General features: G+C 39.5%; 1 protein-coding gene across 5 annotated transcripts; it reads left to right on the top strand.

The window, feature by feature from the left end:
- Positions 1-1,706: 1,706 nt before the first annotated feature.
- On the top strand, positions 1,707-115,658 carry SMC5 (structural maintenance of chromosomes 5). Of its 5 annotated transcripts, XM_002708237.5 has the most exons (25): positions 1,707-2,003; positions 6,644-6,785; positions 13,277-13,329; positions 34,559-34,721; positions 35,879-36,013; positions 37,296-37,436; positions 39,393-39,554; positions 43,631-43,702; positions 51,937-52,192; positions 54,774-54,928; positions 59,264-59,377; positions 67,541-67,635; positions 68,246-68,378; positions 73,878-74,051; positions 74,125-74,294; positions 80,702-80,825; positions 81,943-82,065; positions 104,383-104,508; positions 107,006-107,050; positions 107,467-107,562; positions 108,030-108,134; positions 108,355-108,474; positions 112,528-112,707; positions 112,795-112,890; positions 113,359-115,658. In XM_002708237.5, the coding sequence occupies exons 1-25, from the start codon at positions 1,819-1,821 to the stop codon at positions 113,500-113,502; spliced, it is 3,309 nt and encodes a 1,102-aa protein (XP_002708283.1). In that variant the 5' UTR covers positions 1,707-1,818; the 3' UTR covers positions 113,503-115,658. The 5 variants fall into 5 exon arrangements, with proteins under 5 accessions (XP_002708283.1, XP_017197227.1, XP_008254498.1 ...); XM_017341738.3 differs by lacking the exon at positions 59,264-59,377; XM_008256276.4 differs by lacking the exon at positions 107,006-107,050.
- Positions 115,659-121,896: the final 6,238 nt, after the last annotated feature.

Genomic DNA, 121,896 nt, shown 5'->3' with positions numbered 1-121,896 from the left:
TTTCTTTCTAAAGATTTATTTATTTAACTGAAAGAGTTACAGAGAGAGAAAGACGGAGAGACAGAGATCACCCATCCATTGGTTCACTCCCCAGACGGCTGCAATGGTGAAGGGGTGGGTCAGGCCAGGCCAAAGCCAGGAGCCACAGCTTCTTCCTGGTCTCCCACATGGATGACAGAGGCCCAAGCCTGCTTTTCCCAGGCCATTATCAGGGAGCTGGATAGAAAGTAGAGCAGCCAGAACAAGAAACGGCATCCATATGGAATGCCCACATAGCAGACAGTGGCTTTATCCGCTACACCACAACGCCAGCTCCTATTGTTCTAATTTTAAAAAAGAGATTATAGCCATATGTTTCATGTGTAATTTTTTTAAAAGCAGATAATAGAATAAATGCTGGAAGAAACATCTGATGATTAACAGTGTTAATTTTTTCAGAAGCTCAGAGAAGAGAGTTCCGATATGTGGTTCACTCAAGTGACTGCTCTGAGAAGGCAAGTATGGATTCAGGAATGCAATCTTGCCTGAGTGGCAGGAACACAGTTACCAAAGATATCACTGTGTCCTCCTACTGTCTGCATTGGCAGGAAGCTGGAGTCAGAGCCAGGTAAGATTCCAGTTATTTCCATGCCGGGTGTGGGTATCTTAACAGTTAGGCTGAACACCTGTCGATTGTAGAAAAATACACGAATGGTTGTTGAGTTCTGCTTTGTGCTTATTTTCAAACTTCCTAAAATTATAACGACATAAATTTCATTTTATAAAGAAATTTCTGGCTACCAGTGGAAACTGTGGGAATGAGAGCCTATAACCAGCAAGTTTTAGAGAGGTCCACAGCCTCCCAGCTAGTCAGATGCTGGCATGTGAGTGACGGCCACTAAAAAGGCCTCACTTACTGTATAAAGAGCTAGCTTCGACAGTCATATCACAGCTATGACAATTAGCAACTTTCTTTTAATATTTACTTATTTAAATTTATCTTATTTATTTAAAGATTTATTTATCTGAAAGACAGCGAGCCAGAGAGGGAGAGATGGAGATATCTTCCACCTGCTGGTTCCCTCCCCAAGGGGCCGCAATAGCCAGGCCTGAGCCAGGCGCTTCACCTTGGCCCAAGCACTTGAGCCACCTTCCGCTGCTCTCCCCGGCCACTCGCAGGGAGCTGGATCGGAAGCCGAGCAGCAGGGAATAGCAAGCGGCCGCGCATCCTCTATGCCACACCAGCTCCTCTTTAAAAAAAAATTTTTTTTTTAATTAGGCAGTGAGAGGGTGGTCAGGCAATGCGCACAGAGCCGTCGTCACGAGTTTGAAGCAGCAGGAGGCGTAGGACGAGGCCCTGACGGAGACAGGCACACAACCCCGCGGGAAGGTTTCTTTTTCCTTCTTTTTGGACCGAGCTCGCCGGGCCGGAAGTCGCCCCCTCGGCTGCCCCGGGGCGCCCCACGTACCACCCGCACCCGTCTGGGCCACCGCAACACATCACTGAGGCCCAGGAAGCGCCTCAGTGGCCTTCAAAACAGTAAATGGAACTGACGGCTTTTCCTGAAGTCCAGCAGACAGAAACAAGAAAAACGCACCACGAACGCCCGCCAGCGATCTGCGACCCTCTGACCCTCAGGCCCCGCGCAGCCGGACAGGGCGGGAAGGCGCGGGGCGGGGCGGGGCCGCGGACGCCGCCGGCCGGAACTACGCATGCGCCGTGCGGCCGCGCGGACGGGGTCGCGCGCCGGGCAGTTCGCGCGGGAGCCTGGCGCCGCGGCCCCGGGGGCTGCGCGTCGCTGGGAACGGAAGCCGCTGCGGGGCGCGGAAGAAGCCAGGATGGCGACTTCGAGCAGGAAGACGCCGACCTCAACCCCCCTGGCTTCCAAGCGAGCTCTGCCGAGAGATCCTTCGTCGGAGGTGCCGAGCAAGAGGAAGAATTCTGCCCCGCAGCCATCGCTCCTGCAGTCGGCCGGGCCTTTCGTGGAAGGCTCTATCGTCCGCATCTCCATGGAGAACTTCCTGTGAGTGGCCCGGGGGGCGCCAGCTGCCTGCGGGGGCGGGTGTATGGCTGCGTCTCGGGCCTGCGGGTCCGGCGGCGAGGGCGTGCGGGATTCCCCCAGGATTATTCTGCGTAGGCCGTGGCTCTTGTGTACCGTGTTTATGTTTGTGTTTTATTCGTTCCGCCAACGTTTTTTTTTTTTTTCTTGTTTGTTTTTTTTTTTTGGAGGGCAGGCAAGGGGACAGACCAGGGCCTGGGAGACGCGGACTGCACGGGACAGGGTCCGTAACCCACAGAAGTATGGGCCTTGGGAAGTCCAAGGAAACCAGAGTTAAATCGGGGCGGCAGTGATGCTGTGGCCGACTCCGAAAGTCGGCATTTGTCAGGTGGACGGGGAGAAGACAAGATGGTTGGTGCGCATGGGGGTTAGCGTGGACAGAACAGCTAGACCTGTGTTTCCGTGGTGGGACCTGCCTGCGGATCGGTGACCCCTGCGAAGCCAGCTTTCTTTCTTCTTTGCAATCCTCTCCCTTCAGACTGCTAGTTGCCATTTAGGCTTTAGTAAGAGTTGTAACAAAATTATGTGCGTCTGGCGCATTACAGGTCATTTGTTCCAGGTCTGTTGTGTTTTTAAGCTCGCTCGTAGGTAGCAGAATGGTTACAGTAATGTCTTTCCCCCACCTCTGTATCTTGCGCCAGGTAGGGAGCTAGATGTTTCATTGACAGTACTCTTCTTTTTTTTCTTCGTAGCGTTGAGATGAGCTCAGAGAGGTGAAATCTGCCCAGGTTTATATAGCTGAAAAGCAGCTGTTTTAATCTACATCAGGAAACATAGATAATTAAATTGCTGTCAGGATACTTCGGGAGCGCAAAGGATGCAGGGGTTAATTTCATCTGTAGCTGCTGTAAAGAGCCTTGTAAACAAGGAATGGAAGTTGTAAGGGAAGAGCATTGCAGACAGAAGGAACTGCCTGAAAGAGTTCGGTTTATTTATTTATTTTAAGGGTTTATTTATTTATTTGAAAGGCAGAGTTAGAGAGAGAGAGATCGATCTTCCATCTGCTGGTTCACTCCCCAGATGGCTGCAATGGCCGGAGCTGCGCTGATCCGAAGCCGGGGGCCAGGAGCTTCTTCAGGGTCTCCCACGTGGGTGCAGGGGCCCAAGGACTTGGACTAGCTTCCACTGCTTCCCCAGGCCATAGCAGAGAGCTGGATTGGAAGTGGAGCAGCCAGGACGCGAACTGGCGCCCATATGGGCTGCTGGCATTGCAGGCAGTGCTTTACCCACTACACCACAGTTCCAGCCCCAAGAGTTTGATTTGTTTAGGAAGTGTCAGGTATTTTAGTGTGGCTGGAACATAAGATGTTATTGAATGTGGGGACAGACAAGCCTTGAGAGTCTGTCTGTATGTTGTGCTAAGGAATTCCATCTGCTTCGTGTAGGCAGCCAGGGTGTGTTTGTAACAGGGAATGGCAGGTGATTTATGATCATCTGGAAGCAGTGTGGAGGATGATTTAGAAAGGATGCAAGTTCAGAGACAAGACGTCTTTGACAGTATGAAGGGGAGAGATGATGAGAGTTTGAACGCTATAGGAGCTGACAGGTGAGAGATTTGACAGGCTCTGGTTTAGGGAGAAGTGCAGTGTTTTCCTTGAGTCTCTGCTTTGCTGACTGGTAAGGTACTATTCAAAAGAGGGACTAGTTTTGGGAAAAGAGTAACAAATACCTTTTAGATCGTATAACTTGAAGTTTCCTGTGGGACTACTAAGAGAGTTTTTCCACCGGCAGAATTAGAAGGGTCTGGAGCTCAGAGAAGAATGTGAATAGGTGAGTGGTTTGGCAGTCATGCGTTTGTAGGGTGATTGTTGACCCCACAGAAATGGTTTGAGTTTGCCCTAAAGGAAATACAAGTTGGAGAGATAAGAAGTCCCACTTTTGGAGTCCTCAGGGGATGCCTACATTTAAGGATGAGCAAAGGAGGAACTCACAGACTGGGAAGGACCTGTCTAGGGAGGAGAACCCTGGGATACTATCATCAGAGAAGCCAAGAGAAAAGTGTTGAAGGCAGATAGCAGGGCTGAAAAGAGCCCATTGCATTTAGCTGTTAGGCAGTTTTTGACCATTTGATAAAGCAGCGAAGCAGGGGCCGGCACCGTGGCTCACTTGGTTAATCCTCCGCCTGCGGCGCCGGCATCCCATATGAGCACCGGGTTCTAGTCCCGGTTGCTCCTCTTCCAGTCCAGCTCTCTGCTGTGGCCCGTGAGGGCAGTGGAGGATGGCCCAAGTGCTTGGGCCCCTGCACCCACATGGGAGACCAGGAGGAAGCACCTGGCTCCTAGCTTCAGATCGGCGTAGCTCCGGCCGTAGCGGCCATTTGGGGGGTGAACCAATAGAAAGAAGACTTTTCTCTCTCTCTCTCTCTCACTGTCTATCTGTCAAATAAATTAAAAAAAAAAAGCGAAGCAGAAGACTTGGAAGGCTGTGGAAGAATGAATGAGGTGTGAGGAAGGAAAAGTTGACTGTAAGGAGGAGAAAGAAAAGTTCAGAGCTCGGGATATTTTGTTTGCTTTTACTGATTGGGCGACCCTGAGTTTGAGGAGTAAAGTAGAGGAGGGGTAGGCTTAGAGAATTAGCAAGACAGTAGGAAGAGTAGTCAGAGAATTCAGAGTAGAGTTAGGGAAAGGTTCCTGTGAGTGAGCCAAGTGAAATGAAATTGAGGATAAAAAAAGATTTCTCATCTGAAGAAACAGTGCATGCAAAGGCTTGAAGAAAAAATAAGTAGACCAGAAAACAGAGGTACATTGTTGGTAGGATGTAGAAATCTGAGCGAGAATAGGGAAAGGAGATAACAAATAGAAAAAGATGCAACGAGGGCAAAATTACCAAGGGTTCCTTTCCCAACTTTTCTTTATTTAACAAGTGATAGATTTGCATGTGTACGAACTGAGTTAGTATGATGAGGTGGTGTCATTGATTGGGTGATGGGGCATTGGTCTGGGTTGAGGCAAGGAGATGGAAGAATCAGGATGATGCAAAAGTAATGCCTGGGTTTCTGATTTGAGTGATGGTGTTAGTGATTGATTCTCTTCACCAAGAAGCCATAGAAGTTTTGGATGGGATGGAAAAGATGGTGGATTTAGTTTTGAATGTGTTAAGCATAATGAAGGATTCTTTTAAGACTGAGCTGCTAAGAGAACAAAGTATCTGAAAAGACAAAGTGAATAGATGCTGTGTTTAGGAGTGAGACTGGAAAACTTGTAGAAGCTACTTTTTCCTTATGTTAATTACTTACCTCTGTTTATTTAGTATTATCTGGCATTTTGGAATCATTAATTTTTTGAAGCATTAAAGTTGAAGTGTGGTTGGTTCAATTTATATGGTTAGCAGCTGATAACAGGCTGAACAAATGTTCTTGGGGAGTTAGTCGATAGCTACCTGAGCACTAACTGAAATGCTGCAGGCGGGGCTGGCGCTGTGGTGTAGCGGGTAAAGCCCCAGCCTGCAGTGCTTACATGCCATATGGGTGCTGGTTTGCATCTGGCGGGTGCTGGTTTGCATCTGGCTGCTCTACTTCTGATCCAGCTCTCTGCTGTGGCCTGGGAAAGCAGTGGAAGATGGCCCAAGTCTTTGGGCCCCTGCACCCGTGTGGGAGACCTGGAAGAAACACCTTGCTCCTGGCTTTGGACCAGCGTAGCTCTGGCCATTGGGGTCATCCGGGGAGTTAACCAGCAGATGGAAGACCTCTCTCTGTCTCTGCCTTTCCTTTTCTCTCTGTAACTCTGACTTTCAAATAAATTAATTAATTAAAAAAAAAAAGAAATGCTGCAGGCACGTTGCGTTATTTTTGGGTTCCGGTTCAGGGTATTCAGCCCCAAGTCAGCTTGCTTCACGTTCTGTCGAACTGTCCTTTGCAGCTAATAAGAATGCAGGTGGAGTGCTAGACAACATCAGCTCGATGTTCTGAGGGAACATTGCAGAACATTTTTAAGCTGGGTGACAATACATCTTTTTCTCTCATAAGAATAAAATTGGTTTCACTGTAAACCAGAGGTAGATTCTTTGGTGACTCTTCTGGCAGCATGAAATCAGTGTTTTTCTTTGTTTTTACTTAATAACAAAATAAAAGCATTCTGTTGATATATACCTTCATTGGAATAAGAGTAATTTGATTGAATTGTTTTACATATTAAAATATGGTAAGTAGCCACTAAGCATTTTAATTCAGGAGAAGTACAAATGAAAAAAATTTACAGATTTAAGATAACATACATAAGATAACATAACATAACTGGTTGTATGAAAATTTGTTTGAAAATTATTTTATTTGTGTAGTGATCACTTTGATATTGTCTCATGAATTGTGATAATAAAAATAAATCACATCAAACTCGCTTTTTTCAACAGACTTGATTTTGAAAAAGGCATCTTATTTTCTCTCTGATGTTTGCATTTTAGATATGCATTATCACTTTCTCATTTCTTCCAGTGACTTTCTAACTATAAGTTGTAAGCAACCTGTAGATAATGTTGAATTTGTAAGGTGAGCTGGATTTTAAAGGAATTTGGGAAACTTGTAGATGATGATGTAAAGTGAGAAAGAGTGCTTTTATAAAGAACATATTCTTATCTCTGCTTAATAATTTCATTTCTTTATAATTCAGAACATATGATGTCTGCGAAGTATCTCCTGGACCCCACTTAAATATGATTATTGGAGCTAATGGAACAGGAAAGTCGAGTATTGTGTGTGCCATTTGCCTTGGATTAGCAGGCAAACCTGCTTTCATGGGACGGGCAGATAAGGTGAGTTAACTGAAGAACTTTTAAAGAAAATCTAAAACTGTTCAGTCCTTTTACTAACAAACAAGTTTATTTTTCTCAGTTTTATGAGTATAGTGAAGTTCTAGTGTTTGAATGTAAGGAATGAATTTAGCAGATAAGAGAAGCTGAAAGGAGAGTCTCATCTCTAGAAATGTTTTGGACTATATCGCTTGAGAACTCTTCATGTATGTAACACCTGAAATGCTAGAAATAATGTCATAAATCTTTTTAAAAAATAATAAGAATCTAAAGACATAGCAGACTTGAGTTGTTTTCTCAGGGACATTTAAAAACCTGCGTTTGAATGGTTTGCAACTCGTAGGGGACCTGAGATGAGATAGGGAAGTACTATAAGATAAAATCTAGAAGGCAGGCGGTATATGCAGCAGAAAAAAACACCAAAGGGGCAGTTGGGTTACTTAATTATCTCATTGGTCATTCTGAATACAGTGGGGAGAAAAGTCTTCCAGAGAATTCTTTTTTTTTTTTTTTTTTTTTTTTTTTTTTAACAGGCAGAGTGGACAGTGAGAGAGAGAGAGAGAGAGAGAGAAAGGTCTTCCTTTGCTGTTGGTTCACCCTCCAATGGCCACCATGGTCGGCACGCTGTGGCCGGTGCACCACGAAGGCAGGAGCCAGGTGCTTTTCCTGGTCTCCCATGGGGTGCAGGGCCCAAGGACTTGGGCCATCCTCCACTGCACTCCTGGGCCACAGCAGAGAGCCGGCCTGGAAGAGGGGCAACCGGGACAGAATCTGGCCCCCCGACCAGAACTAGAACCTGGTGTGCCGGCGCCAGTAGGTGGAGGATTAGCCTATTGAGCCGGGGTGCCGGCCCAGAGAATTCTTAACCACAAGCCTTAACATGCATTGGGGGCCAGAATTCATATTACCTATGTGGCTTAAATATCATAAATCCAAATTTTTAAGTGGTCTCAGTTAGTAATACCTTCAAGGTACCTGGCAGAAGCAAACATAACTATCCCTTCAAGGAAAATACTTTTAACCTAGTCCTCAGATGAATTCTAACATGAAGTTTCAAGAAATTCATGAGTCCATCCTAAGAAGTCATAAAACATGTGAAAAATGAATTACCTAAAATAACATCAAGCAAAAACAGACTGCATGATGAGCTCTGCAAAGCTCGTAGGAACAGATAGTAAACTAAGTATTTGTCATTCGCTTAAGGAAATAAAAGAAGATTGCAAATATAACAGAGGAATACATGACAAAAAGATCAATTTGGAAAAGAATCTAATAGAACATAATGAAATTAAAAATATATTACTTGAAGAAAGTTAATGGACAGGTATAGTATTAGAGCAAACACATGGGGCCAACGTCTGCAGTGCTGGCCTCCTTTTTGGGTGCCGGTTTGAGTCCTGGCTGCTTCACTTGTGATCCAGCTCTCTGCTGTGGCCTGGGAAAGCAGCAGAAGGTGGCCCAAGTGCTTGGGCTCCTGCACCCACGTGGGAGACCCGTGGGAAGCTCCTGGCTCCTGGCTTCGGATCAGCACAGCTCTGGCCATTGCGGCCATTTGGAGAGTGAACCAGTGGATGGAAGGCCTCTCTTTCTCTGCCTCTGCTTCTCTAACACTGCCTTTCAAGTAAATATATAAATCTTTTTTTTTTTTTTAAAGAAACAAATACAAGAGCTGGTGTTGTGGTATACCTGCCACCTAAGGACATCTGCATCTCATAGTAGAATGCCTGATTGAACTCACAGCTATGGTACTTCTGATCCAGGTTCCTGCTAATGCATCCTGAGAAGCAGTGGATAATGGCTCAAGTGCCTGGTCCCCAGACTTCAAGTGGGAGGCCCCGATGGAGTTCCCAGCTCCTTGCTTTGGCCTGCCCCAGCCCTGGCTGTTGTGGATATTTGGGGGTCTGAATTAGCACACAGAAGAACTCTCTGTCTCTATCTTTGTTGCTCTATCTTTCATATAGAAGAAAATAAATAAAAAATGAGCATTAAAAAATACAGTCTAGAAAATGAGATAATTAAGAATCACAAAGTAAGATGATAGATGTGTAAACATAATTGTAAGTTAATGTTAGAAGTGACCTAAACTCATTAAATGATAAAGTATTAGAATGGATAAAGTTCAGTCTTACTTTGTTTACAATAAGCATATCTAAAATAAAGCAATACAGAAAAGTTCAGAGTAAAAAGGTGAATAATACCTGTTGGGTAAATATGAAATTCAGTGTTGCTGAATTAATGCCAGACAAAATAGACTTTAAAGCAAAAAAATATTTTTTAAAGATTTATTTTTATTCATTTGAAAGACAGAGTTACAGTGAGAGGTAGAGACAGAGAGGTCTTCTATCTGCTGGTTCACTCCCCAGATGGCCGCAGTGGCTGCAGCTGCGCTGATCTGAAGCCAGGAGCCAGGCGCTTCTTCCAGGTCTCCCATGTGGATGCAGGGGCCCAGGCCACAGCAGAGAGCTGGATCGGAAGAGGAGCAGCTGGGACTAGAACCAGCGCCCACATGGGATGCTGGCTCTTCAGGCCAGGGCTTTAACCCGCTGTGCCACAGCACCAGCCCCAGCAAACAATATTTTTAGAGATAAAGATGGTTGCGGCTGGCACTGTGGTGCAGCAGGTTAAGCCACTACCTGTAGTACTGGCATCCCATCTGGGCTCTAGTTCAAGTCCCGGCTGCTTCACTTTTTTTTTTTTAAAGATTTATTATTTGGAGAAGCAGAGCTACCCATGTGAGAGACCCGGAAAAAGCTCCTGGCTCCTGGCTTTGTTTGGCCTAGCTCCAGCTGTTGTAGCCATTTGGGGAGTGAAGCACTGGATGGAAGATCTCTCTCTCTGTCTCTTCCTCTCTCTCTAATTGCCTTTCAAATAAAATAAATAAATCTTTAAAAAAAAGATTTAGGAGAAAATATTATGAACAAGTTTATGCTAGTGAAGTTTAATTTGTAAAGTTGATGTATAGATAGGTTTCTATAGCTGTATAAATGATCAAGATTTGGTAAGTAGAAAAATCAAATAAATTTAAATAAATTAATTAATGCAGGGGTCTGTGTCATGGCTCACTTGGTTAATCCTTCTCCAGCGGCGCCAGCATCCTATATGGGTGCCGGGTTCTAGTCCCGGTTGCTCTTCTTCCAGTCCAGCTCTTTGCTGTGGCCCGGGAGTGCAGTGGAGGATGGCCCAAGTGCTTGGTTGGGTACCTGCACCACGTTGGAGACCAGGAAGAAGTACCTGGCTCTTGGCTTCAGATTGGTGTAGCTCCAGCTGTTGCGGCCATTTGGGGGGTGAACCAACAGAAGGAAGACCTTTCTCTCTGTCTCTCTCTCACACTGTCTAACTCTATCTGTTAAATAAATAAATAAATAATGCAGCTGTTAAATCTCTTAAAGTGAATACCAAACAAGGGTAGTTATGGATTAGTTCTAACAATAATGCCACCACGTGACATCCCATATGAGTGCTGGTTTGAGTCTTGGCTGCTCCACTTCTTATCCAGCCCCCTACTAATGTGCCTGGGAAAGCTGTGGAAGATGGCCAAGTAACTCTGGTGCCACATGGGAGCACAGGATTGAGTTCCAGACTCCTGACTTTGGCCTGGCCTTACTGCGGCCATAGCGGGTGGGAGATCTCTGCCTTCCTCTAAAGCCAGAAACAAAGCCATGGTTGGTAGAATCTTGATTTATGACAGGCTAGCATTGGAGATCAGTGGGGAAAGATGGATAGATAGTACTGACACAAGTATCTGTGTACTAAAAAATGAAATTGAGTCATCCTCACATTAGAACAAAAACTAGTGCCACGTTAACTGAAGGTCTAAGTGTGATTGACCAAAAAAGTTTTCAGGAGATACTGGTAATAAATGAGACCATCTTTATGACTTTTGGGCTTAGGAAAAATTGCTTAAATAAAAATATAGACTAAAAAGCAAAGTATTGGTTAAATTTAACTCTGATAGAACCAAGAGAGAAGACACCATAAAGAAAAACATGAGCTGCAAACTGGGAGAAGGTAGAGAAGACATAATGAAAGATTGGTATATTCAGGGCTGGCACCGTGGCTCACTTGGTTAATCCTCTGCCTGCAGCGCCGGCATCCCATATGGGCGCCGGGTTCTAGTTCTGGTTGCTCCTCTTCCAGTCCAGCTCTTTGCTGTGGCCTGGGAAGGCAGTGGAGGATGGCCCAGGTGCTTGGGCCCCTGCACCCGTGTGGGAGACCAGGAAGAAGTACCTGGCTCCCGGCTTCAGATGGCGCAGCGCCAGCCGTAGCGGCCATTTGGGCAGTGAACCAACGGAAGGAAGACCTTTCTCTCTCTCTCACTGTCTAACTCTACCTGTCAAATAAATTAAAAAAAAAAAAAAGATTGGTATATTCTGTATAATAAGCAAAATGATAGGTTATGGCTTGAAATGAAAAGCAAATATTAATATATTATGAAAATGATATTCTAGAATGTCTTAGCTAGACATAAAATTTAACGTAGGGTTACAAATTGAAGCTTATGTTCCTTAAGATTATGAATAAACTTTTTTTGCCTTGTTACATAGGAGGTTGGAGGAAGTAGAAAAGATGCTTTTCTCTGAGTAATTAGCCTTGTGATCTTAGTTGTCTGAACCTCGTTTTCTTCATTTTAGAGATAAGAGAGTAAATAATGTCCAAGGATCAACTCTGATTTTTAGGAATATTAATGTGTAATTTTTAAATTGTCAGCTCATTAGTTAAATCCCCATCTCTGTGTCATGGTTAGATTTTACTCCAAAGCTATACAGTTGGATGAGTTAGGCTATAACAGTTTTTGCCTACCTTCTCATGTTTATTGTTTTGAAGAAAACACGTCTCTTCTGATCCTGAAGTGGTAGCATTGTTAAGGGAGGCTGTGGAATGCCCTGTTTCCTAGACAGCAGATTGCAACCCTTTGGGTATCCACAGGTGTAGTATTTAAGGGATAATCACGTTCTCAGAATATTTCAATGTTGTATTTTTGTTTAAATGCTAATATAAAAACTCATTGCAAGCATGTTCTGCATCATCTATGTGAATACTTAAAAGAAATGCTTTCTGGGTTTTTCTCCTTGGTGTCAAATCTATTTATTTATTTAAAAGATTTATTTTTATTTATTTGAAAGAGTTAATAGAGAGAGGTAGAGACTGAGAGAGAGGTCTTCCATCCACTGATTCACTCCCCAGATGGCTGCAACAGCCAGAGCTGCGCAGACCTGAAGCCAGGAGCCAGGAGCTTCTTCCAGGTCTCCCACGTGGGTGCAGGGGCCCAAGGACTTGGCCATCTCCTACTGCTTTCCCAGGCCACAGCAGAGAGCTGGATCGGAAGAGGAGCAGCTGGGACTAGAACCGGCGCCCATATGGAATGCCAGCGCTTCAGGCCAGGGCCTTAACCTGCTGTGCCACAGCGCCGGCCACGGTATCTAGTATTTTGATTGTTACAAGTTAGTGAGCAGATAGCAAGCCTACAGTGATGCTGTTGTTTTTCCCATCTTTGAGGAAACAAAGAAGTTACCTGGCCATGGTCAGACAACTTCTGTATGGCAAAGTTGAGATTTGGACCCAAACAGTTGATGTTAAAGCATTAAGTTATACTTTCTGGTTGCAGAAACAGGGTTTCTTTTTCATTTTCTGGGTCTCAGTTTCATCATCTATAAAATGGTTATAAAATATACTTGCTTGTGAGTATTAAGTAAAAGTATTTATGCATTGTGCTTAGTACAGCAGTGTGTAGCAATGCTTGATAAGTGTTTGCTCTTGTGATTGTTACCACTGTCATCACTGCTGTTGAAATATTATTTGCAAGATAAATTTTCTACATTTTTACCATTTATTGCTGAATTATAACCTGATTTAAGATCCAATCTGATTTTTTTATTTTTTAGACCCAGAGTCTGTTTTCCTGCTTAGGATCATAGTCATACAAGACTAACTCAAATAAGTGTATTTTATTGTGTAAATTGTTATTTTTCCTTTTTAAAAAATACTTGATGGGAATTTTACCTCAGTTGCTACCATGATGGATAACATTAGAATAACTGTCAATGTTTAATCTGTGCAGCTTTGTAGAAGCCTTTGTGAGAAGGTTTGGCACAGTGCTGAGTGGCTAAGTTATGGGACCTATGAGTATTTTCCCACAGGTTCTTTTTCTTTTCAGAGTGTGTTTCATATATTGGCTAAGTACACTGACTCTGGAACCAGGTTACCTGGACTCACATATTTTTTCTGCCACCTGTTGGCTTGGCTTTATAATATATAGATTACCTGACACGTAGGAGTTTAATATATTTTAACTAATAGTATTTTTGTCTATGGAAGGGAATAAAGGGAGAGACCCATACTTGAGAAAGATAGTTTCAGGAAGTGATAGGAATGAGCATAAAATAGTTACTGGGGAAAATAAAATCTGGATTTTTCAAATAATGAGTGCTGAAATTCTGTTTTTTAATGTGGGAATGTCCTCACACTGCTCACTTTTTTGTTTCTTTATGTCTCAGGTTGGGTTTTTTGTGAAGAGAGGATGTTCCAGAGGCATGGTTGAAATTGAATTGTGAGTGTTGAAAATGCTAAACAACTTCTTGTACAGTTTGTTGGTTTATATTTATGCTTTTTTGTTGACTTTAGAAATGAATATTAATATAGCATTATGACGGCCGGCGCCGCGGCTCACTAGGCTAATCCTCCGCCTAGCGGCGCCGGCACACCGGGTTCTAGTCCCGGTCGGGGCGCCGGATTCTGTCCCGGTTGCCCCTCTTCCAGGCCAGCCCTCTGCTGTGGCCAGGGAGTGCAGTGGAGGATGGCCCAGGTGCTTGGGCCCTGCACCCCATGGGAGACCAGGAAAAGCACCTGGCTCCTGGCTCCTGCCATCGGATCAGCGCGGTGCGCCGGCCGCAGTGCGCCGGCCGCGGCGGCCATTGGAGGGTGAACCAACGGCAAAGGAAGACCTTTCTCTCTGTCTCTCTCTCTCTCTCACTGTCCACTCTGCCTGTCAAAAAAAAAATAAATAAATAAATAAAAATATAGCATTATGACATAAATATTATAAGAAGTAATATTTAATGTATACTTTATCCAGACAAGGAATTTTTTCTTTTTCATGCATCTTTAAAATTTTAAATTGTTAAGAATTTTATTTTGGAAAAATTATCAAGGACATTATTTTTATTGAAGTAATGAAATAGAAACATACTATTGTGAAAGTATTTGTTAAGTTTATAATAGTTTTCACAAATTTAAAATACATGGTTTTTGCTGATTTTGAAAGTAATATATACTTACCTATTAAAGTATAAACAATTTAGATGAAAATGGAAGCCTTGCCATAAGTGTACTTCTAGAAGTAACTAGTATTGATAGCTGAATACTTAGGTTGTCATTTCTCATTCCTCCTTTATGTACTAATAATTCTTCATGGTGCCCCTTTCCCTAGAGGTTGGATAGTTTCAGTTGACCACTCTTGGGAGTGGTTTCTGATGGATCACAGATGCCATTTTTGATGGAACCAGTTGACCATTCTTGGTGTATACACCTAGTCTTCTGTACATGAATATTCACATTGTACATGAATTTTAGACAAGAGTTGTTCTTTTTTGGAGAACTGATAGAAAGCTGTGGAGTTTTTGACGTGAAAAAGGTTATATGATAGCCCTTACCATTTTATAGGCTTTGGGGAAATTACTTCTACTTAAAAGTTGCTTGAAATTTTAAAATTTGTGTAGAGATGAAAAATAGACACATGGAAGTAAAAATAACTTGTTGAAAAATATTAAAATATTACTGAAAATGACAAGACTAGTAACTGAATTCAAGAGTACTTCAAAAAGTTCGTGAAAGTGAAATTAAAGATGAATTTATTTTGGTGCAAAAACATTTGAAACCTGTGCATCTGAGGAAAAGCATGTGTCATGTTCCTAGAGATGTAAAATTAATACCATTCTTAGTAGGTCCTTCCTTTTCATATTACTGAATGTATTTGATAAAATTCCAATGAGAGTCTTGACAGGTAAGTTTACAAGTTGATTGCAGCATTCATCTTGAGTAGATTTGTCAGAAAACCCAAGAAAATTTTGAAAAAGCAAAGCTGTACATCAGGCTTTTTTGTACCAGATGTTAAAGTACAGTGTAACACGTCAGTTACAGCAGTGTGGTACTGGTATAGAAGATTAGAGGAGTGTGATGGAGAAACTAGGAACAGATACAGAGACGGGAATTTTATTGTAGAGGTAGCTGTTAATTATGTGTAGGATATTACAGAGACAGGAAAAGCCAAATTGTTTTTGGAACTCTCACATTTACCACAACACAAAACATGACACCAGAGGTGTGGGCTTTTTTCCTACCACACTCTTCAGTGCAGATCATTTGTAACCCTAACCAGAGTTTATCAGAGTTCATGGACTAAGGGCTCATTCCCACAAGACTGTTCCCCACGTCAGATGCTGTTTCCAAGTCCTGGATTGTGACCTGTGCAGCTGACCAGTCAGCTACAAATTGGGATTCCCAGGACTCTCCCCTCAGGTTTCATTCATTATTAGACTGGCTTACAGAACTCAAGGAAAAGGCTTTATTTAGATTTACCCACTTATTTATTTTTAAAATTTATTTATTTGAAATACAGAGTTATACAGAGAGGGAGAGAAGTCTTCCTTCCACTGATTTCTTCCCCAAATGGCTGCAAAGGCCAGGGCTGGGCCCGCTGAAGCCAAGAGCTTCTTCTGGGTCTCCTACGTGGGTGGCAGAGGCTCAAGTGCTTAGAACAGCTGCTGCTTTCCCAGGTACTTTCGCAGGGAGCTGGATTAGAAGTAGCGCAGCCAGAACAGGAACCTGTACCCATGTGGGATACTGGCATTGTAGGTGGTGGCTTAACCCTTTGCGTGACAGTGCAGGTCCTAATTTACCCATTTATGATAAAAGGTGCGGATGAACAGCCAAGTGAAGATAGATACAAGGTGAGGTCTGGAAAAATCATGAGTGTGGGAGCTTCTTTTCCCATGGAGTTGGGGTGCACCACCCTCACAACACATAGAAGTGTTTACCAATCCAGAGAACTCTGTAGTTGAGGGGTTTTCATGAAGACTTCTTCATATGGGCATGATTGATGCTTAAATCAGTTAGTAGCCCTCCTCCCCTTCTGGAGGGCAGGGATGTGGAGCTCAAAGTTCCCAGCTTCTTGTCGGAACCTAATGGGAGTTACCTTATTAGAACAAAGTACACTTTTGTCAGCCAGGAGGTTCCAGGGGCTTAGCAGTTCTGTGCCAGTAACTGGGGACAGATACTAAATAGATGTTTTTTTTTTTTATTATTATACAGTAATATCACAACTTGAAGCAATTCGCTATTGATTCTTAAAAGATAAATTTATAGCTTTATTTGACACCCTACATATAATAAAATCTAAATGCAAAGGCCAGGAAATAATAGGAAAAATGTAGAGTATTTTTAAGGTCTTTGGACCTTAAAAAAACTTTCTTATCAGAATACGAGTCTCAATAACCATAAAAAGTAAGGTAGGACATTTAGGTTTCATAAAAATCCAGCTAAATATGATGATACCCTTGTTAAAAAAATTGACATATGGAAGAAAACAGTTTTAGCACAAAAAGCCTTTATAAGGCTATACTTCAAAGAATTCTAAGAAAGTATTGTAGAAAAACTATGCGTGGGCTAAAAAAATTTTGGTACCAGTATAACTTCAGTATAACTTTATCTTTTAATGCGGCTTCCATGAGCATTTAAAAGTAACCTTGTACAAGTCTTAAAATTACTAAGCTATTAATGTTTTATGCCAATCAGTACAAATAATAAATTAGCTAATTATAATTACCCTATTATAATTACCCTAATGGGGCCGGCACTGTGGCATAGAAAGTTAAACCTCTGCCTACAGTGTTGGCATCCCTTATGTGTGCTGGTTCAAGTAATGGCTGCTCCACTTCAATCCATCTCTCATAACACACCTGAGAAGACAACAGAGGATGGCCCGGGTGCTTGGGACCTTGCACTCACATAGAACTAGAAGAGCCTGACTCCTGGCTTTGGCCTGGCATGGCCCTGGCCATTGGAACCTTTTGGGGAGTGAACCAGCAAGTGGAGGATCTGTCTCTGTCTCTTTCTTCTCTCTGTCAGTCCCTGTCCCTCTCTCTCTCTTTGCCTGTGGTTCTCCTCTCTGACTCTTTCAAATAAATAAATGGATTTTTTTAAAAAAATTAACTAATAGGAAAATGAGCAAAGAAAGTTAACACAACAGTAAATGAACAATAAATACAGATAGAGGCTCTGCCCTTTATTAATTTTCAAGAAAATGAAGTTAATGAGAATTTTTCTGTCAGCTTACAGAAAAGTCTGAAAATTAAATTTGGTAACATGATAGTATAAAGGAAATAGATGTTGTTATGTAGTCTTTGGAGTAGTGTCATTAGTGCATTTTTGTTTGGCAGTATCTGTCAGTGTTTAGAATATACATACTTTTTTATTCAGTTACTTGTCCAATATCTATTCTAGAGAATATTTATTAATTTGTATAACCTTATCTTTCCCTAATTGTAATAGTGAAAAATTATAAATTACCCAATTTCCATCTACTGTGTTTTTTAAAGGTTTATTTTATTTATTTAGAAGGTAGAGTTACAGAGAAGGGGGGAGACAAGAGTGAGAAGTCTTCCATCTGCTGGTTCACTCCCCAAATGGCTTAAACTGCTGGAGTTGGGTCAGGCAAAAGCCAGGAGCCAGGACCTTCTGCCAGGTCTCCCACGTGGGTGCAGGGGCCCAAGCACTTGGGCCGATCTCCACTGCTTTCCTAGGTGCATTAGCAGGGAGCTGGATTAGAAGTGGAGCAGCCAGGACTGGAACCATTGCCCATATATGGAATGCTGTTTCTGCATTTAGTGGCTTAACTCACTATATTACAACACCATTCTGACCTCCATCAACTTTTTTTTTTTGAAAGATGTATTTATTTATTTGAAAGGCAGAGGCAGAGGCAGAGAGAGAGAGAGAGAGAGAGAGGTCTTAATCCACTGGTTCATTCCTCAAGCGGCTACAATGGCCGGAGTTGAGCTGATCTGAAGCCAGGAGCCAGGAGCTTTTTCTGGGTCTCTCACAAGGGTGCAGGAGCCCAAAGACTTGGGCCGTCTTCTACTGCTTTCCCAGGCTATAGCAGAGAGCTGGATGGTAAGAGGAGTAGCCAGGACTAGAACCCGGTGCCCATATGGGATGCTGGCACTGGAGGTGGCAGCTTTACCCATTACACCACAGCACTGGACCCCTCCAACAACTCTTAATGGCTAAACAAAATGTGGTATACAATGACCTATTAAGGAGCATAAAATGAGTGAAGTCCTGACACATTTTATAATGTAGATGAACTTTGAGAACGTTACACTTAGTGAAAAAAAAAAACAGACACAATTAAGTATCCAGATAGGCAAATCCATAGGGACAGAATAAATTAATGAATGCTAGGGTATGAGGGAAGGAGGAAATGGGGCTGACTGCTTAACAGATACAGGTTTCTTTTTGGAGGGTGATGAAAATATTCCAGATCAGATAGTGCTGATGTTTCTACAACCATATGAATATACTAAAAACTGGTGTTGATGTGTATATCTGAAAACGTATAAACTGGTTATATTTTATATTATGTGGATTTTATCAGAATAAAAAGACCATGTTGAAATGTACAATATAAAATGTTGGGTTCTATGATGTGTGAATTACATCTCAATTACAATGGCTTCCCCCCCATAACTTCCCTCCAACCCACAACCCTCCCCTTTCCCACTCCCTCTCCCCTTCCATTCACATCAAGATTCATTTTCAATTCTCTTTATATACAGAAGATCAGTTTAGCATACATTAAGTAAAGATTTCAACAGTTTGCTCCCACACAGAAACATAAAGTGAAAAATACTGTTTGAGTACTAGTTATAGCATTAAATCTCAATGTACAGCACACTAAGGACAAAGATCCTACATGAGGAGTAAGTGCACAGTGACTTCTGTTGTTGACTTAACAAATTGACACTCTTGTTTATGGCATCAGTAATCACCCTAGGCTCTTGTCATGAGCTGCCAAGGCTATGGAAGCCCCCTGAGTTCACTGACTCTGATCATTTTTAGACAAGGCTATGGTCAAAGTGGAAGTTCTCTCCTCCCTTCAGAGAAAGGTACCTCCTTCTTTGATGACCCATTCTTTCCACTGGGATCTCACTCGCAGAGATTTTTCATTTAGGTTTTTTTTCCCCCAGAGTGTCTTGGCTTTCCATGCCTGAAATACTCTCATGGGCATTTCAGCCAGATCCGCATGCCTTAAGGGCTGATTCTGAGGCCAGAGTGCTGTTAGGACATTTGCCATTCTATGGGTCTGCTGTGTATCTGACTTCCCATGTTGGATCATTCTCTCCCTTTTTGATTCTATCAGCTATTATTTGCAGACACTATTCTTGTTTATGTGATCCCTTTGGTTCTTAGTCCTATCATTACGATCAATTGTGAACAGAAATTGATCACTGGGACTAGTGAGATGGCATTGGTACATGCCACCTCGATGGGATTGAATTCGAATCCCCTGGTATGTTTCTAACTCTACTGTTTGAGGTAAGTCAGCTTGAGCATGTCCCGAATTGCACATCTCTTCCCTCTCTTATTCCCACTCATATTTAATAGCAAACACTTTTCAGTTAAGTTTCAGCACTTAAGAAGAATTGTGTATTGATTACAGTATTCAACCAAAAGTATTTGTCGCTCCCCCTCTTCGTGGAGGAACGACACAAGACCCTGCGCTGTTCTTTCGTCTGCTCGGCCCTCCCCGGGTTTGCTGCTGGTTCTTCCCGGGTTGGCTACTATCCCTTCCACCTCCGTGGAAGGGCAGTTCCCCCTGGCCACATTCCCCACTTCCGCAGGGGAGCGGCACACCGCCGGCCGGCTTTCTCGGGGGCTGCACAGGTGTTCCTTCAGCTAGATGTTCCCCTTAGATGTTCCCCGTGCATGCCGTCTCTCTCCTCCTTTATAGTCCTCCTCCGCCAATCCTAACTCGGCTGCCCACACGCCGAGTACGCTGCTCTCCTCCAATCAGTAGCAAGTCCTACAGTTTATTGGTTGAACTGGAGGCAGCTGTGCGGAAGCTGTTTACTTCTCTCCCAGCGCCATATTGTGGAAGAGCAGATGCATAGAATAAGTCTTAATTCCAGTAACTCAATCCAGTCCGGGCTGCTCCCCACAGATCCCCCTTTCTTTTTATTTTTTGGCGTTGATACGCGCCTGTCTTCGGTGTCCCGCGGCACACACTCTGCTCTACTTGCTAGAGTTGCCACAGGTTCTTACAAGTCCTATCAATCAGGCAAACCGAATCCGGGTCCTCTCTTCTCCATGTTGTGAGGAGGTTTTTAGGCGCTGATGCGTGCCTGTGTTCGGTGACCTGCGGCTCATACTTTGGTCGAGCCGCCTGCTGGCGCTTACCGCCTTAATCAGGCAGACCGAATCCAAGCCTCCTAATTGTTGTATTGTGGGGAGGCCTTACTGATGTTAATTCGTGCCTGTCTTCGGTGACCTGCGGCGCATAAGCTGCTAGCCGCCGCAGGTGCTCATCGCCTCACTTAATCAGGCAGACCGAATCCAAGCTCTCACATTGCTGTGTTGAGGGGAGGCCTTTCTATTTCTCTATTTCTCTATCTCCGGGCATTCCTATTTCTCCCATTTTACTTCTATCTTCCAGCATTCCTATTTCTCCCATTTTACTTCTATCTTCCAGCATTCCTATTTCTCTCACTTTACTTCTAAACTTCTATTTCTCTTATCCCTGCAGCTTCCTGGTGCCTCGCCCTGCCGGCAGGCTCCGCCCCGAGGCTGCTTCTCGGCGCCTCGCCGGCTCTGAGCCGCTTCAGCCCGCGCCTCTCATCTGCGCGGCTCGGCTTTGCGCGCACACTCCGCAGTCTCTCACCAGCCCTTTTGCGTCTGAACCACGGCCTCGCGCTAGCCCCGCGTTCCCTATCTATTCACACCCCGTGCTCTCTCTGCACGCGGCGGCTTCCGCGAGTCACACAGCGTAGCTTGCGTCTCCACCACTAACATTCAATCCAAGTTCCCCGGGCTAGCCTGGCGAATTCAACCCAGCTTACGTCTCCGCCCCACGGTTTGGCTTCCCGTCCTTTGCTCCCCGGGCTAATCAGACGGATCCCAATCTGGCTTACGTTTCAGCTTCTGGTTTCAACTTTTCGCCCCCTATTCCCGGGCTAACTTGAGAATCCCAAAGTGGCTTTCGTTTCCGCCTTGGCCTGCCCCCCGCGGCTTCAATTTCCCTAACATTTTTCTCTACCCGGTATGTTTCCCCAAGCTTTCCTCCAACAATATTCCTCCCTCATTTCTCCTGGCCTCTCCCCACAGTCTGCGTCCGAGTCTGTTTGTTCTAGCTTTCACTTTCGACCTTAGAGATTTCTCCCAGCTTCCCCCCGTAGTCCGTAGTCCGTATCTGAGTCTATGCCTAGGCTTTCAATAGCTTCTTCCGGCACCTTTTTCGTCCGGCTTTTCCCTAGGCTGTTTGCTAGTCTCTCTCTCTGGTAATTTCCCTAGGCTGTTTGCTAGTCTCTCTCTCCGATATTTTCCCAGTTCTTCCCGTTTCTTCCCTCCTAAGTTTCCTATCCGTCCTGGGTTTCCTATCCGAGTCACAGCACCATTATGTCGCTCCCCGTCTTCGTGGAGGAACGACACTAAGCCCTGCCTAGGCTTCATATCCGAGTCACGGCACCATTATGTCGCTCCCCCTCTTCGTGGAGGAACGACACAAGACCCTGCGCTGTTCTTTCGTCTGCTCGGCCCTCCCCGGGTTTGCTGCTGGTTCTTCCCGGGTTGGCTACTATCCCTTCCACCTCTGTGGAAGGGCAGTTCCCCCTGGCCACATTCCCCACTTCCGCAGGGGAGCGGCACACCGCCGGCCGGCTTTCTCGGGGGCTGCACAGGTGTTCCTTCAGCTAGATGTTCCCCTTAGATGTTCCCCGTGCATGCCGTCTCTCTCCTCCTTTATAGTCCTCCTCCGCCAATCCTAACTCGGCTGCCCACACGCCGAGTACGCTGCTCTCCTCCAATCAGTAGCAAGTCCTACAGTTTATTGGTTGAACTGGAGGCAGCTGTGCGGAAGCTGTTTACTTCTCTCCCAGCGCCATATTGTGGAAGAGCAGATGCATAGAATAAGTCTTAATTCCAGTAACTCAGTCCAGTCCGGGCTGCTCCCCACAGTATTAAGTAGAACAAACAAAAAAAATACTAAGAGGGATAACATATTAAGCTGCTCATCAACAGTCAGGGTGAGAGCTGATCAAGTCACCGTTTCTCATAGTGTTCATTTCACTTTAACAGGTTCACAATAGCTAAGACCTGGAACCAACCCAAATGCCCATCAACAGTAGACTGGATAAAGAAATTATGGGACATGTACTCTATAGAATACTATACAGCAGTCAAAAACAACGAAACCCAGTCATTTGCAACAAGATGGAGGAATTTGGAAAACATCCTGCTGAGTGAATTAAACCAGTCCCAAAGGGCCAAATATCATATGTTCTCCCTGATTGGGACAACTAAATGAGCACCAAAGGGGAAACTTGTTGAAGTGAAATGGACACTGTGAGAAACAGTGACTTGATCAGCTCTTGTCCTGACGGTTGATGTACAATGTAATACTTTATCCATTTTAGTATTTTTTTTTGTTCTAGTACCATTGGTTGGACTCTGTAATTAACACACAATTATTCTTAGGTGTTTAAATTTTAACTGAAAAGTGATCCCTGTTAGGAATTTGGAAAACATTATGTTGAGTGAAATAAGCCAATCCCAAAGGGACAAATACCACTTGTTCTCCCTGATAGGTGACAACTAAATGAGCACCAAAAAGGAAACCTGTTAAAGTGAAATGAACACTATGAGAAATGGTGACTTGATCAGCTCTCACCCTGACTGTTGATGAGCAGCTTAATATGTTATCCCTCTTAGTATTTTTTTTGTTTGTTCTACTTAATACATCTCAATATTTTAAAAGTGATTGCCTAAGATACTTTTGTACAATGGTTTCTCAGGTGTTGAAACCAAAACAAATATACTAAGCTAGGTATATTGATAAAATATGGAGTGTGTAGTAGCCTTTAAGTTTCAAAAGTGCAGTATAAATGGCTGTAGGTCTTATGTATCCCTCATTTTTTATTCCCAAATACCAAAATTCATTTGTTTTTTTAAGTTAGCTAAATAGTTAAGCTTCTTGACATAGTATAGCTGCTGGCACTAGTAATCTAAGCAGTGGCCATTAAGTAGATTCCTCTTAGCAAATCTAGCACAAGGGGAAGTTTCCTTTTCACAGATTCCACATGGTTACATTATGATCACTTGTTCTATTAGAGTCCACATGACCTTGAGAGTACCAAGCATAAACCAGTCATTAGTTGTTGAAATTATGTTGCTGTTGGGTGAATGCATTAACTGCTCATAAATTCATTAGATAGGTCGAGTAGAATAATCTATGTGGTCATTTTTCAAACTTTTTTTGAGTACTTGCACTTTGGGATATTTTACTATGCCCTAAGGCATTTATTAAAGTGAAAGGGACAGATAAGTAAGCAGAACATACATGGCAGTTAATTTTAGGTAGAAATATAAAGCAAGAAAGGAGGATAGAGTGCCAGGGTGGAGTTCTGCATTTTTAAACAGTGTGTTCAGGAAAGTTCTCACTAAGAGTGCTTGTACAAAGAGCGGAAGGAGGAAAGGTAATGAGCCCAGCTTATGTTGGGGAAGAACACTGCAGGTAGAGGGGTCTACAAATGCCGAGGCTCTGAAGCAGTACCCAGTGTGACTGGATCACACTGAAGGTGAAAGAATAGTTAAAGCTACCTCAGGGCCTTGTGGCCAGTGTAAGGATGTGCCATTAATTTTGAGTAGGATGTGAAGACACCAGGTTTTGAGCAGAGGAATAGAAATATATAATTTAAATATTGATCAGAACACTTGGATTACTGTGTGGAAAATAGACAGTGAGGGAGCAAATAATAGTTTAGGATTTGTCATGAATGAGACATAGGATGTGTGAGGAGGAAAGAGGCGCCGAGAAGGATTCCAAGGTATCTGGCATGCTGATAGGTAGAGTTTGTAGTTACTGAGGGAGAAAATTCTATAGAAGGTTTTAGGAGTAAGATCAGAAGTTGTAAAATCTTACCAGTGGTAGCACAGATAGTTTGAAATGTGCATCTCACTTTTGAAATGTTGAAAAAAACAAAAGAAGTACTTTCCTGAAATTAAACCCAGTGAAGTTGGAAGTGCCTACTAGACTTTGAGGTAGAAGTTTTCTTGAGGCCCGCGCCGTGGCTCACCTGGCTAATCCTCCACCTGTGGCGTTGGCATCCCAGCTTCTAGTCCCGGTTGGGGCACCGGATACTAGTCCCGGTTGTTCCTCTTCCAGTCCAGCTCTCTGCTGTGGCCTGGGAGGGCAGTGGAGGATGGCCCAAGGGCTTGGGTCCCTGTAAGCGCATGGGAGACTGGGAGGAAGTACCCGGCTCCTGGCTTCGGATTGGCGTAGCGCCGGCATTAGCGGCCATTGGGGAAGTGAACCAATGGAAGGAAGACCTTTCTCTCTGTCTCTCTCTCACTGTCTATAACTCTCTCTCTCACTGTCTAACTCTGCCTGGCCAAAAAAAAAGTTTTCTTGAAAACGTTATTTTATTTGTTTATTTGAAAGGCAGAATGAGAGAGATTTTCTGTCTTATTGACTTCCCAGATACCTACAATAGATAGGAGTTGGCTAGGTGAAGCCAGGAGCCAGGAATTCCATTCTGGTCTCCCACATGGATGCCAAGGGCCCAAAGACTTGAACCAACTGTTGCTTTCTCGAGCATGTTAGTTGGGAGCTGGATCAGAAATGGAGCAACCAGGACTCAAACCAGCACTCTGTTGTTGGATACTGCCGTTGCAAGCAGTGGCTTACCTCATGGTGCCACAACACCTGCTCCAGGTAGATATGTTTAATGGACAATTAGATATAAAACCTGGCATCTAGGGAGAAGTGTCTTGAACCAACAAAGAAGAGACAGGACATGGGAGCCTTTCTTAGAAAAAGCGCTGCCGGATAACCACTGACTAGCACCTTTTATCTTAGGGTCCAAAAATCTAAGCATGCAAGCAAGTACTGTAGGCAAAGTTGTACATCAGCTTTATAGTGGGAATAAGCTAAAGGAATCCGGTCTAGGGATCCATGACAGAGAACAGAACAGTGGTGTATATCTTTAAAGGCAGGCCCGTTCGAATGCTATCACAAGTTCACAAGTTCGGGAAAACATCAGGTACCAAGAGTGTGTGTGTGTAATGGGAGGGTGTGCCCTCACCTAGCCTGCATAGGCAGACATAGAACTGCTGCCACCCACTTAATTTCAGGTGTGCCCCCTGGAGAAGTACTTAGGCAGTGTCCTCTTCCGAGAAGTGTGGGCTGAATTTAATGCTTTTGGAGAGTTGTTAGTGTTTTAGATGAAATCGCTAACAGAGTAAATAATAGATGAGGAAGAGATCTGAGAACTAAACATTGCTCTAGTGCAGCATTTAGAAATTGGACACCATACCTGTCCTCCCACCCTTCTTCCTCCTCCGTTTCCTATTCCCATTCTTATTTTTTACTAAGATTTATTTTCAGTTAACTTTGTACACATATTATTAACTCTATACTAAGTAGAGTTCAGCAAATAGTATGAAAAAAAAAAAACCCTATTCCTCAACAGTGGAGACAAGGTTTGTTCAAAGTCATTGCATCTCCAAGTGTCAATTTCACTTTATAGATTACCTTTTAAGTACTCCATTAGTTATCACAGGTCAGGGAGAACATGTGATATTTGTCCATTTGGGACTGGCTTACTTCACTAAGTATGATGTTTTCCAGTTTCATCCATTTTGTAGCAAACGATAGGATTCCATTTTTTTTTAACTACTGTGCAATATTCCATGTTGTACATATCCCATAATTTCTTTATCTAGTCTTCAGTTGACAGACATTTGGGTTGATTATATATCTTAGCTATTATGAATTGAGCTACAATAAACATGGGAGTACAGATAACTCTTTCATTTTCCATGGATAAATTCCCAGGAGTGGGGTGGCTGGGTCAAATGGTTGTAGGTCCATATTCAGGTTTCTGAGATATCTCCATACTGTCTTCCATAGTAGCTTTACCAGTTTTCATTCCCAACAACAGTGGATTAGGGTGCATTTTCCTCACATCCTCACCAGCATGTGGTGTTTATTTCTGTGTGAAAGCCATTCTGATGGAGGTGAGGTGAGACCTTATTGTGGTTTTGATTTGCATTTCCCTGACAGCTAGTGATCTTGAGCATTTCTTCATGTGTCTCTTGGCCATTTGGATTTCCTCTTTTGAAAAATGCCTGTTTAAGTCCTTTGCCCATTTCTTCACTGGGTTGTTTGTTTTGTTGTTGAGTTTTTTGATCTCTTTATGTATTCTGATTATGAATCCTTTGTCACTTGCATAGCTTGCAAATAATTTCTCCCATCCTGTCGGTTGCCTCTTCACTTTGCTGAGTGTTTTTTTTTTTTTTTTTTTTTGTAGTGCAGAAGCTTCTCAATTTGATGTTGTCCCGTTTGTCGGTTTTGGCTTTGATTACCTGTACTTCTGAGGTCTTTTCCAAGAAGTCTTTGCCTATGCCAGTGTCTTGCAGGATTTCTCCAATGTTCTCTAAAAATTTGATGGTATCAGGTTGTAGATTTAGATCTTTAATCCATTTTGAGTGAATTTTTGTGTAAGGTGTAAGGTAGGGGTCTTGCTTCATACTTTTGCATGTGGAGGTCCAGTTTTCCCAGCACCATTTATTGAATATACTGTCCTTTCTCCAGGGATTGATTTGAGCTCCTTTGTCAAAGATACGTTGGTTGTAGATGCATGGGTTGATTTCTGGCATTTCTATTCTGTTCTGTTGGTCAATCCATCTATTTTTGTACCACTATCAGGCTATTTTGCTTATAACTGCCCTGTAGTATTTCTTGACATCTGGTGTTGGGCATTGCGTAAAATCTCCATTACAATATGGCACCTGGCAGATGTTCGAGGGGCGTGTCTGTGGCTGCTGCAGTTAAGCTACATAAGATCAGACCACCAGCAGGGATAGGTCCGCTTTAGTTCCAGACTCGTCGACAGTGCGTGATCCCTATACTTTGCTGAAGGTGCCCCTTGATGCTCCATCCACGCCTGCATGACCTTTTCGCTGATTGGCTCCCCTACTGCACATGTCTTTTGTAAGCTTTATAAGCCTGCATACTTCTTCAATAAAGTGGTTCCTGCTTCGACAGAACTCACTGGTGCTTGTGGTGGTGTGTTCATCACCCGTCGACCTTACCTCTCCCGTTCGCCTTGTTGGGGAGTGCTTGCGCTGCCCCTGCTGGTCAGGGGCTAGCATAGGGCTTGAGACCCTGACAATCTGGTGTTGTGATGCCTCTGGCTTTGTTTTTGTTGTAGAAGATGCTTTAGCTATCTGGGGCCTCCTGTGTTTCCATATGACTTACAGCATCATTTTTTCTATATCTGAGAATATTCTTGGTATTTTGATTGCTGTTGCATTGAATCTGTAAATTACTTTGGTAGCATGGACATTTTGATATTGATTCTTCTAATATATGAACATGGAAGGTTTTTCCATTTTTTGTGTGTCATCTTCTATTTAATGCTTTGTAATTTTCATCATAGAGATCTTTGCCGCAATGGCCAGAGCTGTGCCTATCTGAAACCAGGAGCTTCTTCTGGGTCTCTCACAAGGGTGCAGGGGCTCAAGGACTTGGGCCATCCTCTACTGCTTTCCCAGGCCATAGCAGAGAGATGGACAGGAAGTGGAGCAACCGGGGCTCGAATTGGCAGCCATATGGGATGCCAGCATAGCAGGTGGTGGCTTTACCTTCCCCGCCACAATGCCTGCTCGGATCTTAGTTCTTTCTCAGTTATGGCATTGTCTGTGTATACAAAAGCTATTGATTTTTGAGTGTTGATTTTTATATTCTGCTGCTTTACCAAACTTTTTAAGAGTTCCAGTAGTCTCTTGGTGGAGTCTTTTGGGTCCCTTATGTAGAATCATGTCATCTGCAAATAGAATAGTTTGATTTCCTCGTTCCCAATTTGTATCCCTTTGATTCTTTTTCTTGCCTAGTGGCTCCATCTAAATCTTCCAGGACTATATTCAATAGTAATGGTAAGAGTGGGCATCCTTGTCTGGTTCTGGTTCTCAGTGGGAATGCTTCCAAATTTTTCCCATTCAGTAGGATGCTGGCCATGGGTTTGTCATAAATTGCCTTGATTGTGTTGAAGAATGTTCCTTCTATACCCAGTTTGCTTAAAGTTTTCATCATGAAAGGGTGTTGTATTTTATCAAATGCTTTCTTTGCATCTGTTGAGATGACCATTTGGCTTCTGTTCTTCAGTTTGTTTATGTGCTATATCACATTGATTTGGGAATGTTGAACCATGCCTGCATTCTAGGAATAAATTTCGCTTGGTCCAGGTGAATGATCTTTCTGATGTGTTGTTATAGTCAACTGGCTAGTATTTTGTTGAGGATTTTTGCATCTGTGTTCATTAGGGAAATTGATTTGTACTTCTTTTCCTCTATTGTATGTTTTTCAGGTTTAGGAATTTAGGTGATGCTGGCTTCACAGAAGGAGTTTGGGAGGATTCCCTCCCTTTCAATTGGTTGAATAGCTTGAGGAGAATTGGAGGTGGTTCTTCTTTAAATGTCTACTAGAATTCAGGAGTGAAGCCATCCGATCCTGGGCTTTTCTTTGTTGGGGGAGGGGGTCTTTATTACTGATCAGTTTCTTTTTTGGTTATGGGTCTGCTTAGGTTTTCTGTCTTCATGGCCCATGTTTGGTAGGTTGTATGTGTCCAGGAATCTATCCATTTCTTCTAGGTTTCCCTTTTTGTTGGCATACAGCTCTTCGTAGTAATTTCTGATGTTTCTTTTTATTTCTGTGATAGCTGTTATGTTTCCTTTTTCATCTTTAATTTTATTGATTTGGGTCTTCTCTCCCCTTTTTTTTTTGGTGAATTGGGCCAGTGGTTTGTCAATTTTGTATATTTTTTCAGAAAACAAGTTTTTTGTTTCGCCGATTTTTTGGTATCTTTTTGTTTCAGTTTGTTTATTCCTCTCTAATTTTAATTATTTGTTTTCTTCTACTAGCTTTGGATTTGCTTTGCTGTTGTTTTTCTAGGTCCTGGAGATGCATTTATTTGGTGCCTTACTGTATGCACCAACTGCCGTAAACTTTCCTCTTAACACTGCTTTTATTCTATCCCATAATTTTTTTAAAGATTTCTTTATTTATTTGAAAGTCAGAGCTACAGAGAGAGAAGGAGAGGCAGAGAGAGAGAAAGGTTGGTCCTCCATCTGCTGGTTCACTCCTCAATTGGTTGCAACAGGCAGAGCTGTGCCAATCCGAAGCCAGGAGCCAGGAGCCTCTTCTGGGTCTCCCTTAGGGGCCTAAGGACTTGGGCCATCTTTCAGTGCTTTCCCAGGCCATAGCAGAGAGCTGGATTGGAAGTAGAGCAGCTAGGTCTTGAACTGGTGCCCATGTGGGATGTTGGCACTGCAGACGGCAGCCCAACCTGTTATGCCGCAGCACCGGCCCCTCCAATAAGTTTTGATGTGTTGTATTATCATCTTCATTTGTTTCCAGAAATTTTTTTATTTCTCTTTTGATTTCTTCAGTGACCCGCTGTTCATTCAGGAGCATGTGTTCAGTCTCCACGTGTTTGTATGTATTATAGAGATTCCTGAGTTGTTGATTTCCAACTTCATTGCATTGTTATCCAATAAGATACATGGTATGATTTAGGTTTTTTTGAATTTGCAGAGACTTACTTTATTTCCTGCATATGATTGATCCTACAGAAAATTCCATGCGCTAGTTAGAAGAATGTGTATTCTGCAGCTGTAGGATGGAAAGTTCTGCAGATATCTGTTACGTCCATTTGGTCTATAGTGTCAGTTAACTTTCCTTGCTGGTTTTCTGTCTGGTTGATCTGTTCATTGCTGAAAGTTAGGTATTGAAGTTTCCCATTACTGTTGTACTGGAGTCTGTCTCCCTTTAGATCTATTAACACTTTTTTTGAAATAGTCAGATGCCCTGTATTTAGGTGCATATTCACTTGTTATAGTCACATCTTGTTGAATTGATCCCTTAATCATTACACAGTGCCCTTCTTTGTCTCTTTTAACAGAAAGTCTGTTTTGTAGGCAGCAGGCAGATGGTTTTTTTTTTTTTTTTGAGAGGCAGAGTGGACAGTGAGAGAGAGACAGAGAGAAAGGTCTTCCTTTGCCGTTGGTTCACCCTCCAATGGCTGCCGTGGCCGGCGTGCTGTGGCCGGCGCACCGCGCCGATCCGATGGTAGGAGCCAGGTACTTATCCTGGTCTCCCATGGGGTGCAGGGCCCAAGGACTTGGGCCATCCTCCACTCCACTGCACTCCCTGGCCACAGCAGAGAGCTGGCCTGGAAGAGGGGCAACCGGGACAGAATCCGGCGCCCCGACTAGAACCCGGTGTGCCGGCGCCGCAAGGTGGAGGATTAGCCTAGTGAGCCGTGGCGCCGGCTGGGTTTTGTTTTTTAATCCATTCAGCCAGTCTGTATCTTTTAACTGGAGAGTTGAGGCCATTAACATTGAAGGTGACTATTGATAAGTATCTGCTATGTCTTGGCCTTGTCATTTTTCCATAAATATTCCTATATTTACTTTGGATTTCCTTTGTACTCTTACTGGGAAATTTTCTGCTTTCACCTTTTTTATTAGGAATGACCATGTTTCTGTGTTTCTATGTGTAACACATCCTTAAACATCTTTTGTAAGGCTAGATGAGTGGTAACAAATTCTTTCAATTTCTGTTTGTTATGGAGGGTCTTTATGTCACTTTCATTCATAAATGAGAGCTTTGTAGGTTACAGTATTCTAGGTTGACAGTTTTTTTCTCCTAAGACTTGGAATGTATCTCGCCATTTTCTCCTAGCATGTAGGGTTTCTGATAAGAGGTCAGCTGTGTGTCTAACTGGACATCTTCTGAAAGTAATCTGGCATTTCTCTTTTGCATATTTTAGAATCTTTTCTTTCTGTTTTACTGTGGAAAGTTTGACTATATTGTGTCGTGAAGATCTTTTCTGCTTGTGTCTATTAGGAGTTCCATGTGCTTCCTGTACTCAGATAGCCCTTTCTGTATCCAAGTTAGTGAAGTTTTCTGTAATTATTACACTAAAAAGGCCTTCTAATCCATTCTGTCTTTCCATGACTTCAGGAATTCCTATGACCCATATATTGGGTTGTTTGATAGTATCCCACATATCTTCAAGATGGTTTTCTTATTTGTTTTCCTTTTTTTTTTTTTTTGTCGACTGTAAAATTTCCAGAGATTTGTCTTTTTTTTTTTTTTAACCTTTTAAAGATTTATTTTATTTATTTGAAAGAGTTACAGAGAGAGCTAGAGACTTTAAGAGAGGTCTTCCATCCGCTGTTTCACTCCCCAGATGGCCACAATGGCCAGTACTAAGTTGAATCAAAGCCAAGGAACTGGGAGCTTCCCCTGGGTACCCCACATGGCTGCAGGGGCCCAAGGTATTGGGCCATCCTCTACTGCTTTCCCAGGCCATAGCAGAGAGCCGAATCAGAAGTGGAGCAACCAGAACTTGAAAAGGCACCCATATGGGATGCCAGCACTGCAGGCCAGTTCTTTATCCTGCTGTGCCACAGCTCCAGTACCAAAATATATCTTCTAATTTGGATATTTTTTCTTATGCCTCACCGAGTGTGTTTTTTTTTTTTTTTAAGATTTTATTTATTTATTTGATAGAGTTACAGACAGTGAGAAGGAGAGACAGAGAGAAAGATCTTGCTTCCATTGGTTCACTCCCCAAATGGCCGCAATGGCCAGAGCTACGCCAATCCAAAGCCAGGAGCCAGGTGCTTCTTCCTGGTCTGCCACGCAGGTGCAGGGACCCAAGCACTTGGGCCGTCTTCTGTTGCTTTCCCAGGCGACAGCAGAGAGCTGGATTGGAAGAGGAACAGTCGCAACTAAAACTGGTGCCCACATGGGATGCTGGTGCCACAGGTGGAGGATTAACCTACTGCGCCATGGCGTCAGCCCCTGAGTGTGTTCTTAAGGCTTTCAACTGCATTTTTTATTTGTTCTATTGAATTCTTCATTTCTAATATTTCATTTTTTTTAAAAGATTTACTTATTTGAGAGGCAGAGTTACAGAGCGGGGTCTTTCATCTGCTGGTTCCTTCCCCAAGTGGCTGCAATAGCCAGGTCTGGGCCAGGCCAAAGGCAGGAGTTTCTTTCGGGTCTCCCACGTGGGTGCAGGGGCCCAGCCACTTGGGCTGTCATCCACTGCATTCTCAGGCCATTAGCAGGGAGCTGGATTGGAAGTGAAGCAGCCGGGACTCGAACTGGTACCCATATGGGATTCTGTTGCCGCAGGTGGAGGGGTTTAACCTTCTATAACACAGCGCTGGCCCCCAATATTTCATTTTAATTTTTTTAAAACCTTAATTTCTTGGGAGAAATTTTTATTCATGTTATGTATGAATTTCTTTAGTTCAGGGATTTGCTTCTGATTACTTCTAAGTAATCCTATGATTGTTTTTGAATTAGTTTCTGGCATTTCTTCAGTCTCTTCGGCTTCACATTCTAGTATTTGAAGTGTTGTGTTCTTTGGAGGCGTAATGTTGTCTTCTTTATTCTTGTTTCCTGAATTGCTGTGTTTATTATTGGGCATTTTTGAGATACTTGCCCCCCCCCCCCCATGATGGCTTTTATCTTTGGGCTATATTTATGTGGCTTAGTGAAGTGTCCAGTCTTAATGTATAACCAGAGGCATGTGCTGGATGTTGTCAGGGAGCTCTGTTCAATACTGCAGGGTGAGGGGTGTCCAAGGTAGGTGACACCCAAGTTGGGCGTGGTAAATTTTTTTTTCCATCAGAGGGGAGGTTTGTTCTGCTCTGTTGCTATATTCTCACTGGCCTCCTCACAGGAGACCAGTGCCTAGGCGCTAGTCCTAGTGGGTATAGTATTGATTTGGGTTTCTACAAGAACCACACAAAAGAAACGTGCAGTCCTTGGTATTAGAAGGGGTCCCACAGTAGTAACCCTCACCAGGGAATCAGGGAGCCCCAAGCCTGTGGAGCCGCCCACAGTGACTGCCCAACGTCCCAGCCACACACTGCACCCTCCCACTTAGCCACAGTGATTTCATAGTCAGGTAAACAGGCTCCCAGTCGTCAGCCCCTAGTTCCCTGTCAGTTCTCCCAGCCAGAAGTAGCTGTTCTTAATGCTGTGTGTGGGTGGGTGTGGGTGTGGGTGTGGGTGTTCATGTTCATGTATGTGTCCATTGAGCTGCTCTTTTCTCCTTGAACTTTGTGTTAATTTATTGGGGATAAAGTAGAGTCCTGCAGAAGATTATTACTAACTACTGTCAGAAACCATTGATACGTTAATTCAGAATCACAATATACAGGATTCTTGGCTTGAGGATTTTTGAGCCTTGTAGGTATTTGATGTAACTTTAAGATATGAAGCTCTTTGAGTCTGTCTTGGGATTAGTAACTCTCAGCAGAGACTTTGTTTTATAGTTCAAGCCATCCTTTAGACAGACAGTTTCCCTTGATGATGATGATCAAGTTGTTTTAGTTTATTAGCCTTACACTGAAGGAATAGCCCGGGGTGGTTTGCTGTTAGACTGTCCACCCTTGGTAGCTCTGGGCTTTGCTATAATCCTTCTACCATGAGATAATGAAAAGTGAATCCCCAGAGTCACCTGGCTGGGCAGATGTACTCAAGGTGAAAGTCACTCTGGGTTTCCACCTCCATTAAGGATTTTGGCCAGAAGTCCTCACTTTCATGATAATTCATACAAATATTTATGAAGGTATTTTCTATTATTTGCAGTTGTTTACAGCAGCAGTATCAGTAAAGGCTCTTTGTTAGTCATTCTGCTGGAAATAAAAGTTTAATAGTATTTTCAAGTCCTAAAATCTTACTGTTTAAAGTGTTCTGAGTCAATATACTTATTTTTACAATTTTTACAAATTATCATTGTCATTTAGCCATTGGATACCAATAATTTATCTTTCTACCACATGCTGCTGATTTCCAGTGAAGAAGATGGATGAATAGATGGGAGGTGTGGAGCAGTAGTACTTCTAAAAGCAAGAAATAAGTAAATACCCTTCTTTCAGATTCTATTTTGCTTTATGTTCCTTTATAGCCGTGTGATAGAGTTCCTTCTGAATTCAAAGTGGACTACTTAGTGAGGAAGCCGTGGGCTACCTGTATGGGCAAGTTTTGTTTCCTGGAGGTGCTTTTGCAAGAATCAGTTTTCATTCATATATTTTCCAAGTAGTGGATGTTTTAAGGTATACACCAACACTTTTTGAATTGCAGTCAACCATGTGATTGAAGAATAGTGTAATGATTAAAGAATAAATAACTCCAGCTATGTGACTCCTCTGGTAGTGTTTTGAAATTAGCATTGACTTTTTTTAGATTTAACAATTTAAATAATTTTAATTGTTAAATAGTAAATGACATGTAGTCATTTAAGGTATTATTACTAATAAAATGTCAAGATTCCTTCTTGGGAGAGACCAAATATCAAAAGGGAAAAAAGGAACCCTCAATAATCTTATCTGGCATCTTTGGTGCAAGAGAATTTGGGGAAATTTTATTTCTAAACTAATGTATGTATTGTGACTTTAAAAATTTTTATATTATTTCTAATTAGGTTCAGGGCTTCTGGAAATCTTGTAATCACTCGTGAGATTGATGTGGCAAAAAATCAATCCTTTTGGTTCATCAACAAAAAATCTACAACCCAAAAAATAGTAGAAGAGCAAGTTGCAGCCTTGAATATCCAAGTGGGCAATCTTTGCCAGTTCTTACCTCAGGTATGATTGAAATAAGTTGGGGAAATTATAGTTTTTTTAATGCTATAAAAGAGTATAATTATAATGCCATATAAAATATAAATACTAGTCAAGGGATATGGTTACTATCTAAGTTAAACACAACAACCCTCTTTGAAAAAATATAATGCATATCTTTATCTGAAAGGCAGACAGAAAGAGCAAGCTCCTATTTGCTTATTCATTCCACAGATGCCCACAAGGTCTGGGTGGCAGAGGCATAGCCAGTAATAGGGAGCTCAGTCCAGGTAGCCCACATGGATGCCACTAACTTGCTGCTTGGGCCATCACTGCTGCTTGCCAGGGTTTGCTTTAGCAGGAAGCTGAAAACAGGAGCCATAGCTGAGTTTTGAACCTAGGTACACCCAGGTGGAATGTTGTCTTAAATACCAGGCCAAGTGCCTACTGCTGAACTTGGCACTCTTAAAATATACTTACTAAATTTGTAGTATTCTAGAAAATTCTAATTAAGAGTCTAAAATTGTGTTATTTTCCATTATAGAGAGTGGCTTGGATAATTATGTGTTTCCATCTATAAACACTTAAAATTTTATTATTAGGTTTTAACTAATGTATTTACATAAAATACTGATACACTAAAATTTGTAATCTATACATAAGCTTTCTAAAATTGTGTGTTCTAATTTGTTAATTAAAAACAAAAAATCTTGAAAATACATTTGAGATGATAGGTCAGAGACTTTAAAATGTCTTTGAATATTTCTATTAACTACATTATAGTTTTTCTCTAGAAACAAAATAATGACTTGATTAAATATATTCTAATTAAATAAAAGTATAAAGCTTGGTAGTATTGCCAGAGTAGAAGTTTGAAACTACTTTTTTTATTTAAAAAACTTCAAATGCTCAGTCTGTTGTGTGATAGTGTTCATTTCAGTCCAGGGGTGTGTGTTATTTTTTCTTGTATTCCAAAACTATTTATTATATGTATATATACATTTCAACCTATAAATATTTACATAGATAAATTTTAAAGTAAAAAGATGACAGTTAATATGCTTGATTTATATGAAGAGTGACAGCTCAGTTTTTTTAAATGAGTATATGATCATGAGTGAAATACGTTTAAAGATATTTATAAGTAATAACAGTTGCTGATACTAATTTTTATGCTCTAGGACAAAGTTGGAGAATTTGCTAAACTCAGCAAAATTGAACTCCTTGAAGCTACTGAGAAGTCAATTGGTCCTCCAGAAATGCACAGGTATCACTGTGAGCTCAAAAACTTCAGAGAAAAAGAAAAACAACTAGAGGTATTCATAATTATGTAATTCATTTCTCTTGTCTCTTATTACTTTTTATGTTTAAATGTGGAAAAGTGAGTAATCGTTCCATACATTGATAATATTCATGTTTGTGATTTTTTTTTTTCACCCAGGATTATATTGCTAACAACATTTACAGTGACAAAAATGTGAGAATAAATGAATTTTAGTAAATATATGTTATCAGTTGAGTTTTTAAAAAGCCAATAATAGTATGATTTTCCTCTCAGGAAGTTATAGTGTTGTTCATTCATTGATTAAATCTCTACTAAACACCTTGTGCCAGGCATTGTGTAAGGCTTTGGAAAAAACAACATGTGTGGCTAATTCTCTGTTTTGCTAGTTTTCTCATGGAAGTTTTTCTGTGGCACGAGAGGAACTAGCTAATAGTGTTAAATTTTTTATTTTCACCTTTAATAAACATACATATATACAAATACATACACATGTGTCCTTTTATAGAATACCATTTGATTTGTAAAGATTTTATTTTTGTGGATCTTTTTCTATGTCCCAGCAACTGAAATGAATTCAACAAATCTTTATGGTAAGAAATCTGATAAACAGATGCCTTCTCTTAAGTGTAAATAGTTATACTTGACAATTTCTATTATTATTGTTGTGATTATTATTATTATACTTCCTTTGAGTCAGTGACCAAAGAAGTTGTTTGGAGCTCTTTATAATTTTATACCACTTCTGATGCTCTGATTCTTTTACCCTTCCCTACATCCAATAATCTAACACTCCCACTTGAAACACTTACCTAAACTACCACCATCTACTGGAAGAAGACCAGCATGCATCTGTAGTTCTGAGGATGTGTTTGTATTTGCTGATTCACATTGTAAAGGCTGTACATTTTAGCTTTTCTTTATCTCATTTCTAAGTCCTTAGTTCAGAGGTGTGTATAACATTATGACACTTCTTCATTTGTATATTACTTGCACAGTTATATTGAGCTTTTACCCATATTAAGTGATTTGCTTCTGCCCTGGGAGTGGATGGGACACATACCTTTTACCTTTAGTCAAGAGGAGTCCTAGCTCAAGTGTGATAGGGCATCCTCATAGTCACATGACTGATAATACATTATAATGCCTAGTCTACAACCTGGGTGTGAATGTGACTTCTACTCAGTCCTTAAGAACCCTAGTGGAATTCTTTATTGTGAAGTTTTACTAGAATTGATTATTTTTTCTTGTTAAAAGATTTGACCAATTGTCTTTCTCTTCAGCTAAACTAATGACTCACCAAATATTTACTTTAGACTTCTTGCAAAGAGAAGACTGAGTATCTAGAGAAGATGATTCAGAGGAATGAAAGATACAAACAAGATGTGGAAAGATTTTATGAACGAAAGCGCCATTTAGATTTAATTGAGATGCTTGAAGCAAAACGGCCCTGGGTGGTAAGTATTAAATTATTAGAGGTGAAGATAGGTACTTTTTTTTAAGAGGCATAGTGGTTACAAAGATTGCACAAATTACTACGTAATGAAATTAGATGCCTTGGTATTGATATTGGTATTGGTGCTTCCTCTTGGTCTCCCATGTGGGTGCAGGGCCCAAGCACTTGGGCCATCCTCCACTGCCTTCCTGGGCCACAGCAGAGAACTGGACTAGAAAAGGAGCAACTGGGACAGAATCCAGCGCCCCAACCGGGACTAGAACCCGGGGTGCTGGTGCCACAGGCAGAGGATTAACCAAGTGAGCTGCGGCACTGGCCTAAATGCATTACTTTGTAATAGGTGAAACAAAATAAGAACATTTTATGATTAATTGTTCTGAAGTTAAATGGGAATAATTGTCATTAGATTTTAAAACTAGTGGTAGGGCCAGCGCTTGTGGCATAGCAGGTAAAAGCGCAGACATCCCATTTGGGTGCTGGTTTGTGTCCTGGCAATTCTGCTTCTGATCCATCTCCATGCTAATTTGACCCTGGGAAAGTAGTGTCAGATGGCTCATGTACTTGGGTCCCTGCACCAATGTGGGAGATCTGGAAGAAGCTCTGGTTCTTGGCTTTGGCCTGGCCCAGTGCTAGCTGTTACAGCCATCTTGGGGAGTGAACCAGCAGATGGAAGATCTCTCTCAGTTTCTCCCTGTCTCCCTCCTTCCCTCCCTCTCCCTCTCCTCTCTGTCTCTCTCTCTCTCTGTCTCTCTAACTATGCCTTTCAAATATATAAAGGAATCTTTAAAAAAGAAAAGGAAAATAACTGTGTGGCATTCTCACTTCCTTTCTCCTTTTTACTCTATTATACATATTATTTTCTTAACTGTTCTTCATTCTGTTAATTTTCATATGCTGTGTTACTGCTGCACTTATTTTGACCAGTTTTTTACTTGAAAGGCAGAGTGACAGAGAGGGAATGGGATACAAAGACCTTCCATTAGCTGGTTCATTTCCACAATGGTTCTAACAGCCAGGGCTGGACCAGGCCTATGCCAGAAGCCAGAAACTCCTCCAGTCTCCCATGTGGATGGCAGGGACTCAAGTACTTAAGCCATCATCTGCTGCTTCCACACTAGCAGAAAGCTGAATCAAAAGCAGAGTAGCTGGGGCTCACGATGTGGGCATTGTGAGTGCCTGTTGTGCCACTACTTCTTAGCTTCGTTTCGCAAATTTTAATTGGTTTTTGTGATGTGACAAGAAGAATCATTTCCACTCAGCGAGCTGTACCCTTTTTGTTTTCCTTTTGTTCTCTATTTTTTTTTCAATTTTGCCTTTTATTACTGAGTTTCTTTTTTTTTTTTTTTTTAAGATTTTATTTATTTATTTGAAAGTCAGAGTTACACAGAGAGAGGAGAGGCAGAGAGAGAGAGGTCTTCCATCTCTGGTTCACTCCCCAATTGGCCGCAATGCCTGGAGCTGAGCTGATCAGGAGCCAGGAGCTTCTTCCAGGTCTCCCACGTGGGTGCAGGGACCCAAAGACTTGGGCCATCTTCCACTGCTTTCCCAGGCCACAGCAGAGAGTTGGATTGGAAGTGGAGCAGACGGGTGTCGAACTGGCGCCCCTATGGGATGCCGGCGCTTAAGGCCAGGGCGTTAATCTGATGCGCCACAGCACCGGCCCCTCTTACTGAGTTTCTTATGCTTCTTTAAACATCCCTATATCCTTTCCTTACTGAGATATTAGAAGAAAATCTAATTTTAATAGCAATTAGGATGTAATTTTCAGAAGCAAACCGAAGTGGGAAGGTCTGGTCTAGTGATAGAGATAAATGCTGCTGTTGCTATTTACTGTTTCTGAAGTTTTTACTGAGGATAAATTTTATACCAGTTATCCTGTCAGTCTTATCATTTGGTTTATGCCTGTACCTTGATTTTAGTATATGTGTTAGTTAAGTTTTATTTAATTATTTGCAAGGAATATGAAAATGTTCGTCAGGAATATGAAGAAGTGAAACAAGCTCGTGATCGAGTGAAGGAAGAGGTCAGAAAACTTAAAGAAGGGCAGATTCCTATGACACGTCGAATGGAAGAAATTGAAAAGCAGCGTCATGTTTTGGAGGCTCAGATCAAAGAAAAGGTACTTTTATGGCTCTATTTTGGATTATCTGAATTTTATTTTAGCAAATATAAAAATATTTAACAGCTCTTTCAAAATATTTTCTGAGGATTCCTTGTAGCTTTTATTCTTATATTCATTAACTAACTTAAGGTTTTTAACTATTGCTGTAGGGTTCAAGGACCTAATGTTGGAGGATTGCTACTTTATAGAAATTCCCAGATGCCAAAAGAGAAAAATGAAATGGGATTGTTTTAATTACAAGTGTAGTCCGTATTATTCCTAAAAATATGCTGAGTGCCTTTTATAAATTTATTACCTCTGCTTTGCAATTACACACCCTTTGGAGGAGGATGCTACAGAATATCTGATATTTTTCAGAATAGATAATATAGTAGAGTATTTCTTATGTTTTCAAAACTTAATTTAAAAAAGTGATCTTGGCTTTTAATCCTTAAGGGGCTTTGATTTGGGGTTGAATACTCTTTTGAGAATGTCTTAAATCCTTGCTTCAGGGACACAGTAGTGCCCACTCACCTGTGAAGGAGGATTTCCATGACCTGGATGCTTGAAACCGTGGGGTGCAGTAAACCCCGTGTACTCTGTTTTTCACTTGAAAGAAGCACTTTACTACTTCTCTGTGGCATATGTGAAGTGTTAGCAACACAACTTTTTTTTGTTTGTTTGTTTTATTTATTTGAAAGTGTTACAGAAAGAGGTAGAGACAGAGAGAGAGAGGTCTTCCATCTGCTAGTTCACTCCCCAGATGGCCACAACGGCCGGAGCTGTGCCGATCCGAAGCCAGGAGCTTCTTCCAGGTCTCCCATGCGGGTGCAGGGCTCAAGGACTTGGGCCATCTTCTACTGCTTTCCCAGGCCATAGCAGAGAGCTGGACTGGAAGAGGAGCAGCCGGGACTAGAACTGGCACCAATATGGGATGCCGGCGCTTCAGGCCAGGGCATTAATGTGCTGCATCACAGCGCTGGCCCCAAGCATCACAACTTTTATATTTTGGGGCTGTTATTAAGTGCAGCAAGGATTCCTTGAACATAAGCACTGCCATCATCAGTCTAATGACCAAGCCAGCTACAGCATGAGTATGTTAGGCAAAGGAAGCGCGATTTTGCCTTGCTATTCATGACACAATGCACTTTAAAACTTATTATTTCTGGAGTGTTTTTTAATTTATATTTCAAAAATATTTATTTGAGAGGCAGGGTTACAGAGAGAGAGGAAGAGGCACACACACACAGACAGCATCTTCTGGTTTATCCCCCAAATGGATATAATGCCTGGGGTTGGGCCATACCAAAGCCTCAGGAGCCTGAAACTCCCTCCGGATCTCCCAGTGAGTGGCAAGGGCTCAAGCAATTGGGACATCTTTCTCTGCTTTCCCAGGTGTATTATCAGGGAGATGGATCTGAAATAGAGCAGTTGGGACTCACACCAGCACTCCTATGGGGTATTGGCTCAACGTGCTGCACCAGAACACCAGCCCCAACTTTTGGAGTTTTCCATGTGGTATTGATGGACAGTGGTTGACCTCAGGCAACTGAAATCAGAAAAAGTAAAACCACAGATAAGGGTGACTGCAATAATGCATTGTAAGCAGCCACAGTTTTGTTTTCACAGATGTCATGATATTAACACCTTCCTAAGAACTTTGGATATAAATTGATCAGTTTTCTCAAATAAGTAGAGTACTTTGTAATTAGACCAATGAAATTCATGTTATATGAAGGTTCATTTTATGAAACCAGAAAACCATTTTCACTGTATTCATGATAGATCTGGCCACTGTGCTCAGTGATTGTAAAGGGAGAATTTCAACCTGGCATTGTTATTAGAAAAAAAATTAGTATAAAACTTGATTTCCTTTACTGGAAGATCATATCATTGTATATTGCAAACTTTCTAGTATTTTCTTTATAGTCATCTTGTCTTTCTCTTTTTTTAAAAATTGTATTTTATTCTCATGAAATGCTACTGTAAGTTGTTACTGATTTTAAGATTTCTAATTGGTGTGGACCATTCAGTATACAAATATGAGTAATATAAATTGTAAAATTTGTTAGAAAAGCAGTTATATGGAACTCTAGCAGAGGAAAGGAGTTAGTAGTTTTTACTTTGCTGCTATCATGTCGCAAAAGCACCACTGTATCTTAATTTGAAAGATTAATCATTAAACAGGTGAGGATTTGGGGACTTGATTGGATCTGATTTTTAGAAATGGATTACTGTTAATCACTTTAAATGTTAGCACAAGAGGGGATAATGGATACTATCTAGGCAAGTCCCCTCATTTAATAGTTAAGAATACTAAATTCCAGAGGTAACAAAGGATGTAGTTTTAAGTCATTTTCTAGTTAATAGTGGTTGGTTGTAGCTAAATTATGTATTTGTAATATATTTTTCTGATTCTTGAGTTTTCTGTTACTGCTAAACTATTACTTGTATATTAAGGGGGAAAAAGTATATAGTGGGTTCCAAATCATTAATTTAAACCTTTTGTTTTGCTTGTCCCTAATGGAAGCATGGCTATTAAGGTATTGTCTGATGTCCATGAGCCTGTTTTGTTTATGTGAAAGTCTAGTAGCCTAAAATATTTTGTAATTGTTTTTCTGAGGAAGTGATTATTGATTGTAAAGTATCATGTTTATACCAGGCTATATTTAAAAAATTTATTGGCACTCACAGCCATGCAACAGGTCAAAATGGTTAACTTTAGTTAGTGTTCATGCTATTCTTGTCCCTTTTGTTACTTCTGTTCCAGCAGAATGCATTTTCCAACTCTTGTATGTAGTTTTGTTTTTTTTTTGTTTTTTTTTTAACATTCTAGTCAGGGAGATTATGAGTGTTAACAGGGCACAGGTTTTGGGTTCGCAAAGATCTATATTTTAAATCCCCGCTCTCCCATTTAGTAACTGCCTGGTCTTGAGCAAGTTATTTAATCTCATTGAGCTTTTCTTTCCTCTTTAGTAAGATAAGGATGATAGTAGTGATTTTCATCTTACAAATTAGTCTTTATTATTTAAGACATCTTTACTTAGCCAACCTTAGTGTTTAGCTTATAATCACTCAGTAAATACTAGTTTCCCTTTACAGGAAAAAAGAATCAACTCCTTGACTGGGGATCCACTGCAGGTTCAGTAATTTACCAGCAAGACTCACAGCTAAGATTTATTACATCAAAAAGTTACAAAGCAGAATCAGTAAGCGGGAAATGTGCTAGGACAAAGACCTGAGGAAGCCATGCACAAGGGTGCAGAGGTGCTTTCCCAGTGAAGTCACACAGATTGTGAATTCCTCCACCATCAAATTGTTACACCACTTCTGCTGTGCTGTCATTACACAAGGTTTTCATGGGGATTAAACATCTTTGCATTCTGACAGCACAAACTAAAATTCCAGAATCCGGGAAGGAAACCAAGTGTTCAGATTCAGTCGCATTGGTTATACAAGCAGGTATCGTGAGCCACTCCTTTAAGATAGGAAATGTTGAAAACATTCCCAAAATGCAGTTTCCCAGAAGACAGCCAAGGCCCAGCCTTGTAAGGTAGCCTTTCTAAGAGGACTCTCAAGCCTGCAGTGTTAATTCTTTCTATTCAGCTGTGTTCTATACTATGTTTGGATTACATATTTTATGTTTTATTGATGTGTGATATGTGTTAAAATCTGTATTAGAACCCCATATTTGAAACAAGACCTGATTTTGGATATTAGAAGTTTTTTTTTTTTTTTTAGTTTTTTATTTTAAAGCTATACATGTGGGTGTCTTGTTCCCTTTGAGTTTAGTTTTCTTTGGGTATACAAAAGCACTAATATCTCTTGACAATCCTGTAGTACTGTATTCAGGGTCATATAAAATAACATGGGAAAGTAAATTTGGGCAAATAAACATACACATGCATACTACGTTAAACCATTTTTAAATACCAATAAGATAGCTGTAGGTATTTTTGATAATTATGAATTTGGTTGAAATAAATTATGGAATAATAACTGTTGTGTATTAATTTACAAAACAGTATTTAAATGGATAAGGCCGCCTAACTGACTGTTTTACTAATTTTTCTCTCTCTGCTTCAATCTTACAGGCAACAGATATTAAGGAAACATCTCAAAAATGCAAACAAAAGCAAGATATTATAGAAAGGAAAGATAAACATGTAAGATTTCAAACTGAAATTTTTATAAAATTTATTTGCCCTAACTTTTGTTTTCAGGTCTGGATTATGGAACAAATTCTTATTTGGGAATTTTTAAAGATGCTCTGCTATCTAATAATTTACCTTCATTTTTGAGATAAACTACAATTTGAAAGTATAGTATTTGCACAGAGGACATTTGGAGAATTTGATTCTGAGGTCAAAGTGCTATTTAGGATGTTTGTCATTCTCTGAGTCTGCCGTGTGGACTGCTTCCCATGTTGGAACTTTCTTTCCTTTATAATTCTATCTGTTTTTATTGCCAGGCACTTGGTCTTATTTATGTGATTCCTTTGACTTATGGTTCTATCTATATGATCAATTGCATGCTTAATATGTTATCACTTTATCACATAAGATGGGATTAGTGCCATCCAGCTAAGTGAGATTTGGAGTCCCATGGCAAGTTTTTAGCTTCACCCTTTGGGGTAGGTTTGTGGGAATGTGTGCTGACCTATACAGCTCCTCCCTCTCTGATTCCCACTCTTACTTTCAACTGGGATCTATTTTCAATTGACTTAATACATCTATGATTAATTCTGTGTTAAGCAAGGAGTTCAACCAATAGTATTAAGTAGTGAAAAAAAGAGTAAAAATAAATAAGTAAATAAAATGAAATGATAAACTATTCCTGGACAGTCAAGACAAGGGCAATTCAAGCCATGGGCAATTCAGAAACACTGATTTTCATAGTGTCAGTTTCACTTCTACAGGTTTTCTTGTAGGTGCTTTGTTAGTTGTCACAGATCAGGGAGAACATACGATATTTGTCCCTTTGGGACTGGCTTATTTCACTAAGTATGGTATTTTCCAGATTCATCAATTTAGCTGTAAATGATTGATTACATTTTTTTTAACTGCTATGTAGAATTCCATAGAGTACATATCCCACAGTTTCTTTCTCCAGTCTTCCCTTGATGGGCATTTAGGTTGATTCCATGTCTTGGCTATTGTGAATTGAACTGCATTAGACATGGAGGTACAGATGACTCTTATTTGCTGATTTCATTTCTTTTGGGTACATTCCTAGGAGTGGGATGGCTGTGCTGTATGGTAGAACTAGATTAAGATTTTTGGGGTATTTCCAAACTGTCTTCCATCATGGCTTTACAAGTTTGCCTTCCCACCAACAGTGGATTATGGTATCTTTTTCCCCACATCCTTACCAGCATTTGTTGTTTGTTTATTTCTGTATGAAAGCCATTTTAACTGGGGTGAGGTGAAACCTCACTGTGGTATTGATTTGCATCTCCCTGATGGCTAGTGATCCTGAGCATTTTTCATGTGTCTGTAGGCCATTTGGATTTCCTTTTTTGAGAAATGTCTATTTAAGTCCTTTGCCCACTTCTTGACTGGGTTGTTTACTATTCTTGAGTTTTTTTGATCACTTTGTATATTCTGGTTATTAATCTTTTATCAGTTGCATGGTTTGCAAATAATTTTTCCCATTCTGTTGGTTTCTTTACTTTCCTGACTGTTTCTTTTGTTGTACAGAAGCTTCTCAGTTTGATGTAGTCCCATTTGTTAATCTTGGTTTTTACTGCCTGTGCCTCTGGGTTTTTTTCCAGGAACTCTGCCTAGGCTGATGCCTTACAGGGTTTCCCCAATGCTCTCTAGTAATTTGATAGTATTAGGTCGTAGATTTAGGTCTTTAATCCATTTTAAATGGATTTTTGTGTAAGGTGTAAGGTAGGGGTCTTCTTCATACTTCTGCATTTGGACATCCAGTTTCCCAGCACCATTTGTTGAATAGACTGTCCTTGCTCCAGGGAATGGTTTTAGCTCCTTGGTCAAATATAAGTTGGTTGTAGATGGTTGGGTTGATCTCTGGTGTTTCTGTTCTGTTCCATTGGTCTCTCCATCTGTTTTTGTACCAGTACCAGGCTGTTTTGATTATAACTGCCTTGTAGTATGTCTTGAAATCTGGTATTGTTTTGCTTCTGGCTTTATTTTTGTTGTATAAGATTGCTTTAGCTATCTGAGGCCTCTTGTGTTTCCAAATGAATTTCAGCATCATTTTTCTAGATCTGAGAAGAATTTCTTTGGTATTTTGATTGGTATTGCATTTAATCTGTAAATTATTTTTGGAAGAATGGACATTTTAATGATATTGATTGTTCTGGTCCATGAACATGGAAGTTTTTCCCCTTTTTTATGTCTTCTATTTCTTTCTTTAGAGTTTTATAATTCTTGTCATAGAGATCTTTGACCTTCTTGGTTAAATTTATTCCAAGATACTTAATTTTTTTGTAGCTGTTGTGAGTGGCATTGATCTTAGAAGTTCTTTATCAGCCATGGCATTATCTGTGTATAAAAAGGCTGTTCTTTTTTGCATGTTGATTTTATATCCTGCTATTTTACAAAACTCTTTTATGAGTTCTAGTAGTTTCCTAGTGGAGTCTTTTTGTTCCCATATATATATATAATCATATCATCTGCAAATAAGGATAGTTTGACTTTATCCTTACTGATCTGAATCCCTTTGATTTCTTTTTCTTGCCTGATGGCTCTGGCTAAAAACTTCCAGATCTATATTGAATAGCAGTGGAGAGAGTGGGCATCCTTGTCTGGTTCCAGATCTCAGTTTTTCCCCATTCAATAGGATGCTGGCTGTGGGTTTGTCATAAATTGCCTGAATTATGTTGAGGAATGTTCCTTCTAGACCAAACTTGCTTAGAGTTTTCATTATTAAAGAGTGTTGTATTTTATCAAATGCTTTCTCTGCATCTATTTGAGATAATCATATGGTTTTTGTGTCTTTGATTTGTTAATGTGGTGTATCACATTGATTTGCGAATGTTGAACCACCCCTGCATACCAGGGATAAATCCCACTTGGTCTGGGTCACTGATCTTCCTGATGTGTTGCTGAATGCGATTGGCCAGAATTTTGTTGAGGAATTTTGTGTCTGTGTTTATAAGGGAACTTGGTCTATAGTTTTCTTTCTCAGTTGCATCTTTTCCAGATTTAGGAATTAAGGTGATGCTGGCTTCAGAAAAGGCATTTGGGAGGATTCCCTCCCTTTGAATTGTTTTAAATAGTTTGAGAAGAATTGAAGTTAGTTCTTTTTTTTAAATGTTTGGTAGAATTCAGCAGTGAAGCCATCCGGTGTCCTGGGCTTTTTTTCGTTTGGAGGGCCTTTATTACTGACTCAATTTCTGTCTGAGTTATGGGTTTGTTTATGTTTTCTATGTCTTCATGGCTCAGATAGGTTGTGTGTGTCCAGGAATCTATCCATTTCTTCTAGGTTTCCCAGTTTGTTGGTATATAGCTGTTTGTAGTAATTTCTGATGATTTTATTTATTTCTGTGATGTCTGTTGTTACATTTCCTTTTTCATCTCCAATTTTATTGATTTGTGTCTCTCTCTCCTTTTTTTGGTTAGTTGGGCCAATGGTATGTCAGTTGTGTTTATTTTTTCAAAAAGCAGCTCTTTGTTTTGCTCATCATTTGTATTGTTTTTATTCAATTTTGTTGATTTCTTCTCTAATTTTAATTATTTATTTTCTTCTATTAGTTTTGGGTTTGGTTTGCTGTTAGATCCTTGAGATTCATTGATAGCTCATTTATTTGGTGCCTTTACAATTTCTTGATGTAGGCACTTATTGCTATAAACTTTCCTCTTAACCCTGCTTTTGCTGTGTCCCCTAAGTTTTGATTTGTTGTGTTGTCATCTTCATTTGTTTCAAGAAAGTTTGTTATTTCTGTTTTGATTTCTTCTATGGCCCACTGTTCATTCAGGAGCATGTCGTTCCATCTCCATGTGTTTGCATATGCTCTAGAGATTCCTGAGTTGCTGATTTCTGGCTTCATTCCATTGTGGTCTGAGAAGATGCACGGTCTGATTTTGATTTTTTTGAATTTGCTAAGACTTGCTTTATGGCCTAGTATGTAGTCAATCCTAGAGAAAGTTCTATACACTGCTGAGAAAAATGTATATTCTGCAACTGTAGGATGAAAAGTTCTGTAGATATCTGTTAGGTCCATTTGGTCTGTAGTGTTGATTAAATCTGCTGTTTCCTTGTTGGTTTTCTATCTGGTTGATCTGTCCATTGCTGAAAGTGGATTATTATTTTTTTAACTTTTATTTAATATAAATTTCCAAAGTACAGCTTATGGATTACAGTGGCTTCCCCCTCCCCATAACTTCCCTCCCACCCGCAACTCTCCCCTCTCCCTCTCCCTCTCCCATTCCATTTGCATCAAGATTCATTTTCAATTATCTTTATATACAGAAGATTAATTTAGTATATATTAAGTAAAGATTTCAATAGTTTGCACCCACACAGAAACACAAAGTGAAAAATACTGTTTGAGTACTAGTTATAGCATTAATTCACATTGTACAACACATTAAGGACAGAGATCTTACATGAGGAGTAAGTGCACAGTGACTCCTGTTGTTGACTTAACAAACTGACACTCTTGTTTATGGCGTCAGTAATCACCCTAGGCTCTTGTCATGAGTTGCCAAGGTTATGGAAGCCTTTTGAGTTCGCTGGCTCCGATCTTATTTAGACAAAGTCATAGTTAAAGTGGAAGTTCTCTCCTCCCTTCAGAGAAAGGTACCTCCTTCTTTGATGACCCATTCTGAAAGTGGATTATTGAAGTCCCCCAATACTATTGTATTGGAGTCTACATCTCCCTTTAAATCTCTTAACCTTTCTTTTAAATAGTCAGGTGCCCTGTAATAAGGTGCATATACATTTATTATAGTTACATCTTCCTGTTGAATTGAGCCCTTAATCGTTATTTAGTGCCCTTCTTTGTCTCTTTTAACAGTTTTTGTGTTAAGTCTATCTTGTCTGATATTAAGATGGCTACACCAGCTCTGTTTTGGTTTCTGTTGGCATGGAATATCTTTTTCTATCTTTTCACTTTCAGTCTGCATGCATCTTTGTTGGTAGATGTGTTTCTTATAGGCAGAAAATAGGTTTTGTTTTTTAATCCATTCAGCAAATCTGTGCCTTTTAACTGGAGATTTGAGGCCATTTACATTCAGTGTGACTATTGATAAGTAATGACTTTGCCCCACCATTTTCCAAAGATATTCCTAATTTATACTTGGAATTTCCTTTGATCTTTTACTGAGAGATTTTCTTCCTTTATCTTCTTTCATATTGATGTTCATGTTTCTGTATTTTTGTGTGCAACACATCCTTAAGCATCTTTTGCAGGGCTGGATGGCTGGTGATAAATTCTTTCAATTTCTGTTTGTTATGGAAGATCTTTATTTCACCTTCATTCACAAATGAGAACTTTTCAGGGTACAATATTCTGGGATGACAGTTTTTTTTTCTCTTAGGACTTGGACTATATCTTGTCATTCTTTTCCAGGCCTGCAGGATTTCTGGTAAGTCTGCCATGAGTCTAATTGGAGATCTTCTGAAAGTAACCTGGAACTTCTCTTGCACATTTTAGAATCTTCTCTTTATGTTTCACTGTGGTGAATTTGATTACAGTGTGTCGTGGCAAGAATCTTTTCTGGTTATGTTTATTGGGAGTTCTGTGTGCTTCCTGTACTTGGGTGTCCCTTTCTTTCTCCCAGCCTGGGAAGTTTTCTGCTAATATTTCATTAAAAAGGCCTTCTAATCCTTTCTCTTTCTCCATGCCTTCAGGAACTCCTAGAAACCGAATGGTTTTTTTTTTGTCTTTTTTTTTTTATAGTAGCCTATAGATTCCTGTCTTCTAAGTCCGATATTTTCTCTTCTGCCTTACTGATTTCTGTTTTTAAGGCTCTCCATTGCATGTTTTATTTGTTCTATTGAATTCTTCATTTCATTTTTATTTCTCTTTAAGATCTCAATTTCTTTTTTTTTTTTCTTTTTTTCTTTCTTTTTGACAGGAAGAGTGGACAGTGAGAGAGAGAGAGACAGAGAGAAAGGTCTTCCTTTGCCATTGGTTCACCCTCCAGTGGCCGCTGTGGCCGGCGCGCTGCAGCCGGTGCACCATGCTAATCCGAAGGCAGGAGCCAGGTGCTTCTCCTGGTCTCCCATGGGGTGCAGGGCCCAAGCACTTGGGCCATCCTCCACTGCACTCCCAGGCCACAGCAGAGAGCTGGCCTGGAAGAGGGGCAACTGGGACAGAATCCAGCACCCCGACCGGGACTAGAACCCGGTGTGCCGGCGCTGCAAGGCGGAGGATTAGCCTATTGAGCCGCGGCGCTGGCCTATGATCTCAATTTCATGGGAGAAATTTTCTTTCACGTCCTGCATGGATTTCCGTACTTTGTGTGTTTGCTTTTGTTTACTTCTGCGTAATCTTATGATCAATTTTTTGAGTTCCATTTCTTGCATTTCTTTTACCTCATCATCTTCACAATCTAGTATTGAAGTGTCATGGTCTTTTGGGAGCGTCATGTTAGCGACCATTGGGCTGCTTTGCAAGTTTTCAGATCAGTGTCAGAGAACAACCTCTTGCTACAACTTTGCTTTGGCACCTAGTGATTTTCAGTATCTTGGTAGTCTCTGAGGGAGTACAAAGCTTATATGCTGTATATATTATGTGAAATTTCTTACTCCTTTTTCATGGATTTGGATTTCATCATGTTCTTACTGATTCTTAATTATTTACTTATCTTCTGTGACATGCCTATATATTCTTCCAAGTATCTAGCTAGCACTGTGGCTGCTGTCAACCTTCTTCCTTTAGGCCCTTTGAATGTTGCTAATTTTTCATGACAGATAAGTATCTTAATTTTTTCTAACTTACTTTCTTTTCTCTACGTTTGATATAGGAGAAAAGATTTTGGCTTAAATTCAGTTCATTATCTTGATACTGCCAAAGCTGGATCTTTAGAAAGGAATAATTGATACCACTCCAGATTTCCAACATAAGGAATAGGGTGAAACAGGACATGATGCAGGTGTTAAGCTTTCATTTTACAAAGAGAAAGAGGGTAATGAGAAACTGCCGTCAGGATGCTTTAAGTGATACCATCCATCAAAAAAATGTGTTCTTTAGACAGACACAGATAGGCATTAAAATATAAGAGTTTAAGGATATGAAGATTATAAGTGATTTTTACTGGTTTATGGAGTGTGCTTTCTCTATTTTTTTGTAATGAATTATTTTATGATTTTCATAATCGGGAAGGGAATTTGGAAAGAAGACCAGCTAATAAACAGATTATATGATGTGTTTATCTTTTAATACGAATTTCTGGTTGTAAAATGTAAATTGGGTGTGAAAATATATATTTGTGTGGATGTATATCTTAAAAATCTTAATTCTGTCTTAGGTAGACTCATTTAGATTAAAAGACTTTTAACATCAGGTGGCAAATTAGATAGCTGGCTTTTTAAAAGTTTTTTATCTTACATATAAGTCAAGAAATTTGAGCATATAGATGCATGATTAAACTCTCATGATATTAAGTTGAAATGCTGATGCAGGATAATTTTGTTGAAAGGAAATAGTTTATTTCAGCCTAAAATTAGTAATTATATCATCGTCATTTCTATTATTTATTGAAACTATTGTATATTTTACCACATGGATTTTTTTTTTTTTTTTTTTTTTTTTTTTTGACAGGCAGAGTGGACAGTGAGAGAGAGAGACAGAGAGAAAGGTCTTCCTTTGCTGTTGATTCACCCTCCAATGGCCGCTGCGGCCGGCGCACCACACTGATCCGATGGCAGGAGCCAGGTACTTATCCTGGTCTCCCATGGGGTGCAGGGCCCAAGGACTTGGGCCATCCTCCACTGCACTCCCTGGCCACAGCAGAGAGCTGGCCTGGAAAAGGGCAACCGGGACAGAATCTGGCGCCCCGACCGGGAATAGAACCTGGTGTGCCGGCGCCACAAGGCGGAGGATTAGCCTAGTGAGCCGCGGCGCCGGCCTACCACATGGATTTTAATTTCAGTCTTAAGGCATGTAGTATGTACTTCCTCTAAATATTTAGAAATATGTTTAGCCTTATAAAGTCTTGTTTATTCAAATAATGAGTACTAATTGTATGCCAAGCACTACCCTAGGTATTTGAGGTATATTAATAACTAAGTAGAATAAATATACAGTCTGGTAAGACTATCTGATAATCTTCTAGTCTTACTTCCAGCCAGGTACCTTTTTGTAAGAAAAATACCCCATATTCTAAGATTTGTTTTTATTTGTGAAACTGTATTACTATGTAATACTTATAAACCAGGCAGAAAAAAAGCAGTCTCAAGTACTAATGTACTTTTGTTTTACTAGATTGAGGAACTTCAGCAGGCTTTAATAGTAAAACAAAACGAAGAGCATGACCGACAGAGGAGAATAAGTAATACTCGCAAAATGATAGAGGATTTGCAAAATGAACTGAAGACCGCTGAAAATTGTGAAAATCTTCAGCCCCAGATTGATGCCATTACAAATGATCTTAGGCGAGTTCAAGATGAAAAGGCATTATGTGAAGGCGAGATCATTGATAAGCGAAGAGAGAGGGAAACTCTAGAAAAGGAGAAAAAGAGTAAGTTTTTTTAAAGTCAAAGTGAAGTGTTTGTAAAATGGAGAATTTTCTTGGTGGGCTCTCTTCTTCTGATCATCATTCTTTAAACTGTTCAGGTGTTGTTGAGGAAACTTAGCTCAGTTCTAACTCTGTAACCTTAATTGCCAGTAGCCTCTGTGTATCAGCTACTGGCTGACCATTGTCTAATTTCAGAGTCGGGCAATTGATTTAATTTCTCTCATTGTGCTCAGGTTTGTTTTCTGTACAGAGTCGTGTACTCTTACTCATATCAGGCTTAAGCTATTCGTTCATAACCATCATATTCTTTTCTGTAGATAGATTATATATAAATAGTGCTCTAGCATTATTTGGATAGAGGTCTTATGTTCTGTCTGATCAATAATATATGCCAGAGATGAATTTCAGCAGAACCTAGTTGTATGTGTTTATCAAAGTATAGTACATGTGTATGTTTTTTAAAAGAACTAGTGGGTTTTTTAAAATGGGGGTGGTATAACCCCTTTCCTACCTCCAGACCCTCTCAAGAGTAACTCCCTGCAACTCTGCTAGCAGTTTTCTGTAATAGTCCTTCCTTATATGTATGTATGTATATTATATATAAATTATATATACATATTAATTATATATTAATAGCTATTCCACTATAGGTTGGTTAATTAATTTGAGACATCATCTTTTGGTATTTAATCACTCTGGATGAATATTTCAGCTTATAACTTTTTTTCCTATTATAATTTCTCAAATGTGATTATTATATTATTGATTTGGATGGAGGTTATGTGGTACAGTGGTTAGGACACTGCTTAGAATGCCCATATCATGTATTAGAGTGCTTGGGTTTGAGTTCTGGCTCTGTTTTTGATTCCTGGCTTTGCTTTCAGTTCCAGCTTCTTACTAATGAATACCCTGGAAGGTAGCCAGTGATGGTGAGTTCCTGTTCTTCGTGTGGGAGATCTGAATTGCGTTCCAGGTTCCTGGCTTGAACTTGGCCAAACCCTGGCTGTTGTGGCATTTAGAAAGTGAACCAGTGAATGGAAGACCCGGTCTCTGTTTCTCTCTCTATGACTTTCAAGTAATATAAAAGTAAATTTTTAAAGATTAATTATTATTAGAGTATATTCATATCTTTTCTTTATTGTCACCTAACAGTTGCCAATATTGCTTGACTGCGTACTTCATTAGCTGAAAATACTAGTCTTCATATCGTTGCTTTTCTTTTTCTTCCCATATCATATTTGTAATTCTTTCAGCTGTACTCTGATTTTTGTATTTTCAAGACTAAAAACGAATTCTTTTGGGAATCATAACTAATTTTTGTACACCCTGCTTATGAGTTAATTATGGAAGTTGAGAAACACCAATTAATTTATTTGAAAGGCAGTTACAGAGAGGCAGAGAGAGAGAAAGAGAGGTCTTCCATCCACTGGTTCACTCTTCAGATGACTGCAACGGCTGGAGCTGTGCCAATTCAGAGCCAGGAGCTTCCTCCAGGTCTCCCACGCAGGTACAGGGGCCCAGGGACTTGGGCCATCCTCCACTGCTTTCCCAGGCCACAGCAGAGAGCTGGATTGGAAGTGGTTATAACAATGAAACTTGGTCGCGACTGAGCCAAATATTACATTATGATTAAATTTTCCTTTTGTTGATCATTTTTTAAGGGTTTTAATTTAGATTTAAAAAAAAAAATAGTGTTTGCTTTCTTTTATCTTTAAATTGAAGAAAGAAATTATCAGACATTCTCTTGACTTCTGGTCTTCTGTTCACCTTGTATCTAAGCTGGATATTGTCAAGAAATCCTATGTAATTTTTCGTTCTTTCTCTTTTTTGGAGAGACCTATTTCTGAATTCTGTGTCTTTCTTTTTATTACATTATATCCTTATTTTGTTACAATATATCTTCAGATAACATGCTAAGACATGGTATTTTGTAGGTAATTTCCTAGTCTTTGCATCCCTCAGAATATCTTTATGGTCAGTTCTTCTCAGTTTTGTATGTATACTTTCAGGTTGAAAATAATTTTTCGGTTAGAATTTTGAAGGCCTGTTGCCACTATCTTCTGTTAGGAAAACCAGTATTTATTCTTTTAATATTTACTTATTGGAGGGGGGGGGCAAGAAAGAAGGGGAGAAAGAGAGAGAAAGAGAGTGAGCGAGCTTCCTGAAATGTCCAGAATGACAAGTCTGGGCCATGCCCAAGCTAAGAGCCACAAACTCTATCTGGGTCTTTCATAAACTTGGGACATCTTCTACTACTTCCCAGGTTCATTAGCAGAAAGCTGTATCCAAAACAGTAGTCTAGTAAGGGTTGCAAGCAGTGGCTTAACCTGCTATGCCTCAACACTGGCCCCTCTCATTCTTTTTTACGTTAACTGGTTTATATTTTTTATAGCTTCAAGATTGTCTTTTAACTCAGGTGTTGGAAAATTTTAAGGTGATTTTTCCAGGCCAGGTCTTTTCCTCTCTGCAGAGTACTTGTGGACTAATATTTATAACCTTTAGATCTAGGATATTTTTTAGAATTAATAGATTATTTCACTAATTAAGGTCTTCAAAGAAACACTGTTTTGTTTTCTAATTTTAGATGTGGATGATCATATTGTACGTTTTGATAATCTTATGAATCAAAAGGAAGATAAGCTGAGACAGAGATACCGTGACACCTATGATGCTGTTTTATGGCTAAGAAATAACAGAGACAAATTTAAGCAAAGAGTCTGTGAGCCCATCATGCTCACGGTAAGAAATTTTATTTTATTCATCTTGATAGTGTTGCTTAGTTTTACTGTTTATAACCATTGTAGATTTTAGTCTTTTTAATACCCTGGTTTTCTGTTACCAGACATGCAGCATCTGGCACACTGCTAAGTCTATACATGAGCTTTTTAAAGGGCCCCTGATCGTTGAGGGCAATAATTTACCATAAAACCTGTGAGCTCTTTTGGAGAAAGATGTATGAGACTGATGTTTTATGGAAGAGTTATGTATAAAATCAGCTTGATTACTAAGTTCTTCCTGATACTTTCCACCCTTAGATTATAGAAGGAATTATATTAAAACCTGACTGAAGAGGTGAAAACTTCTATGAATAAATATGTTGATAAGGGATATGTGATAGAATAGAAAAATCACCTGCTACCATAAACCATATAATGAAGATTTTGAGAATGAAATCAGTAGTTTGTTGACATCATACAGTATTTGTTAGCTCTTTCTTATTGATAACAGTAATTCATCAAGAAAAGTTAAAACTGTATTTAGTAAATCAGTTAATGAGTGTGACCATTTATTTAATAGGATGATTTCCATCTAAACTATTTAAAATAAGTTTATCCAAATAAAGGGGTGGAAAAATGAAAAACACCATTCTTTGGTAATGAAATACAGATATATAAGCTTAAAGCTTATCCCAAAATGATTTAATGATTATTTTTGCTAGATAATTTTTTTCTTTGGAAAACAATTCATGCAGGATTCATGAAAAGCTCTTATTTTTTGTAACTTCATGTTTGTGATATGCTTTATTAAAAATAATTTTATAGTTTTTGTCTTTTATTACATTATATTAGTAAAAGGGATATACATTGTATATTCTCTATTACTCAGTTGTGTACTGTTAGAATATTCTTACCAGATCAAGAAGAAAATTTGCTTTGGATGTAGACATTGTTTTTGATTAGTCTGATAAGGATTGAAAGAAAATATTTTTTTAAATACCATAACTCAGTGCAAGTTACAACACAAAGGTAATTGTGAACAGATATTTACTAATATGCTGACCTCAAAATACTTCAGAGCTTCATTTTATTTGTCATGTGTTATTTGACTTCCTAATAATGGCCTGTCATTGAGTCAGATAACTGACTCAGTGCCATTGAATCTTTGAGATAAAGAGGTATACTCTATTAGCCTTCTTAGAATAACCCTTTGCCTTTCCTATCACTTCCCTCCCTCCCTATGTCCCCCTACCCATTCAAGGCCTAGTTGAAGTGCTGCCACCTCCATAGGCAAATTAGTAATATGCAGACTTAAAATTTCAGTATATAAATTATCAGCCAACTCTGTCCATGATTTGTTTCTAACAGTTCTAATCCAGAATGGGAGAAATGTGCAAAGATGTATTTATATGTGTACTCCTCAAAGTAGTGTTTATAATAGCAGAATGATAGGGCAAAAGAAGATAATTTACAGAAATGCTGATTGGTTAAGTAAATTCTAATAAATTAAGTAAATTATAATAAAATACTATGCAGTAATTGAAAATGTTGCTGTAGGTCTCTACTAATACAAAGATATTTATGACAATAAACATAAAACATTGCAGAGTAAGATGTATAGGAAATTCTCATTTAAATTGTGAAAGATCAGTCGTCAGATCATCTTGAAATGTTCTCTCCTGTATCTGATTGACTGTGCCTTGCTCCTTTGTGATGTCCTTAGAAGGACTTTGGCAAATATTTTCTTCAGTTATCTTATGAGAAGAGGGAATATCCTAAGAAACTGGAAGCTGCAGAACCAACATAATATAGCTAAATCATCCTTGAGGATATTGGGAGACCAGACTGTGGATACATTGGAGAATTGTTACATTTGGGGAAAAGTGTGAGTCAGTCACTACTGGAACTGCACTCTGGCCAGTGGCCAAAACGACACCTCCTTATGTAACTTCTTTGATACGAATGACCTGAATTAGCAGTTGAAGTTTGTCAAAAATTCACTTTGTAAACAAGTTGTACAAGATAGGGGCTTATGGATGCTCATACATCAGAGTATCTTTGATAAATACACCTGAGAACAAGTGAGAATGAGAACTAACTCCTAGTCTGGTTTGTCTATAGTCATTAAAAAGAGCAGGCTGGATTTTGACCTAATGTTAATAGGCTGGTTAGGATGCCTACATCCCATATTGGAGTACCTGGGTTCAAGTCTGGGCTCCAGCTTCCAATTCCAGCTTCCTGCTAGTGCAGATCTTGGGAGAAAGTCGGGTCCCTTCCACACATGTCAGAGATCTAGGCTGAGCTCCAGACTAAAACATGGTCCAGCCCTGGCCACCATGGACATTTGTGGAGTGAACCAGCAAACAGGGACTTGGCGTGAGCTCTCCCTGTCTCTGTCTCTGTGTGTGTATATGTGACTTTCTTGTGGTCATATTGAAGTCACCTTTTTTTTTTTTTTTTTAAGATTTATGTATTTATTTGAAAGGCAGAGTTACAGAGAGGCAGAGGCAGAGAGAGAGAGATCTTCCATCTGCTGGTTCACTCACCAAATGACTACAACGGCTGGAGCTGGGCTGATCCAAAGCCAGGAGACAGGAGCTTCTTCTGGATTTCCCATGCAGGTGCAGGGGCCCAAGGATTTGGGCCATCTTCCACTGCTTTCCTAGGCCATAGCAGAGAGCTGGATCAGAAGTGGAGAAGCCAGGTCTTGAACAGGCGCCCATATGGGTTGCTGGCACTACAGGCGGTGGCTTTACCCACTAAGCCACAGCACTGGCCCCAGGTTCCTTCCTTTTTTTTTTTTTTTTTTTTTTTTTGCCCTTTTGGTAAGTTGTAGTAAATACCCACTTACATTTGGGAGTAAACTAAAATTTATGAAATAATATACATTAAATAGTTATAGTGTTTAAGTGATGTATATGGATTTTAATTTATTTTGTCCATTTTTTATAATTATTAGTATTCTATAATTTAAAATAGATGACAGTATTGGCCAGCATTTATGTGACAAGCATGGTACTTTTTTTATTTACTATTTTGTTTCTGTTAATCCACACTAAATTCTGTGATATATATGAGTTTTGCTATATCTCTTATGAATGAAATTAACTACTTTTCTGATATTTAAGTACTGCTTGATCAAGTTGACATATAGGATTTGAAAGGACATCTTTCTGACCCAGGAACGCTATCTCTTAACTAGTACACATCATGATATATTATAGCATATAAATGCCTCCTCTTTCATTATTTTTTCCAATAAGCCAATTTCTATCTGCTCAAAGTAATCTGTCTTTAAAATTCCATAGATAGCACTTTTTATGTGCCTCTATTAATGGGGCTTTATCACGCCTTGGTTTTTAACATACTTATTCATCTGCACTAAATAATGGATTATACTCCTTGAGATAGTTATTTTTCCTGACCTAGCTTAGTCTGTTCAGTAACCTTGAGCCTTGCATGCAGAAATGCCTAATTAATTAATATTTTTCAAATAATTCAAGAAGCTTCTGCATTATCTGTATCAACCTAAGGTTTCTCTTGAAGGCACTGTGGTTAGAATTAAACTATAGCAAAGTTTTCTTTATCCATTATCTTTGTAAAGTTTTATTCAATTCCTTGTGTTTTTGTAATAGTTATTTCCATATATAATACAAAGTTCTCAGGATAAGCATTTGGGGACACCTGCAATTCTGTATGGGAGTTCCAGTTGGAGTCCCTGCTGCTCTACTTCTGATCCAGCTTCTTGCTAATGCATCCTGGGAGACAACAGATGATAGCTGCACTGCCTAGGCCCCTGCCCACAATAGACCTGGGATAGACTCCTAGCTGCTGGCTTCTGTCTAGCCCAGTCTTTGGTGTCGCAGGCATTTAGGAAGTAAACCAGCAGAAATGGAAAATGTCTGTCTCTTTCTCTCTCTCTCTCTCCATATCTGTCACTCTGCCTTTAAAGTAGGTAAAGAGAAATAAGCATTTTATGAAATGCAAAGTTACACTGAAAATTAAGAAGAACAATATTAAATATTTTGGCAAACAAGAGAATTGATTATACTCTACATCAAAGTCTTAGGTTTTCAAATGCTTTGAATGAGCTGATCTAAAAGGAACTTAAGTTATCTCAGAATCATTGTGCATCAGATACTATTCAAATCTTGGTAATTGTTTACTTATGTATTGGTTGTTTTTGGATGATACTGAGATTATATTTTTTTTGAGATTACATATTTTTAAATGACCCTTTAATACCAAGTTTGTTTATTTTCTCTTTAATACATGTTAATTAATTACATAAGTCTAAGTTAAATGTAACATGTTTTAATCGGTTTAGCTTCATGAAAATAACTTTTTGTTTTTTTAGATCAATATGAAAGATAATAAAAATGCCAAGTATATTGAGAATCATATTCCATCAAATGACTTGAGAGCCTTTGTATTTGAAAGTCAGGAAGACATGGAAGTTTTCCTCAAAGAGGCAAGTCAACCAGTACAATAGTGGCTCACTTGGTGCTTATCTTTCCATAATTGAATTTTTAACTTCACTAGAGCAAAAAGTTAATGTTGTCGCCAGATAACTCTTGTGTAACAGTCATTCAGTTCTGCTAATTTCTTTCCTATTTATGGCATTATTAGAGAATGGGTTTGTTTTGTAAAAGCAAACTAGCCTTTTAGCATCTGTAACATATTTTGGAAGTATCATTTGAAATTAATGTGAAAAATAATTGTCACATTGTTTTAGAGAAGGAAGTATTGTAATGATGTACCTTTAGTTTTTCCCATCTTAGAAATTATTATGGGGCCGGTGCTGGGGTGTAATGGGTGAAGCCATCACCTGGAGTGCTGGTATCCCATATGGGTGCCGGTTCAAGTCTCGGCTGCTCCACTTCCCATCCAGCTCTCTGCTATGGCCAGAGAAAGCAGTGGAAGATGGCCCAAGTCCTTGAGCCTCTGCACTTGTGTGGCAGACCCAGAAGAAGCTCCTGGCTCCTGGCTTCAAATCAGCTCAGCTCTGGCTATTGTGGTCATTTGGGGAGTGAACCAGCAGATGGAAGACCCTCCCCCCACCCCTTTCTCTCTGCCTGGCCTCTCTGTGACTCTGCTTTTCAAATAAGTAGATAAATCTTTAAAAAAAAAGAAATTATTAGAATGAACTGTTTTTTTGTTGAAGGGAAAATCAGTTTGATGTTATTTCTTAATATAAATGAAACTTCTTTTCAAAGAATAATAATTCTGTATCTGGCTAGAAGAATACCACTGACTGAAAATGTAAGCCATTGAAAGTCAGCATGGCGTAGTAATTAAGATTATATACTCTGTAGCTGGCTGCCAGGATTAGAGTGCTGGCTTTGCTTATAGTTTAGATGATCTAGACTTTTTCTGCCTCGTTTCTGCCTCATTTTCTGCCTTCTGTAAAATAAGGGTGATATTAGCCACTTCAAAAACTGGTTGTGATAATTAAGTCATTTAAATGTAAAAGTGTTAACAGTGCTTATTAACCATTATCATATATTGTTACATATTTATGGATAGCTATATATATACTTTCTAAAATTGTTTATTAACCCCCAGACTAATACAGGTTTTTTTTTGTTTTTTGTTTTTGTTTTTGTTTTTTAGATTTATTTGTATTTATTTGAAACACAGAGTTAGAGAGGTCTTTCATCAGCTGGTTCACTCCCCAAATGGCCGCAATGGTCAGAGCTGAGCTGACCAGAGCCAGGAGCCGGGTCTCCCAGTCAATGCAGGGGCCCAAGGACTTGGGCAATCTTCTGCTCCTTTCCCTGGCACATTAGCAGGGAGCTGGATTGGAAGGGAAGCAGCTGGGACTGGAACCGGCACCCACATGGGATGTTGGCAGTAAAGCCTGGGACTTTCACCCACTGTGGCACAATGCTGGCTCCTATATATGTACTTTTAAAATGAGTTTTAAACTCAGCTTTTTTTTTTTTTTTTAAGATTTATTTATTTGAAAGGCAGAGCAATTGAGAGAAAGAGAGAGATCTTCCATCTGCTGCTTTATACCCCAGATAGCTGTACAGCCAAGTCTGAGCCAGGCTGAAGCCAGGAGCCAAGAACTTTATCTGGGTCTCCTACATGGGTAGCAGGCGCCAAGTACTTGGGCCATCTTGCAGTTGGTTAACTGTGTATTATATTTGTTATATATGAATTGTAAGTTGTTAACTAGCTGTAACTATTAGTAAAATTTTTCTTTCCTTTTGCATTTTCTTTCTTTTTCTTTAAAAGAGTCACAAGTTAGGTCTTGTTTTGTCTTATTCTGGATCTGCTCATGTGGTCCTAGGTTTCTGTGGTTTACATATGCTTGGAAAGAATCTCTAATTTCTTTGATATTTATCTTGGCAACCTGTTTCTGAATATGAACATAAAGATGGTTGGATGTATAAGATTGTAAAATTGAGTCCAAAAGGGTAAACATCTGTGTTACAACTGTTTAAAACTAATCAGTGTCAGAGCTCACTGGAGTTGCTCATCTGAATTAAATGTCTGTGATACCTGGTACACTGTGAAGGTCCTGCACTCAGGTGTAATTGGAGTATTTCTTTTTTAGAAATACACAGATTCCCATATCTTTAATACCTTATCTTGCATCAAGAACTCAGGTTGCCTCTGTGTTGAGGATTTGAAGTATATGTTAATAATTTGATAAAAATTTCTGATAATTTCACCTTCAGTTCTTTTTTTTCTTGTTCTGTGATAATTAGCTTTCCATGAGTGCTCATCAGAAAGGACCAGAACTTCTATATATTTGGGCTTTTTTATCGGTGTATTTTAAATTGTGAAATTTACTCTAAATTACTCTCCCCTATAATTTTAACCACCAGAGGAGTGTTTCTCATCCATCCTTCAGTAACTAACAAACTGTCTTCACAGTTTTTCCGCCACAATTTTTGTCACTTTTGGGTGGGTATTATCTGTAGTGTTATTTGTTTATTTTTTTAAATTGCCTTGCTTTTTATTAGTCAAGGAAAGTACTCTAAAAAATACTGTATTATCACTGCAAAATTTAAAAACCAATAATGTGCATAACAATAAGATAATTAAAAAGTTACTAAATTCTAGATCTGTAACAGTTGCTTTCTAAAAGTAGATAACATGTTTTTTTTTTTTTTATTTTTTTATTTTTTTGACAGGCAGAGTGGACAGTGAGAGAGAGAGACAGAGAGAAAGGTCTTCCTTTGCCGTTGGTTCACCCTCCAATGGCCGCTGCGGCCGGCACACCATGCTAATCCGAAGCCGGGAGCCAGGTGCTTCTCCTGGTCTCCCATGGGGGTGCAGGGCCCAAGGACTTGGGCCATCCTCCACTGCACTCCCGGGCCACAGCAGAGAGCTGGACTGGAAGTGGGGCAACCGGGACAGAATCCGGTGCCCCAACTGGGACTAGAACCTGGTGTGCCGGCGCCACAAGGTGGAGGATTAGCCTATTGAGCCATGGCGCTAGCCTCCTTTTTAATTTTTCTAACAAGGAGAAAGTTACAGTGTGGTATCAGCACATCCTAAATTCCTTAACTTCTTTTTAAAAACATGTTATCGGCTGTTGCCGCAACTCAACAGGGTTCTAGTCCCAGTCGGGGTGCCAGTCCTATCCCGGTTGTTCCTCTTCCAGTCTAGCTCTCTGCTGTGGCCCGGGAGTGCAGTGGAGGATGGCCCAAGTCCTTGGGCCCTGCACCCGCATGGGAGACCAGGAGAAGCACCTGGCTCCTGGCTTCGGATCAGCATGGTGCGCTGGCCGCAGCAACCATTGGAGGGTGAACCAACAGTAAAGAAAGACCTTTCTCTCTGTCTCTCTTTCACTGTCTAAATCTGCAGGTCAAAAAAAAAAAATTTAAAAAGGAAATTACCTTCTTACTGTGTAATTGTTTCAGTTAATATAACCACTAAAACAGTAGATTTTAAAAACTTAATGAGCCACATATACTAGTTTCACTAGTATATTGACTCATGGCCAGTATTGTTTCATCTTTACCTCCATTCTTCCATTGACTTTTTTTGATATAACATGGATATAATTTAAACTTACAGAAAGGTTATACACATGGACCTGCTTTATACCCATTTTTTACATTCACTATTTATATTTTGCTCTATTTTTTATTTATCTATTGCAAAGTACAATCAATTCTGCTACAGCCCAACAAACATTCCTAAAAATTACAAAATGATGCAATAAATGAAACTCAAAGGACTTATGGGAAAAGAGCTTAGAGTATAACACTCACAAATTTCATAAAAGAGAAACATAGAAAGATGAACCAAATATAACATGGCAACACAATTTTATGCATGTGAAATTGATATTTATGTATAAATAGAATAAATATAGTAGTACCCCTTATACTCAGGATAGGTTCTCAGATACTCAGTGGATGTCTGAAATCATAGGTAATATTGAAAGCTACATATACCATTTTTTCCTGTACCTACATACCTATGATAGTTTAATTTATAAATTAGGCACAGTAAGAGAATAAGAGATATGATTCATAGTAAGATAGAAAAAGTATATTGTCAAAAAATCATGTGGTTTTTCTTTTCTCTCAAAATGTGCCATTGTACTGCACCAAACCTTGTTGACCATGGGTTACTGAAATTGGGACATAAAACTACAACAAAGGGAGGGACTACTATATGATGCTTTATTTTGAAAAAAATCTGAAATTGGCTTCTGGAAGGAGTATTGGAAGTGTTCATTTTTTGAGTTATTATGTAGTGGTTAAAGCACTTACAAAGTAATTAAATTAAATTTTATGGGACGTTGTAACAAATATGAATGGGTATAGCTCATAACACATGGTGAACAGAGATGGCTGTTAGATGTCTGAGAGGGTTGAGTGTGTACTTGCACATTATATATATTTTATTAAACAGTTCAGGTGGATGTAGTTTTCTGCATTTACCTAGAAAACATCTTTTATTCCCTATGGGTGAAATTATGCAAGCACATGTGAAATTCACATAATGCTCAGATCATCTCCTGGTATCAGTTGCATGGAACAAATTTGTTTTTAAAACAAGCACTATATGGGGCTGGCACTTTGATATAGCAGATAAAGCCACCGCCTGCGGTGCTGGTGTCCCATATGGGTGCCAGTTCAAGTCCTGGCTGTTCCACTTCCGATCCAGCTCTCTGCTATGGCCTGGGAAAGCAGTAGAAGGTTGCCCAAGTGCTTGGGCCCCTGCACCCGCATCAGAGATCTGCAGTAAGTTCCTGGGTCCTGGCTTTGGATTGGCCCTGTTCTGACTGTTGTGGCTGTTTGGGGAGTGAACCACTGGATGGAAAACTTCTCTTTCTCTGCCTCTGTCTCTCTGTAACTCTGCCTTTCAAATAAAATAAATAAATCTTTAAGAAAACCGAAACAAGCACTATAGTAAAATTGGCCCTCTTTATCTTGGTAGCTATTGTGGAGATATTTTGAGACTGCAAATACCATGTTCCTTGTGAAACTACCTAATAGATTTAAGAGCCATTAATAATTCTAATTCAGTCATTTCTACTGTATTTATTAGTTGACATTCTACCTATAAGGAAGGGCTTTTTCTTCATTAGTTCATTTATTGATATGTTGATTATATAGTATAAATTCGTAGAGTTTATAATCCATTACTACTGTTATTTTAGTGCTCAAATTGTCCCAGATTTGACCAGTCTTCAGGTTTTCTCCTATATCCTTTTAATATTATTGCCATCTTATTTTCAGCACTTCTTTCTTTTTGCTGCAGTTAAGATGTTACAGACTCACTTTGAATGTGTGCTGCCTGCCCTTATAAACTCTCTTTTTCCCAAAAATCCCTAGTTACTTTAAGAAATCATGATCTGGATACAAGGTGTGTTCATTGCTACTGCCATCTCATTGCTTCAGAATACATAAATGCAAACCTTTATATTTAAATTAGTTTCTGTGTTTATCTAGAGAACAAGAGAGTATATTTAAGTGCAGCATGAGTTTATACTGTTAGTCTTTCTCCTTTGCATATTTTGTTTTTTTTAAAAAAGAATTATTACTTATTTGAAAGAGTTACAGAGAGAGAGGTCTTCCATCTGCTGGTTCACTCCCCAGTTGGCAGCAACAGCCAGAGCTGTGCTAATCAGGAGCCAGGAGCTTCTTCCAGGTCTCCCACGCGGGTGCAGGGGCCCAAGGACATGGGCCATCTTCTACTGCTTTCCCAGGCCACCACAGAGAGCCGGATCAGAAGTGGAGCAGCCGGGTCTCGAACTGGCGCCTATATGGAATGCTGGCACTGCAGTTGGTGGCTTTACCCACTATGCCACCTCGCTGGCCCTGCTCCTTTGCATATTTGTGATTCTTTTCCATACTAATGAGAAACGTAGCTCCCCTAAGTTATCAGTACATTTACTCATTTGTTCAGGCTTAGAATGCCGTGAAAATAATTTTAGAATTACCAGTCATACCACCATGAAATTCCTCCTTTCCACCATCTCAACATGACTCCATTACTATCTCTAAACATTGTTATGTCTTATTCTGTGTAAATCCAGTGAATCTTTTGTTAAATGTTTTAGCATGTAATTTAGCTATATACATTATTAAATGTATAATTTAAATATGCACATTCTTAAATATGTGTTTTATGGCTTTTTGACACATGTAAATGGTTTTCTAAAATTCATTTTGTAATCATTTATTGCTGGTGTATAGGTGACATACAATTAATGTTTTATATTGACCTCGTATCCTGTGACACTCTTGAATTGTTGAATTCTAGTAGTTGCTTTTTAGGTTCCATAGGATTTTTTATGTACTATGTTCTCTATAAATGGATTGTTTTATGTCTTCCTTCCCAACATTTTATTTTTTTATTTAGTCTTGCCGTATACTTCTAAAATGGTGTGAGGTCAAAGATTAGACATCCTTGTTCCCAGTCCTCGAGGAAAAGCACACAATATTTCTCCATCAAATGTGATGTTTGCTATAGATTTTTCATAACTGTCCTTTATCATGTTGAAAGAATTTCCTTCTGTTATTAGTTTGCTGAACATTTTTATCATGAATAGCTGCTGAATTTTGTCAATTCTCTTATCTTCACTTACTGACTTTTGTCCTGTGATCAAATATGATAAATAGGTTAGTTTTACATCTGGCATTTCTGGGATAAGCTCTGCTTGATTGTGTATCCTGTTCATATATTGCTGTGTTGTATTTGCTAATAATTTGTAAAGGGTTTTTGCATATGTGTTCATGAAGGATATTGGTTTGTAGTATTTTTTTAAGTGTTTTTTTAGGTCTTGGTATCAGGTTTATGGTAATATGAAATGGCTTGAAAAGTGCTTCATTCTGTGTTTTCTGCAGAGTTTTAATATTGTAGGTACTGGCTCAAGTATTTTGGTCACTGCCACCCATGTGGGAGATCAGATTGAGTTTTGGACCATTCCTGGCTGTTGGCATTTGGGGAGTTAACTAGCAGATGAAAGATCTCTTTTTTTCTATGCCTCTCCAATCTTACTGCCTTTCAAATATGTTAAAATTAAAGCTTTTAAAAAAATGTTCAAAGACTGGCATTGTGGCATAGCAGGCCAAGCCATTGCCTGTGATGTTGGCATCATGTATGGGTGCTGGTTCAAGTCTCAACTGCTCCACTTTGAATCCAGCTCCCTGCCTTTTGTGCCTGGGAAAGCAGCAGAGGATGGCCAGGTCGTTGGGTTTCTGCACCCTGCTCCTGACTTTAGTCTGGTATTGCCCTGGGCATTATAGCCATTTGAGGGGTGAACTAGTGAATGAAAGACCCCTCCCTCCTCTCTTTCTTTCTCTCTGTCTCTGTCTCTCTCTCTCTCTCTCTCTTTCTCTCTCTCTCTCTGTATCTCTCTCTCCCTCCCCCCTCCCTCTCTCCCTCCCTCCCTTCCTTCCTCCCTCTCTTTCTCTTAACTCTGCTTTTCAAATAAATAAAAAAATATTTTGAAAGTCCAGAGTTTATAATTATTATTTGTGAAAAGCTTAGCACAATACGAGATAAACTGCCATTAATGGAACTATCCCTCTTCTGTATTATTTTGAAGCAAGTCTCATTCTATTTTATGTGAAAGTATTTTAGTATATACTTCTGAAAGAGATGAACTTTTTTTTTAAAAAAAAAAAGGCAATGTAATTACGCTATCATATCACAGTAAAAATTTCTTGGAATTATCATCAAATATCCAGTGTTCCAATTTATGATTATCCCATGAATTATTAGTAGGATTATGGTAACTTTGAAGATCATCTTCCTCCCTTCCTTCTTTCCACTATTTCTTTTCTCTATTTATTTGAAAGTCAGAGAGATAGAGATAAGCAGAAGTCTCCCAACCACTGGTTCATTTTTCCGAATGTCCACAACAGCTGGGGTTAGGCCAGGCCAAAACAAGGAGCCAGCGATGCAATCTAATTTGCCCACAAGGGCAACAGAGACCTAAGAACTTGAACCATCACCTGTTGCCTCTCAAGGTGCACATTAACAGGAAGTTAGATTTACAATTGGAACAGAACAAGGACTTTACCCAGGTACTCCCATACTGATGCAGGCATCCCTGGTGGTATCTTAACTGCTGCCCCAATCTCTTCCCCCCTCTTAAAATTATTTCAATTGAGAATATACATTAATTAAAATATTGGGTTTTTTCTTAACTCAGGTTCGTGACAATAAAAAATTAAGGGTAAATGCTGTTATTGCTCCCAAGAATTCATATGCAGCCAAAGCACCTTCAAGATCTCTAAATGAACTGAAGTAAGTTTTGAAAAAATTGTTAGATTTGACGGAAGTATTAAATAATTTATCTCTTAAATAAGTTTTAATTAATTCCTTGTCACATAATGTGTTTATTGTAAGCTATAGTATTCTTTTTTAGGATCTTTAATTAAAAATGGAAAACTTTGGGCCCAAGAACACACAGCCATGGTATAGTTAGTATATGATGAAGGTGATATTTCAGATCTGCAGAACAGTAATAGAATATTTAATAATTGGCAGGAAATTAGTGGGTTGGTTATTGGGAAAATGAAGTGATAAATCATCACCTTCTAATGCAAAAATAACTTCCAAAATGACTGACTATAAAATTTACAATTCAAAGTAACTAAGTAAACATTCAAAATATAAAAGCAATAGAAGAAACAAAAACATTCTAATAGTTTGTAATCATAAATAGCTTAGGTTTCTCTGACAATAAGGTAAATAATGTGAAGTGAATTTAAAATGTAAAAAAATTAAATAAACCCAGCTATTACCGTACCATTGTTGAAATGATTTACATTTCCTGTTGACCACTTGTCAACCTTAGATTTCTTGTTTTTAATGATAATTTTAAGAAAAATTGAGTTGGTACTTTTCCTTTCAGACAGTATGGCTTTTTCTCTTATTTGCGAGAATTGTTTGATGCACCTGATCCAGTGATGAGCTACCTGTGCTGCCAGTATCATATTCATGAAGTTCCAGTAGGAACTGAAAGGACCAGAGAAAGAATTGAGCGGGTAAGAAAGTAGTGAATACTTACCAAATTCATAGTTTTATTCAAACTTCTTAGCTTAAAGTGAAGTCAGAAGTGCCAGAAATTTAAATAAGTGTATCATTCTGTTATTTTTTAATGAGACATAAAACAGTGAGTGTTGGCTAACACTTCATGGTAAGAGTGATACGGAGATAACTGCAATAGGTCCGTACTTAATGTCTGTAAGATAATTGCATAAAGTTAAAATCTGGAAGGAAGCACTCGGTGTTCTTTCCTGATTCTTCCCTGCTTGATAAACCTTTGTTGAAGTCTCATATTCCAGGTTATCTTTCAGACAGATTGTAGTTTAGAATGGTAGGCTACAGTATAGAACTGTTTTGTAAAACTTCTACTCAAAACTGTCCCATGACGATTCCTCATCTCATTTTCTTAGCTAATATAGCTGCAGAAACTCTTAGTTCCTATATTTTGCTAGTACTGTCTGGAATTTTCTTTTTACAAGTAATCCGTGACTCCAGATCACATGTACTTTTTTCTCACAGGCATAAGTGGGAAATTTTCCTAGAATAGGTGTTTCCGTACATTGACCTGTTAATACTGCTCCTAAGTATTGGGAACTATACAGACCTAGCTACTATTTATACTACTGAATTTATTAGAAAATGTTTTAAATTCCCTTGGGCTGGCATTATGGTGTAGCAGATAAAGCCACCACCCGCAATGCTGGTGTTTCATGTAAATGTTGTTTCAAGTCCTGGCTGCCCCACTTCCGGTTCATCTTCCTGCTAATGGCATGTGAAAAACAATGTAGAATGGCCCAAATATTTGGGACTTTGCTGGCCACGTGGGACACCTGGAAGAAGCTCTTGGCTCTTGGCTGCAGCCTGGCTCAGCTGTGGCCATTGCAGCCTTCTGAAGAGTGAATCAACAGATGGAAGATGTCTCTCTGTCTCTTCCTTTCCCTCTGTAATTCTGACTTTCAAATAAGTAAATCTAAATGAATGAATGAATATATAAGTAAATAAATATAATTCCTGACAGCCGTGTGGTGGCTATGGTGGCTCAGCAGTTTAAGCCAGCACTTGGGGCATTTGTATCCCATATCAGAATGCCAGCCTCTTGCTGATGCGTTCTGGAAAGCAGCAGATGGTGGCTGCTTGGGCGTCTGCCATCCACATGGGAGATCCAGGTAGAGTTCTGAGTTCCTGACTTTGACCTAGACCAGCCTTGGCTTTTGCAGGAATTTGGAGGAGTGAACCACTCTTTCTTTCACTCTCATTCTCTCTTGCTTTTTCAAGTAGATAAAAAAAAAAAAAAGTGAACGTTAAAAAAAAAAAATCCTGGGACTGACTTTGTAGTACAGTTTGTTAAGCTCCTCCCTGTGATGCCAGCATCCTGTGTGAGTGCCATTTTGCATCTTGGCTGCTGTTTCTACTCCAGCTCTCTGCTAATGTACCTGGGAAGGCAGCAAATGATGGCCCAACTACTTGGGTCCCTGCCACCCAAGTTGGAGAACAGATGAAGTTCCCGGCTTTACCCTCGCTCACCCCTGGCTGTTGCAGCCATTTGGGGTGTGAACCAGCAGATGGAATGTGTCTCCTCTCTTTCTTTCCCCTCTCCCTCTCCCTCCTTCATCTCACCTCCTCCCTCCCTTCCTTTCTCTCCCCCTCCTCCATGAATTCTCTGTAATTCTGCCTTTCAGATAAATTTAAAAAGAAGAAAATTTTTAAAAAATTAAAATTAAAATCCTAAGAACTCATATACAAGTATTCCTAAGCCAATTAATATGGGAGCTTTTTGTACTTCATTAACAGAATATGGGAATGAGGGCTCATCACCAACCTGTTTTTGCAAAAAAAAAGTTACTTATAATAAGTTGCCTATGTCTGTGTTTTTTTTTTTTTTTTTAAAGATTTATTTATTTAAGAGGCAGAGTTACAGACAGAGTGAGAGACAGATGGAATGGTCTTCCTTCCACTGGTTCACTCCCCAGATGGCTGCAACGTCTGGAGCTGTGCTGATCTGGAGCCAGGAGCTTCTTCTGGGTCTCCCACGTGGGTGCAGGGGCCCAGCCACTTGGACCATCTTCTGCTGCTTTCACAGGCCATAGCAGAGAGCTGGATTGGAAGAGGAGCAGCTGGGACTAGAATCAGCACCCACACGGGATGCCAGCACCACAGGCAGAGGATTAACCCACTGCACCGCAGCACCAGCCCTGCCTGTGTCTTTAATTTAAAATCATATCATGATACGGTGATCATTCAGGGAAACTAAAATAGAACTTTCCAAATGGATGTATGTCTCCTGTATTAAAGTGAGGTTTAGAAAAGAAGACAGGCCGGCGCCGCGGCTCAATAGGCTGATCCTCCGCCTTGCGGCGCCAGCACTCCAGGTTCTAGTCCCGGTCAGGGCACCGGATTCTGTCCCGGTTGCCCCTCTTCCAGGCCAGCCCTCTGCTGTATCCCGGGAGTGCAGTGGAGGATGGCCCAAGCGCTTGGGCCCTGCACCCCATGGGAGACCAGGAGAAGCACCTGGCTCCTGCCATCGGATCAGCGTGGTGCGCCGGCCGCGGCGGCCATTGGAGGGTGAACCAACGGCAAAAAGAAGACCTTTCTCTCTGTCTCTCTCTCTCTCACTGTCCACTTTGTCAAAAATAAAAAAATAATAATAATAATAAAAAAAGAAAAGAAGACAAGACCATATGCAAATTTCTGTCATAATGTAAGGGTAGGAAAAATTCTCTACTAATGCAGAAAGACAATAAGAAGTATGATAAGGGATTTCTTTCTGTACTTTGGGGCAGAAAGGAACAACTACTATGCTTGTAAATCCTTCTGCTTTTTGAGCAGTGCTTTAATTGAATTGTTTTTATGCATTTTTAACATTTGTTTAATTCATCTAGAGAACTTTTTCACTTCTGTTTGTAGTAGAAAAATGGCATTGAAATTCATATATTTACATTAAAAATGAAATTAATTTGAAAGAGTTTCAGGGAGGGAGAGGCAGAGAGAGAGTTATCTTCCAGATCCTCTGGTTCACTCCCCAAATGGCCACAACGGTCAGGGCTGGGCCAGGCCAAAGCAAGGATCTTCATCCAGGTCTCTTGTGTAGGTATAGGGGCCCAAGGACCTGAGCCATCATCCGCTGCTTTCCCAGGTGCATTAGCAGGGAGCTAGATCAGAAGTGGAACATCCAGGACTTGAACCAGAGCCCATGTGGAATGCGGGCGCTTGCTTTACCCACTACACCACAGTGCTAGCCTGATTTTTTTTTTTTTTTTAAGAAAACTTCTATTTAACAAATGTAAATTTCAAAAGCACAGCTTCTGGATTATAGTGATTTCCCTCCTCCCATAACCACCCTCCCTCCCGAAAACCTTCCCATCTCCTACTCCTATCCCATTCTTCATTAAGATTCATTTTTAATTATCTTTAAATACAGAAGATCAATTTAGTATATACTAAGTAAAGATTTCAACAGATTACACCCACACAGACACACAAAGTAGAAAGTACTATTTAAATACTAGTTTTACAGTTAATTTGCTTAGTACAACACATTAAGGACAGAGATCCTACATGGGGAGTTAGTGCACAGTGACTCCTGTTGTTGATTTAACAATTGACTCTCTTATTTATGACGTCAGTAATCACCCAAGGCTCTTGTCATGAGCTGCCAAGGCTATGGAAGCCTCTTGAGTTCGCCAACTCCGGCCATAATCAAAGTGGAAGTTCTCTCCTCCCTTCAGAGAAAGGAGGCCCGTTCTTTCCGCTGAGATCTCACTCACAGAGATCTTTCATTTAGGTCATTTTTTTGCCACAGTATCTTGGCTTTCCATGCCTGAGAAACTCTCATGTTAACCCAATTTTTTAAATTCTTAAACACATTGAATGTTTCTTATACTTTATTGTCCCAGTGTCCTCCTTTAAGTTATCATGAGATATTTTTCAGACTCATGTACATACTGTAAATCCAAAGCAGGACATATTTTGAGCACCTAGTAAAGCCCCTAGCATTATCTTTTGAAGATACAAGTCTTTGTTTATAGCCTCAGTCTTTCAGTTTGTTTCAGATATAAATAGTGGCAATAATATCTATATGAATATTTCTTCCTTCACTTCCTGGAGCCCAGTGCTTTGGAGTAGCAGATAAAGCCGCCACCTGCAGTGCTGGCATCCCATATGGGCACCAGTTCAAGTCCCAGCTGCTCTACTTCCAATCCAGCTCTCTGCTATGGCCTGGGAAAGCAGTAGAAGATGGCCCAAGTCCTTGGCCCCTGCCCCCATGTGGGAGACCTGGAGGAAGCTCCTGGCTCCTGGCTTCAGATTGGCACAGTTCCGGCCATTGCAGCCATTTGGGGAGTGAACCAGCGGATGGAAGACACCTTTCTACCTCTCTCTCTCTCTCTCTCTCTGTGCATAACTCTTTCAAGTAAATAAATCTTAAAAAAAAGATATACTTGATATATTTTTTTAAAAAAAAGTATTTCTTAGTGAATGTTTCACTTTATTATCAAGCCTTTACATTTGAGGTTCTGTCACAGTGTTAACACCTTATTTATGGAATTGTTGTTTCATTAATTTCTAAGATAGTGCCCTGTGGTTAAATTGTCCGTAGTTTTAAGATGTCCTTTTTGCTGTAAATGCCCCTCCTTCACTATCCTGTTGGGTCAAATTCCATTTAAAACTCAATGTTTATGAAACTTGGGTAGGCTAACCTCATCTAGTGTTTTTCTTCATAACAGACTATTCAGGATTTAATGTGCCAGTTTATACCCTATTGACTATGCTTTAAATCTGTCTTATCTCTTCACCTAGAGTATATAATCCTGGAAAGAAACAAGCCATGGTGGTATTAGTTATGAATCTTTATAAATTAGAAGAAAACTGTAGGAAAACAGCCTGTTCTTCATATATACACAAAAGTAGATCTTAACAATGTCACAGTGTTTAGAATGTTTTCTAATTTATGAAACTCCTTGTATAAATTCTTAAGAAAATATTTTGAAAAAACACAAAGGACAAAAATTTTATGTACTTTCATCTGAAAAATGCTTCCATTGAGTAAGGAACAAAATATACAGAAACTAAATATTAAGCTCTCCATCTCTGAACAGTACACCTGTGGATAGGGGAGAATAAATGACTTACCAAGATAACATAGTTCACCATTCTGGGTATCTGGCTCCTGATGTGTTTTCTTAAATATAAAACTCTAAAGTATGCTGATTTGGGTGAGATTATGTAATGAAGTAGTAGTATAGCCAACTTTTCTGGTTTTCTTAGTTTTCTCCTAATTCTTTTTCTTAGTATTGCTCTCTAATATAATATTCTTGAATGAATCAACCACCTTTTTAGAGATGTTTTTGGATAAATTAAGAAACAGAAGGTATATGTAGTATATTTTATGCTAAATTAGACCTTTTGAAATTCACTTGCTCTGTATTTGTAATATTTTACTCTAAAACGTGTATTGTAATTATTATTATTACATGTGCACTAACATTTGTTTTACATTATAGGTAATACAAGAAACTCGATTAAAACAAATTTATACAGCAGAAGAAAAGTATGTGGTGAAAACTTCTTTTTATTCAAACAAACTTATTTCTAGTAATACATCCCTAAAAGTGGCCCAGTTTCTCACTGTCACTGTGGATCTAGAGCAAAGAAGACATTTGGAAGAACAGCTAAAGGTTGGTTAGTTTGATTTGATGTTAGAAAAAAGAACTGTGTTTTGCATATATTAACAATTTTGAATTTCTATAGGAAATTAATAGAAAATTACAGTTGGTGGAATCAGGATTGAGTACCTTACGTGAGACAAACAAGCATCTGGAACACAAAGACAATGAACTTAGACAAAAGAAGAAGGAGCTGCTTGAAAGAAAAACCAGAAAAAGACAACTGGAACAAAAAATCAGTTCCAAACTGGGAAGGTATCTTTTAGATTGTCTGAGGGGAGAGTGTGAAATGCTGTGTGAGACATTGTTAAAGACACCCTCTAGTGACTAGAAAGTTTCTACACACACACACATTTTGTAGTCGTGTTTCTCTCAACTTTATCTGACTGCCCAAACATGATTTTAGTCAGTTTGTCAAAAGGAGATAAATATTATTAAGTATTATGTGTTTTTCGACCGGTGCCGCGGCTCACTAGGCTACTCCTCTGCCTTGTGGCGCCTGCATACCGGGTTCCACTCCCGGTCGGGGCACCGGGTTCTGTCCCGGTTGCCCCTCTTCCAGGCCAGCTCTCTGCTGTGGCCCGGGAGTGCAGTGGAGGATGGCCCAAGTGCTTGGGCCCTGCACCCCATGGGAGACCAGGAGAAGCACCTGGCTCCTGCCATTGGATCAGCACGGTGTGCCAGCTGCAGCGTGCCGGCCGTGGCGGCCATTGGATGGTGAACCAATGGCAAAGGAAGACCTTTCTGTCTCTCTCTCTCACTGTCCACTCTGCCTGTCAAAAAAAAAAAGTATTATGTGTTTTTCTTTTCTCTTGTCAGCTGTTCCAATACTTAGACACCTTTACATGCTTAAAATTATGCAGATCTTAAGAAGTTTTTTTTTTTTTTTTTTTTTTTTTTTTTGACAGGCAGAGTGGACAGTGAGAGAGAGAGACAGAGAGAGAAAGGTCTTCCTTTGCCGTTGGTTCACCCTCCAATGGCCGCCGCTGCAGCCGGCGCACCGCGCTGATCCGATGGCAGGAGCCAGGATCCAGGTGCTTTTCCTGGTCTCCCATGGGGTGCAGGGCCCAAGCACCTGGGCCATCCTCCACTGCACTCCCTGGCCACAGCAGAGAGCTGGCCTGGAAGAGGGGCAACCGGGACAGAATCCGGCGCCCTGACCGGGACTAGAACCCGGTGTGCCGGCGCCGCAAGGTGGAGGATTAGCCTATTAAGCTACGGCGCCGGCCTAAATTTTTTTTTTTTTTTTTTTTTTTTTTTTTTTTTTTTGACAGGCAGAGTGGACAGTGAGAGAGAGAGACAGAGAGAAAGGTCTTCCTTTTTTTGCTGTTGGTTCACTCTCCAATGGCCGCCGTGGCTGGCGCGCTGATCAGAAGGCAGGAGCCAGGTATTTCTCCTGGTCTCCCATGGGGTGCAGGGCCCAAGTACTTGGGCCATCCTCCACTGCACTCCCTGGCCACAGCAGAGAGCTGGCCTGGAAGAGGAGCAACCGGGACAGAATCCGGCGCCCTGACCGGGACTAGAACCCGGTGTGCCGGCGCCGCAAGGTGGAGGATTAGCCTATTAAGCTACGGCGCCGGCCTAAATTTTTTTTTTTTTTTTTTTTTTTTTTTTTTTGACAGGCAGAGTGGACAGTGAGAGAGAGAGACAGAGAGAAAGGTCTTCCTTTTTTTGCTGTTGGTTCACTCTCCAATGGCCGCCGTGGCTGGCGCGCTGATCAGAAGGCAGGAGCCAGGTATTTCTCCTGGTCTCCCATGGGGTGCAGGGCCCAAGTACTTGGGCCATCCTCCACTGCACTCCCTGGCCACAGCAGAGAGCTGGCCTGGAAGAGGAGCAACCGGGACAGAATCCAGGGCCCCGACCAGGACTAGAACCCGGTGTGCTGGCGCCGCAAGGCGGAGGATTAGCCTAGTGAGCCACAGCGCCAGCTTAAGAAGTTTTTATATGGATTACATCTATTGCTATTTACCACTTAGAAACTAAAACATTGTTTTAAGTATGAATTTACTTAAAAATAATAAATCTATTGTTAGAATGAAATAGTTATGAAAAATAAATTCCAAATAGAATATAATTAGAAGAGTAGAATTATTTTACACTTTTGCATATCTCTTTAGTTGGAAGTTAGTAGGTTTTTCATATCTGCTTCCGTGTTCAGTCTGTTGTGAGATGTTGTGGTTGAGGTATAATGAAGGATATCTGGCTTCATATAAACATGTGATTGTAAAATGGAGAAATATTTTAATAGACTTTTTAGCTAATTGTGAATATTCTTTAATACTACATCAATACTTGCCAAAGTGTAGTTTGCTAAGGTTTAATTACAGTATGAAATCGTGTCAGTGGATTTGTGTATACTCTGTTAGGTTAAAATCTATTGTACTTTATATTTTTAAAAATATTTATTTATTTATTTGAAAAACTGAGTGACACAGGCAGGGAGAGAGAAAGAGAGAGAGAAAAAGACAGCTTCCATCTGCTGGTTCACTCACCAAATGGCTGTGACATCCAGGTCTGTGCCAGGCCAGACCAGGGAGCCAGGAGCTCCATCCTGGTCTCCCACATGGATGGTAGGGACCACCTTCCACTGCCTTCGCCAGCACATTAACAGGGAGCTGGATCAGAAGCAGAGTTGCCTGGGCTCAAACCGTTGCTCCAGTATATCTCAGTCAGTGGCTTAAACTGCTCTGCCACAATGCTAGCTCCCATTCTACTTTAAATGGGTGGTTTGTTTTTTTTTTTAGTTTTTCTTTTTGAGCAGCAGAGAGACAGAGAGCTCCCATCCACTGATTGACTCCCGAAATGTCCTAAATGGCCAGGGCTGGGTCAGGCTAGAGCCAGGAGCCAGGAGCTCAGTTCAGTTCTCTCATATGTGTAGCAGGGACCCAACCACTTGAGCCATCACCTACTGCCTGCCACAGTGTACAATATCAAGGAACTGAAATTAGAAGCAGAGCAGAGATTGGAATCTGGGCACTTTGTACCAGGACATTTTAACCAGGAGTTTAATTGCTAAGCCAAGCACTAGTCCCTAAATGTATGTTTTACCCATGGGTGGTATTCTTACATCGTGTATTATTTTATTATACATTTTTTAAAGATTTATTTATTTATTTGAAAATCAGAGTTACACAGAGAAAGGAGAGGCAGAAAGAGAGAGGTCTTCCATCCACTGGTTCACTCCCCAGATGGCCACAACAGCTGGAGCTGTGCCAATCTGAAGCCAGGAGCCAGGAGCTTCTTCCAGGTCTCTCATGCGGGTGCAAGGCTCAAAGACTTGGGCCATCTTCTACTGCTTTCCCAGGCCATAGCAGAGAGCTGGATCGGAAGGAAGAACAGCAGCTGGGACAATAACCGGCGCCCATATCAGATGCCAGGCGTTAACCCGCTGTACCACAGTGCCAGCCCCACATTATATAATATTTTTAAAGATAGCAATGATAAATGAGTCCATCAGAAAATTAAATAATTCTGAAGTTGTCAAACTTACAGTGTCAGATAACAAATTTTCTAAAATTCTGGGTTTTATTTGAAAGCTTGAATTTTATCATTGGTATAAACATTAGCTATAATTGAACTGAGAGGCTCACTTCATTTTTTTTTTTTTTGGAAAAAGAAAAATGGTGGTTTTCAGTATATAAAGTCGATTAAAAATGAATCTTAATGAAAAATGGAATGAGAGAGGGAATAAGAGGGCGGGAATGGTGGGAAGACATACTATATTCCTAAAGCTGTACATACAAAATTTGTATTCATTAAATGAAAACCAAAAAAAAAAAAAAAAAAAGAACTATGCACAGATTTCAAAATTTGTTTCCACCAAAATAAACTTAATTCCATTTTCCACAAAAAAAAAGAAAGAAAAATGACCAAATACCCAAATCTGAATAATTAGTTTGTCATTCTTTCAAGTAAAGATAGTATTCCATGAAAAGTGTCTATTACAGCTTCAAACTTATTCAACCAAGTAGTTTTCTTTACTTTCTTTTTTTAAAGATTTTTATTTATTTATTTGAGAGGTAGACTTAAGGAGAGACAGAGAGAAAGGTCTTCCATTTGCTGGTTCACATCCCAAATGGCTGCAATGACCAGAGCTGCACCGATCCGAAGCCAGGAGCCAGGAGCTTCTTCCTGGTCTCTCATGTAGGTGCAGGGGCCCAAGCATTTGGACCATCTTCTACTGCTTTCCCAGGCTGTAGAAGAGAACTGGATTGGAAGAGGAGCAGCTGGACACAAACCAGCGCCCACATGGGATGGCAACGCCACAGACAGAGGCTTATTAGCCTATTACACCACGGCACCAGCCCCCACCAAGTAGTTTTTCTTGAGATAGCTACTGTACTTTTAGCAACAGCACAGATGCTTTATAGGTATTATATACTTCCCATTTTTATCACACTGAGTATTAAAAGACATTTAATGTTTTGAGATTTAATGAAATTCATTCTTTACTGCTTCCTCAAAGGCATTCTGAAATGAATTTGGCATTTTTTAAAAATGAGGAGTCCAGTAACTACTAGTACACTTTGATACCACTATATTTTAATTTGTTCTAAAGTACTGGCCTTTTAATCACCATTGCTTTTGCACTGTCACTGAAGATAAAAAAGCAACCACGGTGAGAATGGACGAAGATGTGTGTTACTCTCATGGAGAATAGTTTTGACCTCACAGATTACCTTGAAATGATTTTGAAAGGTCCTTAGGGGTTTGTGGACTGCATGTGCATGTCGAGTTTGAAATGGTGAAAGCAGGGAAGTAGGGGGAGATAGAGAAAGATCAGCCAACCTGGCCATTTTGTCACCAGTTCTAGAGGAGAATGGTAGGGAAAGAGGAAGTTCTGCCGATTTTTGAGTGTAGAGAGCAGAATTTTGAGTGTAGGTATTTTATAGAAACCAGAAGATATGAGATAGGATAAAAGGTGTTAGAGGTTTCTAGGATAGGAAAAGGTAATGACTTCTAGTTTCAAGGTCTTTCCCATATTTACCATGACACAACTCAGACCTTTTTGTTACTGTTCTTTTAACTTTTTGCCTCTACTATAAAATGGAGATTAGTGACATAATATTTAGTAACAAATGACAGGTAACTGACTTGAATAGATGTGTTTACTTTGGCCTAATACAGTATATGTTACTAAACAGATTATAAAGTTGAATCATGTTTGAAATGTTTTAGGAAAGCAAATAATTAACTTATTTGAAAACATACTGTAGTTTGTTTGCGCATCTTTTTAATCTAGCTTCCTAGAATGGTTTTCAACTTTAAACCTTTCTTTCAGCATTAACCCTTCACTTTGTTCCTCTCTTCACTCTTCTACAAAGCATATAACCTTTTTTGGCAGCTGCTTTCTGGGACCTATCATCTAACATTAAACTTTCTCCTCATGAAGTAATGTTAATTTTTGCAAGGAAAATGATTTTTCATGCCCGTTACCAGTCCACTATTTTTTTATTTTAGACTAGCTTTCATGATTATTCAGATTCTCGTTTTATTCTGCTCATTCTAACTTACTTCCCTCCCCTCCCCGATATAACCTTCAGATCACTCTACAGCTTCTGTTGAATTTGTTCATTTGTGTTTATTTTTGCATCCATCCCACCCACTCCCGCCTTGTAGACAACATATATAGTGGAAAGAGCATGAACTTTCTCCCGTGGTGTTTTGTTAAAAATATCTTACCAGTTAATATCTGCAATGTCATGTAGCTTGCTTAGCATCTCTGAACCTTAGTTTCTTCTTCAAATAGAGAGCATTGGAGCAGGTGTTTAGCAGGGTAGTTAAGGGATTGGTTAGGCTGCCCACACTTCATATCTTAGTACCTGAGTTCAATACTGGGCTCCAGCTCCTGATTCCAGCTACCTGCTAATGCTGATTCTGGGAGGCAGTAGTGATGGCTCAAGTAACTGGGTTCTTGCCACTCGAGTTGGAGAGCAGGATTGTATCCTAGCTCCTGGCTTCTACACAGTCTGGTCCATTCCTGGCTTTTGCAGACATTAGGGGAATGAACTACAGAATGGCATTTTCTCTCTCTCTCTCTCTCTCTCTCTCTCTCTCTCTCTCTCTTTCTCTTTCTCTTTCTCTTTCTCTTTCTCTTTCTCTTTCTCTTTCTCTCCCTCCCCATCCATTCCTCCACTCCCTTCTGCTTCTGAAGTAAATCATTCTTTTAAAAAAAGAACGTAATATTAACTTTTTAACTTACTGTATTGTTTTTTTACTTCTGCTTTTTACCTTGTTAGTCAAAAGACTGTGTTTCATACATGTTATTAGTAACAATAGACAAGGCTTACGTTAGGCACAGGCTAGGCACTGTACTGAGTATGTTGCAGTCTTCACCACAACCCCATAAGGGAAATATTATCTGCAGTTTATAGAGGAGGAAACCAAAGCTTAGAAGAGCAGCTGACTTGTCCAGACTGCTGTTAGTGGCAGAGGGGAAATTCAAAGTCATCTTTCTGACTCCTGATCCTGTAACATTAGCACTACCATTAGTTAGAGTAGGCTGGGACCATAATGTATCTCAGCAAATACTTTCAGATCCTGGCTAATTGCTCTATCTGGACAACATTGCTAAATATAGCCAAGAAAACAGCCTTGGACTTAAGGATTTGGGCTCAATCCTGTGTCTAATTCTGAATTGTGTCATTTTTCTTGTCATACAGCTTAAAGCTGATGGAGCAGGATACTTGCAACCTTGAAGAGGAAGAAAGAAAAGCAGCTACCAAAATCAAAGAAATAAATGTTCAAAAAGCAAAACTTGTTACCGAATTAACAAACCTAGTAAAGGTAAGACAAATTTACTTAATTTTAGTCATTTCTTTTTAATTGCAGGTAAGTAAGACAAGATAGTCAATTTTTTGTTTTAAAGATTATTTATTTGAAAGAGTTAACAGAGAGAGAGGGAGAGATGGAACGAGAGATCTCCGTCTGCTGGTTCATTCCTCAAATGGCTGTAATGGCTGGGGCTGTCCCGTCCAGAGCCAGGAGTGAGGAACTTCTTCCTGGCCTACCACGTGTGTGCAGGGCCCAAGCACTTGGGACATCCTCAGCTGCTTTCTCAGGTGAATTAGGAGGGAGCTGAATCAGAAGTAGAACAGCCAGGACACAAATTGGCACCCATATGGGTTGCCAGCATCACATATGGCAGCTTAACCCACTGTGCCACAACACTGGTCCCTGTAAATCAGATCTTTAAAGGGCTTTATTGGAAGGAAGATCATGATGAAGATTTTAATGTTTTAGTTATATATGCAAGAAATTTTTATCATCAGTTTCAGCTTGCAGTTATTTGACATTTTCTTAATAGGTAATAGGTTAAAAACATTCACTAATTCATTCCAGATGACTTTTAAACACATAGGAAAATTCTCTTGTGTGATTGGCCATTGTGGCGCAGCTGGTTAAGCCAGTACTTGGGGCATCTGCATTCCAAACCAGATTGCCACTCCAGTGTCTGAGTCCTGGCTTCTGTGCTTCTGATCTAGCTCACTTCTGATGCATCCTTGGAGGCAGCAGATAGTCTCAAGTACTTGGGCCCCTGACGCTCACTGGAATATCTGGGTGGAATTCTGGGCTCCTGGCTTTAGTTTGTCCCAGCTCTAGCTGTTGGAAGCATCTGGCCAGTAAAACAGCAATGGAAGATAATTCATTCTCTCTCTCTCTCTCTCTCTCTTTATCTTTCTCTTTTACTCTCGCTCCACCTTTCAAGTAGATAAAAACAAAGTTTCTTTTTAAAATCTGTTTAAAGGACTATATAAGAGAAGTGTCAGTCACAATAGAAAAATGCTGCTTTTCATGGTGTGCGTGATTTATAATTTTATTTTGAAAATAAACTATATTGTTTTTCTTAGCTCTTAAATGTAGATTACTTGAACACTAAACTATTAGGTGTTTTTGTTTCTAGATTTGTACTTCTTTGCATATACAAAAAGTTGATTTAATTCTTCAAAATACTACAGTGATCTCTGAGAAGAACAAATTAGAATCAGATTATATGGCTGCATCTTCACAACTACGTGTCACTGAGGTAAGATTTTACCTTTATTTTTTATTTTGACATTCTAGCCTCTAACTACCTGAAAACTTAATGTCATATATTCTCATTTGTAATATGCAATTTATTATTATATGCTATTGAATTTACAAACTTAGTGCAAGCTACTACTGAGGAAGCAATACTTGAGACACGGGAGAGCAGCTGTATAACCTTGGCAACTTAACCTATTAATATTTGGTTGTGAAATAATAAATATTTGAATAGTGCACAGAGGGGAAAAAGTGTGATAGACCATGTTAACTCAGAACCCAGAAAAGAACTGGCAACGTCATGGTAATGACAGTGGCGTAGTCTTTGAATTTCCAAAATCCTTTTCCTAAAATAGAAGTGCATCTAGCATTGACAACACGAAACCTATGGACAACAAAGGAACAAAAGTGTCAAGGTAACCCTACTGTATACTGCGGTACTACTGTAATGTTGAGCATTCGGAATTACTGGCAGACTCTACAGTTTAAGAACTCAGGCTGCCCTTAATGTGACACCAGCTGCAAATTCCAAAGGCTGCACCACTTGCACTTCTAACCCACTGGCTGTAAATTCAGAGGTTCCCATGACCCTCTCAGGTTCGTAATCCACTAGAACAGCTCAAAACTCAGAAAAAATGCTATACTTAGGGCTAGAGTTTTTTCTAATAAAGGATACAAATTAAGAGTAGTCAAATGAAGAGATATCTAAGAGGAGGTCTTGGAAAATAGTAAACACAAGAGTTTCTGTACCCTTTTCTGTGGAACAGGTGCAACACGCTCCTCATACATCTGTTTGTTCACCAAGAAACTCTACCAAGCTTTATTGCTGAGTTTTTGTTGCAGTTTTATTTCATGGGCGTGGCTGATTGAATCATTGGCTGTGTGGTTGAGCTCAGTCTCCAGTTTCTCCCTCAGATTTTGGCAAGTTTGACGGATTTCATGTGATTTCAAAGATCCAAACCTCTAATCATATGGTTGATCTTTGTGGTGGTACCTCCTGCTATCCTGAGTCATCACCTTAATATAAACTGAGATGTGATCCAAGGGACTCATGAGTGACAAAGGCTCTCACTCAATTCCATCAGTTTTAGAATAAAAGCCAGCTGAATTCTTTATTATGTGACACCTGGGAACTCTAAAATACAGGTGAGTGAGTTAAATCAGCAGCAGCAAGACCAGAGTGGTATCACCAAGAGGATGCTTAGAAAACCCAGATACCAAGTTGCCCATAAAGTTCTCATCTGTAAAGGGAGGAGGCCCCTCATTAAGTATAGAAAGCTCAGCAGACCAATTTGAGAGCAGCTGAAATGAGAAGGCAGCTTTATACACTCCAGGGAATTTGGATAGTGCTGGACTGGTCCAGACTTATAAACTTACAAATCAACGGAAACTTCTTTGTAGAACAAAGCATCGTGATAACTACAGCCATATGATAGTTTATGGAGACAATAAAATGTGTACTGTGTGGTGCTGTGCCTGACAGTATAATAAAAGCACAGTTCTCTGCAAAGTGGAACAAGGGAATCAATAAAAATAAAATAGACTATGTTTGTTGAGTTGCCCTATATGTGTTATGAGGAAATAAAAGAATATTACTTTAGCGGGGCTGATGCTGTGGTGTAGCAGGTAAAGCCACCACCAGCATCCCATATGGGCGCTGGTCCAAGTCCTGGCTGCTCCACTTCTGATCCAGTTCTCTGCTATGGCCTGGAAAAGCAAAGAAGATGGCCCAAGTTCTTGGGTCCCTGCACCCATGTGGAAGACCCTGAAGAAGCTACTGCCTCCTGGCTTCAGATTGGCACAGCCCTATCTATTGCGGCCATTTAGGGAGTGAACCAGTGGATGGAAGACCTTTCTCTCTGTCTCTACTTCTCACTCTCTGTAACTACCTCTCAAATAAATAATTCTTTGAAAATTAAATAGATAAATAGGAATAAAATAGTGCTAAAACTAGGTCAAATAAGCATAAAATGTAATGCTATAATTCATCTTTTATAAAGATTATTCCAAGAAAGATTCAGGGAAAGTGATAACTGTGCCTGTATGTTCATTTACTTAAAAATTACAGTAATAAATTTTTTAAATTGTTCATGAGAGTGGTAGAAGACAAGGTTAAAAGTACATGGCATCTAAACAGATACTGTTATTTTCTACTTCAGAATTATCTGCCAACAAAACACAATTAAATGTTTTAAGACAAACTTTGCATCTAGCTTTGACAGAATAGTTTTACAGAGAAAAATTATTCCAAATGATGGTATTCTAAGCAACTTGACTCATGTGAAAAAATTGCAAAACAAAACAAAACTGGTTCTGTTTTAAGTAATCATAGTGTTAATGTTTGTTAATCTTACTCTGAAAAATGTTATAAAGGAATTAAGTAATTGTGTAATGCCATTAGGGGTTTTAGCATAAAGATTCAGTTGTAAAACAAGTTTTTAACATGAACTGGAAATTTCAGGATGAACCTATAGTATATTTTCTCTAAAAAGATTGAAAAAAACGAAGGTTTTTCCTGTGTCTCTACTGAAAAGATATAGGCAGAGGCTTCTAAATACTGTTTCCCACTAAAAAGACCCATTGGAGAAATGGATGATTACAGGTTCAGGGGAAGAAATGTTTCCATAAGATTAGTCTCATATCATCTTCTCATTCCGTAAGGTAAGGATATTATAAAAGATGACTTGATTATTACTAAAATTCAGGAGGCTTCATGAAAAATCTCTTACTGGTCTTAGATGAAAGGATAACAGGAAATCATCAAAGGTGTCTAAATCCTCAAGTTTATAATGACACTAAAAAAGTTATCAGTCGTTTTAGAAGGTACTAAGGAACCAGCTCATGATTTTGAAAAATAGTAAAAAGCACATTTAGGGGCAAGTGATGTGATATAGCAGGTAAAGCCGCCACTTGTGATGCCAGCATGCCACATGGCTGCTGGTTCAAGTCGCAGCTGCTCCACTTCCAATCCAGCTCTCTGCTAACGGCCTTAGGAAAAGCAGCAGAAGATGGTCCGAGTACTTGTGCCCCTGCCCACCACTTTGGAGACTTGGACGAAGCTCCTGGCTCCTCCTGGCTTTGGTCTGGCCCACCATGGCGATTGCAGCCATCTAGGGTGAAAACCAACAGATGGAAGATCTTCTCTGTGTCTCTCCCTCCCTCTCTCTCTATAACTCTTACTTTCAAATAAAATAAATAAATCTTAAAAAAAAAAAAAAAAAAGAGTACATTTAGTGTAAGCCCAGCCTTTTCAATGTAATTTGTTATTCAGGATAGAAAATAAGTGACAAGAAGGACTTTGTCTATACAGAAGCATTCTGGATATACATGAAGAAGAAATTAGAATATTAGAATGTCACCGCTTCTACAGCTGCTCTTGAACAGTGTATCATATTAGCTGCTAACATCACCAAAAAGCTATTTATGTGTATCTTTATGAAAGGACACACTTCTGCATATTGAATAATTCATTGAAAAAATAAAATTCCAATCTGAATAAGCCTGTAGAGGATTGTTTTTCAGCCTCAGCATCAGCACTATTTGGGGTAGATAAAATTTGGGGGAAGCTGCTTTGAAACTACCAGCTTCCAGAAAATAAGACAGCAACGTGTATCATGAAATGACACCAGAAGACTGTAGTCAGCAAAATCTAAAATATAAGGAACTCTGTAGGACAAATGATTTACTTAAGCACTGTCTAGTAGAAATATAGTACAAGCCATTTGCATAATTAGAGACTTTCTAGTGGCCAAATTTTAAGAAGCAGAAAGAATTAGATAAAATTAATATCTTTACCTTGATATAATCAAAACATTGTCTCAGCTTATAATCAATATGGAAGAACTATTGAATTATTTTTACATCTCTTTTCTTACTGTATTCTGACTATTTAAAACACATCTCAAAGGACTGGCATTTGGTGTAGCACTTCTGATGCTGCTTAGGAGACCCATATCCAATATCAAAGTACTTGGGTTTAAGTCCCAGCTCTGTACCTGATACGCCAGCTTCCTGATAATGTGCTCTGGGAAGCAGCAGATAATGACCCAAGAAGTTGAGTTCCTGCCACCAGTGAGAATCCTAGTCGACTTTCTGGCTCTCGGTTTCAGTTTAGCCCAGCTCTGGCCACGTGGGCATTTGAAGAGTGAACCTGTGGATGGGAGATGTGTTAAATCAGTTTTGCTACAAATACAATGTTTAGTCAAACATTTTCAAAGTCTTTGTTAAATTTTTAAGGATTATATACTGGTGTGGTTTTAATGATTTGTGATTATTTTAAAACTTCCAGGCCAGCTCTCTGCTGTGGCCAGGGAGTACAGTGGAGGATGGCCCAAGTACTTGGGCCCTGCACCCCATGGGAGACCAGGAGAAGTACCTGGCTCCTGCCATCGGATCAGCGCAGTGCGCCGGCTGCAGCGCGCCGGCCGCAGCGGCCATTGGAGGGTGAACCAATAGCAAAGGAAGACTTTTCTCTCTGTCTGTCTCTTTGTCCACTCTGCCTGTCAAAAAATTTTAAAAAAAGAAAAAACTTACTTTGTGAGTAAAGTTGAACATCTTTTAATTTGATATTTTAATTTGACCCTTGCCTATTTTCTGCTGAACTATGGTCTTTTAGTTTTTATTTGTTAAACTCTTCATTTTATGGAGCATTAAGCCTTTGACTATAATGTAAATTAAAAATTTTATCAAAAATACTAAAATATTAGGTTAAAGTCTTTACCTTTTAGAGATACATAGATATAATATTTTTGAAGGAAATCTGGGATTGTTTTAAAATAATCCAGGAAGGGAGACGTATAGGAGAAGACATTAGATGAGATAATAGTGGTTGTTAGTTGAGGATTGTTAAAGCTTGGTGTTAGGTACATGAAGGTTTTCTCCCATTCTGTTAGTTGTCTATTTACTTTGTTAAGTCTTTTGCTGTGCAGAAGCATCTTAGCTTCATGTAATCTCATTTGTCTATTTTTGCCTTTATTGCCTGTTATTCTGGAGTCTTACCCAAGTCTCTGTGTATATTTGTTAGTGAGGTGTGTTTCTTGTGAAAATAGATGGGTCTTACTTTTTAATCCATTCAGCTGATCTATATCTTTTAATTGGAGACGTTAGGCCATTTACATTCAAGGTTGTTGATAAGTAATGATTTGGACCTGTCATTTTCCCCTTAAGTATTTCTTTTGTTTCTTTTGGATTTATTTTATACTTTCACTAGGAGATTTTCTGCCTTCACATTCTTCATGATGCTGACTTTCGCATTTCTGTGTGGAGCACATCTTTAAGTATCATTTGTAAGACTGGATGAGTGATGACAAATCTTTTCAATTTCTTTTTGTTTTGGAAGGTCTGTCTTTCACCTCCATTTATAAGTGAGGGCTTTGCTGGGTGCAGTATTCTTGGTAGACAGTTTTTCTTTTAGGACTTGAACTATGTCTCTCTGTTCACTACTAGCCAGTAGGGTTTCTGATGAGAAATCATCTGTCAGTCTAATTGGAGATCCTTTGAAAGTAATCTGACATTTCTCTCATGCATATTTTAGGATCCTGTCTTTGTGTTTTACTCTTGAAAGTTTGACTATAATGTATTGTGTTGAAGATCTTTTCTGTTCATACCTATTAGGAGTTCTGTGTACTTCCAGCACTTGGATACCTGTAGTTCTCCAAATTAGGGAAGGTTTCTGCTGTCATTTCAATGAACAGGTCTTTAAGAGTTACAGATAATAAGAAAGAGAGAAAGAGATCTTCCACACCCTGGTTCACTCCCCAGATGGCAACTCATGTATTTGCTTTTCTGTGTTTTTGAATAGTCTTTTTTTTTTTTAATTATTTATTTGAAAGTCAGAGTTACACATAGGGAGAAGGAAAGGCAGAGAAAGAGGGGTCTTCCATCTTCTGGTTCACTCCCCAATTGGCCACAATGGCTGAAGCTGTGCAGATGCGGAGCCAGGAGCTTTTTCTGGGTCTCCCACGTGGGTACAGGAGCCCAAGGACTTGGGTCATCTTCTGTTTTCCTAGGCCATAGTAGAGAGCTGGATTGTAAGTGGAGCAGCTGGAACTAGAACTGGCGCCTATATGGGATGCTGGCACTGCAGGTGGCAGCTTTACCTGCTGCACCACAGTAGTCTTTTTTTTTTTTTTTTTTTTTTGACAGGCAGAGTTAGAGAGCGAGAAAGGTCTTCCTTCCATTGGTTCACCTCCCAAATGGCCACTATGAAGCCAGGAGCCAGGTGCTTCCTCCCGGTCTCCCATGCGGGTGCAGGGCCCAAGCACTTGGGCCATCCTCCACTGCCTTCCCTGGGCCACAGCAGAGAGCTGGACTGGAAGAGGAGCAACCGGGACTAGAACCCAGGGTGCCGGCGCTGCAGGTGGAGGATTAGCCTAGTGAGCCGTGGCGCTGGCCTTGAGTGGTCTTAACGATCATACTTTTCAGTTCCTTTTCAGGCATTTCATCGATCTCTAATTCACATTCTAATATTAAAGTGTTATTGTGTTCCTTTTAGGGATTTTTCCTTGTTCATGTTTTTAATATGTTTACATTTATTTTTAGGGATTTATGGAAGCACTTGTTGGTTTTCTCCTCTAAGCTTTTGTACCTTTGAATTATGACTCTGGCTTAATGAAATGTCTGCTCCCTTGGGGGATATGCAGAGTCCTGTGCTGGGTAGGGCCGGAGGAGCTCTAGCTAGTGCTGGTTGGTGGGACAAGAGTCCAGAGTGACACTGAAGTTGGGCGTTATAGATCTCTATTGTCAGCAGCAGGGAAAGTATCCTAGACTGGTGTAATCAGAGCCTCAGCTCCTCTCTGGCAAGATGAATCAGCTGCCCTGGGTGAGCCCACAATGCCTCCACACCCCACCCATGCAGTCTCATGAACCTTACACAGTGTGAGCTCCGAACCCTCTGCAAATCAGGGAACTTTGAGCTTCTGAAGCCAGACAACAGTGGTTGCCCAAAGACCTACCATACCCCCCACCCTATCGCACAGTCACAGAATTCCCACTGTTACAGGGTACAGGGCTCCCATAGTCACAGGAAGCAGGGAATCTGCTCTTAGCCTCGTAAGCTTCCTTCATCTGTGGAGAGAGCTATGATATTCCCAGACCAGCTGCCTGCCCAGAGAAGTTCATCACTACCTACCATCTTGCAGAAAGTGTAGGCAAGGGAATATTTCTTGACTCACTATCCAAGGCCAATATTTCCTGATACTAAAATTGGACAAAGATAAGAAAACTATAGACCAGTACCTCTCAGGCACACTTCTTAATAAAATGTTAACAAATCAAATCCAACTGTATATAAAAAGAATAATCTAAACCTGTATAAAAAATGAATCACAGCCCCAAAACCACATCATGCACAAATGGATCACAGACTTTTAAGAGCTAAAGCTATAGAAATTCTTGAAGAAAATGTATGATAAATTGACCTTTGATTGGCAAGACTTCTTAAAATGGAATTCAAAAAGCTCAGATTATAATAAAATTAATTATACTTTATCAGAATTAAAAAATTTTGCTCTTCAGTGGGCATTATTATGAAAAATAATAATGTCAGAGGACTTGTGTGTAGACTAAGGAAACTATTTCTCTGAACTAAATCAAGCTCATAGTCTTAGTCTATAAAGTCCTTGTGAGCTAGGAATAGGGTTTTTTGCGTTTTTTAAAAAAAGTTTGTAAAGAAAATATATGACGGAAACCACATATAGTCTGCAAAGCCTAAAATATTTACTACTGGCCATTTATAGAAAAAGTTTGCTGACCGTTCATGCTCACTAAAAGGTAGCTCTGAACATTATAATATTCAGTTCCATCCATGTTATTGCAAATGACAGAATTTTGTCCATTGTCATGGCTTAGTACAATTGTGCATATATCCCACATTTCATTTATCAATTCATCCACTAATAGACACCTAGGTTGATGGAATATCTTGGCTATTGTGAATAGTGCTACAATAAACGTGGGAGTGCACATATCTCTTTGATGTGCTGAATTTTTTTTTTTTGATAAATAACCAATAATAGAATTAATTTTTGGGTGCTGTAGTAGTTGTATTTTTAATTTCTTGGTGACCTTCTACATTATTTCTGTAGTGGCTGTACAGTCTCACCAATTGAATTGTAAGAGGTTATGATGACGAGCACAAGGAACACCAATAATCCAGTCAATTGGCAAAAGATTTCATTATACTAAAATATATAGCAAAGAAGCACATGAAAGTGCCTAGCTTGAATATTTAACAAGAAAATTTGGATTAAAGCCATAATGAGCTACCAACACACATCTGAAAAATGGCTAAAATTCCAAAAGACTGACCTAACCAGGTGTTGGTGAGGATTTCGCACAACTGGAACTCTAATGCACTGCTAGTAGAAATTTAAACTGTAACCACTTTGGAAACCCATTTGAAAGTTTAAGTACCGAACACCAACTATGTGATCTAGCCAAACTGTGTCTATAGAAGACTGGCATATGAATGTATAACAGCTTTTCTTTTCTAATTTATTTATTTTATTTGAAAGAGTTACCCAGAGAGAGAGAGTGGTCTTCCATCCGCTGGTTCACTCCCTAATTGGCTGCAATAGTTGGAGCTGTGCCTATCTGAAGACAGGAGCTTCTTCTGGGTCTCCCATGAGGGTGCAGGGACCCAGGGACTTGGGTTGTTGTCTACCACTTTCCCAGGCCATAGCAGAGAGCTGAATCAGAAGTGGAGCAGCTGGGACTCGAACTGGCGCCCATATGGGATGCCGGTACTGCAGGTGCTGGCTTTACCTGCTGCGCTGCAGCACTGGCTCCACAGCTTTTCTTTATACTAACTAAAAACTGTGAACAGATGCCCAGCCACAGCTGTGTGGCTAAATTGTAGTATATCCACATAGTGGACTATTACTCTGCCACAAAAAGAAATGAATCTCAGTTATGCTGAGTAAAAGAAGCCAGACAAAAAAAACTTTTATGTAAAGGATTTCAAAATGTAGAATGCCTATTTATAGAAAGAGGTCAGTGGCTGCCTACAGAGGGAATAGTGGGATAAATTACAGCAAGGCACAAAGCTTTTGAGGGTGAGAGGTATATGCCATTATTTTGATGGTGCTTAAGATTTTACTATTATATGTATTTGTCAGAACTCACCAAGTTGCATGATTTGTTATTTATATATTTATTTAAAATTATTTATATGTTTATATAAAATTTATATATTTAAAATGTTTATTTTTTATCTTTTAATTTCAATTAGGTTTTTGTAGATTGAATATGATTTGTAGATACAGTTTCTTATTTTGTATATATATTTTAAATTGTATTTGTTATACAAGTTTCATGTCTTTTATATATACAGATTTAGGAACATAGTGACACTTCCCACTCTTTGCTCCCTCCTACCAGCACTCCAACCCTTCCTCCTCCTCCCTCTCACATTGCCACTCTTAATTTTTACAAATACCTATTTTCAGTTTACTAAATGATCATATAGTTAAGATCCTACACTTAAGTAAAAGAGTTGAACAAATAGTATGAAGAAAAAAAATACTGTTTTAAAAAGGAAGGGACAAGGACTATAAACAATCATCAAATCTCAAAATGTCTATTTCACTCCAATACATTACATTTCAAGTACTCTATTAGCTCTTACCAGGGAAAACATACGATATCTGTCTTTTTGGTATTGGCTTATTTCACTAAATATAATGGTTTCCAGTTGCATCCATCTTGTTGGAAAAGATAGGATTTCACTTTCTTTTTAAACAGCTGAGTAGTACTCCTTAGTGTTTATATGCCATAATTTCTTTATCTCATCAACACAGTTGATACACATCTGGATTGATTCCATATCTTAGCTATTGTGAATTGTGCTGCAATGAACGTGGGGTACAGATAACTTTCAGATGCTGATTTCTTTTGATTTGGATAAATTCCCAGGAGTGGGATGGCTGGGTCATATGGTAGGTCTGTATTCATATTACTGAGGTATTTCCATACTGTCTTCCACAGGGCTTCACCAGTTTACATTCCTAACTACAGTGGACCAGGTTACAGTCCTCACCAGAATTTATTATTTATTGATTTCTATATGAGAGCCATTCTAACTGGAGTGAGGGGAAACCTCATTGTGGTTTTGATTTGCATTTCTCTGATGACTAGTGATCTGGAGCATTTTCTCGAGTATCTGTTGGCCATTTAAGTTTCCTCTCTTGGAAAAGATATGTTCAAGTCCTTTGCCCATTTCTTAACTGGATTGTTTGTTTTGCTGTTGTTGAATTTCTTGAGCTCTTTATAGATTCTGGATATTAACCCTTTATCAGTTGCATAGTTTGCAGATATTTTCTCCCATTCTGTTGGTTGCCTCTTCATTTTGCTGAGTGTTTCTTTTGCAGTGCAGAAGCTTCTCAGCTTGATGTAATCCCATTTGTAAATTTTGGCTTTGATTGCTTGTGCTTCTAAGGTCTTGTCTAAGAAGTCTTTGCCTGTGCCAATGTCTTACAGAGTTTCTCCAACATTCTCTAGTAATTTCATGGTATCGGGTTGTAGATTTAGGTCTCCGATCCATTTTGAGTGATTTTTGTGTAAGGTGTAAGGTAGGGGTCTGGTTTGATACTTTTGTATGTGAAGATCCAGTTTCCTCAGCACCATTTGTTGAAGAGACTGTCCTTGCTCCAGATTTTGATTTTAGACAAAGATTAGTTGGTTGTAGATGTGTGGACTGATTTCTGGAGTTTGTATTTTGTTCCATTAGTCTATCTGTTTTTGTGCCAGTACCAGGCTATTTTGATTACAATTGCATTGTAGTATGTCTTGAAATCAGGTATTAGGATGTCTCTGGCTTTGTTTTTGTTGTTTAAGATTGCTTTGGCTATTTGAGGTCTCGTATGTTACCATATGAATTTTAACATTTTTTCTAGATCTGGGAAGAATGTCATTGGTATTTTGATTGGTATTTCATTGAATCTGTAAATTGTATTTGGTAGTATGGACATTTTGATGATGTTGATTCTTCCAATCTATGAACATGGAAGAGTTTTCCATTTTTTTAATGTCTTCTATTTCTTATGAATTCCAATAGTCTCTTAGTGGAGTTTTATGGATGCCCCATCTATAGAATCATATCATCTGCAAATAGGGATAGTTTTGATTTCCTCCCTTCCAATTTGTATCCCTTTGATTTCTTTTTCTTGCCTAATGGCTCTGGCTAAAACTTCCAGGACTTTTATATAGCAATAGTGAGAGTGGGCATCCATGTCTGGTTCTGGATCTTATGGGGAATGCTTCCAGCTGTTCAAAATTCAATAGGATGCTGCTGTGGGTTTGTCATAAATTGTCTTGATTATGTTGAGAACTCTCTGGTTTTTTTGTAGTTGTTGAGTTTTTGAAGTTGCTGATATATTCAAAATATTAATCCTTTATCAGAGTGGTAGCTTGCAGATATTTTTTTTTTCATTCTGTTGGATGTCTCTTCACTCTCTTAATCATTTCGTTTGCTGTGCAAAAGCATCTGAGTTTGATAAAGTCTCATTTGTTTAGTTTTTTTGCCTGTAGTCTAGGGGTCTTGTCCAAGAAGTCATTCCCTAATTCAGTGTCTTGGAGTGTTTCCCCTGTGTTTTCTTCCAGCAACTTCATAGTTTCAGTCCTTAAGTTTACTTCTTTCATCATCTTGAGTTGGTTTGTGAATGGTGAGAGATATGGATCTAATTTCATTCTTCTACATATATATATACATATATATATATCCATATATATATATGGATATATATATCCATATATATACATATCCATATATATATATACATATATATATACATATATATATATATATATATCCAGGTTTTTTTTTTTTTCTTTTTTTTTTTTTTTAACTTTTATTCAATGAATATACGTTTCCAAAGTACGAATAATGGACTACTATGGCTTCCCCCCCACACCGTCCCTCCCACCCACAACCCTCCCCCCTCCCACTCCCTCTCCCCCTCCATCCACATCAAGATTCACCCTCGACTATCCCAATATACAGAAGATCAGCTTAGTACACACCAAGCAAGGACCTCAACAGTTCGCTCCCACACAGAAACACAAAGTGAAAAACAATAGATGACTCTCTTAAAATGATGATGAAATCAGATCAGACCCACCGCCATGCTCAATCCCAGCGAGAGTCAAGTTGGGAGCTGATAGTCTCTTTTCCTTTTTTTCTTTTTTTTTTTTTTACAGAGGACCAGCCCAGCACGCATTAAGCAAAGACCTCAACAGTTTGCACCCCCATAGAAACACAAAGCGAAACATATTACTTGAGTACTCGTTATAGCATCAAATCTCAATGCACAGCACACCAAGGACAGAGATCCCACATGAGGAGCAAGTGCACAGTGACTCCTGCCGTCGACTTCACCAATTGACACTCCTGTCCACGGCATCAGCAATCCCCCCATGCTCCAGTCATGAGCCTCCAAGGCTATGGAAGCCCCCCGAGTTCTCCGACTCTTATCCTGTTCAGACAAGGTCATAGTCAAAGTGGAGGTTCTCTCCTCCCTTCAGAGAAAGGCACCTCCCTCCTTGAAGACCTGCTCTTTCCACTGAGATCTCACTCACAGAGATCTTTTGCCAGAGTGTCTTGGCTTTCCATGCCTGAAACACCCTCATGGGCTTTTCAGCCAGATCTGAATGCCTTTAGGGCTGACTCTGAGGCCAGAGCGCTATTCAGGGCATCCGCCATTCCATGAGTCTGCTGAGTATCTCACTTCCCATGTTGGATCACTCTCCCCTTCATTCACTCCATCGGCCAGCGTCAGCAGGTACCAGACTTGCCTATGTGCTCCCCTTGACTCCCAGTCCCCTCACCATGATCAATTGCGAACTGAAATTGATCACTTGGACCGGTGAGATGATCTGTTTTATTTATTTGAAAGAGTTACAAAGAAAGGCAGAGACAGAGAGAAAGTTCTTCCATCCGCTGGTACACTCCCCAGATGGCCGCAACGGTCGGAGCTGCGCCAATCTGAAGCCAGGAGCTTCTTCTGGGTCTCCCACATGGGTGCCATCTTCTACTGCTTTCCCAGGCCACAGCAGAGAGCTGGATGAGAAGTGGAGCAGCCAGAACTAGAACCGGCGCCTATATGGGATGCTGGTGCTTCAGGCCAGGTTGTTAACCTGCTGTGCTGCCAGTTTTGCCAGCACCATTTGTTGAAGAGATTATCCTTACTCCACTGTGTGGTCTTAGCACTTTTGTCAAAAATCAGTTAACTGTATGTATGTGGGTTAATTTCTAGGCACTCTGACATGAGATGTTAGCATCCCAAGCAGTGTCTTAACTGCTGTGCTCAACCTGTACCCCAAAAATTAAGGGGGGTAACAAAAGTTAAGCAGAAAGCTTAAGTTAAATTGGGGTTTTATCATTTGTTTCACTGATTTTTTTAATATTTCCAAGTATGGAATTTTATTTATTTTCAAAAGATTTATTTTTTTATTTGAAATACTTAGAGAGGGAGAGAGAGATCAAGAGATCAAGAGATCTTACATCTGCTGGTTCACTCTCCAGATAGGCGCAACACCCAGTACTGCGCTGGACTGAAGCTAAGAGACAGGTACTTCATCAGGCTCTCCCACATGGTTGGTGGGGGCCCAAACATTTAGGCCATCTTCCACTCTTTTTCCCAGGCCATTAACAGGGAGCTGGATCAGAAGTGGTGCAGCCAGGACATGAACTCATGCCTGTACTTTCTGCACCACAAAGACAGTTGGCCCTGTATGGAATTTTAAACATTTGCAGTGTGAAGAGTATCATAACCTTCATGTGTCCACTATCACTACTCCTGTTTAACAAATGTACACTTTGTCATTTGTTATAGATTTCTAGCCTTTTTCCTGCATTCAAAGTCCCCTGTACCCTTTCTGGTCCATTCTTCTACTTCCTTTCCCAGAATCTAATACCCTGTGTTTGATAACTTTACACTTTCCAGAAACATGCTGTTGCTTAAAGGTGAGCTGCAGTGGTATTTCAGTAACCTGAGGCGGGAAATTCCCTTTGCTCAGACGGACTGCTGGAGGATCTGAAACAGCTTATTAACTCCACAGGGCTCAGTGGAATCATTTCCTAAGACTGAGCATAAAACCCAGGTTCCTTACATCTTTATAGGTTCATCAGCATCATGCCTTAACCATTACAGCATTGGTGAGTTTAATTGCAGCCTACTTGACTTAGCACCATCCCTGAGGAACTTGAGACGACACTGAAGACAAACTTGAATGGGGGTTACAGAAAACAGAATTTAGGACATCTGCCCTCCCCCAAGGGTCTTTTTTCCTCTCCCTTTGTCTCTGGTTGTGGCCTTATTTCCTTTTCAGTGGTATCTTTTTTGGAAGGCATCCATAGAAGATAGGTTTTAGAAAATACAGGCATAGGAATGCACAAAGGAATGGAAATATTAAATCAGAATAGAGTATCAGCATCATTGTTCTGAAGCCTACCTCTTCAAACCTCTGAAAACCTTCGACCAGAAGAGCCTAGGGGTGGTGAGCGGAAACAGTTTTATTAGGAGGAAAGCATCCAGGAGCACACAGCAGAACTGTACCTACCAAATAGAGCTGAAGGTTTTGTTGTTTTGCTTGTTTGTGCTAACATTGATTAGCTCACTTTGAGCAAAAGCCAGAGGAAGAAGGGAAAGTCCCCTTAGAAGAAAAAGAAGGAGAGGAAGTCGGCAGGAAGATAGGGCCTAAAAGGGAATGGGTGGTAGAGGGGCTTGATGTGAAGTAGCTACCAATGGAGAACTTTTTAGTGCTTATTTAGTGGGCATGTGGAAAAGACCATCTGCCAGTCATCTGTGCTAGCGTTACTACATTGATTGAGCCCATTAATATGCTTATTCAGAATACAAAATGGTATCATAAAAGAGATTTCATGGGGACCACTGCTGGGCACAGTGGGTAAAGCCATTACTTGCATCCCTTGGACCCTATACTGGAGTGCTGGTATGAGTCCCAGCTGCTCCACTTCTGATCCAGCTCTCTTCTAATTCACCTGGGAAGGCAGCAGATGATAGCCCAAGTACTTGGGCCCCTGCTACCATGTAGAAAATTTGGATAGAGTTCTAGGCTTTTGTTTAGCCCACGTCTGGCTGTTGTGACCATTTGGGGAGTGAACTAGTGGATGCAAGTTTCTTCTCTCTTACTTTTGTATAAATACTTTAAAAAGAAAGTGTTCATGGAAAAATTTACCTATCATGTAGATACTAAATGAAGCTTTCTAGTAACAGTAGAGTATCTGATACTAGTGCCTGAAATTTTGTTTCTAAGTCATTTTTAATTAATTAATTTAATTTTTTTTTTATTTGACAGATAAGAGTTAGTGAGAGAGACAGAGAGAAAGGTCTTTCTTCCATTGGTTCACTCCCCAAATGGCTGCTACGGTTGGCGCTGCACCAATTTGAAGCCAGAAGCCAGGTGCATCTTCTGGTCTCCCATGTGGGTGCAGGGCCCAAGTACCTTGGCCTTCCTCCACTGCCCTCCCTGGCCACAGCAGAGAGCTGGATTGGAATAGGAGCAGCTGGGACTAGAACCGGTGCCCATATGGGATGCCAACACCGCAGGGCAGAGGATTAACCAAGTGAGCCACGGCACCGGCCCCTATTTATTTTAAAGTCAGAGTTACACAGAGAGAGAGGAGGAGAGGCAGAGAGAGAGAGAGGTCCTCCATCCGCTAGTTCACTCCACAATGAGCCGCAACGGCCGGAGCCGCGCCGATCTAGAGCCAGGAGCTTCTTCCAGGTCTTCTATACGGGTGCAGGGGCCCAGGCACTTGGGCCATCTTCTACTGCTTTCCCAGGCCATAGCTCTTTAGCAGAGAGCTGGATCGGAAGTGGAGCAGCCGGGACTCGAACCAGCACCCATATGGGATGCCAGGAACTGCAGGCTGTGGCCCCACCTGCCACGCCACTGCACTGGCCCCTCTAAGTCGTCGTTAATGAGAGCTTAAGAAAATGACAGGTATGCGGACTGGTGCTGTGGCATAGAAGGTTAGGCTGCTGCTTGCAGTGCAGGCATCACATCTGGCTGCCATATATTTGAGTCCTGGCTGCTCCACTTCCAATCCAGCTCCCTGCTAATTTGCCTAGGCAAGCAAAGAAGATGGCCCAAGTGTTTGGGGCCCTGCACCCACGTGGGGGACCCAGAAGAAGCTCCTGGCCGATGTAACCATTTGGGGACAGCAGATGAAAGCTCTCTCCTCTCTCTCTGTGTCTCTGCCTTTCAAATAAATAAATAAACAATTAAAAAAAAAGAAAATGGCAGGTTTCTATCATGTTTACAGAACCATGAAACTGTAATTACTTTGGAGTAAGTCTCTCCTAAACTAACCCATTCCTGGCCTGGTGAGGGCTGCTTTTCCAGCAGTCTTGAAGTTCAACAGATACACTGAGATTAATAGGTGCAAACTCGCAGGATGCTCTGTAATGGTCCATTTTGTTAGTAGTAGCAGAAATACCACTTTGAGTCAAGCTGACTGGTCTGTTTCTGGGGAGTAGGAAGGTTCCCTGAGAGAAAATTTTCTTTTCAATCTAGGAATTACTAATTATTATCTTTTACGAAGATGGCTCTGTTAAACTAGTTAGAGAAATTATTAGCAATTATTAGAGAATAAATTAGCAATTTATCCCTCTAGATTTTGTTACCTGGAAGAATACCCACTCAGTTCTCAGCTCTTGGCTTTGTCTATATCTAAACTAAGATGCACTGTACCAGACTTAGTTAGAATTTCTGTAATTCAGTGTTCATCTTTGTTATCCAGAAAGCACAGGCAGCAAGAGTAATTCATTGTGTATTGCTTTGATTATATTGTAATGATGTGTGATTTCTCAACTCATTTGCTTTATTTTAAAGTTAGTTGGAGGAACTGCATTGTGATTTTCTTTTTGTCCTTATTCCCTTCTGTCCATGTTCTTTGCTTAGTTCATTACCATGTTCATGATTCACCTCATTTTCCTTCCCCCTGACTCCTGATAGCTGTGGCCCCACTTGTTGCCAGTTTTGTACTCATTTAACTGCCAGGAAAAAAAAAATTTTTGTTCTGATTCCTCATATTCTGCTATTTAGAAGTCTGTAGTCATCTAATATTTATTTTACATGATTGGTAGCTTAATCTACTACCACCTTCCAGTCTTTTCTATCTTGGCTGGCTGTTCCAGTGTGGTTTTCTTAGCATTGCTTGCTATTACCTGAGTGTATTTTTCCTAGATCATTTCATTCATCTTTGTCAGCATGAGACCATTGCTGCTTTCAAAACTGGAGCACGCATACATACACACTTTAATAATAATTTTTTATATTAATCCTACATGATACTACTCCTGACTTTATTTTGTATTTCTTTAGCTTTGTTTTACTTGTTCATAAGTTGATTTGAGCTTTTTTTTTTTTTTTTTAAGATTTACTTATTTATTTGAGGGGCAGAGTTACAGAGAAGGGGAGAGACAGAAAGAGAGGTCTTCATCTGCCAGTTCACTCCCCAGATGCTCTAAGCAGGGTCAAAGCTGAGCTGCTCTGAAGCCTGGAGCCAAGAGCTTCTTCCAGGTCTCCCACGTGGGAACAGGGGCCCAAAGACTTGAGCCATCTTCCACTGCTTTCCCAGGCCATTAGCAGGAACCTGGATGGGAAATGAAGCAGCCGGGATATGAACTGGTGTCCACAGGGGTTGCCAGCGCTGCAGGCAGGCGCTTAACCTATGCCACAGTGCCAGCTCCCAGTTTGAACATTCTTAATATTTTTAAAATTGTGATTGCTTCACTGAACCTTTTGTAAGGTACTTTGATTTATTTCTTTTGCCGCATACTTAATAACTGTCAGTTGCTGACGGACTGGATGTTAGCAAAATATTTTAAACTATAAATAGTAATGAGCAGAGGATGAGTCTGTGGTAGGGTAGGTGTGTGATGGTTCACTTCCTCTTTATTTGCTCTTTTTCCTTGTCATATTTGCTGCCGTTTATATATATGTGTGCTCTTGTCCATCTTACCTGTTCTTGGCATCCAGCTATGTTTAAACCAAGGAGAAATCTCCCCTCCCCCCGACTTGTCCCTGTGAGCACACAGCAGGTTGCCCTGAAGAGCCGTTAGTTCCACTTCTGGTTTTGTCCTTTACCCTGATGGCAAAAATAAGTTTACAAAGGAAGGTTGACTGAAGATTTTGATAGGGATTGTGTTCGTGAGTGGATTTAAAGTTACCTAACCAACATGGAGTTTGATACTTTGATTTTTGGAAAACAAATAGGGCAACAAAATTCCTGACCTTCCAGAGGAAGCCATGTGGTTGTGAACCTCCATTTGATAATGTCACTAACTTCTGAACTATTTTTAGGACAAGTTAGTAAGCTGACTACATGTGAATCCAGATACAGAGTGGACAGATATTCCTGTTACTTGCTCTGGCTGCAGACAGGTTTCCTAACCACTCCAAGCTTAATCATCATCTGCATTCAGAGGGATGAAAGCTTAATTTGTGATAGTAGGATAGTAGGTTTAAAAACACATCAAGATGTTCATGTGCTACCTAGCACAAAACAAATATTTGCTTTAAAAGTATAGATTGGTAGTAGTTATAAGAATTGCAGGTTGTTAAATTTGTTTATCCTAATACTAAATGTAGGAATTCTGTGTTTTTCGTGTAACCTCCCTGCTGCTTACTTGCTTGTTACCCTCCCATAAAAAACCAACAACGGACAACAGAGAGACATTGAATTTCAAAGGAGACAGTCCAGTTTATATATCCTTTATCTGAAATTATTGGCCCCAGAAGTGTTTATGTTTCTTTCTGTTTTGGGATATTGGCGTATGCATAATGAGATTATCACCAAGTAGGACGCAAGTTTAAATATAAAATCAGTGTTTCATATATATACCTTATATACATAGCCTTGTGGGTAATTTTGTATATTAGTGTGCCTGTTTTGACCATGACCTGTCATATCAAATCAGGTTTGGAATTTTGCCCTTGTGGTAACATACCAACACCACAGAATTTTGGATTTTAGGATTAGAGATGCTCAAGGTGTATTGCCATTTCTTCATGATTTGTAGTTATATTGACTGAGTTAGAACATGTCGTCTTATGTGTTTAGAAGACATTTAAGGCCACTGTTTTCTAAATTTCAAATTTGACATGAAAAGACATGTTTTAAGAAAAACGATTAAATAATTTTCATACTTAAAGTACGTTCTGTCCTCGGTTAAAAAAATGATTTACAGCTAATGTTTTAGTAATTATACTACCTCAAACTCAATTCTGTTTATATAAAAAATGATTTTGATTTTGTTTGACTCTTATGTTAATGCACTGTTAAAGAAAGTATTTATTGTTTTAGTAAGAAATTCTGTGAATAATTATTTCTTCCACAAGAGGGCCTTCTTAGAAAAGCTTTTCCTGTTTGCTGTCAAAGTATTTCTGTGCAGTTTCTGTGACAACTGAAATTCCTCAAAAAACATTTCAGGGAAGAGATACTACTTCTAGTTTCTTCCATGATGAATGCCTACAAAGCAGTCTTTTCTGAGATGTTAATGGAGAAGGAAGGCTGTAAATTTTGTTCAGTTCTTCTTTAATGTCTTCAGCAGATGGACCATTTTACAGTAGTCCATTTACTATTTTACAATAGATGCTCTATTAACTGCAAAAGGCAGAAATCTAAATAACACCTCTTCACCAGCTTGGCTTTGTGATACTACCTTGTATAGTTGTGTTTTCCTTTATTCTTAGGCCTATTCTACCAAAACAAAAGTTCAGCAAGAATTGTGGTTTAAAAAACACAAACAGGCTGGCTCTGTGACATAGCTGAACCTCCACCGGCAGCACCGGCATCACATTTGAGTGCTGGTTCGTGTCCCAGCTGCTCCAATTCAAATCCAGCTCTCTGCAATGGCCTGGGAAAGCAGTAAAAGCTGGCCCAAGTGCCAGGGCCCCTGCACCCATGTGGGAAAACTGGAAGTAGCTTCCGGCTCCTGGCTTTAAATTGGCCCAGTTCTAGCTGTTGAGGCCATTTAGGGAGTGAACCAGCAGATGGAAGACCTGTCTGTCTGTCTCTCCCTCTCTCAGTCTATAAGTCCATCTCTCAAATAAATAAATAAAATCTTAAAAAACACTAACAAGTGCTATGTGAGGAGATAATTCAAGAAACATGTATGTAAAGAACATTTTCTCAGATCTTTTATCATACTACCAAGCAGAAACTGTTGAGTGAGGTTTTGTCTTAAGTCCAGAGCTTCAAATAATAAACTCAGTGATAATTTGTTTCCCCTAATGTCCCAGTACTTCATTTTAGCAGAGTGCAAGAGGAACAGGAAGCAGAATTGAACAGGATTTAGTTGCTGTACAAGTGTCTTTTGTTTTACATTTGCGTGAGTCTGATGGCCTTGGAGAGCATCAGAGCATGGTGACTGGGAGCCTATACCATTTCATTTGCTTTCAGGCTGTGGGGACTGAGGAATTCATGCAAGAAAATTATAGCAGCTTGTAGGATGAAGGCTTGCCTGTACTTTCAGTTCATTCCGATATATGTCCTTATACTTTTTATAAGTTGTCTTGGTTTAATTTATTTGCTGTCAGGCCGTCACTGCGGCTCAATAGGCTAATCCTCCGCCTTGCGGCGCCGGCACACCGGGTTCTAGTCCCGGTCGGGGTGCCGGATTCTGTCCCGGTTGCCCCTCTTCCAGGCCAGCTCTCTGCTGTGGCCTGGGAAGGCAGTGGAGGATGGCCCAAGTACTTGGGCCCTGCACCCCATGGGAGACCAGGAGAAGCACCTGGCTCCTGGCTTCGGATCAGCGCGGTGCGCCGGCCATTGGATGGTGAACCAATGGCAAAGGAAGACCTTTCTCTCTCTCTCTCTCTCTCTCTCTCTCTCTCTCACTGTCCACTCTGCCTGTCAAATAAATAAATAAAAAAATTATTTGCTGTCAGATTTAATGTGTACTAAGATCTCCTGCTGATCCCATTAACAGTACAGAGATCCAAACCTCATCCCAAAAGATACTAATCAAATAGATGTAGGGTGTATTTAGGGCATCAACCCACTGAATTTTACTGGAAAGAGTAGTATAAATCTATTTCTTTCCTGAGAAACCTGCTCACTGCTAGTTCTGTAATTTTGGAAAAGTTTCTTAATATCTAAACTACCACACCTAAGAGAAAACACGTTTCTTTAAAATTATAACAGGACTTAGATTAATTAACATAAAGGATAATGATGATAACTATGCTTGGCCTACTGAAGGCATTCAGTGGATAAGATGCCCTCCTCATTATACATGAAACTTTTGCATTCCTACCCTTGCAAATTCCTCTTCCCCAACCATCTTGAATTATTTGTTGTCTACGTAAGCAGGTCTTGGAGGCTTCTGTGCCTTTACATTGCTAATTACTTGTCCTTGTAATGCATTCTGCTTCTGCTGCTTTAGTATTTTCTCGCTTATCCTTTAAGGCTGTACAGTTCTCATAGCTCTTGCGACTATCCTGACCTTCCTGCATCGCATTCCCCTGTGCATGTACTCTGTCCAGACTTTCTCCACTGAGAGGCGTCATGCTGTAATGAAAATGGAACGTGACCTATATGCACACATGGGTGTGAATTGTGACAGCCTCTAAATACACATGCATTTATAACTCATGCTTAGATGAGTTGCTTTACTTTTTAAGTCTTTTTCTAAATATGCAAAATGGAGATGTTATATGGTACAGTGTTGTGAGAAATAGAAGGAGTAGTGTGTGTGAAGTTTTTTGCCAAGGGCCTAGTGTGTAAGCATTCAGTACATAGTACCTGTTTCTATCCTGTTAATGGTCCTATGTATTTTTTCCTTATTCACTAGTTCTCAATCCAAAATGCAGTGCTGGCATTTAGTAGATTCTCAGTAATTAATGGTGAAGAAATGAATAGGTCTGTGGATATATAAATACATGACAGGCACTTGGAAAACTATCAGATACCGTTTAAAGGTTCTGTCTGTGTTTTGAATACTGAGTTTTCTGGTGGAAGCTTTTATACTGTTTAGTTCCAGTTTTGTTAAAGTGTAACATAGCTAAGGTGTAACCTTTCAGAAAAAGGCAGTTAGATTTCAATTTCAGAAGTCTTAAGGATTACAGAATTGTTGGGTTATTTATATGCTAATACATTTCAAAGTTTAAGTAAATAAGCCTTTACAGTAGCATTCATAGTCTTGAGATTTGGTTTTAGATGAGCATCATTTTTATTATCATCATAACCAAAATTCAGTAATTTATTTGATGTGATGTGGTTTTTAATAAAATAGCCTTATGATTTAACAGTAAAATTCAACTTTTCCAAATATTCCTTTTTCCGTAACAGCAACATTTCGTTGAGTTGGATGAAAATAGACAGAGATTATTGCAGAAATGCAAGGAACTTATGAAGAGAGCTAGGCAAGTATGTAACCTGGGTGCAGAGCAGACTGTTCCTCAAGAATATCAGACAGTAAGTATAAAAAATAGGTAATGCTACAGTTGTTGTATTTAACACATTGCTTTCAAGCTTAAAATGTGTTTGGCCTTATCACAGGCCATGAAAAACATGGTGTATATTAAAAATGTGAGCTTTCCTGATTTTTTAAACTGAATATGTATTTTAAGCAATTTTGCTTAACAAATTTTACCTATTACATTCAGATTTGACCACTATTCTTATTGCTTAGTATTAAGAGTCTTAAAACATGGGAATCACCTTACAAAACCATTAGTACCATAACATTGATTCTTTTAATAAAACTGAGTTTTTTGCCCCAAAACTACAAATTACTGGGTACAGAAGAGTGATATTAAAGGGGGAAAGGCAAAATGAAAATGTTTTCCTAAAAATTGGGGTGTTTGTAAATAGAGTTCAGTGGATCTGAATTTTTAGAGCTCACACCTATCTGTAAAGAAAGGAAGAAAGAACTCTTATTTCCATTATATTTTATATACTGATGTACCACTCAGTAAAATTAGGAGTTGAAGCTCTTTAATTAGCATTCCACCTTAAATGTCTGCCCCTGTGACTTTTAGGCTTTATCTGACAGTTGAGGATGATATCTTGCCTACATACCTATTCACAAGAAGGTCAATATAAAATTAGAAACGAATTTTTAAACTATTTGATACTCTTTTTTTATTCTTAATTTTTTTAAAGATTTATTTATTTACTAGAGAGGTAGAATTATAGACAGAGCACTGGGGCCATCCTGTGCTGCTTTCCCAGGCCATTAGCAGGGAGCTGGGTTGGAAGTGGAGCAGCCCAGACTTGAACTGGTGCCCGTATGGGATGACAGCACTGCAGGCCAAGGCTTGGCTTACTGTTCCACAGTGCTGGCCCTGTATTCTTAATTTCAAATGACTGTCAGTAGATAATAAAGTCTGTACTAAAGATAAAAACAGAACTGGATAAAAGACTAAAATGGATCATAATCCTCAAAATGAAGAAAAAAAGATTGGAGTATTTGGGTACATAGTAGAAATCCAGTAGATACCTGTAGAACTAATTGAGGAATTTATTTCTAATGATAATGCTAGAGCTTATACAAAATATATTCTGTTCATCATAAAATAAATATTAGAATAATATCTGTACTAATTTTTTCTTTCAGAATGTAGCATGACTATCTTTGATAAGTTCTACTAGTTTTGAAAGAAACAAAATCAGAAAATGCATTCATAAAAATGTATTCACTACTGTTTTATATCAGTCAGTGAATGAGACAGATATACTTTCTCCTTCACTGAAATTTATATTCTACTTAGGAAGATGGGATACATCAAAACACAGAAGTCAAATACATTATGTTAGATAGTGAGAGATGGTAAGAGGAAAAAAGAAACAAGATAAAGGGATGGAGTGAAGAGGACAAGAAGTTGGTCAGGGAAGTCTCTTTTGAGAAAACATATTTTAGAGAAGTCTTGAGTGAAGAGAAGTCAAGTCAACTGAAGATCTGAAAGAAAAGTATTCAGTGTTTTGTTTTTTTTTTTTTTTTTATATTTCAGAATAGAGGGAATCTCGATGAGGTTAAAAACTATAATCCACGCAGAGAGTTTTACCTCTTAGAGACCAGATTATGCAGGACCTTATAGAAGATGCAACAAGTTGGGTTGTATTCTGTTTGAGATAGAATCCACTGGAGGATTTTGAGCAGAGGAGTCTTGTTACTAACAATTCAGTTTATAGAAATGTACTCTTAACGAGAACAGAGTAGAGTTAGAAGAAAGGGAACCATTTAGAAGGTTAGAAGGTTATCGCTCATGACCATAAGAGATTACAGTGGCATAGACTGAGCTGGTAGCATGGAAGAGATGGAGAGAAGTTGACAGATTTGAGGTTTCTTTTAATGGTAGAGCCAGCAGGACTTGTTGATGTATTAGAGATGAGAAGAGTAGGAGAGAATATCCCCAAATTTTTCACCGGAACAAATAGTGAGATGGAGTAAACTGAAGGAGAAACAGGTTTGCTTAAAGTGGTGAGGAGGGTAGGTGAAATGAAGATGCTGTCACACCATCTGAAATTTAACCTACCTCTTAAGAGTCAAGTGAAGGTACCAAGTGCATGTTGAGCATTTGAGCGCCTCTGTAAATCAAGAATTGGAGCAAATATGCATACCAAGTGTCTGAAACTCTGTTAAAGCCAAACTGCTTTTATTAAAGGTTGAAAGAAAGAGAAAAACACGGAAATGATTGTGTAGGAATGTTTTTCAGGGAACTTGTTGGGTCCTGTGGTATTATGTGGACTTTGCCGCCTGCGCTAGGCAAAACAATGGACTGCTTCCCTTCCCTCGTAGGACAGTGTCTATTCTGATTTGTCTCTGAAGATAGTACTGTGATGGAATTCTACAGTCAGATAATTGGATTCTTAGGATGCTTTTGCACTTCTTCATAAGTACAGTATAAAGTTCTAACTTCTTGCTCTCTTTCAATGCCCCACATATTCTGGACCCATTCTACCAATTCAGCAAGTACCTACCATTCCAAATGGACACAACTCCTCACCCCCCATGGTATGCCGTGCTCATTCTTTTTTCCAAGTTCCTCTCTCCCCTCCACCTTGCTTTTCTGTAGCCATTTTCTTTAAGGCCCAGGGATTCTCTTAACTCTCCTGTAGCATGAACTGATTTTTACTTTCTCTAGAATCCATAGTGTATGTGATATATACTGCTTAGTTTAATACTCACCATCAATACATCGCCTTAAGGTGTTGTGTAGAGTATCTATTGTGTCCTCTTTTTGAGTAAAGTGTTAAGCATTTTGGAGGCAGCAGGCCCTGTTTATAATTGCTTTGTCTCCTTGAGTGCTAGCATGCAGTTGAGCAGGTAGTAGATACTTATTCAGCCTGTTATTTTTCTTTTAACTATTTGAATGGAACTGTTTTTCACTATAGTGTGTGTAATAATGAACAATTTTTTTTTTTCTGTAGGCTTTCCAAGATCTTCCAAACACATTGGATGAAATTGATGCATTATTAACTGAAGAAAGATCAAGAGCTTCCTGCTTCACAGGACTGAATCCTACAGTATGCCTCTTTATCTGTTCGCATTTTGCAGCTGACATCACTGTCACACTCCACACACACACACACACACACACACACATACACACACAGTTCCCTCCAGTGCTTGCCTCCCACTCTGTACTAGAGCTCTTGGTAATAATAAGCTAGACAGCAGGAACAATGTGCTTTAAATGCCAGATTCTGAATCTATTAGAATTTTAAATAGATTCTTCCTAAGGAACACAGTGTTCCATGCTTTTTCTTTATAAAAAGAATAGTTAGGCTAACCTGAAATACTGCAATGTCTGTTTTTTTAATGATTAAAAAAATTGTATTTTCTATATGTAATAAGAACATGAATTAATTGGATACATATAGTGCAACACAATTGACATCTTCAGTTAATGTTTTAATTTATGTAAGATTTTACATAATTTTATCCTTTGGTAGATTTATCTTAAAGGAAGTATTTCTTTTTTCCCTACCAGGTGGTTGAAGAATACACAAAAAGAGAAGAAGAAATAGAGCAGTTAACTAAGGAACTAAAGGGAAAGAGAATTGAACTAGATAAATATAGGGAAAACATTTCACAGGTACTGATATTTTTAATTTTGTCTTTTATTTGTGTCATATTTGTCATTAATAATAAGAGAATATAGAAAAATGTAAAATGAAATGATATACTCCTAACAAAAAAAGGTATGTTTTCATGATCAGAGTAACTGACACAAAATTCATTTTGTGTGAAGTTTTTTAACAGACTATACTATGATGCTTCTTTTAAATTATGTTTTATATTGCCTTTATTTGTAGGTAAAAGAAAGGTGGCTTAATCCTTTAAAAGAACTAGTAGAAAAAATTAATGAAAAATTCAGTAATTTTTTTAGTTCCATGCAATGTGCTGGTGAAGTGGATCTCCATACAGAAAATGAGGTAAAATTGCACTTGAATTACATTATTGGCAAGTAATTTTAATTATCTACTAAAAGTACATGTGAATTTTTTAGTTACCTTACATTTATATCTCAAAATTTTGTTTACTAGATAATGCTGAAAAGAAAAAAAAACCTATGGGATTTTCTCTGTGTCACTTTTTTTTTAATGCTTCAGATCAGTGACTAATACCTTATAAATAACTCTTTTTATATCTACTCTGAGTAATGGTTATTCATCTATGTTGAATAAAGGCATTGCTTTGTAAATCTATCACTACTCAAGTTAAAAAGTTGTAAGTTAGCAAACATAACTGAAATATACTTATGAAACCAGTGGCTTTTTTAAATCAAGAATTTAGAGCAAGAGTTTATAAAAATGACAGTATTGAAAAATGTGCTACTGATTTCTTGAGCTTATAAATTGATGCATTACACTTTTGATAAATTAAGTTTTTTCATTAGGAAGCATACAAGATAACTGGAATTTGGGTGAGGTTATTGTAGAACATGATTGATTATGTATTGATCATAACTTAGGGTAGGTGATAGTTCATTATAGTGTTCTCTTTCATTTTGTGCATGTTGAAAATTTTCCATGATAAATTTTTTAACTTTTATTTAATAAATATAAATTTCCAAAGTACAGCTTATGGATTACAGTGGCTTTTTCCCCCCCATAACTTCCCTCCCACCTGCAACCCTCCCATCTCCTGCTCCCTCTCCCATTGCATTCACATCAAGATTCATTTTCAATTATCTTTATATACAGAAGATCAATTTAGTATATATTAAATAAAGATTTCAAGAGTTTGTACCCACACAGAAACACAAAGTGTAAAGTACTTTTTGAGTACTGGTTATAGCACTAATTCGCATTGTACAACACATTAAGGACAAAGATCCTACATGAGGAGTAAGTGCACAGTGACTCCTGTTGTTGACTTAACAAAATGACACTCTTGTTTATGGCGTCAGTAATCACCCTAGGTTCTTGTCATGAGTTGCCAAGGCTATGGAAGCCTTCCTTTATTTATTCCATCCAGTTGAAAGGCAGAACAACAGAGAGGAGAGAGAGAGATATTTTTCTCCCAAAAATGCCCCCAATAGCCAAGAGCTGAACCAAGCCAAAGCCAGGAAGGAGCCAAGAACTCCATCTAGGGGCAGGGGTCCAAAGACTTGCACCATAATCTGGTGCCTTCCCAGGATGTATTAGCAGGAAGCAGGGTTAGAAGTGGAGTAACCAAGACTTAACGCGAGCACTCCAATACAGGGATACAGATGTTCTGAGCAGCAGCTTAACTTGTTATGCCACGTGTTGCCCTTGCAATGAAATTTTTTAATAAGAAAGAAATAAAGAGAATAAAATCCTTTTTTCTTGTAGCTTTTTAATTGTGTGTTTTGGTGTGTATGCAGTTTTGCATTGTGTTACGTACATGAATATAAGGCAAGATAGCACTGCTTTCTCCCCTTAGTTTTGCCCATGGTTCCTTCATTTGCTCAGTATGAAACATAAGTGAAAAGTATGTTTCTTTTGTGCCAGGCACTTTTAAACTTACCTTCTTTAATCCTCAAACTATCCTCTGAAGCAGGTGCTTTTATCAACCCTATTTTACAAATAAATAAGCTGAAACTTAAGATAAATTTACTACAGGTCACTAAGTGGCAGACTCATCTCCAGATCTGATCCCAAATAAGTTTGATTACTAGGAGCTTCATCCTAGTCAAAGTAGCTTTAGTACCTTTATCAGACAACTTGACCAGATAAGGCATAAGGATAATCAAAAGTAAGCACAGGAAGGAAACCTGTAGAACTGATGACCTGTCATAGAAATCCTATTCTTGGGACTGGTGCTGTGGGGCAGCAGTGTTGAGCCTCATCCTGTGTTGCTGGCATCCTGTTTGGGCACTGGTTCTAGTCCCGGCTGCTCCTCTTCTGATCCAGCTCTCTGCTGTGGCCTGGGAAAGCAGCAGAAGGTGGCCCAAGTCCTTGAGCCCGTGCACCCATGCAGGAGACTTGGAAGAAGCTCCTGGCTCCTGGCTTCTGACCTGCCCAGCTCCAGCCATTGTGGCCATCTGGAGTGCACCACCGGAAGGAAGGTTTTCTCTCTGTCTCTCCCTCTCACTGTCTGTAACTCTACTTCTAAAATAGATAAATAAATAAAAATCCCATTCTTTAATCTAGGTCCCATTTCTTGCATGATACGATATACGATAGCTTTATCATGTGTTGTTTCTTCCAGATAGCTTTTAGTGTTCTCAGTGATAGCTGCCCCATCGCAGAGATGACTCAATATTTTCAGTGAAATTTTCTTGCCCAGCCTAGGGTCCCTGGGTGATGAACATTCTTGGCTCTTCTCAGCCTTCCCGTTGGAATGCTTTTATTTATTTTATTTCTAGAACCACTTTCTTTTTCCAGAACCTTCAGAGAAATGGGAGACACTAGAATGGGGGCAGAAACGGCAGAGAATAGTTGGCAGAGCCAGAAATAAAACTCTAGTAATCAAAGCTGGTATGGTTAAGAAATGAAATAGTAAATAAAATTATTGTGGAAGAAAAGTGGAATGTAAGTTAAAAGGTAAACCTTGGGAGTCAAAACTAACAAATTCATTATGTTATTTCTTTGTTTTGGCTCAGTCTTAGGAAAGTAAACGGAATAAAGTGGTATTTCTAAGATTTGACAGCCTACCAGAATCCTTACATTTATTGTTAACATGCTTGACATGCTTATAACACTGTTAATCTTAGACCAGTTGCAAAGTATACATGTCTTGAAACAGGTAAAAGATATGTTCACTGTATAATACATACCAGATTTCACAGACTTAGTATGAAAAAATCAAATTATCTCATTAATAACATTATGGTTACATGTTGAAATGATATTTTAGATATGTTAGGTTAAATAAAATGTACATTAAAATTAGTTCACCAATTTATATTTTTTATGTAAATTTTAAATATCCTATATGGCTTGCGTTGTTAGCACTTAAAGCTCTGTATATTAAATAGTTAGCTTTTAATTGTGATTTATGTGATTTTTAAGGTAAATATGTAACTAATTAACCTGGATATGACATTGTAATAGATACAGTGTTTTTCAAAATATGTATATAATTCTTATCCACTTTTCTTTTTAACCAGCCAAAGAGGTGTGAGGAAGACTTGGCGATTATTTTTACCTCTGTAAAAAGCAATCATTTTAATCTGAATATATTTTCTTTTCTTTTTTTATTTATTTATTTGAAAGTCAGAGTTACACAGAGAGAGAAGGAGAGGCAGAGAGAGAGAGAAAGAGATCTTCTATCTGCTGGTTTATTCCCTAATTGACCGCAACGGCCGAAACTGACCCAATCCAAAGCCAGGAGCTTCTTCCAGTTCTCCCACACGGGTCCAGTGGTCCAGGCACTTGGGCCATCTTCCACTGCTTTCCCAGGCTACAGCAGAGAGCTGGATTGGAAGTGGAGCAGCTGAGACTCGAACCGGTGTCCATATGGGATGCCGACACTGCAGGCAGCGGCTTTACATGCTACACCACACACAGCGCCAGCCCTGCTTCTTAATATATTTTCCATGTCTAAATAGATCTTTGGAGATATTAAAGCTTCTAAATAGTAGCTACTTGGTTAATGTTGTATTGCTTTAAACTTGATGGTATCACTAAATTTTAAATTCTTTTTTTTTTATTTATTTATTTTATTTATTTGAAAAGTACAGTTACAGAGGGAGAGAGAATAAGAGAGAGAACTTCCATCCGCTGGTTCACTCCCCAAATAACTGCAATGGCCAGGGTTTGGCCAGGCTGAAGCCAGGAGCCCGGTGCTCTGTCAGGGTCTCTTACCTGGTTGGCAGGGTCCCAAGCACTTGGGTCATCTGCTGCCTACCCGCGTTCTTCAGCAGAGAGCAGATTGGAAGTGAAGCAGCTGGGACTTGTCACAAGAAGCCCAACCTGCTGCATTTACTCATACAATTGATTTATTCAGTCTTTTTTCGATTGGAATGAAAGTAGCAGAGAAAGCTGTCATGTTTCATCAGCTTTTTAAATGTTTTATAGGAAGACTATGATAAATACGGAATTCGAATTAGAGTGAAATTTCGCAGCAGTACTCAACTGCATGAATTAACTCCTCATCATCAAAGTGGAGGTGAACGAAGTGTTTCTACTATGTTATACTTGATGGCACTTCAGGAGCTGAACAGATGTCCATTCAGAGTAGTCGATGAAATCAACCAGGTCTGGTGATTATTCTTTTTACACTTAAATCCTACTGTATCCTGTAGTAAATTTACATGGGCATTCGTTATTGTTGTCATTGTCCAGGGAATGGACCCCATCAATGAACGGAGAGTGTTTGAAATGGTTGTAAATACTGCCTGTAAAGAAAATACATCTCAATACTTCTTTATTACACCAAAGGTAGGTAATAAGTAACCTGAAAGTGTTCACATACTCAGAACCCCCCAGGGCTTCATCATGTAACAGAATTTGGCTCAATGATTGTAAATATGAATATAACCACTTCCAGAAAAAACACTCAAAAGATTGCAGTAATATTTATGTTGACAGAAGGGATGGGTTCCTGTGACAATCAGAAATTTTGTTCTCAGAGAAAGGTAGTGTAGGAACCATGACATTATATTTTAAGGGAAGTAGGGTCCCAGTTGTCCTATTAAAAAAGGGGAGTGGTCCCAGCATGTCAGTTTACTACATAGGCTAGACTTAGATATGTTAATTCAGGGAATGATCACAGTCTGATATTGGAGTGTTTGAGGGCTTCAGAAGAGTTTTATTAGTGTAATAAATAAAATATTTGGCTTTACAAAAGTTGGAAAACTTGCTTCACAGTGAAGAGCGATAAGTGACATTTTGTCTGTTTTAATACAGCTCCTGCAAAATCTTCCTTATTCTGAAAAGATGACTGTGTTGTTTGTCTATAATGGGCCACATATGCTGGAACCAAACAGATGGAATTTAAAGGCTTTCCAAAGGCGGCGGCGCCGGATTACATTCACTCAGCCTGCTCAATAAGAAGTGAAGGGAGGGAACTTTGGAGTGTTTCTGTTAAGTTCTATTTGTAACGATGGCTCAACTGAATAAAAGTGAGGCGATTTGATAAAAGTGAAAGATCGGTTATTTTTGGAAACCTGCTTTTAAGTACAAATAGATTGATGAAATGGAGACCATGACTTCTTTCTCTGGAACATCATCTAGCAGTAAAAATTCTTCAGCTTTGGTTGAATCTGAGTTCTTAGCACTCTGTGAGTCATTGGGTTCCCATATTAAAAATATTTATTATTGCAAATCAAAGGTATGATGAAGGGGATATCAGTCACAAGGATTTTACTCGCCATGGTAGCCCTGAGCTTTACTTGAAGACTAATTCCAATAACCTTTAGACCCTAATGACTCTGTAGCTTAAGTCCTTGTTTTCTCCCAGTGTTAGATCTAAATTTAAATTATTGATATGAGCATGTCTAGTGTAATAATTTATGGCAAATCTAATCAGCTCTTCCTGTTAAGAAAGATGAACTTATCTGCACTAGGAAATGGAATTTTATGGATCTTTACAAAAAGTTTTATGAAACTTGATGCTGTAATTATTTTGGTTTTTCAAAGGGGGAAAAAAAAAACACTAGGGTTCAAAAATGGTAGCAGGACTTCCTTGAAATGCCACAAGCTGGCCACTAGATGATGCAAAAATGCAACCAAAAGATGGACAGAGAATAAAATCAGGTGACAAGGGTTTTTAAAGAATAACCTTGTAAAGTGTGGGTGGGATTTTTGTTTTATTTTTAATTTAAAGTCAATTGTATTTTACATGTTCAATTTCTAAAAGCATTTTTATAATTATTTTTAGTAGGGTTTTTCTTAAGATTTCATATACTGGTTTCTACAATTTATATTTGAAATTTCTCAGTGCTGTTTAAAGAGTTAGGGGAAAGCATCGATTTATTTAAAACCATAATGTTTTTAGAACTGAAGCTTCTAGGTCCTTTTCCTTACATTGTTGATCTACCTGTTTTATTAGAATATCTTGTTTGGACTGTTTCCTTTCAGCTTCACATTTGAATAAGAAAAATCATTTGTTTAAGTTATTCTAATCAACAGTGCCAAACAAATTATATTCTTTTAAAAAATAAATGTCTTTGAACAAAGAATTGGATCTGTGCTTTTTGACTTTATAGCCTGAATAAAATGAAGAACCACATTCAGTTCAGGTTTTGTGTATTTTTAAATAGCCATTGAAATTTATATTCTTATTAGGTCAAAAAATAGTGAACAGTATGCTTATGTTTTCTCACTTGGACATTTTCTTTTTAAAGAAGTATTTTTTCCTTTATAAAAATTTTAAAAGAACCTTCCTTTCTTGAACTAAGTATAATGCATGAAGTATGAAAATATTTTTAAATCACCTTTTTATCTTGTGTAAACAAGTCATGTAAATATTGAAAAACTTGGTAACATACTAGTAAATGAATGTTACCAAATGTTTTTGTTAATTTTTTTTCCACCAAAATATCTTTTGGATTATGTGCTTGGTGTAGTTTGTTTATTACTAAGTCATCTTACTTCTGCAAAATGAATATCAATGTGAAAAATAAACTGGAAGATTAAGCATGTTTGAAAATAAAATGGTCAGTCACATTTCAGTTTACATATGCCACCAGTTATTCCATACCTTGTTTGTAAGCATTTATATTTTGCTACTAGACAAAGTTAACGATCTGGTTTTACATTGAATTTTGAGCTACAGGGATAAATTATGTATCATTTTAACATTAAAGAATAAATCTAACAGTATAGGTTCAGCCACTTAAAGTTCATATTTTTGCAAATGTTGATTTTTAATTACAAACGAATTGTAAAAACTTCCAGATGAAAGCCTGATTTGATGAATAACACAGTATTTAAAACATTAAGGTAGGTAACAAGCAGTTTTGATGACTAAATCTTCATTGAATTGCCTAAGGAGAATCTCTTTTGAAAGGTTTTCCATATTCAAAGTAAAAGGGAAGATTTCTTGCTGCTTTCTAAGTGTTTTTAGATACATGTCTGTTTCCTTTGGAGTGTGAACCTTTAGTATGTGAAAAATGTAACTTCATCTTGTGTGTATGTATGTGTGTAGTTGAAAAAGCTCTTTGTGGAAAATGCTACTTTGTTGGTAATAAATACTTATTTTCATACTCTTGGTGTGTGTTCTTTAAAATGGGAATTTTTTTATACTTAAAACCTTTTTAAGATGATTTTGGTTTTCGCTAAAATACAATTTTTACCCACAACTTCCAAAACAGGATTTGGTAGTTTATTAGTATTCATAAAGAAAGAATATTTAGTCCCTTGTCTACCTGCAAAGAAATGAAAGTCTAACAGGAGCAATAAACACATGTGAAGAAAGATTCCAGCCGTCTTAAGAAGCCAGGCAAGTATAAATATTTTTAGACCAAAACACTAGATTTGCTAAAAACATTCCCAAGTAGCCAATTTTTTGTCTTATGTCTTACATCAAACTTCTATCTAAAGTAATTTTTAAATGTATTTTTGAGTCAGGCAGGCTTATTTGCTCACAGACATGTTACTTAACTGAATTTCCACATTGTTGAAATGAGGATTATACCTAATTCACAGAGTGGCTGAGAAGATGGGTGATAGCAGGGACCTGTTAAGAACCTAGCATCACAGTAGACACTTCTATAAAATGTTTACTTCTCATATTTTCCTGTTTTTATTTGAAAGGCAGACAGACTGAGGAATATCTTCCATCCATTGGGTCACTCCCCAGATAAAACAGCCAGGGCTGGGCCAGACCCAGACGATGAGCCAGGAACTCCATCTGGGTTTGAGTCTCAGTACAAGTCTTTGAAAAATCCATTGTTCAAAAGATTCCAGTACCTAGATTTTGAACCTTTAGGAATACAGATGAAATTATTTTCATATATCTTGTAACCTTCAAATATGTTAGTGAGATTAGCTACCCTAAGGATGTTTATACTAATTCATTATTTTATTTAGTTTAATAGTATATATTTTGGAAAATTTATCTTTAACAGAACTTGCTCATTGTGGAGATTTTACTGTGTTGACATTTGGGCACCTCTTTTAATCCCAATGAAAAAGTTGGGTGTGAGGGGTTTTATTTATTTTGTAATATTAAAATATATCTACAGTTATAACAGCATTTCAGTAAATGACAGATCATATACCCAGCGATGGCCCTGTAAGATTGTACGTCCTAGTCCACAATAGCTGTCTGTTTACGTAAGTGCACTCTGTTCTAGCAGTGATGGAGCCACCCAACTGCATGGCTCACAGTGTCACCCCGTTGTTGAGCGAGGCATGAGTGTATTTACTCATTGCTCCAGAATAAGATGCTGATTTGCTGGAAGATCATGTGCTTTTGGGAAAGCCATCTTTGTTTAATCCCCAAAGAAGAACAAAACTATTTAGCTTCATCCTAAGCTATGCTAGGAGGACTTGGTGAAGCTGACAACCTAAAACCAGTTCTGGCTCCAGCCCTGCTCTCATCAGAAATTTGTGACGCAGGTTAGCTATTTTTAGGCAGGTCAAAAATGCCTGAATTATGTTCCCTTTCCACAAATATGATTCCTTTACCTGTCTGACTGACATTTTGTCAGTGAATTTACATTTCATTTTGCCTCTCAGAAAAATGCTTCACCACACTCTGCATTCAAATCTTCACATTGAGAATGAATGTTGAGGGGCTGGCGCTGTGGTGGAGCAGGTGAAGCCAGCGCCTATGGTGCCCGTGTCCCATATGGGAACTGGTTCAAGTCCCGGCTGCTCCACTTCCCATCCAGCTTTCTGCTGTGGCCTAGGAAAGCAGTAGAAGATGGCCCAAATCCCTGGGCCCCTGCACCCATGTGGGAGACCCGGAAGAATCTCCTGGCTTCGGATCGGCACAGCTCCGGCCATGGTGGCCACCTCGAGAGTGAACCAGTGGATGGAAGACCGCTCTCTCTGCCTCTCCTTCTCTCTGTAATGCTGACTTTCAAATAAATAAGTCTTAAAAAAATGAATGTTGAAGGGACAGGGTGCAAGAAGGCTGCTTAGCCATTCCTGCCAATGTTTCTGTCAGAAATGGGCCCAAAGGGGTAATTATGTGAATGCTGTGATGCAATGAGTTTGACATTCTTCCATTTTTTTAATCTTAAGTTATTCCTAGTAATCTTTGTGATCTAACTTTTTACCTTCATACAAAAGATACTAAATTTAGAGAGCTTTCAAGTAGCTTAGGGTGTCCCTTTTCAGTCATAAATCATGAAAATGAGACATTTGAGCAATTAGGCTTATCCCAGATAAGCCTAAATGTAAGTTATTTTGTAAGTTTGTTGCTGAAATGATTTATTTGCTGTATTATACCTCAAATGTGCTTTTTTTTTTTAACTTTTATTTAATGAATATACGTTTCCAAAGTACGAATAGTGGATTACTATGGCTTCCCCCCAATACCGTCCCTCCCACCCACAACCCTCCCCTTTCCCACTCCCTCTCCCCTTCCATTCACATCAAGATTCATTTTCGATTATCTTAATATACAGAAGATCAGCTTAGTATACCTTAAGTAAGGATTTCAACAGTTTGCTCCCACACAGAAACATAAAGTGAAAAATAATAGATGATTTTTTTTAATGATGATGAAATCAGATCAGACCTATTGTCATGTTTAATCCCAGTGAGAGTCAAGTTGGGAGTTGATAGTTTCTTTTCTTTTCTTTTCTTTTTTTTTTTTTTTTTTTTACAGAGGATCAGTTTAGTATGCATTAAGTAAAGATTTCAACAGTTTGCACCCCCATAGAAACACAAAGTGAAATATATTATTTGAGTACTCGTTATAGCATTAAATCTCAATGCACAGCACATTAAGGACAGAGATCCTACATGAGGAGTAAGTGCACAGTGACTCTTGTTGTTGACTTTACCAATTGACACTCCTGTCTATGGCAAATGGAAATATCTGTGTACCTAGAAAAACTAAGCCACTCTGTTAAGAAGGGAGGGTGAATGTTGGATAATCAGGATTGTCTGGCACCCAGCCTAAGAAATAACTAATTACCTTATGACCCAGTGACAGTATTTTCAAAGAAAACATTACACTGAAATCTGCAGAGTTAGTACAGCCTTCAAAATCCGTATTGACCTCCCCATGGTACCCCCTACATTTCATGAATACCTCCCTGTAAAGTACTATCCCTAAAACCCCTCCGCCAGCTTGGTAGCCCTATTTTTCTTTTTCTTTCTTTCTTTTTTTTTTTTTTTAAGATTTATTTATTTATTTGAAAGTCAGAGTTACCCAGAGGGAGGAGAGGCAGAGAGAGAGAGAGGTCTTCCATCTGATGGTTCACTCCTCAGTTGGCTGCAACGGCTGGAGCTGTGCCGACCTGAAGCCAAGAGCCAGGTGCTTCTTCCGAGTCTCCCATGCGAGTGCAGGGGCCCAAGAACTTGGGCCATCTTCCACTGCTTTCCCAGGCCATAGCAAAGAGCTGGATCTGAAATGGAGCAGCCAGCTCTTAAACCGGAGCCCATATGGGATGCTGGCGCTGTAGGCAGAGGCTGAAACTACTACGCCACAGTGCCAGCCCCAGCCCTATTTTATTTTTCTTCACCAAATCTATCACTGCTTACCATGCTCCACTAGAATATAAGTTCTTTGAAGGTAGAGACTTTGATGTGTGGTTTTCTACCTTCTCAGAGCCTAGAAAAATGCTGAATACTTAGGAAAGATTAACTACAACATGGAAATACTCTCTCACAGGGCTGACAGGGCTGTGAGCCTCTTCAATTGTTTAATCATTATTTACGTGTTCACTCTGCAGTTCGAAGGATAAACAGTGTGTTCTGCCTATGATTTCCCTCTTAAGAGACAATCTACCAAGCGTTTGACAAGTGAGACAAGAAATTTTGAAGCACAGCAAATGATGTCGATTGGACAGTGGGCTCTACTGGGATCATGATTGGAGTGGGGCTCTACTGGGATCTGAAAGTTTTTTAAAGTTAACTGAATTTGGGTATTCACATGGGCCCTTAGAAGCAGGCTGTCATGAGGTTTTCTATACCAAGTGAAAGGGTTAGTATGGTTAAAACATGTGAGACAGTTTGGTCATGCCCAACTGAAAGATTTGTTGGTAAAAGACTGACTAGGTTAACATGGTCAACAGCTGTTCCCTCACTTGTTTACATGTTACAGTGAAAATATAAGTTGTAGGGTGCAGTTCTGCAACTCATTTGGTAGACATTTATTACAAGCAAGCACAGAACTATTCATATGACATTTTATAAGCATGGTGAAATTCTAGTTCTTCATCACTTTAGGTGACTTACACAGACTGCGTGAAAGGTTCACTTACACCAGTTGTGATAGTAGGAGAGGCAGGGTTCTATTGGTCAGATGGGCATGAAGTCTGAAATCCTTAGACTGAATGTTTGGTTTTAGGACCTTTGGAGGTTCAAGTTTTGGGAATCCCCCTAAAGATAGAGTGTAGTCCTTGTTGGGTTCCTACACTCAGTCCATGAAATAATGGGGATACTCAGTGCTGGGGTGGGCATTGTGGCACAGCAGGTTAAGCCACTGCATGAGACACCCGCATCCCATATTGGAGTGCCAGTTCGAGTTCGAGCTACTCTGCTTCCAGTCCAGCTCACACTACTGTGCCTGAGTGGCAGCCACATGGGAGACCTGGATGGAGGTCCTGGCTCCTGACTTCAGCCTTGATCCAGCTCTGATCTGTTACAGGCACTTGAAGACTGAATCAACAGGTGGGAGATTCTGTGATTTCACTTTTCAGATACATTTTTGTGTATATAAAATGCTAACCCGCTCACTACTGGTGTACCAGTTTTACATTGTCACCTGCAGCACATTATCTTCTACCTTAAGCTTGCCACCTTCAGTAGTTTGCTTTTTTTCCCACACTTTTGTCTAGTGTGTGACACCACTCTGTCTGAGTCTTCGGCATTATGTCTCTGAACCATAATTCCAGTATTATGTCTGGGGTTATGTCTCTGAACCTTCTAGGTAATCTTTTGCTACATACATATCTTGAGTATTATGCTTTTTGTAAGCCATCAATGTAATAAATTTCATTTCTGACATTCAGTGTGATAATTAGCAGATTTAGTGTGCCAGTAATGTATAGGCAGTAGCAGCAGCATTTGTAATAGCTCCATGACAGTGTGGACTTTGGTTTAGAAAGCTCAAGTGTGAACTACTGATTAGGTCAGCTGTCAACTTGCTAGTAATTTAGCTTAGCACTACCATCATGCTGCTTAGGCTGGAATATTTAAAAGGAACTGTAATGATTGTGAGAGGCAGTAGTTGATAAATGGGCAAGTAAGGTGGGGCTAGATCTTGTAGGATAAGGTGCAGAATTTCCTCTTTGCTTTGTAGGTTTTGTTGTTCAAAGCAGGGGAATAACAATTAGAACTCAATTCAAAAAGACCCATTTGACAGATTTGAAGGGAGGCAGGAAGGGTATGTGAGAGAGACACTGAAAGCAATAGATGAGTAGTAAAGCCAGAACCTTGCTGTGCTAAGGATAGAAGTGAAGTAGAGGAGAGTACAGAGTTAAATGTAGAATACATAAAAATTCTATCATTTGTGTGATTGTTGGCCTGTAACATACCTCCTTTAGTTTTCATGGGAATTTAAGAAATAATCCACTTTCCATGCAGGAAGAGGTTTCAGAGATTAAATTATCTTGTTCAAAGTCACAGAGCTTATGAATGGTGGAATTGAAACTCGGAGATGGCAATAGTGTCCACATTGAAAAAAAAGAGAGGGTGGCAAAACTATAAAAGGTGGTAGGCTTATGGTGAAAGATCCGCACGTGTTGGCAGCAGCGTGAAACTGGTACATCTGTAGTGAGCAGTTTAGCATATTTTAAATAAGTCCCCTTTGACCTAGCAAACATTTACAGAAATTCATACTACTGGGACTGGTGCTGTGGCATAGCCACCTGGGAAATCAGTGGGAGATAGCCCAAGGGCTTGGGCCCCTGCACCCATATGAAAGACCTGGAGGAAGCTCCTGGCTCCTGGTTTTGAATTGCCCGACCGCAGCTGTTGCTGCCTTTTGGGGAGTGAACCAGCCTGTGTAGAAGATTTATCTCCTTGTCTCCCTGTAACTCTGACTTTCAATAAGTAAGTAAGTCTTTAAAAAAAATTCATCCTACCTGTATTCTCTCACATAGTTTCGAGGCATATGAATATTAAGTTTGGTATTGTTTGAAATCACAGTAGATTGAGAATATAATTATGCAAACATAATGGGATACTGTACAGTTAAAAACATTCTGCTGTCTGATACAATCAGATCTGTTCATAAAGGCAGCAAAGTGCAGAAATATATATACTTTGTGTTTTTTTACTATTTATTTAAAAAGAATGCACAGAGCAAGCTAGATTTTC

Source organism: Oryctolagus cuniculus, chromosome 1 (genome assembly GCF_964237555.1).
Source record: "Oryctolagus cuniculus chromosome 1, mOryCun1.1, whole genome shotgun sequence".
NCBI lineage: Eukaryota > Metazoa > Chordata > Mammalia > Lagomorpha > Leporidae > Oryctolagus > Oryctolagus cuniculus.
This window is presented reverse-complemented; position numbering and strand designations above follow the sequence as displayed.

What these genes read in the sequence shown, in the direction of transcription:
- SMC5 (XM_002708237.5), top strand. Translation starts at nt 1,819, where the DNA reads ATGGCGACTTCGAGCAGGAAGACGCCGACCTCAACCCCCCTGGCTTCC. An exon ending in TGGAAGTTTTCCTCAAAGAG is followed by an intron (nt 59,378 to 67,540) that starts GCAAGTCAACCA and finishes TTCTTAACTCAG; the next exon opens with GTTCGTGACAATAAAAAATT. An exon ending in AGATCTCTAAATGAACTGAA is followed by an intron (nt 67,636 to 68,245) that starts GTAAGTTTTGAA and finishes TTTTCCTTTCAG; the next exon opens with ACAGTATGGCTTTTTCTCTT.